The following is a 118,680-nucleotide window of genomic DNA, read 5'->3' on the forward strand; positions in this document are numbered from 1 at the left end:
ACCCGCAACTCAATTTGCACTGAGGTTTTTTTGCTTTTCTCTGAAGCAAATTGTATGTGTGTGTCCATCAGAGAGAGGGGGGATGTTGCATTTGGCTTTGGCTCCAGAAACACCCGCTGCTGGAATGCTGCACCCAAAATACTATCCCTCCCCACAAGGAAATTATTCAGCCATCATGATGGGAGGGGGGAGGTTCTCTATGACAACTTACAACTTGAAGAAAGAGCATGTGGTTAGCATGTAAAAGGACCCAAGTCCAGTCCCTGTTATCTCTAGCTAAGGGAGGATGGAAATAGCTCTCTGAATCGGGATATCCTTCGGCATCTCGGCCTAACAGATTAGACCAGCTTGGAATACAACACGCCATACGTTCAGAAGATCAGCTCTGTCAGTAGGGCAACTGAGACAACATGGGGGTGAGGGATACCCCAAATCTGATGGACCCTGAGGGCTACCCTCACCTCCATGGTCCTGCTGTCAGCACACTCAACACCTCCAAGCACACCTGAACATTCATTTGTGCTGATAGCCTGTCTCTTCTTTTACGTAAAGACCAGCTTGCCAGCACAAGTTGCTGATGTGTCGTCCCCAGCTACTTCCCTGAACAGGTAAGGGCCTCCGATAAGTTCACAACCTCCTTATACAAGTCAAGGAAAAGAGATTAAAGAGCAAGCAGTAAATCCAGCATGTGCAGTCCAGATTTTAACACAAGATAAAAGCCTGAAGAATTTGGCAACAGCTGCGCTGTCCAAATAAGAAAAGGAGTTTTATCAGCACTCTTTTAACGCTTTGCGAAATCTCTCCTTGAAAACAATGGGGTTAGAATACCAGCTTTCCTGACTAAACACGATAGGTGACAAATGTCACGTTTGCGGTTCAGACCCCAAGCCAATTTGACTAGTGACTTTTTGACAGTAAACAGGGATTCTGTCACTGCTGAAGTGGTCATGTACTATTCATGAGGACTAGCTTCTTTTACAATATTTACATACACTCTGAAAACTTAAAGCACATGGCTGGCTTCATATCCCAGCACTTCCACCTTTCCCTAATAGGAATGAATAGTGGATGGGCCTTTTCCATAGGAACATAGGGTGCTTGGGACTCCTACATGCTTGGAAGCTGCAAGGGTTGGGAGACAGGGGGGAACCTCTCAGATAATTCCTATATATTTTGTTTGCCGTGCATTTGGACCTCTCTTAAGCAGTTTTGCATGATGATCCCTGAGATCAAAGAGCAGCTGTCCATCAATGTTTGGATACAATCGGACACCATTTTGAATCAAGATGGTGGACTAAACCTTTCAAAACTATGCAGATTTTAGCCAATGGTTTCAAAACTGCACTGGTTTTAACCAGATTTCAAAGTTGCCCTGGTGTTTGTTTTGTTTTGTTTATTTCACAGCCTTCCCAAGGAGCAACACTAGTACCTTATATTCAGCCATTGTGTTTGGACGTATTTTTGAGCACACTGACCGCTTATATTAACTGTATATGCTTGAAGTAGGATTGATGAATTATTCTTTATTGCTAACAGTAGCCGATGTTTCTTGTTTCTTTTAATTATGTTTGCAGTAAAAACAACAACCCCTTTTTAAGAGATAAACAGAAACAAGGCGGTACACAATGTTACAAAAAACCAGTTTATTAACCCTTGCTACAGCTGAGTTAAGAGAACAATTCAACACAGCCAGCCTGCCCTTGACACAGCTGAGGAGCAGGGCCAGCCCAAGACATTTTGGCACCTGAGGCAAACCTCAAAATGGCATACCACCCGTCAGGGAAGAAGGGATGAGTGACGATTTACATCAGGTACAAGGTGGGGAGGGAAGATCTACATTGGGAACAAGGGTGGGAGGAGACTAGCAGTGCATACTATTAGCCAAGGGGCCACTCTAGAGGTGGCACTGGGGGGATGCCAAGGAGGAGGTAAATCCAGTCTCAAGGAGGGCACCACAGGAGGTGAAGCATTCCTCTGAGGCCGGGTCTGCTGCCCCTGTGGATCCTGCCACATGGGTGGGCCAGCCCAGGCTGATGTTCACACAGAGGGAACAGACACCTCACTGCAGCAGGGGCTGAGGACAGACTAGGAGCAACACCCCACAAAATAAAGAGAGGCACACATGACAGGAGGGAAGCCTTCAAGATCAACAGAGAAAATATAAACATATATTTCCACCAGTATGTTCCACTCCCTCCCAAGAGTGGCTTACCCAGCCCAGTGCAACAGAGAGGATGAGCACGTTTGGACAACCAGACTTCCACCATCTAACACATCTGGAAAACACGAAACGCTCCTGTCTGTAGTAATTCCAGGTCCCAGGAGCAGGCAGAGAAGGGAAGAGAGTCTTGTTATTCAGTTGCTTGCAAAACTGGGGATTTGTTTGAAACATGGCAAGATGACTCGGGGCCGGCAGTGAGAGGGACTGTCCCTGCAAAATGCTCCACTGCTCAGGTTCTCCAGGACACCAGCGATGGAGGGCTGGCGGGCAGGCTGGCACTGATGCATGCAGAGCCCCACCAGGAGGGGGCAGCAGATTCGCCTCGAGCTCCACTGGAGCAAATGCACTATAGAGCAATCTCTGCAAGGCCTATTTTGGGAAGAAGAAATCCAGTTCAGTTTAAATTGGATGCACAAACAGGTAAGACCTTAGGGCAGGGATGGAGAGCCTGGGGTCCTCCAGAGGTTCTTGGACCACAGCTCCCACCACCCTGGTCCACCCCTGGCTGCTGGGAGCTGGTGTCCAAGAGCATCTAGAGGGCTGCATTCCTGCCTTACGGTGTAGTGGGAAACAGGACATCTTGCGCTGAACTCTGGTATACATTTGGACATGGAGTAATAGATGACTGAAGGGGACTCAAATGTCTCTAGGAAAAAAGGTAGAGTGGCGATTCAACATTCATTTTGCACAAAGTAGTATTCGCTAAGGTGCTGATTCCAGAGCCTCCAGAAGAGAAGCAGCCGAGCACTTTCACCTCTCTTTTTTATTTCCCTCTTTAAAATGTCATCAGTCGGAATCATAGCTGGATCTGCAGGTTACAGGGCAAATGTAGCAGGATGGACACCCAAGCAAAACATGGCTCCCTCTTAAAAGAATTATTACAAGGTCTGCCCTGCTGCCACCGCCCCCCTGCTAGAGCAAACAGAGGTGTGTTGGGCTCCCTCCGCATGTGGGCTCTCAAGTCTGGTGATGGCAACTTCCCACCCACAACCCTTAAGGAATGCATTTCCCTCACAGCCCAGACTGCCGGGACACAGTGTCCACTGGACAAAGAGTTTAAAAGGCGAGGTAGGATCCTTCATACTCTTGCCAACCTGTTCTCTACCTTTGATCCCAGCACTCCTAGGAGTCCAGTGAGGCGGGAAAAGAGAGGGGGGAAACTAGGGTGAGGAGACCCTGAAAGAGTCCAATGCTAGTAATGAATAATCAGAGTATAAGAGATCTTCTGAGGTCCAGAATGTAATTAGCTGGTGAGGCATTAGCTGGCTCACTTATCACTAAACCATGGCTTGCTCAACAAACCATGAGCTGCCCCACAGGTGATGAAAGAAACCATGATTTGTTTCATTTTCCAGGTGCTCTTGCCTTTGTCCCTTGGGGAACATCTGAGTTGGGTGAGGGGCTAAACATACCATGGTTAAATAAAGGGTGCTGGGCTCCCATGCAATGCCAAGCCATAGTTAAAACAAACCAAGGTTCATCATCATGGGTTGTCGGCAGTAAACAAACCACAGTCGTGCTACTGGGCAAGGTTCATATATAACAACGAGTCATGGATTACTGTTACATGAGAATCTGGCTTTCTATTGGAACAGCACAGGAAGGACCCACATGCAAGGGTCTCTGATACTGCCTTGAGCGTAGGTGAGCTGGCCAGAGCAATTCCCCCACCTGCAGTAAAGATGCACAATGAAACTGGTTCACAAAGGCTGCCCAATCTAGCCATCTCGGATTGGGGTAGCACAGAGGTAGGAAAAATATAGCTTTGAGGCCCACTTCCAGATTTCCTCTTCTCCTCCCGCCCCCATCTCCTGTATGCAACTCCAGATGAAATCCAAAGGGGCACAGAGGCAGCTCCGAGGATTTGCTAATCAGGAGGGTGGCTCCAGAGAGATAATGGCAAACAGCCCTGCTGGGAAACTGGCTGATGTGTGCACTCCACTTCTCCGAAGCCAGTCCCAACAGGACTTACCGTTTCTCCTCTGGAAGCAACCAGAGGGGAAACAGTGCCCTTTCTGTGCACCCTCCTGACACACAGACTGCTGATGTAGGAATGACCCAAGACCTTCGCCTTGATATGTCAAGTCCATTCACAGGATGAGTCATTCAACCAGGAGACACCAAGAGGAGAGGAGGGGAGAGGCCAGGTCTGCACACACCTGCCTGTCCAGGGTCTGCAATTTAAACTGGAACACACACAAACCCTCAAAAAATCTGGAGTGTTTGCAAATTGGTAAGTTAGATGCAGGAAGTGCTTAGTGTTAATTGATCTCACCAGGGTGGCAGGAGGGAGGGAGGAATGGAGAGGAAGAATGTTTTCCCAAGCCTGCTTCCCCTGTTCAGGCTGAGGCCAATGATGCAACAGCAGAGTCCCAGCCACACACCCCTTTTATTAGGTGCTCGCTGAGCCTGGAACAGCACTGCCTGTTCCCACCTGGGGTGGGAACTTCCTCACTGCAGAGGTACTGGAGCAAAACTCTGTGGTTGCCAAGGGTGGAAGAGAGGCACGGCCATTCGGATGACCCCTCGTGGGGTCTAGCTGTTGTCCAACTGCCCTTCTATTACATGGGCAGAGCTTATGAATGCACAGAAATTAAGCGTCCTGTGGGCTGGGTCACCCTTAGACAATATATGGCTTAATGTTATGTTGCAGGGTCATTCCACGGAATGACAGTTTGAACCAAGGATGTCTGCATTCCCTCCCCCAACTTGTACCTTGGCATTCCTATGGGAACAGGAGCACCACATATGGAATCAAGTTCCCGGTGAAATTGGAAGCAAGGTGGGTGAATTACTCTCCTTGTACAGCTGGAGGCAAGCAGGACCACAGACGTGCCCAAGACCTCCCATGAGAACCTGTGTCAGCCCTTCCAAGCCCTCAAGGAGAACCCCGCCAAAGCATATCCTCACCCAGGTTACTGGAGTCCTTGGTAGCCCAGCACAGACAGTAATGTTGCATGAGCTGTTCGAGCAGTTCCTTCTCATCCAGAAACTCAAGTGCTTCTATCCTGAAAGGAAGAAGATAGGAAGGCTAGCAGTAGACACACACACACACAGAGAGAGACCCCTACCTTCCAACCCAGCCAGCAGCAAAAGTGTTGGGTTGGGCCCTACAAGATCTGGATTCAAATCCTGAAGCTCATGGGGCAGCGGTGAGCCAGACACTTTTGTACTCCACAAACCTTCTTTTCTGTTGTTGTTGTTGAAGTTGTTATTTACTACCTAAAACAGTTCTTCTTATGTTGTCAATTTTCCTTTCACCATTTTTACTGTAAGGTGCCTTGCTGAGGCTTGCCTTAAATGGTGAAGCCAAAATATATTCAATAAATTTATAAGTAAAAAAAAAAAAAAGAGCAGTCAAGTACTACAACTCCCATTGGTGCAAGAGCGAGGAGGAGGAGGAGGAGCATACCTTATGACATCATCTTTCGGCAAGCAATTGTAGGCTTTCATCATATCGACGGCATTTGCTGTTTCCCAGCCGTTTTGCAGGAAACGTTCCTTCTGTAAAGGAAACCCAATGAGAAGTATAAGCAGAAGGGCAGGTTCTCCATCAGGTGAGATGGAAGGAGGAGAAGCAGGGAGGGTGCAAACCTCTGGGCCCCAGGCGCACCCACCTTTTTAATACAATTTGGCAGGAACTTAAAATATATGATGCATCTTTGAAACTAAGGCTGCAGGTACATATTCCCTTCTCCCCAGCACAGGCATGGGCACTATCCAATAGACTTAAAAAGGACCATTGGAGTGGCAGGGGGAGGGAGTGATCTCAAACAGCACAGCGAAACCCAGAGGTAAGCATTATAGATTGTGCAAAAAAGGCCACCTCACCCACTCAGAACATCTGACCTGGGAATCCAGAGATCTGCAGTCATCCACACCAACCAGGCTGCACTTCCGGCTCTGCAAGTTCTCAACCATGATCTGCCCAAATCGATCAGACATATTCACCTGGGGAGGGTACAGAAGACTGGCTGAAAGGGAGCTGGGGGAGAGGGTGTTCCTGCCTAAGAACCAGGACCCCCCACCACCTCTTATTCAGGGAGCAGGTGTGCACAGGGACTCACTCACATGCCCTCCTTTATCGCAGGAAGCACTCCAGCCCAGAAGTCTCAAATCCTTAGATCCACACACAACATTCTTACCACCATGATTTGTGCAGCTCTTACCCTCCAGTTCCCGTGGTGCCCCCTCCCTCCTGCCCTCCCCCAACTGCCACCTGCATCTGAAGGACTGCCTTATTCTGAGGGGGGGGGGGGAGAAGAAAAGGCAAGCGCTTTTTCTAAACAAGCAAGTTGTCTTTTCCATTCTTTTGTAACTTTTTTTTTTTAAAAATATCTCAATGCCTATTGCTGTAATAACCTTAGGTAAACCACTTTGTGAGGTCCACCTGAAAAGCAGTACATAAATTCTGCAAAGAAGAAAGAAAGAAAAAATCCCCCATTGCAAGCCCACTGCAGAAGTGTGGAGGTTGGTATCGTGTGCAGAACAGGGAAAGGGCCCTGGGAATTTTAACCCATTTCAGTCCTGTTGCACTCAGTCAGAAGTACTTTACATCCCACTTTGTGCAGATTTTTCAAAAAAGTGCATGAGAAGTCTGTATTACATCAGCAGGCATTTTGTATGCACTCTTTGTGTAAAATATGTGCCTTTGAATGCATCCATCTGAACATTTACATTTTGCATGTATCTTTCTCCATAAAATACGCATTTTGGTGCACCAAAACAGCCTCACTAAATCCAGGCAACGAAAAGGTGTGATCTAATCCACAAGCAAGATGGAGGGGACATATGGAGATGTTTATGTTTTTCCTGCCCCAAACATGATGATGAATACAGGTGGGGCCCACAACTCCATTTCGACCATCCATCCCCCAAACCTGCTGCCTTCCAGCTGTTTTGCACTACAACTCCCAATAGCTCCAAGCCAGTGCCGGTGAGAGTTGTAGTCTGAAACATCTGGCTGGCAAAAGCCGAAAGACTTTTTACTATCACCAGCTGTGCCTGACAGGGTGCATAGAAGTTACAGAATGGTTTTAAAAACTGAAGTAAAGCACGCATGGGAACAGGGTGAAAACCCTACACGAATGGTTGCTTCATGAGCATCTTAACCCTGGAATGCTCCCTTCTCTGAATGCTGATGGGATCTGATGCGAAAGCAGCCAGCTCCAGCAGATCAGTAGAAACCTTTCCTTCAACTGCCACCTCCGTCTGAATTCACAGCCAAAGCTGGCGTATCAAACCTCTCATCTGCATTTCCGCCCTCACTCAGCAACCAGCAGTTTCTCCTTTTCATGTGGACTTGGCTTGCAGCTCAGCTACTTCCCCCACCCCCCTGCTCCATTCAAGCTGCCAAAGCCACAGAAAGCACAACATGATTAACGTTCCATAAAGTTACATAAGATTGCTCACAATGCGGGTTCCTTGAGTTTGGCCACCTCTGACTCAGCAGCTGTTTTGCTCAGCATACACATTACATATACATATACATATACATATACATATACATATACATATACATATTGAGCCCTGCACTTAAAAGGGACTCCGCTGGAGTGTTGGGGGTGAGTGAGTGGGTGGGGACACAAAACAAATAACTGGGCAGAAACAGAATTGGTCTCCAATTGTTCTGGGGCACTGACCTTCAGAAACTCTGCAGTCTCCCAGAAGTAAATCCTTAACCCAAACCTTTGCTGGAATGCCTATGCTTCTGGGATGGTATCCAATGTTAGGCCTACTTTGAGTAGTCCCACTGAATTAAATTACATATTTCATTTATAAATTGCAGCTCATAACGCATCCCAAAGCGATTTACAGTGCAATCAAAACATACCAAAACAGTTTCATATATAAAAACTGTCAAAGCAATTGTATACATATAAAAAACAATAGGAAAAATACATTTTACACACACACACACAGTTTAACATCAACATGAGCATGTACATAAAGCCAATTCAAATCCAATAATGATACCAACTGGGATAAAGATCTCCATTTAGAAGCTTGCAAGAAGAGGAATGCCTTTGGAAGGTTCCTAAAATGCAATCAAGAAAATTCCTGTCTTGCTCAAGTTCCAAGGGGCAGGAGCCACCAAGCTAAAGGCTAGATTCTGACACTGTGCTCAATGGACACCTCCAGGCAGGATGGGATGTGCAGAATGCAGGGATCCGTTGTGCAGGCAGAGGCTGAGACGGCCTTTGAGGTTCATTGTTTTCAGTAGGTCTACTTTGAGTGTGACTAGCATTGGATACCACCCATGGCCAAAAGCACAGAGCATCCTATCTCTCTCTCCCACCATTCCCGCTTTCCGTGTTTCAAATGAGGGATTCGTACTTGAGGCCCTTGCCATAGTGAGAAGCATAGGAAGACTACCACTGCTTGGGCTTACCTGCTCGTAGTTGATAAACATGGCAGTCTGGAACATACCAGCCACCCACTTGAGAAGGTTCGCAGAATGGTCTTGGGTCATATAGATCAGGACGCATTCTGCCAACAGGAGAGTTGGCAAACTTTTAAGTTGGGGAGGGGGAAGAAAGAGGGAGGGGAAGAGAACAAGATCAGTATACATACATTGTGGATTATATATACATATAATCACAGAACTGTAGAGTTGGATGGGACCCAATCCAATCCCTTGCAATGCAGGAATTGCAATGCTCTCTCTGTGTGTTTTCTCCTCTGGTATCCCAGAATTTCAAGAGCATCAGAGAAGGACAACACAGAACGCTGCCTTTTACCAAGCCACACCACTGCTTGGTAAAGGTAAAGGGACCCCTGACCATTAGGTCCAGTCGTGGCTGACTCTGGGATTGCTTTACTGGCTGAGGGAGCCGGCATACAGCTTCCGGGTCATGTGGCCAGCATGACTAAGCCGCTTCTGGCAAACCAGAGCAATGCACAGAAACACCGTTTACCTTCCCACCAGAGTGGTACCTATTTATCTATTTGCACTTTGATGTGCGTTCGAACTGCTAGGTTGGCAGGAGCAGGGACCAAACAACAGGAGCTCACCCCATCATGGGGATTCGAACCGCCAACCTTCTGATCGGCAAGATTAAGGCTCAATTCCAGCAGTAGTCCAGACAGAAGGGGTCTTTCCCAGCCCCACCTGGGGCTGATGGAGGTTGTAATCCAAAATTTCCAGAGGGCACCAGGTTGGAGGAGAAGGCTGATCTACACCAAGCTATCCAGGGCCCCAGCAACAAGGAGGTGAAAAGCTGTTCACTCTAAAAGTGTCCAGCAAGGGGAAGGGGAAAAAGAGTGAGGTGTTTTCAGCTTGGCTCCGCTGAAGAGCCTTAACTTACATGTTAGAGCATCTGCTTTGCAGTAAACATTTGGAAAGACTCCCTGCCTGAAACCCTGGAGATTCACTGCCAGTCAGTGCAGACAATACTGAGCCAGATGGACCAATCCAAGTGGATAGCTCAGTTGGTTAGAGCGTGGTGCTGATAACCTTCCCTGCAAGTTCCTTTCACACAGAAATAAAGCAAATCGGCAGAATGGGGTCTCTGCCTTCTGATCAGCTGTTAAGAATGTGGTGTAGCAGCAGTAGGAGGAACAGGTCAGCTCAGCTCCCTCTCCTCTCTCCATTAGCCCAGCAAGCCAGAAACTGCCCACCCACCACTCCATCAGCATGACTCAAACCAATGAGTAATCTCTTTGCTTGCAGGGCTGCTTTCAGATACTGACAGCAACAGGCAAAACCAACTGCTAGGAGCCAAAGGAATTCTATATGGAGGCTGGGTGGGCAGGTGGGGGAGAAAAGAGAGGGAGGAAAGGTGTGGGAAAGCAGGAAGAATGTAAGGGCTCTGCCGGATCAGGCCAAAGGGGGTCCAGATAATCCAGCATTCTGTTCTCACAGTGGCCAACCAGATGCCCCAAAGCGAAACCCTCATGCAGGCCGTGAGCTCAAGAGCAACTCTCCCCTCCTGCGGTTTCCAGCAACTGGTATTCAGAAGCATTGCTGCCTCCTGCTGTGGAGGCAGAGCACAGGGTAGCCTTACGCTGCGTGAATTGTAGCTCCATGCCGCTTGTGTTGCCTACAGACACATTTCTGCTCAGTCTGTAGTCTGCACACCACAATGATCTGGAAATCCTATCTCTGTTCACCTCCTGAGGTCCACAGAGAAGCCCAAACCATTTTTTAGTTGAGGGCACATCCCCCTAGCAGAAAGGAGAGGGGGTGGAGAAGAGAGGATTTGATTCACCTCTCAGCCTTATGGGAGGGCAACTTGTAGCAGTATCTAAAACAGAAATCAGAGGCCGGAAAATAGCCTCTGCAGATATATGCATGCCTTGCTAGGATGGCAACTGAGAAAATAGTCATCGGACCTAAGAAACACAGTCAGAGCAACCTGACCCCAGGGCAATGTAACTGCACGCATTCCAGCAGACACAATCAGTAGCCTGGAAAACGTAAATCACCTGGATCAGGACAGCCAGGCTCCTTTAAGTCTCAAAACTGAAGCAGCAAGAACCACAAACATGTCCTGCTTGGCTCTGCTGTAGTAAAACTCAATGCTGCATTGCAGCCTTTGGCAACCTGGTGCCCTCCAGATGTTTTGGACCACGACTCCCAACAGCACACCTGTGCTGGCTGGGGCTGCTGAGAGCTGCAGTCCAGAACATTGGGGGCAAAGTTGGCAAAGGCTGCTGCACTGAAACAATTTTCTTACACTCTGTGTATCTGAACAACATCCACAGCTTTTAAAAACCAGGCTGAATCACCAGTGTTAGAAACTGAGATATGAAAGGCTAAATGGCACCTTAAACCTAGGTTATGGACCCAGCAACAGAATGTCTAAGCACACTTTTTTCTTATAACAAGAATACAAAGCTGAAAATGAATGAACTGCAGGTAAAATATGTTCATTTTTTACATGGTCTAGTCCTTCCCCTGCCCCACCCCCCTAATATTCTTAAGACAGTCTCTTATCCAGTCTTCAGAGAGTAGCTGGAAGTGAGGAGACAGAAAAAGGTCCTCCTTTCCTTCCACCCTGCAGCTTTAATCTGAAATCTTAGGCGCAGTATTGCACCTAAGAAACTGCTCGCGCTAATGAAATTGCCTGTCGCAAAGTGCGCCTAGAACAATGGGAGTTTTGAACACTGTGAATTGCTACCTCCTAGGCAGCACATTACCCAGAACACTCCCAGAAGCCTTTGCACTCCAGTCTTACTGTGGATCCATGTTGCATTTCTTCAGCTTTTCCTCTAGTTTGGGCAGCTCTCGGAGATCTGCACCAACAATGGCGTAGCGGCTGGAGTCCAGGCTATGAGCATCTGTAGAGGAAGCAGCAGTTAAAGCCCTTTCATTTATCACTACTTGCCCAAGGCGAGCAAAAAATGAAAATCACAGTTAGGTGACCAGCGAGAGGAACTTTGCAGATGTTGCTGATTTCTCTCCCTCTGAGGACACAAATGCCTACATTAGGGAACTGTTTAAATTGTTGTGCTGTTTTAATGGGCTTGTTTTACTGCACATTTTAACTGTCAATGTTTAATGTTCTGACAGGATGGTTTTTAAATTTTGTGTATTTATACGTGTTGGAACGGCAAGTAAGTGGGACATAAAAATAGATGATGATGATACAAGCCAGCTAAAATTTGTGGACTAGTATTTAAAAGGCTGACTTAAATGCTCTCATTTCTCCATACCCAACACATCAAAGCTGTAGCACTTTTAAAGATTTGAGGGATTTTATGGCCGTGACATGGCACTAAATTGCGTTCACAAAAGCAAACGTCATTGACTGCTGAAAAATATTATCTGGTGATGGGATTTTAAAAAGAGATTGGAAAAAAACACATCTCATCCACAGGCCGGAGTGGTATTTTCCAAGGATACCAAGGCTGGCAAATTTCGAGTTCTTAGGAACCTGGACGTACCTGGAATTCTCCCATTCTTGCCTTACACCAGCCTTCTCCAACATGGTGCCCTCCAAATGTGGCTAAACCACAACTCCTACCAGACCCAGCAAGCATGGTCAATGGCTAGGGATGATGGGAGTTGCAGTTCATCAACATTTGGAGATCCAGAGGCTCCCCAAACCTGTTCTACAACTGATAGACACTTCTCAACCATTTGTAATCTACTCGGTTAAACATTTAAAAGCACACACAAATACAGTGGTGCCTCGCAAGACGAAAAGAATCCGTTCCATGAGTCTCTTCGTCTAGCGGTTTTTTCGTCTTGCGAAGCAAGCCCATTAGCGGATTAGCACTATTAGCGGTTTAGCGGCTATTAGCGGCTATTAAAGGCTTAAGGGATTAGCAGATTAGCTGCTAAAAGGCTATTAGCAGCTTAGTGCCTTAGAAAAAGGGGGTGAGGAGCGAGGAAAAAAAACAACCAGGAATCGCAAGACATTTTCGTCTTGCGAAGCAAGCCCATAGCAAATTCGTTTTGCGAAGCACCTCCAAAACGGAAAACCCTTTCGTCTAGCGGGTTTTCCGTCTTGCGAGGCATTCGTCTTGCGGGGCACCACTGTACAATAATCTAAGTTTAAAAATAAATTTAAAATCCTCTGCCAGGCTATCCCCAGCTACCAAAAGCCCGCCAGCAGAAAACCGCCTTCCAAAGAGAATCAATGCTCTCCAGATGTTGCTGGACTCCAACTCCCATTAGTCCTAGCCAGTATGGCCAAAAGCTAGGCATGATGGGATTTGAGTCAAATGACGTCTGGAGATACATGGGTTCTTCATCCCTGCTCAAGGGGAAGCAGCTCCCCTCGAGGAATTTCCAGCAAAGCAAGGAGAAAATTCACATCTTCATTCTTTCCTTCAGTTAGATATGGAGATGTTGTCAGACTGCTGGAAAGCTTGCTTTCAGAGTAAAAAAATAACAACCTTCCTTGTGAGAGGAAAGCCTGCTCCTTGAGAGTCCATACTTTAGACTGGTGCTGTGCTTGATGAAGCAAGAAGACTGCCCTGGAACCAGGAAGCAACCAAACCATTAGGGGCTCACAGAGCAGAAAGATGCGGCAGGGCAGGAAAGGTGTCGGAGGAGATTTCGTCAGCTGAAGCAGGAGACAGCAGAGCACCCGTGGCAAGAGAGGCAACACGGTCGAGGTGATTGGAGGTTTTTAAACAGAAGTTGGATTGCCATCTGTCAGGGATTTTTTCACTGTGATCTCTGCATTGCACGGGGCTGGACTAGAATACCCTTAGGGATCCCTTCCTGGTCTACTACTATAAGATTCTATATGAGCTTTCCCCCAAACTACCAGCTCAATTCTGAAACTAGGTTTCTGAAACTCTATGATTGGCAAAACATTCCTGAAGAGGCTAGGGAAGACCATTTGGGGTTTCTGTAAGATGAAAGGGCAAGTTCCTCATCAGGGCAGGAAAGGAGAGGGAGTCTGGCTATCAAGCCTGGGCATTTGGGGAGGGCAGGTGGAGAACATTTCCCAGTTTAAAATTTCCCGCAGAAAATTTCCTGCTTCATTACTAACAATGAAAGGATATTGATTGCAAATACTATGAAATATTGGAGAAATCTGGCAGTTTCCAAGTCCCCTAGTCTCCAGTGGTGCAATAACCCCAGGAAGGCAAAACTGGGGGGGGGGGGGCAGTATGAGCACAGAACAAAATCATAAGATGGTGATATGATAGCCATCTTCAAATAACTGAAGGGCTAGCACATGAAAGATGGAGCAAGCTAGTTTTCTGCTGCTCCAGAGGGTAGGACCCAAACCAACAGATTCAAATTACAAGAAAGGAGATTAAGACACAACATTAGGAAGAACTTTCCAATGGGAAAAGCTGTTTGACAGTGGAACAGACTACCTGGGAATGTGATGGACTCTCCTTCATGTGAGGTTTTTAAGCAGAGGTTGGGTGGCCACCTATCAGGGATTTTAAAGCTGTGAATCCTGCATTACAACTCCCTTCCAACTCTACAATTCTACGTTTCTATAAGAGCTTACCCCAAAACTACCAGTTCAGTTCTGAAACTAGGTTTGTTGTTAGAGGGATGCTCTTTCGGAGTTATGCCTCTCTAATGTCTGAAACCTCGCTCCGATCTCCCACCTGCCATGCATCGCCACTGGCCAGTTTTTTTAGCCGTTAACTCTTGGACTCATTTGCCCGAGAAGCCAGAACAAGATAAAGCAGCCTTAGCAACTAACGGACAATGCTGTCAAGGGCAGCACAGATCTATTAGGCGACACCCAACGAAGCATGCGGAGGAAGGCTCCTGCCATCAATGGAGGCGGAGGAAGGTAACGGCTGTCATTCCTGAAAGGCTTTCCTTTCCTAGGCAGCAAAAGAACAAGCAAGCGGCAGAGAATTATAAGCTCAATGTCAACCCACTGTGCAGCAGCTGCGAAAAATAAAGCAAATTCCATGCTACGGATCATTAGGAAAGGGACTGAAAATAAAACTGCCAGTGTCTGTGATGCTCTTATACAAATCTATGGCATGGCTGCATTTGGAATATTCGGTACAGTGCAGTTCTGGCCACCTCACCTAAAAAATAATCTTGCAGAGTTAGAAAAGTGCAACCAAAATGATCAAGGGGGTGGAGCAACTCTGCTGCGAAGAAAACTTGCAGTATTGGGGACTTTTCAGTTTAGATAAAAGGCAAATAAGAGGCGACGTGACATAAGTTTAAAGTTATGTATGGCATGGAGAAAGCGCGTGGAGAAACGTTTCTCTTCCTCTCTCATAACACTGGCACTGAATGTTGGAAGGCACAGGACAAATGCCAGAGACGTCACTTCTTCATGCAGCACATAGTTAAACTATGGAACTCACTGCCACAGGAGGCAGTGATGGCCACCAACCTAGATGGCTTTAAAAGAGGATTAGACAAATTCATGGAGAAGAAGGCTGTCAGTGGCTATTTGCCATGATGGCTCTGTTCTGCTCCCACAGCCAGAAGCAGTAATGTTTCTGAATACCTGTTCCTGGTGGGGGAAAAGGAAGGGTGGAAAGAGCACTCTTGTGCCCCAATCCTGCTTGCGGGTTTCCCACAGGCATCTTGTCAGGCCACTGTAGAAATAGGATGCTGCACTAGATGGGCCACTGGCATGATCCAGCAGAGCTCTTCTTGTGTTCTTAAACTGTTGGGAATGTGGGGGGAGAGGAGAGACAGGAAGTCCCAACAGAAGCCTAACATTCCTTGTCAAGAGTGTGCCAGGGGCAAAGAGCAGTTCTTTCACAGGCTGATTCAAGGAGCAGCAAATATGGGTTGGTAAGAAAGCTAGGCAAAGAAAAGGTTAAATGCAATACAAGAGCATTTTGTGAAACGTTGAGAAGGTGCCCACATAGCAGAATAGAGTGAGGAGGTGGTAGCGGCTTTAGAAATGCCACCTTGCTTTACCGATGGATTTTTAAGATGACTCACCCATTAGAAGAGACTCCCCTGAATGGCTTTCCATAATTGGTTTTGACAAGGGAGGTTTTGATCTGTGGGAGAGAAGGACAAAAAAAAAGGAAAAGAAGGAAAAGGAGTCAGCGAGTCGTTGCTGGTGGAAGCTGCAAAGAGAGGGAGGCCGTGTGTGCCCCCTGCTGGAAAGAGATCACTAGGCCTGACTGCTGCAGAGCCCAGTCTCTTGTGTGTTCGCACCATCTGGGCAGTAAGATGCATTGTTCCATCTAGCTCAGTACTGTCCACACTGACTGGCAGCAGCTCTCCAGGGTGTCAGAAAAGGTTCTCTCTCAGCCCTCTCTGAAGATAGCAGGAACTGAACTTGGGGCCTTCTGAATGCAAAGCAGATGCTTCAACCATTGAGTCACAATCCTTCCTCTACTGGAGGGAAGAAGGGAAGCAAGGTCCATTCAGGGGGTGCTGTCCAGGAAAGGGTAGGCAAGCAGGGATTGGCTCCTGGACACACTGAGACATTTCCCTTCTCATATTGCAAAAATACATGCCACCGCTTTCTGCATTGCAGGGGATTGGACTAGATGATCCTTTGGTGGTTCCCCTTTGAACTCGACAATTCTATGATTCTGTGTGAACCTGTGTGTGTCTGAAACTGACAAGGAGCAATTCTCAGACTGCACAACATCCGGCAAGCCCTTTCCACAAGTTCATTTCAGATACTTTGCTTAAAGCGAAGGCTTGGGTCTACTGCACCTTGTTCCCCACAGTGCAGTCAATGTTCAAGACAACTCATGATCCCCTCTTTACTAGGCAAGGGTCCTTTCACAAGCTATAAACCCCCACGGCAGACCTGCTAAGACCCTAACATTTGGGACAGGAGCTGTTTCACTTTCATTCATTCTAACATTTATACTCAACTTTACAATCCTGTACCAGGCTTTTGAAGCACCACACAACAATATTAGGATTAAAAATACACACTGCAGAGAGCTACAGTTGGCTGCTACTAATAAATATACTTACAGGGGGTTGAACTAGATGACCCTTTGGGACTCTTCCAACCCTACAATTCTATTATTCTATAAAGTCAGTAACTGAGTACACAGTGCAAGTCAGTAACATGTGAACATCTTAAGGCAGCCCTGTTCAGGGAAGTTTTTAATGTGTGACATTTTAGTGTATTTTTGGTCTCTGTGGAAGCCGCTCAGAGTGGCTGGGGAAACCCAGCCAGATGGGCGGGGTACAAATAATAAATTATTATTATATTATTATTATTGCCCAAGCAACTGGCAAGCTGTAACACGTTTGTTTGGGTCCCACACCCCAATAAAGCTTTTTGCAACTTGTGAAGCTACTGTTGCACTAGAGAAATAAGTGACCCAGAAAAAAAGAAACTTAAAAAGAATAATTAAGATTGCAATCCTATAAGTGGGGAGTAAGTTAAATCAATGAAGATTTCCTTCTGAGTAGACATGCCTGGATAGGATACAGTAGTGCTTCAAGAGTGAAACTGACAGAAATCCTTTTAAACAGAGAAAATCTGAATCTGACCTAAACCTTACAAGCTTTGTGCATGTATTTATACAAAATGTTGCACCCTGAAGGAGCTGGAACTTTGCCCCAAGACCCTACAACCAAACACACAGGGTAATAGACCCACTGAAATGAATGAACCTAAGCTAAACATGTCCATTAACTTCAATGGGTCTACTCAGAGTAGGACTAATACTCTTCGAAAGAAAAGACTTGATAATTTTCAGAACTATATTTGCATGCCAAAGTAATCTCAGCCCTTCGCAGTTGCACAGTCACATACATTTTTTTCATCCTTGCCCCCCCCTTCCAATAGGCAAGAACATGTGACCATTTAACCTGGCTTTTGAAGCCCAAGAAATACATATTTTAGGACCTACCCTATTCTCTTGACTATATTTAACAGATTTTAATACTGTTATTTTAAATTATTGTAACCGACCCTGGGACTACATGGTGAAGGGTAGGTAAAAAACCTAAAAAGATAACAATAGTTGTTATTTTTTGGAGGGGGGCACTGACGCTTCATGACTAGTAAGAGTTGGCCCCAACTTTTCTTCCCAAAACCGAAAAACATGTTCATCTCAGTCAAGAGCACACACCCAGGCACTTACTTGATGTTGTGGATTTTCCTTGTGACTATAGATGGGAAGTCAACTTCAAAATATTTTATTGGAAGCAGATTCTCATCCTGAAAGGGATTGGGGGCAGGGGGGGCGGGGAGGGAGAAATCAGAGGTTCAGCTCATGAAGAGGCACACAATTCAGCTCCTCAGCTATGTCCCAAGTCAGTAGTTTTCAAGCTGTCTACTTTTAGAAACCCTTTCCACACTGAGGAAGCTTTGTGTATGTTCTAGAGCAGCACTGCCCAACCCAGTGTTCTGCAGGTGTTTTAGACCACAACTTCCACCAGCTCCAGCACCACAGCTATGTTTTGGACTACAGTTCTCATTTGCACCAACCAGAATGCCTACTTTGGACTACAAATCCCATCACCCCCTGCAAGCAGGGCCACATTTTGGACTGCAGTTCCCATCAGGTGGAGATTACAGTCCAAAATAAAATAAAATAATAATAATAACCATAATAATTTATTTCTACCCTGCCCATCTGGCTGGGTTTCCCCAACCACTCTGCTGGAAAAGCATCAAGACACCATTTTGTTGGGGGAAACTGAGCTAGACTTCTCCGCCATGCATGGTGCAAGCCCAGCCTGTCAGCCTTGAGATTCCCCCCACAGGAACCAAACTCACCTGGAGCTACAAATGCAGGGGAGAAGAGCAACAATGAGTAGACAGGCCATCTTTCAGCAGACCATGCCCCCATTAATAACACCAAGGAACCAGACTTAAATACACTGCCCTGGGTTGTTTTACTAGATATAAAGTAAAGGTAAAGGGACCCCTGACCATTAGTCCAGTTGTGACCGACTCTGGGGTTGCGGCGCTCATCTTGCTTTACTGGCCGAGGGAGCTGGCATACAGCTTCCGGATCATGTGGCCAGCATGACTAAGCCGCTTCTGGCGAAACAGAGCAGCGCACGAAAACGCCGTTTACCTTCCTGCTGGAGCGGTACCTATTTATCTCCTTGCACTTTGACGTGCTTTCGAACTGCTAGGTTGGCAGGAGCAGGGACCAAGCAATGGGAGCTCACCCCGTCGCGGGGATTCGAACCGCCGACCTTCTGATCGGCAAGTCCTAGGCTCTGTGGTTTAACCCACAGTGCCACCTGTGTCCCTTTACTAGATATAGATTACCGTAATAAAAGCCCAGAAACAAAAATACTTTTGTATGTGACCACTAGAGGCTCCCCTGGAGCTATAAAATTCCTTCTTTGCACTTACGTTAACAATGCATAATTTCTCACCTTTAATTTCCAGAACAGAGTGTCCATGCCAGCCCCCAGGTTGATAATTTGGCAGTTGCATTCAGTCTTCTGCAAGAAAGCCTTAAGTAAGCGGCCAACTCCCTGGACACGGGCATAATACCCTAACAGAAAAACAGTACTGTAAGAATCAGACAATGCTAATCAAGAGCTGACAGAGTATATCCATCAATTCTGAGTACATCTTGCAAAATGTTGTCATAGCTTTAAGAGAAAATAACAACACCTGCCCTGGTCCAACAGACATGTTTGTCCAACATACAGTCTTAGCGGTGAGTCCTGGCAGATCTGCTCCCTGCCTTACAGGCCTTTTTCACCTAGCCTCGGAGAGCAGGACCCTGACTACAGCTACAAAAGTTGAGGCTGCTGAACAGACTCTTGGGCTGGTGTGTTGTTTAGGGTGTGTCGCTTTTGCTTTTCTGTATCTTTATTTTATATTTTGTTTTGATTTATGCAAAAATTGTTCAGTTTGGTTGTGTGTTATTTATTGCTTATGACCACTTTTGTTATGTTTTAGTTGTGTATTTTGTTTTCATGTTGTAAGCTGTCTTGAGTATGGTTTGAATTCTGGAAAGGCAGTATACAAATAGAGTATGTATGTATGTGGCTCATGGAGCCCACTTTGGACTCATACTTGCATACAAACTTACCACGGCTGATTTCAGGCGCCTTCCTTTCTTTTGGCAGCCTCACAAAATAATCAAGGTAAGGATCCTTCCAATAGCCAACGTTTACTGCATATCTGCCCAAGGGAAAGAGAAAGGCCCTCTTAACAAGGCTGGAATCCATGGTCAGTCAAAAACATAATTCTAGAGGATATGGACTTTGATCTAATCTATGAAGGGGATTCTTATGTTGTTATTACTTTACTGAAAGCATTTTAATTCCTCTCTTTAGCCATTTAAAAAAACACCTCCCAGAGCAGCTTACAAATGTCACTGATGTGGTTACAGTGGATCAACTTCTAGCCAGGATCTGCCTCCACTGAAGCAATGCTTTTGAACACCAGTTGCTGAAAACCACAGGAGGGGTGAGCGCAGTTGGGCCTGAGTCCTGCTTGTGGACCTCTTCCCAATGTGGCATCTGGTTGACCACTATCAGAACAGGATGCTGGACTAGATGAGCCCCCTTTGGCCTGATCCAGCAGGCTCGTCTTATGTTCTTATAGTTTAAGAATGCACAGTATGAAGACGCAGGGCAATGGCTTATATACCAAGTCAACCCATTGGTCCTACTGAATCAGTAATACCTACACTGACTGGCAGGAACTCTGCAGGGTTGCAGACCGGAGTTTCTACCAGCCCTGTGTGAAGATGCTGTCAGAGCTGGATTTAGGTTTGATGAGGCCCTAAGCTCCTGAAGGTAATGGGGCCCTTTATATGTCCAGCTGTCCTTTGTCAACAACAAATTGTCGCTTTTTGTTGTTGTTGTTGAATATGTGCTATATGGTAAATTTTTGTTGTTGTTGTTGAATATATGCTATATGGTAATTGATGGACCTAATAGGTATCTAAAGCCATTTGCACATGTTGCCATGCAACCAGCCAATGCAGAATGTAGGCACCCTATATATAGAAATGAGCAAACCAGTGATATTTTAGGGTACTGGCTAGCAGGCAAGGCCCATTATTTACATCATTAGGAGCCTACACAACACAAAACACTGTTGCTGTATGTAGTTTTATGGTATTTGTTTTTTATCTTATATTTTGGAAATGTACATCCAGATTTTCTTTCCTTTAATTTTTTTGGGGCCCCCAAGAGAGTGCGGCCTTAAGCTATAGCTTGATTAGCTTATACAGTGGTACCTCGTTTTACGAACTTAATCTGTTCCAGAAGTCTGTTCTTAAACCAAAACCATTCTTAATCCGAGGTGAGCTTTCCCTAATGAGGCCTTCCGCCGCCGGTGCCCTTCTACCGTCCGGATTCCATTCTTAGACTGAGGTAAAGTTCGCAAACCGGGACTCTACTTCCGGTTTTGCGGAGTTCATAAACCAAATCATTCGTAAACAGGTCTGTTCTTAAATCGAGGTACCATTGTACATAAATCCAGCACTGGATGCCATCATTGGAGATTGAACTTGGAACCTTCTGCATGCAAAGCAGATGCTCTACCACAGAGCAACGGTTCTCCATACCAAGCCATCTCTTTTTTCACTCATACACATGCCTCTCATTTTGCTTAACGCCGCTAGGCAGATGAAGAGCCCCTACTAATGATAACAATACAATAAGCCCGGGGAGGTGCTCTTCTTCTGCAACGAGATAGCGAAGAGCATCCCCAGGGGTGACGTCATGGGCCTGATCCGACCTGGTTCCCCCTTGGCCCCGCCCTGTTCCCCTGATGTGGGGGGGGGTCGTTGAAAGGAGTGGGCGTGGCTCCCGAGGCTCCTCCCTCGCTCGCTCACCGCTTGCAGAGGGAGGCGTCGTCGCAGGTGCCCCTCACGGCCTCGTCGCTAATTTCCACGTCCCGGGAAGTGCTCGCCATCGCCGGCCGGAGAGCAAGTTTGGATCAGGTCAAGAGAGAAGAAGAGCACGAGCTGCCCATGCCTGGGCCGCCGCCACCGCTGCACCCCTCAGAGCACCGCTTCCTCACCTGCCAGCAACGGCCATGCACATTGGCCCACACCTGCGCGGTTTCTATTGGTCGACGAAGACGGGTCAAAGTTTCTTGCCCACCCCCTTATCGCCGCTGCCCTTTCCATTGGGCAGAGGCTTTGTCAGTTCCACGCCGGAACCAATCAAGGTTGGGAAGGCCCGCCGGGAGGGTCGCAGGACTTGCCGGGAAATGTAGTCTCTCGCTAAGAGGGCGGAACCGTCGCCAGTGTTTTGACAGCTCCACGGTGGATTCAGCCAATGAGGACAGACGCTAGATACTGTGGGAATTGTAGTCTCTCGCGATACGGGGCTAGTCATCGTCCACATATCGCATGGAAAAAGTCAGGTGTCAATGTAAAGAGGTGCCATTTATTCAGTTGTTCAAATTGCCCAAGCACAGAAAGTCTGATAAGCTTTTGGCACCAACCTACTTATTCACCCAAACTTTGGGTTGAATCTGTGCCACTGCTCTTCACGAAAATAACTACTTGGTTCCCACCCACTTTATTTGTTACTGATAAGACTGTACGATTTCGTTGTGTTTTTTCCCCATACCCCACTTCGGAATTATTTCGAAATGAAAAGCAGTAACCTAGTATAAGTAAATAAATAGCAGTTATTCCTCCTGTCCTCCTCGGTGTTTATATATATATATATATATATATATATAATAGTTGTTTTAAATTCTTCTTAATGCTGTAACCCACCCAGGAATCTTATGGTGAAGGGCGGGCAATAAATAAATTATTAATAGTAACATTTATATTTCACCTTCTATCCTCCATGGGGATCAAAGTGGCGTACATGATTTACCCCCCTCCCCTGCGTACTTTATCCTCACAACAACCCTGTGAGGTAGGAAATGTCTCATACACTCCCGCTCCCCACTCGGAGAATAAGAAGAAAGAGGGCGCCTCCTCCGGAAACCGGAAATCTGCCCTCCTTGTCGTTCTCTTGCCTATAGCATACGAACATTCCTAGTCAAAACCGGAAGCCCGGGGTCGTTCTGCCGTCCGCTCTCTATGGTCTTTTATCACGTGGTCGACGCCGGAGGAGCAGGAGCCGCCCTGCGTCCCGCCGAGTGGAGCAGGGCGGGACCGCAGTTTGCCCGCGGAGCAGCCGGAAGTGGCGGAGCCTTCCGGTGTGTGTGTGGGCGGGGGGGAGGGGGTGTGAGGTGCGACGCCGGCCCGGCAACGACGGAGAAGTTTTGAGGGAAGGTCGGTCGGAAGGTGTCGCCGCCGTTGCCGGTGCCCGGGCAAGGAGCGGGCAGGAGGAGGAGGAGGAGAAGCAGCACGGACGGCGACGCCCCCCTCTCCCCTCCGCCGCCGCAGCCCCGCTCCCCTCGGAGACGCCATTATGAAGAAGCAGTTCAATCGCATGAAGCAGCTGGCCAACCAGACGGTGGGCAGGTGAGAGCCCGGCGGGCCGGGAACGAGGACGCGGGAGAAACCTCAGAAATGCCCCCCCCGAATCCTGGGAACTGTAGTTTGTTAAGGGTGCTGGGAGTTGTAGCTCTTTGAGGGGAACACTACCATTCCCTGGCTTCTTTTGGGGTTGGAAGGAGGGTTTCTCTAAATGAATGGTTATGTATGTAGCCAGTACTGAGCTAGAGGAACAAATGGGCTGCTTTGGGATAAGCACCTTCCTCTGTTTTTCCCCCCGCCCCCCGCAGTACCGTAGATGAATTTCTTGTGTGTGAAGGACGGCCACCCTATACCCACTCAGACCTTGGTTTATCTGGGTTTTTAATGTTGACACTCACTAACATAAGACTCCAGGTTTCTAGGTAGGAGTATTTTCCCAGACTTTCTAGGAAGGCTGGGAATTGAACCCAGGACTTTTTCTATCGAAAGCAGATGCTGGGGAAAGGGCTGTAGTTCGGTGGAAGAGCAGTTGCTGTGAGTGCAGAAGGGCCTAGGTTCTGTTCTCCGCCCCCCCCCCCCGACATCTCTCTGTAGGGCTGGGAAAGACCCCTCTCTGAAATCCTGGAGAACCATTGCTGCCAGTCTGTGTTGACAGTGTTGTGATAGGTGTGCCAGCGGTCTGACTCCGTATGAGGCATCTTCCGGTGTTCTACCACTGGGTCTTCTTGCTTCACGCAACACTATTAAGTCCAGAGTCTTTCTCCTCATGCTTTGCCTTGCCAGCAAGTTGTGTTTCCTCCATGTCAAACATCCACACCCAAAACAATGATAAATGGTTACAATTTCAAGCATGCGCTCTTAGAGACATCTATTATTATTATTAGGTGCTATGGTGACGATTCTGCCGGCATACAAAGAGGGAAGGGCTCTGCCAAGGGTCATTTTATTTAGAATTGGACCCAAGGAAGCACAGGGAAAGAAAATGGAATGAAGTGTTTTTAGCATTACAGTGCAGTCCTTTTCATATCTACCTTTTTGCCAAAGGATTGGGGGGGGGGTCGAAGTCTCTTAAAAGTGCCCCACCGAGTTTTAATGTCATTTGCTTTCTGTGTTCCTGCCGTTTTTTGTGAGAGTGGTTCTTATTTGCTTTGAACCCCAGATGAAGGCTGGTGGTGAGCTAGGCTAGGTGAGCAAGAAAAGTTTATAGACATAGACAGCTACTGTCCTCATCCTGGTGATCTGCTTGGTTGCAAATGGCCTTTACCTCAAGTGTTCTAATTTTCAAATTTCTGTTTGAGTAGATTTGGAAGACCTGATGTTTTGGCTGGTCTTGGATCACCTGGTCTTTACTCATCCCTGGTCTTGTCTTTCCTTCTGTAGTTATGCTAATGAAAACCTACCTAAGCATGATGATGCAAAAAGGAGGAGGAAATGTTACCTGCTTTCAACCTCAGGAGTAGGGTGGATGATTGTTATGAAGTATCACCAGAAGGATTTCCTTCTCTCACCAACAGAGGTTAGCTAAACAGAAAGTATTTTTGAGCCAGCTCATTCTTCCTCATGCACATGCCAGTCTGATCTTAATGATGAGCTGGAGAGCAGGGCCAATATTAAAGCTCAGTTAGATTCAAATGGGTTCAGGTCAACCCAGTCCTAGGTCATTTAGGGCTTTGAAGGTCAGTACCAATCACTTAAACTAAGCGCAGAAACAGATTGATAACCAGTGTGATTAATGTAGAATTGGCATGATACTGAGCAAATCTCGGTGCCAAATTCTGGGTCCAGTTGTAGCTTCCAAGGTCTATACAGTGGTACCTCAGGTTAAGAACTTAATTCGTTTTGGAGGTCCGTTCTTAACCTGAAACTGTTCTTAACCTGAAGCACCGCTTTAGCTAATGGGCCCTCCCATTGCCGCCGCGCCGCCGGAGCACAATTTCTGTTCTCATCCTGAAGCAAAATTCTTAACCCGAGGTACTATTTCTGGGTTAGCGGAGTCTATAACCTGAAGCATCTGTAACCTGAAGCGTATATAACCCGAGGTACCACTGTGGAAGAGCAGCCTCATGGAGAGAACATTGTTAGCAGCCCAACTCTGATGTAGCCAGTGCATGAGTGACTGAGGTTAGGCCTATCTTCTCCAGCTATGGCTGCAGTTTGAGAACTAAACACAACTTGGCCATCATTGCTACCTGAGCAGTGAAATAGGCACTTAAGCTGTGTTCTTGGTGGTTCCTGGAGCATGCAAGACATCATATTCTGTATGCTTAAGTGCTGGCACATTGACTCATAGGCTCACTTCAGCTTGGTAAATAAACTCTGTTTGGTGCCCGGACAACTTGATCAGTTATTTTAGAAAACACATGCCCGGTTGAAATGGGGCAACCCGTGAATGCTTTGCTGAAGTGGGTTAATAATACTTCTGAAGTGATAATGTGTTGTAGTGAGGAACATTTCACTACTTTTGTTTTCCTGCAGCGCTGCAGAGATTGTTGGGTTCCCTTCTTCCACTACCTCCAGATCACTGAGACGATAATCTGTTAGATCACATAAAATACTAAATACGGCAGGGTTGGGTGTGGGGACATGTTTGCTCAGGATCTCTCACCTGCTTGGTTGCACTGTGGAGAACATGCTTAGCTTACATATCAGGAAGTTCCTAGTTCAAATCTGACATCTGCTGTGAACTTGGTAGGTGACCTTAGGCGAGTCTCCTTCAGCCCTTACTAACCTTACCTTACAGGGTTGTTGTAATGACTAGAACAAGCCATTTAAATACTTCTAGTGCTTGTTATCAGTATTATGCCTTGACATTCATTTTTAATAACAATGTCAACTAGTGGATTTATTTCTAAGCAACTTATTAATAAAGCAATTTAGAGTGTTCAAAAACTGGATGCAGGTATGGGGAACTGGGGCCAAATGCAGTCCTCCATACCTCTCTATCTGACTTGTGGCTCTGCTATGTCATGCCCCTTCCCGTGCCACATCCCTTTTCCAAAGGCCACTCCCCTCAGTAGCTGTCTGTGAGGTGTGGATGGGTGTCTATAAAAGCCTTTCACTTTTGTATAACTTGAAATATAGTCTACTGTGCAAAGGTAAGAGTCACACCTGTTGCTGCACCCACACTGGCCCCTCTCATCATTGTTATATGGCCCCTGGAAGGTTGGCTATGAGGAAATGGGGTGCTGAGGCTGAAAAAGATTCCCCACTCCTGACTTAATGAATGCACTTACGGTATTTACTTATGCACTTATATACCACTTAATTATTCGCGATTCACCAAAAATGGGATATTATTATTATTAAAATAACCTTTATTATACATCAATTTATATCAGTTTACTCATAACTTATAACATTTATCTTAGACAATACATACCATACACACTACATACACTACGATATATACACACCCTAAACACTAACTTCCAATTCATCTCATTGTGCTATTTTACATTTGGTTACTCTATATATATTTCTTTTTTAGTTTTCTTTTTCCCATTTGTTATCAGGAAAATTTTCCTATATACTTTCTCTATATTTCAGAATGTAATTCAAGATTCATTGTAAGTCAGCCAGGAGATTAACATTGTCACAGTAGTTTTTAAGATACTTTTTAAATATTATCCAATCTTTATTGACTTTCTGTACAGAATTTCCTCTTATTCTCCTTGTCATCTTTGGGACATAAAATTTTATTATAGAACTGTGTACTTTCAGCCATCTTCATATAGGAATGTTATCAGTAGTATTATACCCGTATTACAGATAGAGGGGGCAAGGCAGGGAGAATTCGCCCAAGGCCCCCGCATGGTAGAGAAATAGAGGTAAAATATAAGCCACTTACTTCCTGGCTCTCAGCTCAGCGTCTTTGCCATTGTAGGACTTTACTTTTTTAAAACTATTGTGGCTCTATAGCTGCACTACCTGTTAAGATAAAATCATTCTGTCGTTGTTTTGTGCAGTTCAGATTGACTTCAGGCTCTTCAGGTTTAGTAAAGAACACAAAACATTCCCCTTGGGAAGAAAATTGAGGAAAACCTTCTTGAAGCCTCTGAGATAATGTGACAATGTGAGTGGAGTGTACAGGTTTGAAGGTGACCTTTGACTGCAGCAATGTGAAGTTAGGGTGGGGTTCAGGGACCTTTGCTACAGTCACCGAGGAGCTTTTGCTATCAGTTTAATTTTATTGCAGGCATTCTCTGAGTGTACTTAGCAGTAGCTGTCAATTTGCATTCTTCTGCCGGACAGAGCATTATAATGCATGCTATCCAGAAGAGCGGTGCTCACTTAAAAATGCTTGTGCACTTACTCATGCAAATTATCACTAAGCATATTCAGAGATAAAGGAGGAACTTTGAAAGACATTTTTCATTTATTTCCTGTTTCAGTTATAAAAGGAAGCACTTAATAGAAGTGGTGTTCTCTAGGCTCACCTGACTTACTGAAGCATGCAAAAGCATGTTTCCCCAAAAGGGATAATCTTCAGGTCAGATCTCATATTTCATTGGTTCCTAGTCATGATTTGAAAATTCCCAATGAAGCTGAGCAGATTCCAGCTACCTTATTATTTGGACACATTACTCATAAAAATGACCCAAAGCAATTTGCAATACCTTGGCATGGGATCATCTAGGGAATCCCATATACTCTGCTTTTTCTTGAAATATGCTCATGATGATGATAAATGAAATAAAACAGAATATTCCTAGCACAATTTGTTTCACTTGAAAATAAATTATTAAAATTATGTGCACACTAATGTCTGGAAGGCTCAGGGTCCTTAAAAATCCTTCAAAAACAAACACCTGACCATTGCACAAAACTTGCCTGTTTCAAAAAGATACATCTAAAATATCCACTGCTACTCTGCTTCTGGCATCAAATTCAAACCTGAATATTTTTTACAGAAATTATAACACTTCTGAAATACATTTTGACATTTCTTCTTGGTAATAAAGAGTTCTCCTTTATGGGGCAACAATTGAGGTGATATCTCTGCTATTGTTAGCTTACGTCCAAATGATATTGCTAAGAGGGTGTACTTGGTTGAGTCTAGAGAATTGTGATAGGAAGTTGACTCTTCCTCACTGGAACTTAGCATGCAATAGCATCATTAAAATATGGTGCCCTGTAAGGCAGTGGTGAGGATGCTGCTGCACCACAAAACATCTCAGATTCCAGAAATTTGGTGGGCAGTTTCAGCATGCGACACACACTTTCTTAGACTGCTGGGAGGGTTTTCAGAATTAAATAAAGGTGGTACTACTAGTGTACTTTTTTTGTGGAAGAAGATGAGGTAAAAGGGTGTTGCCTGACATGCTTCATAGCTGATAGAATAATATTTGGGTGCTGTCAGGCTCTGATTTTGTTTGTATTCAGGCTCTTATGAATAGGAAGTGGGACTGTGCATCTCCTCTGGTGTTTGACTTTAAATATACAACTAGGCTACATTCTCAAGCTACTGCAAGGCAGAACAGTTGACGGTCAGCTATGCTAAAACCTTGGCTAGAGTCCCATGCTTGCTTGGTATGACACTTAAGCAGCTTTCTTCATAGCCTGTCCTGCAGTTTAGCAAACCTGCTTTGCTTCTTTCTTCCATTTAATACTTGGGGTTAATGGAGATGGAGGGCAGGGCTCTTGTCTTAACCCTTATTTCTACATAAGTGACCACTGTGAACAAATACATAATTAAGAGCATTGGGTGGTGTTCAACTAAGGTTTACTCTGCATAGACCCAATGAAGTTAATGAATGGGACTAATTTATGTTCATTCATTTCAGTGGGTCTACTTTGAGTAAACTACTACTGATTATACTATTCCGAATTCACTGTTCAGAGACATGAGGATCTGCAAGAAAAGGGGTTTCACTGAAATGGGAAGTCTCTGCAAACTGTGTGTGTTGGTTTGCACTGTAAGCCTTATGTTTTCCTTTCTTATTTCCCTTGCTGTGCTTTATAAAGGCCGAATGAGATACAGGGGACTCAGGCTTCTTGACCAGGCTCTGCTGGGGGCCAGAAGGGCACCTGTCCCCAGCAGAGCCAGCCCCGGTGTCCCTGCCACTCGCACTTGAACAGCCCTCTCACCCCAGACAAAGGCAGGCAGGTGGTAGCCAAGCAAGGCTGCAACACTGACCCTACTCTCATGCAAGGAGGAGTGGGGGCAGGGCTCTCTTAGCTTGCAAGGGCAGGCATGCTCTTCAGCCAAGCAGTTTAAAGAGGCAGAGGGAGGACCAAAATGTATCAGCAACTTACCCATACAGCTTGTTTCTCCCTCTGCCAGAGCAGAGTGTTATGATGGTTTCACCAGCAGTATATGTCTGATGAAATTGCCGCTGCCCTCTGCCTCCAGCTCCCGGTTAGTTTGTTTTCCCCTCTGGGCGTTGGAGGCAGAGGGGCTTGAGCGGTGTCGGTTTCACCAGACATATAGCACTAAGTAAAGCTGTTATCACAGTCTCTCCCCGCCCCCATTCTGGTCTTGGGCAATATATTGATTTATCACCCAGTGCTACCTTGGAAGAAAGGTACGATGGACATTAGTTACTTACCAGTAATTAAAAAATAATAAATGGGGGTGGGATTTCGTGCCAATAGTTGGAGAGGTTGGAATCTTCATCAGGAAAAGAGTGAAGTTCTCTTGTCATCTCACCCTGTCAGCATTTGTCAGATTTCATAAGATGTTTCTTCCTTTCCAAAGTAACTAGAACTTCACCTGCATCCCACCTCCCAGTTAGAAAAATAAGTTTTTCTTTGTTACAAAGCATGCTCAGGTTCTAAAGCTGCTCTACGCCTCCCAGTTTGATTCATAGTGTATAAATTTAAAGTTGGTCTAAGTCAGTCTTCCTGACCTGGGTCCCTCCAGATGTTTTAGACTGCAACTCCCATCAGCCCCAGCCAGCACTGCCATACAGGCTGGGGTTGATGAGAGTTGTAATTCAAAATGGCCGTGGTGGCTGAGGCTGATGGGAGTTGTAGTTCAGAGCATCTGGACACTCCCTCCCACTGGTCTAAACTATGCTGTAAAAATGCTTCAGATTCCAAGGTTCCTGCATCAAATATGTAACTTCTTAGACTTTTCTTGTCCTTTGTTTGAGTGAGCTGGTTACAGTTTCCTTTACTCTTCCTGTTCTGTCAGTGATTTGAGAATGGAAAGAAAGCTTGATTTGTTGGATCAGGCATTATTCCATGTTTCTTTTCTTGCTAGATTTACATCTTGCAATGTAGGCAGCAATCTGTCACTCAAGATGCAGCGTTCATTTCTGTGTACACTTTTCATTCCAGCCGATTAAACAGTCAGCAGAGAAGGCTTCTGCAGCTGGATGAATCATTTCATTGTATTGTACTACCTCATATATTAAGCCAGTAATGTATGATATTTTGCATTTCAATTTGAGTTGCTCCTGTACAAGTGCTGAATTAATGACAGTAATGTTAAAATCTTCTGCAATGCAGGAGAAAACTGAAGTTAATACGTTCGTTAATCTTCCACAGGCTGTGCTTCAAGAATGTTTTGAATCTGCTCCCAATTCAAACTCTGCTGAGCTTGTGAGGTTTGGCAGTAGTACAGTCTGGAATCTGATCCTGCCTGTGTGCGCTTTTTTCAGCTCTATTTTTTTCTGATATAGAGCAGTCTAAATTTCTTCTGAAATTTCTCTGCATTTTAAGATGCAGAAGTTTACTTGGTTTAAAACCCTGATGGTTTTGTCCTGGCAGTGCCTTAGACTTGATTTATTGAGACTAGCAACCTGCACTCTTGAACTTTTGTTGTACCACTCATTAAACGATATCAAAAGCGAAACTACTTATTCTCTGTCTTATTGTCCTCATACTTAGGGACAGGATTTTCCTCAGTCTCTGCAACAAAAGGCACTGAAGTTATCAACTTCTTAAAATGTAAAGCCCATGTTTCAGTAGTGGGACATATTTTCTGCTTCCACTTCCCCACCTACTTATGGGGATAAACATGTAGCCCTCTGTACAGAATTGTAAGCCTTGTTGTGGGAAGATATGTGCAGCCAATGTATGTGCTTTGTGATTGTGTGCTGTACAAATCCTGAGTGGTGGTGCTTTGTGTTCATATCATGTGAAAACTCTGCTGGATTTAGCCATCTCCACAATTAGCATTAACAAAGCTTCTGGGGATGATATCACTGTGGTTGTTCAAGCCAGTTTAGGCAGCAGTGCTGTGTGTGATAGTACGTTCATAGGGTGTGTGTGTTCCATGCCATGCTGATTACTTTAATAAATTTACAACTAATAAGTTTGTTCAGTCTCTCTGACAGCTGCACTTCAGTGGCTTCTCGCTTTGTTCTAGAGGCCAGTCTGCCTGCCTCAACTTTGTGAATTGTAAACGTTCAGCTTGTGCTTTTACCATCCAGTGATTTGATATCCCAAGTGCTGTAATCTCAGCCGGAGACCAAGGAGAGCCCTGTGTTAGTCCTGTGACGAGGCGCACAGGATTGAGAAACCGAAGACAAAGTTTTCAAATGACACATCAGTTGTTATGGCAAATTGTTCAAAGCAAAACAAAATATCAGGATTGTATTCTGTTCAGATTTGACATCTGAATCTAGGACTTTTGGGGAACTGTTAGATACCTGTAGTTTTCATCTGCTCAGAGCAAATACATCAAATGAATGAATAAAGTTTTAAGAAATCCATTTTTTAAGAGCATTTCTCTTTTAAAATTCTTCTGAATGGAATCTCAACTTATTGCAAACATATAGGGTTGGATCTAAAGGAAATTTAACTTGGGTCCCCTTGAAAACAATAGGACAAGCTGATCATGACACAATAAATCCATGCAGTTGTATGATGGTTTGATACTGACTGCCAAGGACTGGCAAGTTGCCAAAGATGTCATCTGTTGATCCATTGGGGTGACTTCTATGTTTAGTCACCTCTTTTCCTAATTATAAGGGTGACATCCAATGATGTGGCTCAGCTAGCACATGGAGTTTCGCTTGTAGAATGCAACTTCCCCTTCCTTTCCCCCCTGCACCCCGCACCTTCCCCAAATCGTGTGGTGGGGGAAACCCCAGAACAGATTTAGGGGGAGAGGAAGTTTTGTTGCACAAGTAGAAATCCTTGCACCAGCAGAAGCACTTTGCTGGATGCCCACCCTAAGCAGCTGCATTTCCACAGTTCGTGTGTGTTAAAAACCTGGGAGAGCAGAGGGAACTAGTAAGTGCGAAGCAAAACATTTTTGTATCATTAGGAGTGACCAAAGCAACTGACTCTGCATTGAATCACTTCCCTTTCAGGCTTCCTAACAGCCTAACTTAGGTGTATTTCTGAGAGGAAGTGAAACAGCAGCAAGCAGCCCATTTGCTTTTGACAGTACAAGCATAAATATTTGAGGAGGGGTTTTGTCACTGATCTTCTGGGTGTTGATTTTACAAACTCCTTGAGCCAACAAAAAAGTCTTCCATGCCCTAGATAAACATTCCTCACATTGCCCATCTATAAGCACCCCAGGCCTCTTGATTGAACTTTCCCAGGTGGAAAAATGTTACTAAATATTCAGCCCTAGGACCAGATTTTATTAGTCAGCATCAGAATTCTCTGTGCACCAGGCTTGTTAACAGGGATGGTGAAGTGCCAAATATATCCTTTCCAGAGGGTTTAGTATGGTACGGCTATCACCTCACCTCTTTTCAGCTGAATTTGGGAAAACCACTTGAAGCATCTGTTGCATTGAACTATTTCAATTGCTTTTGTTTGATTTGCTCATTGCAAACAACTGAAAGTCTGTAAGTTTTGAGAATAAACCTGATTTTCAATGGGGGTTGAATAATTTTGATTGCAACTGTATAAGCGTTTATTACCGCTCTATGTTGTCTTCCATAAAAAAACTTTGTCCTCCACATTTTTAGTATATAATCTTAAGAAGCATTTCACTAATTCTGAAAGCTCTTTTATATCTTAGCCATAGAGAAGATGAGAAGATTGCTTGATAGCCTACTGTGACTAATTTACTTGGCACTTGGCACACTGACTGTGTAAATGTATAAGTTGCAATTTGAGGAATACTGGTAAATGCCCCATTGGCACTTGCATGTTCCATTGGGCTGGATGCAGAAGGGATTGCTGGAGAAGTAAGGACAATTGCCTATGTGCTTGACATTGCTCAGCTTGGTTAATAAGAGTGGCCAGAGATGGACTAACTGAGTGGGTGGTGGGAGTGGTAAATGCCTAATTGTGGGAACGTTTGGTTTCAGCATGTTTAAAGAGGCTGTAGTGAGACTACCATTGAAAAAAACCAAACCTTCCCTTAATAACACCAGACTGGATAATTTCTTTTGAATCTCTAACATTGAATTTCTGGGCAAGGTCCTCAACCTGGGGCCAGTACGTCACCAGAGATATTTCATGAATGAGACAAGTTATCTAGATCAGGAATGGAGAACCTGTGGCCCTCTGCCCTTTAGCTGTTGTTTGATTGCCATTATCCCTGGCCATTATCTATGCAGACTGGGGGACTGATGAGAGTTGTAGCCCAGGGCTGCAGGTTCCACATCCTTCATCTGCAACAATTTCAGTCCAGCTCTAGGTCTGGTTTTATGCACAAGACAGCTTTGGCTGTGAACTACAGTGGAATTTAGCAGGGAAGGAACTGCATTCTTGCTGGTTCTGCATGACCACTCAGTGTTTTTCACTACCGTCAGCTATAGAACCTCTGGCTTTCGGAGGTTGAAAGAGCAACAAAGGGCTATTTGCAGAAGAACTTTTAAGCAGCCCCCCATGCTGCACATTGAAGTCCCAATAATTGGGTCTTCAAAGCACAGCAACACCTGGCATCACAGTGATGTGACTACAGGCCAGAAAAACTTCCCCACCCCTGAAGTAGCAGGTGAGAATGGGGAGCCTATGGTAAAATTCTTATTAGATTCAAAATCACAAAGTAAAGCTACTATAAAAAGGATTATCTTTTTGTGTGTGTTTTTTTAAAGTTGTAGGCATGAAAGCAAACTTGAATGTGTGGGTGGTCTAAGAACCTTGAAAGTACTAAACCACAAAATCTCTTATTGCCAAAAGGATTTGGGTGTGGTTCCCCTCCCTCCCATGTTAGTTGCTGCTACAACAGCTCCACCTTGCACCTATAATTTTAAAATAGAAATGACGTCTTCATCTGCCAAAAGCTTCAGTAGTGCTAAGCATTTATTCAGGAAGGAGTTCAGTGGTACACACTTGGCATTTACATCATCAAGCATTATGTAGGCAGCCGGCTGGCTGTATGTGAATTTTGGTCTACACATATTTGATTTGATATGATATTTGTATTAGGCTTTTCCAACAACAAGTGTTGAGCTCAAAGTGGCTCACAACAATCATAGCATTAAAACAACAAGCATTGCAGTCACTGTAATATCAAACACATTGGCATAAAAATCAAACAACAACACATTCATCAAAACAATTAATACAGTTCAATAGAGTCATAGTTATTCAAAATATCAGAAAGAGTTGTTGAGCACCAGCCCTGTGCTGGATCACATCCCCTCTCTGGAAAGGGGCTTCTTTGCTCAGTGCTTGCTCAGATCTTGACTTCTTTTTTACCCTGTATGGGTCCACAGGTGTGCCTTCAGGTGGGAGCTCTTGGAATGGGTCTTGATGCAGCTGGCACAGGTATGGGTAGGTGTGACAGTTTATTTATGGGGCCAGGAGCAATGACCCCTCTTGGGCTCAGTTTCCAGCTGCTCCAGCAGCCAGAAGGTCATTGGGAAATATTGAGGAAGGTTTCCAAATCCCAAAATGGGTTTGTTTGTCTAATGTGACTGTGTTCTACCTCTGCTGTCAGAGGCAGTGTGCCTCTGAATACCAGTTGCTGGGGATCACAAGTGAGGAGAGTGCTGTTGGACTCATGTCCTGTTTGCAGGTTTCCCTTTGGCCATGGTAGGAACAGAATTCTGGACTACATGGTTCCCCTTTGGCCTGATCCAGCAGTCAGGCTCTCAAGTTCTTTTGCAGATGTTGCCTTGCCTGCAGTTCCATTTACTGCAGTTCCGAATCAACTAAGGCTGTCAAAGCACCTTCAGGTTGTACGCAATGTGTTTTCTTCAGTTGCAGTCATGGCTTTTCCTCCCTTCCACCCCTCAAAACTGTGAAATTCTGCTCTCAAAATTGCATTGGGAATATATGTTCCACTGTACATGTTTCTCAGGATGGCAGGGCATTCCGTCGTACTCACAAGTGGCCCACAAACTGGGTGAGATCATAGGCTTGTAAGCAAGGAGGAGTTTCCTGTGACAAATCTTGCAATGGCCTGTGGTGCCGTCAAAATAAAACACAAGGTTTTTTATGGTTGGGAGACTTTGTCCTGGATTTCAGTATGGCTTTTAACAGAAAGCAGAGAACTTTTACAAAGCAAGGTCTTTCATATTAAGATTATGTCAACAGGAGAAACATAGGAAGCTGCCTTGTTAGACCATAGAGGCCTATCTAACCCAGTAAGTGTCTGCGCAGACTGGCAGCAGCTCTCCAGGGTTTTGGAGAGGGATCTTTCCTTAGCTGTACCTGGAGATATCCAGGATTGAACCTGACACTTTCAGCATGCAAAGCAGGTTCTCTGTCACAGAGAAAGAACCTACCAGAGTTGAAAATAGCTCAAGTAACTTTTTGAAATTTTAATACTTTGCCTGTTAATAACTGCGAAGCCTCTTTCTCTGTGCATTGCCATAAACTAGGGCACAAGACAGCCCTTCCATGTGTGGGTCAGGAATTGCAGGCATGCAGATGTCCATAGGGCAGTGCCTGCCTATGGGGAAGGGAAGCAGTCGGTGCCAGGCAGGAGGTTCTTGCAATTTGCTCTGTATTTCAAAAGTAGCTTGCTATGCAGTACAGAGGCTGCTGGCCAAGTCAAAAGCCCCATTGAGAGCGTAGAATTGTGTGCTGTTCTGGATTGTGGGCCAATTGTTTGGAGTGCTCAAATGACCAGTCATAAGAGTCTGCTCCTGAAGGGGTTACCTAAATCCTCTCAAGTATTGGGAAAGAACACTCCCTGGTTTTAATAGATTTTAGATACGTATATAGTTTTAATTCTGCCAGTGTTTAATTGGTTTTTTTAATTATTGTTTTTTATATGCTTATAGTAGTTCTAATTTTTATCTGTAAGCCAAGCAGAGTCCTGTTGAGGAAAAAGGCAGGGTATTAATCATACTCATAATCATTCTCTCTGTATCTGTTGATGCTTCAGGTAAGTCTTCAAAGCAGGATTCAATATGCTAAGGAGCACATATAAATAAATGAGACAGAACTATTTCCCTCATCATGTGCACCTGAATCTTGCACTGCATGCCTTAATGTGCAATACAGTGGAACCTTGGTTCTCAAACTTAATCCGTTCTGGGAGTCCGTTCGACTCCCGAAAAACCAAGGTGCAGCTTCCGATTAGCTGCAGGAGCTTCCTACACTCAAGCAGAAGCCATGTCAGACGTTCGGCTTCCAAAAAACGTTCAAAAACTGGAACACTTACTTCCAGGTTTTCAGCATTCGGGAGCCAAAACATCCGAGTACCAAGGCGTTCAAGAACCAAGGTACAACTGTATAAAAATCAGGGTGGTTCACGAGAGAGAGAGAGAGCTCCGTAATCAGGACATAGCTGACTTCCCATGGTAAGCTTAAGGTTGTGAGAAATGGTCTCTTTAATTTTATGTTGTGCCACGCCCTCATTTTGTATTATGTCACATCCCCTCTATGGCTGGCACCCCCAGTGCCCTCTCAAAATTCAGAATGAGCCCACTAATCTAAAAGGGCTGCCTACCTTTGCTCTACAGGGTGTACACACTAGTGGTGTCCTTGTGTGTATCCTGTTGCTAAGCAGTATCAAAATAGGCAGGAGCTCTCAGTGACAGAATGCTGGGACCAGATGGGGAGCCTGAAGCGAAGTGGTATTTTCTGGATGACATTCTCCAACCCTGGCAGGGTCCCTGTTTCAAACAAGAGGCCTCTAAGGTTCCATTTTCAATGCTTATCTAAGCATAAATGGAAGTTTGATCATATGCAAGGCAAGTGCATAACCTGCTTGTGTTTTATCATTCTATAAACCAATAAAAGACTCAACTTTTAAAAAGTTGACAAAACGCAGACATAGCAAAAATGAGAATTCCCTAGACATGAAAATATCTGGTAGGCTGAAAGGCAGGGGTATCAGTGTTAAAATTAAAATAGGTAGCAAATACAGACAAATGGCACATCACCTGTCAATGCAAGAACCCCCTGGAGCTATAGGATGCAGGTAGTAGCCTCCTGACCACACTCCAGTTTTGTACCCAGGAGGAGCAGACAGGACCGCCTCTCTTAACTGTGTGCATGAGACTGGCTGGTTAAGGCTTTAGCTTGTTTGTGCTGGTACCACAGAAAGTACAATTAATCAGTTTTAGAGATCAGAACAAAAGAGAAATGGGAGGAGAATCTGGGTCGGTGGTAAAGGAAATGGACCTGAAGCTCATTACATATTATAATTTTCCAGGGAGGGGGATTAGAGTTGTGGGTACTTTTTCCATCTTCACAGCTGTGCGGTCCCCAAACTATCGCTAAACACAGATGTGCAGCTGACAACAAGGAATGGCCATTGACAGGGTAGGAGGGAGCATCCTGTGTCCATACTCATGTACATCCCAAGACACCTGAACAGCATTACAAGCCTCCTGTCTGAATCCATGAGCAAAAGCACTCCATTAAGGGGTGGCAATGCATATGACACAACTTTGTCACTGGTTCAACTTCCACCTCCACATAACAGCTTGCCTGCAGTGACTGGACAGAATCACTCTATTCTTTATCCAAACGATTTGGCTGGCATTGAAAGCATTTGGATAACTATGCGAGTGTCTGCCTAAACTGCCACTGATCTGAGAGTACATGAGCATTGAGATAATCTTGAGGATTAGTTAACAGAAGTTAACTATCCAGGAGCTTTACTGTACTTGCCGCATCTGAAATAGGAATAGAAATTTGAAGCAGTGTTAAAAACAGCACATTATTTGATTACTTCCTGGGAGCTAGTGTAGATGGCTAGAGCATAGATATGGCTTTTGGGTCGCATTGTGATAGCTTTTGAGGGCTGGGGCTGGTGGGAGTTCCAGTCCATGCTGCTGAATACCAGTTGCCGGAGACTGCAGGAGGGCGAGAGTGCTCTTGTGCTAAAATCACACTTGCAGGTTTCCCACAATTATCTGGTTGGTCACTGCGAAAACAGGACACTGGACAAGATGGGCCATTGGCCTGATCCAGCAGGCTCTTGTGTTCATCATGGAAATCTAAGTTGGGTCTGATGGGAGTTGTGGACCAAAATATCAGGAGGGTTTAGCGAAGGCTGAAATAGATCTTTCAATTAAAAGTCGTTGGAAAGGGAATGGTGTTTCATACTTTCTTTAAAACTTGTAGGAGCCAGCCATATTTAATTTTGGAAAGGAATTCCCTAAGGTGGGAGCCACCACTGAAAAGAATCTGCCTCCCTAGGGAAGCTTGGCGCTCTCCTTTGTTAATGTCGTTTAGGTACCAAGTGAGGGCAGCCCTGCTTCCTTTGACTTACCCTGAGGTTTGGCACAAGTTCTGTTCATTGTCATACTTCTGAGCGCTTTTTGAGTTGTTGGTCTTGACCTTATGCTGCATTTTTATTTTAGCCTTTTAGCCTGTTAATTGTTTTATAATTGTACTGTGAGCCCCCTTATGGATTCAACAAAAGGAAATACTTTTAAACAAATGAAAATGATATTTCTGAATGCACACCATGTGATATGGTCTTAATTCCTAAGCTGTCTCTTGGGCCATCCCCAGTGGTAAGGGGAAGGTTTAAAGCCCCGCCCTTCTTCTGTCTTGCTAATTCAGAGAGTTGCCCAGTGCTTCTCCTCATTGCTAGAGGCAAAATCCCAACCTTAGCATCCCTAGACAGCTGGTGCCTCATAGGATGCACACGGACCAATATTTCTGAAACTCTGGCAGCAAGGAGTTTTGGTCATTTTAACCAACAAAGACGAAGGATCTGAAGCGGCTCTTTGTGGCGGATTTGTAATATTTGCCGGAGGGGGGAAACCGGCCCCTTAAAGTTATGGAGCCTCTTTGTCTTGGCTTCTGCACAAAGCTGCAATTTTTTCCATGTCTTCCTCCACCCTGGCCTGGCAGCCAGTCCAGCCATTGTGCTATAGAAAGTGAGCAGGATGTATTGGTAATGCAGCCTCTAGTCTCCTGGCTCACTGTAAAGCTAGTTTCCCAAGGCTAGGAAGCCTTTCTGGAGCAGAAAACAGAAATACCTCATCTGCCAAAGAACTGCCAAGCCATGGAAACTCAGGGCCCAGAGTGGCTTCATGGATGTGACTCTACATTGCTGTAACTTCTCTGGAGTTTCGGGTTCCTTTCCTTTCATCACCTTTAATCCCTCGCTCAAGGTTCAAGAGTTGCGGTCTTAGTTTGCAATTTAAAATGGAACTTGAGGGTTGTATCCAAGAGCAGACCCACTAAATGAATGAACCTAAGTTATGTCCATTCATTTCATTGGCCTTCCTCTGAAGAGGACTAGCATTCAATAACAACTCTGAGTCACAGTTGATGGTCTCTTCTAATATGTGTCAGCATCAGATTTTCTTTGTACTTCCTTGTTGGCCATCTGGGACTATTTAATTCCCACCCTCGCTTCATCACTTGCCCTACTTCTTAGTTTAGCCTCTGTCAAAGTTGAGCCTGTAGAACAGGACTTGGAATTCCTTCTAACCAGGAAATTGCCCTTCCTGGTGTTCTGTTTTCCCCCCATCATACTTCCAGCTCTGGCTAATGACCAATCATCAACTTGAAAAAGCAAACCTAGCCATTTCTTACTGAATGAGAGTATAGGCAGAGCTAGGATAAATCTCAGACACCTGCTTACCCAGGGTGCCCAGAGGTTTGCCTAGGAATTTGTAATGTTTTTCTATCCCAGAGAACAGTCACATATGAAAGAGTGTAATATGGACTCTGGCACACAGTTTTGAAAATTAAAAAACAATTTCCTCATCCTGTTCATGCAGAGAATGGTTGGGAGTGTGTCTGCATTTACTTAATGAATTTGCCAGTTAGACAGTGCTTAGATGAGCTCCCAGTGGTCAGAGAATGGCCCTTTCATTCATTCCGCAAACCATTTGTCTTCATGTTTAGACTGGATAATTTTTTCTTTCAGTTTTTGGAGATTAGAATATTTTGTATTGGATAAAGAAGTGCACTACCTAGTTGATAAAACATGTTTGTTTAGGCAAGATGTTGGCGGGCTTTAATTAAACTTAATCTTAAGTTTAATTCTTTTAAATGAATTAATTACTTTTAAAAAACCGTGGATATTTTTATTACTCATTGTAAACCATTTGTAGATTTTTATTACAATCAAGTGATATTTAAATTTGGTTAAATAAATAAATTTTAAGTGTACAAGGAGTCTCAAAATGCAAACACAGCTGTACTGACCCTGAATTAGCTCCTCATCTTCAGAGGACAAGGGTTGGGATGCAGAATAGAAGAGGGAATTGCCCTCAGGGCCAGCCCCAGATGTCTCTACCACCACAGAAAATTCATACATGGAATGGTCAATACTGTGGTATGCGAACCAATGTTCATACTATTAGCATAAGACAGATTCATACATTTCTGGGAACTTTCTTTGTTCCCTTCATTTTTTCCAAATACTTTTGCTGGTCTTCTGGGGACCTCCCAATTCAACAGCTGGTCTTTTTCTTAACTATGCAAATAGCTGAGTAGCCAAAAACTTCACTTCTGCTGGGGAAAGCCACTTCACATTTTTGAGGAAGGACTCCTATGCATCCAGAAGATTATTCTTCTTCCTCTTTAGCCTTGGCATTAAGTGCTGTTGCATACCATCTCCTTCCTTCAACGCTTTATTGTTCCAAAACGTGTCTGGAACAGCTTATCTGTTTACCAAATGCATCCTATTATGTATTGTGGATGCTTGGACAACCCAGCCACTTGCATGGTAGGTTGGAGGACAGAAGTGACATGTTTCTCTATTTAGTCATACTTTGAAGGCAGACAATATTCCCCATCTTTCCACTGTAATGAAACCTATATTCTCCCCTAAACATGATTACTCAGGTATGTTTGGTTAAATCATTTTCAAGGGAAGTGTGCTCTGGATTGTATCCTTAGATTGCCATTCTAAGCATGCTTCTGAATAAACCTTTCTGATCCATGGTTTTATCTGAAATGCAGGCATTAGTCAGAATGCAAGTACCAGATGATAATATGACAGCTCTTGAATTACTGTAAGGCTTCTGTACTTCTGGTCAGCTCCAGAGACTTGGCTACTTGCTTTACTTCCATCAACTAGAGCCAATTATTGCAACTGACTGGAGTTTCAGGGAGCCTCCTATGGAAACTCTGGTGAGCCAAAGTTTGAGCGACATTATTTATGGAAAATCTTCCAACCCATTAGAGGTTAGTCCGTCCAGGGAAAGGGGAGCCTTCTTTGAAACCTCTGTTTGTTTGTTTGTTTGTTTGTTTGCTTGCTTGCTTGCTTCTGTGGGTTCTGAATAGGATTGCTATAACTCATTCTTGTGCGTTCTTGCTGGATTGAGAGGCTAAAATGGCTGGATAAAATGGCTCCCATCGGTGTCCTGTTTAGTGAGGTTTAGCAAATCAAGGAAAATCTGCTCATTAAGTATCCTTTCTAAAATTTCATTTTTGTTCTGAAACGGATCTCTCTTAAGTCGTTCACTGTTCCTGTATAGGCTGGCTTTGCACTGCTATAAAAGAAAATTGGGGTGGGGAGAAAAACACGATATACTGAAAGGCTAAGAAGAAGCCTCACCCTGATTCTTATCTGTCCCCTTCCATACAGTTGTGTCTTCTGCATTCTCAGGTTCTCAACACCTCACCAAAGAATTTGAAGTAGTCAGAGGTTGACAAGCGCAAAACAGAAGAAAGTGAACAATGATATTTTCCTTAAAAGATTCTAGTCCTCTTGGTTTTGTTAAATGGCTGGTCTACATAGGAACATAGGAGGTGGCATTATAGCAAGTTGGACAGTTGGTCCATCTAGCTCAGTATTGTCTAACTGAGTGGCAATGGCTCTCCGGGTTTTCAGACTAGGGTCTCCCTAAGCCCTACATGGAGAAGCTGGCAATTGAACCTTCTTGCATGCACAGGTCTACTACTGAGCTGAGCTGCTTTTTTTAAGGTAAACATTTCACCAGGCTAGTGCCAGCTCCTGGCTGGGAGCCCAAGTACTGCAACGCAGAAAGATGCCCTGGCTGCTGTTGAACGCAGTGAGACCATTCCGATGCGATGGCTCAGAAGGGGCTGGGATGCCTGTGTTTTTGAACTTTTCTCTCTCATTGGGAGGAGGAAGAAAATAAGCACAGTAACCATCCTTGGGTTCATGTGGGATCTGCCAATTCCCAGGAAAAGCATGAAGCCTGCGAATAAATAAATCTGGCTGGCAGCCAGCTCGCAAGCTTATGGAAAAATGCTTTTCAAAACATGCTGCCAAGGATTGCCTCAGACCAGGTAGAGTTTCACATCCGCATAATGGGGAGAGTGTTTTTCTAGAGCGCATAGCTCTGGGGTGCTGTCTGTAGTGCTGCTGTACAAGTTCTCCCTGCCACTGCATCTAATTCTTCTGAAATCATAGAATTGTAGAGTTGGAAGGTACCCCCAGGGTCATCTAGTCCACATCCCTGTCATGCAAGAATCCTGCCCATAGCCATCCCTGTATGGGCTTTATTTATATTACATTTCCCCTGCCCTGCCTTCATGGAGCGTATTTGTGCAGCACATGGTCTCCTCCTTTTAAACTTCTGTAAGGAAGCTGCTCCGGCGAACCAGGACCAGAGCAGCACACGGAACGCCGTTTACCTTCCTGCTAGAAAGCGGTACCTATTTATCTACTTGCACTTAATTGTGCTTTCGAACAGCTCCTGCCCACCTAGCAGTTCGAAAGCACAATTAAGTGCAAGTAGATAAATAGGTACCGCTTTCTAGCTGGAAGGTAAACGGCGTTCCATGTGCTGCTCTGGTGCCGGTTCACCAGAGCAGCTTCATCACGCTGGCCACGTGACCCGGAAGTGTCTGCGGACAGCGCTGGCTCCCGGCCTCTAGAGTGAGATGAGCGCACAACCCTAGAGTCTGTCAAGACTGGCCTGTACGAGCAGGGGTACCTTTACGTTTACCTTTAAGGTAAATAATACATGGGTGATGGGGGGAGTGTCCACAGGTCACCCAGTGGACTTCATGGCTGTGTGGCCAAATAAGACTGGGCCTTTGCAGTGGTCTGCTGTCAACTTGGGGCATGCATCATTTGTGCTGTGGTGAGAGAAGCATGTTGCAGTCATGACCCCATAGACAGCAACACGATGTCATAAGTAGTTCTGAAATAGCCTTTCTTAGGCTTTTGGTCTCCGGAGATGTTTTGTACTACAATTCCCATTAGCCCTGGCCAACCTAGTTGTGCTTGCTGGGGGCTGATGGAAGTCGTAGTGCAAGACACCTCTGGAGATCCCCAATTTGGAGAAGGCTAGCCTCAGAAGACAAGGTGGTACTCCTAGATACAAATGCATATTTGTTCCACCCTGCTTTACATACAGATAATTTCAGTGCTTCTTCCCCCTCCCCTCTCTTTCTCAACAGAGCGGAGAAAACTGAAGTCCTCAGTGAAGATCTGCGACAGGTATTTTAATTTATTAATTAATGGCTGTCTCTGGAAGAGGGGTCGGGGGAGGCACTGGCTGTTTCTCACGTGCTGGATGGGAAAGCTGCAACACAATTTCAGGCAAGAGAAGAAGGAATTTACCACAATAGCCAGAAGGGAATTTGAAAGGTTCTGGAGGGCAGGTAGTGTGGTCAGAAGTGAAATAAAAGTGTTAGTATTCATAGTCACTGTGCTTACTGCAGCATGGCAGGTCTTAGTGTGGTTGTGACAACACCTCCCTCTATTCCACTTAAGTGGGGAAATGACCTCTGCAAATCATTCAGATTGAGTAAATAAACATCTATTGTTTTACATAATTTGTCTAGCTACCAAGGCAAGGCAAGAAGGGAGGGAGCTGCCTGGTACACAAAAGTATGCTTATTGAGCCTAACAAGTTTCAAATCTAAATCCTTTTTCAGGGGCAGAGTTTGAAACAACCACATTGAGACTTTGCTCTCCAATTCTATTGCAGAAAGAATCAGTTGGGCTGGTTGTTATGCAGGGTGCTCCCAAGGAAGGACTTCTATGCACCTCTCATTTTCCTGCATTTGGTGCCTTCCCATTTTTCTCTTCCTGCCCAGGGCAGGAGCAGCAAGCTGTGCAGATTATTCCTGCCTGCTGGTCTGGCACCTGAGATTTCAATGGGTGTTTCCTTTATATTTTGAAGTTTGGCCTCCCAGCCATAAGGGAAATAAAAATGAAGTGTAAGCTAAGATTTTCAAAATGCTGAAATTGTCCCATGTGTGTCTGAGATATGGGGGGGGGGGGTGTGTGTGAGAGAGAGAGAGAGAAATCTCAGAAGAGTGCAAAGCACATAGCCTTACTTAGAGCTTCTTGGCTGCATGTGTTGCACATGTCTGAGTTTGAAGAGAGTTTCCTGATAAGCAAAGGCTCCGCCTTTCCCCTCGTCAGTCTCTGTTGAAATCTGGATCCTTTGCAGTTGCCGAAGGGAGCTTTGTCTCATTCCTTTGTTGGATCACACAGAGCAACAAGCAGCAATGTCCTCCCACTTGCGCAACAGAAAGCTGCTTGCACAACAGGGATTCCAATTTCTCTTCTCCCCCTCCGGATCCCCCAAAATCTGCTCTGGAGGGACCCCCAACCTTCTGGAGCAGATTTTGGGGTCATGAGGGGATTGCTGGGGGGAGAGAGGAAGGAGAAACACTGTTGTGCAAGCAGTATACCCCCCATATTACATTTAACCTCACTCATAACCCGCTCAGTCCCATGGGTTTCAGCTATGTTTCGAAGCACACATGTTTACCCGCTTTGCTCCAGGGGGAGATAAAGAGGATGCCCCTGTCTTCATGATCCCATGAGATATTTCTAATCTGCCACTCATCAGTAAATTATGACCGCTATGTTTCTCATGCTATCCGTATAAAAAATGTATTGTGGATTGCTACTGCAGTGTCCCCTGAGTTTAGTAGAATGAAAGGAATTACTGGAAAATGAGTGAAAGCAACTAAATACCATTTTTTAAAAAAATTCTCCTGAATTTGTAAAGTGCTTATCAGTATACATTTATGGCTTTTCATTTGGAAACAGGGAAGCAGGACGTGAAGTTCCTAATTAGACTGCACTGCCCACAGCCGCCTCCTTGCTCTGTGTTTTCCAGCCTAGCTATATTTCACCTTCCAGACTTGAGATTCAGCTGTTTGTTTTATAGACGTGGGATCAGAAGCTATTTTCCCTTATTTTATTTTTATATTCCAACTTTCCTTCACGTGACTAAACGGGGTTATGGTCTTTCTGAATCAGAGGGGTGGGGAAACGAGCAGATTTTGGCAGGGCTGCCGTGTAAATATCTGCAGCTAAGGATCTTTAAAAAAAAAAAATAGTGCCTTGTTGCCTTGGTGATCATATGAAATATTTGGAGTGGAGGGAGGTGGAGAGCAGCCAGAAATTGTTCCAGCCGACTGTTGGCAAACCATTTTTTTGCAAGCATGGGCTTCCCAGGCACAGGCGCTTGACCTGTCAACGCCCAAATGGAACTGCTTGCTCACTTGCTTGTTTGGCTTTGCTGCTGAACAGAATCCTTCCAAGTGTGTCTGATGCTGGGCGTACATTTTCAGTTGCATCTCCTCCTGTGGAGTTCCATGTGTTTCGCCATATGGCAGAAAATGTTTCTGTCCTTTGGAATGCTCTCGTTTTAAACACGTTAATTTCCAGAGATGGAGTAGGGCCCCTTCTGACAGAAGGAAGCTTTCCGTACGTTGCTCTGGACTCACTTAAATGCCAAAGGGCTTAACAATAAGTTGCAAAGCAGAAAGATGTGTAGACTTTAAGACCAGCTGTTTGCTGATAAGAACATCTGCGACGTTCCTAGTCTTGCTGGGAGAACTGAAAAGTTGGCATTTCAAAAGTGCAGTTTGTTCCCGAGCTGCGAGGCTGGAGCCCCTCTGCCTCACAGCATGGAGCCCAAAGGGGCCAAGGCTGTGTATAGTCCTACTCTGTGTGCATCCGTCTCCACAGTGGACAACTGACCTATCAAAGGAGCATCTTCCTCTGTGCCTTGAATGTCTGGTGGCTGTGTGGAAGAATGAGCTGTGTTAACCAAACAGAAGGTCAACAGCTTCTTGTGTGGTGACTTGGACTCTTCTCAGTTGCATGTTTTTTGTCCCAAGTGAAAGATGCTTTTTGGCCAGGGAAAGAAGAAAAAGAAGAAGAAAGTGTATGGGCCAGAAGAAATACTTGGATGCTGTTCCAGCTTTCTGAGGGGAAGCTTCTCCGTGTTCCAGTCTGCTCACCAGCTGCGTCAGTCAACCGAGCTGGAGGCAGCAGATTGAACATCCTGTTTGTGGCAAGCCTTGCAGAGCAGGAATCCAGCTGAGCATCACAGAATTCATGAAGAGGGGGATCCCCAGCCACTGTTCTGTCCTGCTTCACTGGGCCGTGGTTGAGGGCCATGGTTCCAAATGGTGTTGCATGAGAAGGGTCTGAATTGTGCCCTGGGCGCAAGCCATTCTATGCCCAGTGGAGCAGATGGGCCCTGCAAAGCCTTTTGTCTCAGTACTTTGGCAGTAGTGACATCCCAAGGGAGGAAGGAGGATATGTCAGCTACTACAGCAGACAGGCAAGGTGGGCAGGATCTCTGAAGCATCACTGTTACCCATAAACAGCACTATCGTTTTCTCTGCCTTAGTGTGGAATGTTTGCAGAGTAGGGCATCAAAACTGATTAAAAGGACTGGAAGCCAAGCCTTGTGAGAAACATTTGAGGGAGGTGGGAATGTTTGGCCTGGAGAAGAGGAGTCTGAGGAGTTATATTAGAACCGTCTTTGAATATCTGAAGAGTTGTCACATCGAGGATGGAGCAGGCTTGTTTTCTACTGCCCCAGAGGGGAGGCCCTGAACCAATGGATTCAAATTACAAGGAAGGAGATTCCGACTAACATTAGGAAGAACTTTCTGACAGTAACAGGTGTTTGACAGTGGAACAGACTACCTTGGAGGCTTTTAAAGCAGAGGTTGGATGGCCCTCTGTGTGGGAATCCCTTTAAGACAACTACAGTGCCTGAAGACAGACAGTCATGCATCCGTAACAGTGACCAGAGGAGGAATGACCCCTGGGAGTAGCATAGAGAGAAGTAACACCATCGTTCATCATCAGCAAAACCTTCATCTGCCCCAGCTGCAACAAATCATGTCTCTCCCGTATCGGTCTCTACAGCCACAGCAGGTGCTGTAACCTTCCAACAGTTTGACTTCACCCCCAAAGGTTCATTTCTCCATTGTGTCCCTAGACAGACAGATCCTAACCAACCATAATGGATGGCCATCTGTCAGGGGTTCTTCAGCTGTGATTCCTGCATTGCAGGAGGTTAGACTGGATGATCCTTGGGTTCCCTGCCAACTCTACAATTCTGTTATTCTAATGTTTAAAAATCCATGCAAGAAGCAAAGCCAGTAGCAATAACAGAACCCAAAGTGTCCTATTCAGGAGGCCTGGTGTGCTGGACAGAGGGGGAGCTCTCAAGGATCCACATTGCCTGGGCTACAGTTGCAAGGAAGATGCCTGCCATTTGTTCTGGGAGCTGCATAGGAAAATGTGTGTGCATCTCTTTGAGGGTGGGACAGAAGCATGTCTCAAGTTTTAATGCACAAAAGTTAGTCTTAAGAACAAAAAAAGAGCCTGCTGGATCAGGCCAGTGACCCATCTAGTCCAGCATCCTGTTCTCACGGGAGCCAACCACATTTTCACTCTGCCACCACAGCATATTAGCACCCAATGCCATGTTGTGAGCTGCTTTGAGGATTTCAGTCAAAAAGCAGGATACAAATCTACCAAATATATAAAGATTTGGGGAAACCCTAGTCTAGCATCATTTGCACGTAACAGGTTTTGGAAAAGCAAACGTAACTAGGCACTGAAGTGTTGCAGACCTGTATAGCCTCAGAAGTGGCAGGGCCCTCAAAGGTCATTGGCTGATGCAGGAAATCCTCTCCTACAACAGAGGTGGGCATCTAATTGCTTCTTAAAAACGTTTAACAATGAAGAACCTGCCACCTTCCCAGGCTCTACTCTTAAAACAGCTCATGCTATCAGGGAGTTCTTTCTAACATGTAATTGAAATAGTCTTCCTTATACTGTGAAATTGCTTGTTCTGGTCCAGTTTAATAAATAAAATAAATAGACAGATACAGAGAAATTGCTCCGTCACCTATGTGACAGCTGTTCAATATTTGAAGGTGACTGGTTATCATAGTACCTCTCCTGCAGACTACTTATAAGCAGTGCCTTCCATTTTTCCACATAGCTCTTGGTCTCCAGGCCCCTCACCAGCTGGTTGGAGTGAGAAGTGTTCAGGCTACCTGTATTTTTAAGTGCAGCATTTTAAAAGGCTGCAGAGAGGATTCCTATCTGTTTACATGCCTCTCTACAGTTGAAACTTGTTCTGCCTTTTTTTTTGGCTGGTTTTGTTCAAACAGAAACCATTCCAGAAGGCCTCCTTTTAACCCTCATGACTCATCAAAACACAGATAAACCACATTCCTTTTGCTGTTGTGCATGGAGGTTCCCAGCAGAACTTGGCAGACGTCTTTGCACTCTCAGATATTTGAACGAAGATTCTTTCACAGAGGGAATCTCAGTTCCTTATCAAATGCTTGCAATTCCTTGCAAGCAAACCTGCCTTCCTACAGTGGCATTTCCTTTAAGGTTAGACCTGCCAGTTGCCCCACAGTTGAAAGGGTTCTGTCTGCAAAAAAAGTACCAGCCCGCCTTTTCTGTCAGCTTGAGGCAGCTAACAATTAATAGTCTTAAAACAAGGCAGTGAAATTTTATGGCATGTCTGGCCAGACAGTGCTCTGTTCCCAGGGTTCTACCTGGGAGAGGAGGTAATGAGGCTGGATCAAATAAACGCTGGGTTTCATAGTGCAATTGCTAGACGTGGCTTCCTAGTAAAAAGTGCCTCATGTGCAGTTTCCCTTCCCTATTTCTTCACCATCTAGATTGAGCGCCGTCTCGACAACGTGAGGTCCGTATGCCACACTTCCTGCAAGAGGCTAGGCATGTGTTTGCATGGGCAGTCTGGAACAGATGCAGAAAAGAGACATGTAAGTGCCAACCCCTTCCAAGGAGAACTGTGCACCAGATTAGGCCAAGCTGAATCAGGCCAGTTCGATGAGATCCATGTTTTGGCAGAGTCAGGTAGCGACACCCAGAGATCAGTCCAGGTTGAGCTGCACGAGTGATCTGGGGCTGTCGGAGCTGGAAAAAGAGGTTCGCAGCTCACAGTTCCCAAGCTGGGGGAGCAGACCCCAACAGGTTGAATCCACGGCTCGCCAGCTGGTCCACATCCCTACTTCCAAGTTCCTCACTCTTCAAGTCTGTCCTTCCCAAAGTTCTCCTGTTCCACTGGGCTCCTCTTTCTCTTCTAAGCACTGCACAGAGCTCATCCAGATGTGCTGCCCAACATCTGAAGGAAAAAGGGATGCTTGGCTCCTGTTCTGGCCAGTCAGCCGTCCTTCAAAAACCTCTGTAATTTCGTAGAATCTCTCAAGTTCTCCTGACCCTGCCATGATGCTCTTACTCCCCATTACTTTTGCACGTGCTATTTTCTGGGTTTAGTTCCTAACCACATTGTTACCTCCACCCCGGCAGGCCAAATATGACCCACTGCACACCTGACATAATATACAACATCAGTTGTGGGCAGGTGAGTGCAGTTCAGGGAAGCTGGCTTCACGGGCCAAACAGGAACCCTAGTGGGCCAAGTTTGGCCTCCAGGCTGGAGGTTCCCCTCCCCTCCGTCTTGCATAGAAATGTTGCACATTAGACTTCTTTAACAGACCTAACTGCCTCCTCTGTCATTGCTCACTCAGCACCACCCAGAGCCCTATCTTAGCTGGCAGTTGTGGAGTTCATGCTGGGAGCAGTCAGGGGACTCCAGCACTGCAGGTGCTGGCCACGCTTTGAGGAACAGGGGCTGCTTGTGAAGGCTCAGAGTGCACCAGCCCTTACAAGTCTCTCTGTACATGATTGGCTTCCTGCACCCAGCATCTGGGCTTATCTTGAGAGAGGCAGATACAGGAAGTACCCACAGGTCCCTCTTTTCCCCAATAGAAGTTTTAACTGAAATCACTCCCTCTCAGTCAAAAGGCCAAAAAAAAGCCCCTTTGAATTATAAACAAGGGCTTTTGATTGCAGGCAAGTAAAAAGAGGAGTGGCTTTAAAGACATAAAGTAAAGGTAAAGGTACCCCTGCCCGTACGGGCCAGTCTTGACAGACTCTAGGGTTGTGCGCCCATCTCACTCAAGAGGCCAAGGGCCAGCGCTGTCCGGAGACACTTCCGGGTCACGTGGCCAGCGTGACATCGCTGCTCTGGCGAGCCAGAGCCGCACACGGAAACGCCGTTTACCTTCCCGCTAGTAAGCGGTCCCTATTTATCTACTTGCCCCCGGGGGTGCTTTCGAACTGCTAGGTTGGCAGACGCTGGGACCGAACAGCGGGAGCGCACCCCGCCGCGGGGATTCGAACCGCCGACCTTTCGATCAGCAAGCCCTAGGCGCTGAGGCTTTTTACCCACAGCGCCACCCGCATATTAAGACATACACAGTCTTAAATGATTCTCCACATTTGTTAATCTGAAAAAATGCTGCCACCCATCACAGGTTCCATCTTCACAGTTGCTGGAGAGAGTTGGAATTGATGCTCCAGCTCACAAGTTGATGGACTAGGAACACAAGAAGAGCCTTGTAGCTGGATCAAGCCCAAATGCCCATCTCGTCCAGCATCCTGTTCCCATAGGGGCCACCCAGATGCCCCAGTGGGAAGCCTGAGTGCAACAGCACTCTTCTGTTTTGCCATTTCCAGCAACTGGTAGTCAGAAGGATGCTGCTTCTGACAATAGAGATAGAAGATAGACATCAGTGTTAATAGCTGTTGAAGACTGTGGCACTGTCTGTTAAGTGTGGTACACTCAGTCATCAGGTTAGCCTCCCCACTCACCCCGCCCAATGTCTCATTTTAAATCCTGTGCACATCATCTCGGTCTGACCCACCTAAGCTCCACTTCCTTTCCTTCCCCTTGTCATCACCATTGTCCCACCATCTTTTTCCTGGTGCCCAAGTTCAGCAGCCACAGGTTGCTACTCGCAGTAGACCCATTGGATTTATTGAACCTAAGTTAGCCATATCCTTTTAACTTAAATGGTTCTATTCTCTCAGTAGGAAAGTAGCATCAGACCTGGCATTTCCTTAACCCCAACGATAGCAGTATTTGTTTTCTCTCCACAGAAAAAGCTTCCTCTCACTGCTTTTGCTCAGAATATGCAGGAAGGCGCTCTGCAGCTAAGCGATGAAACTTTGCTGGGGTAAGGGTTGCATCACTGTTATTTTTCCTGGTCATGGTCATTTGTCGTTTGGTCAGATATAACCAGTGACTTAATTTTATGCATGTCAGGCAAATGCACCAATTCAGTATTTTTTTAAAAGAATACAAGCTAAAACAGATCTCATGAATTTGCTCCTGAAACTTTGGTTTTAAGTGTAAAAACGAAAACCTTACATGACTCTCCTGTAAGTAGCCCTGGAGATCAAAGGAGTTCTCATTACCTCTTTCCTTTCTCCCTCCCAATGCTTGGAATCCACCCATCTAATGCAACTGTGTATTCTTCTTTGTTTTAAGGAAAATGCTGGAGACTTGTGGTGAAGCAGAAAATAAGCTAGCAATGGAACTCTCTCACCATGAGGTGCAGGTTGAGAAAGATATTTTAGAGCCACTGAACCTCCTCTCAGAGGTAAGTTGCTTTTGCCGCTGTCCATAACCCAAGCTTGACCCGCTCCCTAAAATGACACAATCGTTGAGACCCGCCAAGAATCGGGTGTTGCTTTGTGTGCACTTAAGACAAATATAGCTGTCTGCACAACAAACGTCTCAACTGTCAGCTTCCTGTCGTCTTACCCTTTCAGACGGAAATCCCCAACATTCAAAAACAGAGGAAGCAGCTTGCAAAACTGGTGCTGGACTGGGATTCTGCAAGAGCCAGGTAATACAAACACACACACACACACACACACACACACACACACACTTTCCTCTTCCTACTTCAGCACAGGAAATACCAGGATTCCATCATGGCTTTGGGGCATCCTTCTCAGGAGACTTGGCTGCTACGTAAGGCCGCATCCAGTCAACAAAAACCTTTCCATCTTGGTCCACTGCATTTGGGGAAGAGACATTTTAGCCTTGTCTCCTTGCTTTCCTCTGCTGCTCAAGATGACTTCCAGCTCCCCAGACACCATGTGTCTATCTGTCTTGTCATAAGGACATATAGCTGGTGGAATGGAGTGTGTGTTGGCAGGTGCATAAGACAGGGAACTGTAACACTAGAACTCGTGAACATCCAACGAAGCTCAGCATTGGAAAATTCAGGACAAATAAAAGGAAGTCCTTCACACGGCATAAACTGTGGAACTCGCTTCCATAGGAGGTAGTGATGGCTTCAAAAGAGGACTGGACATATTTGTGGAGGATAAGGCTATTGGTGACTGCTAGTTTTGATGGCTGTGCTCTGCCTCCATAGTTGGAGGCAGCAATGCTTCTCAATACCAGTTATCACTGGAAACTGCAGAGGGGGAGAGTGCTCTTGTGCTCAAATCCTGCTTGCTGGTTTTTCATAGGGGCATCTGGTTGACAACTGTGAGAACAGGATGCTGGGCTAAATGGACCATTGGCCTGATCCAGCAGGGTTGTCTTATGTTCTCATGCATCCTAGTGGCCGCAGGTCAGGCCATGAGTTGGCCTTGTGACTAATCTGTTTGGCTTGCTTTTTGCCACAGGCCAACCCAATTTCACATCCCCAAACTTGCTTGCAGATCTCTGTTCAATTATGGACTTCTCCAAATTTTGCAATGCAGTTTCAGTCTCCCCAAAATATACATTTCACATATAGAAGTGCATGCAGAACACATACTTTAGGCAGAAACGCATTGGAAAAAGAAATTTCCTTTTGCATTTGGCAAAAGAAAGGCAAGCAGACAATAGTGGATGCTACAAAAAAGAATATGAGCAGCACATTGCTATAAAAAAAACCCCAACAAAGGCCACCACCAACAAAGCTTGAAATACTTTAGTAGCAAGATACCAGCTAGGAAAGCTGTTGGGGCTTTGGATGACAAAGGAGACAGAGGCTCCCACAAGAGGCAGCAATGGCCACCAACTTGGCTGGCATTGAATGCCAGTTGCTGGAAGTTGCTAGTGGAGAGATTTCTGTTGTGCCCAGGTCCTTCTTTTAGGCTTCTCCTAGGTATCTGGTGGGACACTGTGAGAATAGGATGGTGGCCTAGAGAGACCACTGGCCTAATCCAGCAGGAAGTTTAAGTTATTGGGTAAAATAATTGAAATGCATTTTTAAAAACCATATTTTTTCAGGTAGCAGTTGCACAGAATGAATCCAATTTACATGGCTTTTATTCCATGAGTTCTTTCAGTAAGTGTGCAAAAAACCAGGCCAGGGCAGACCTGTGATTGAGCACCAGGAAAACTTGACATGGAGCAGACTTAGGCTGGTCCATTGGTTCCACAAAGCAACACACTTCTTTAGCCAGACAGGATCCTGGGCTTGGGCTTCTGAACCCACCTGTGCCTGTGCCCATGCTTGTGCTGCTTCCCATGTTCTGTACCCTGCTTGGCACACTGCAGGCACCACAAAGTGTTTAGCAGAGGGAGGGGGGAAGTAGATTGGAGACCTGTGATCATTCCTCATTGTTTTCCCTCTCCGGTGCTCTTTGTGCAAGAAGAATAATTCTGATCTCTCTTGTGCAGATGGAACCAAGCCCACAAAACTTCAGCCACCAACTTCCAGGGGCTTCCGTCTAAGATAGATTCCCTCAAGGAGGAGATGGATGAAGCGGGAAATAAAGTTGAGCAATGCAAGGTGCGTTGAGAACTATTGGAACACTTCCCCAGGGAGAACTGGGCTGCATTCATACCATTCATTTAAACCACACACACAAAGAGTCCTGGCAACTGCAGTTCAACCCTCACAGAACTACAATTCCCAGCACCCATAACAAACCACAGTTCTCAGGATACTTGCTGGTGTGTGTACTTCAAATATAAGGCGTGTATTCAGTCTTGGGCTATTTATTCTGTTTATTTATTTGAAATTATCTAGAGTCTTTGCCCAATATCTCCTTTCCCACCTGGATTCACAGATCTGCAGGGGAGGCCTGACCTCCTTATCTGGCTTCTAAAGACATTGTCCAGTTTTCCCCCCAGAGAAAATGCATCCACCCGTCTCCTTTCTGCTGGGCTGTATTTTCTACCTCACGTCTTCTGTTACCAGCCTTCTCTTCCACTTAGTGGACATGTAGTGCAAAACATTGTCGGCCCAGAACTTGCTTGTCTCTACAACTAACCTCCTGGCCAGGAAAGTCTAGCTCCCCTTAGCTATTGTTTTGAGAAGGCAATAGGAGGCATGATTTGGCTAAATTCTGGGGGAGGGCTTGTGGGTATGTGCCACCCCAATAATTCAAGAACTGATCCTATGGGTCACATCCTGCACTGGGGAAGGGAGTTTAGGGGCACGGAACCCCTCTAATTTACTAGCACTCACCATGGCTATTCCTTCCTGTAAATCCTTACTCTACAGCTAACTCTGTGTATCTCTGCTCACACATACATGGCCCAAAAGTGTGCTAAGAGAAGCCAAATCCTGTGATCAAAATAAATTAGGCAAATTAGTGTATATTAGCAACCTCTTCCTATATTTATTACTGTGTCACCCTGCTGTTTTGTATCTGTTACTTGCATTGCATAATTTATTGAGGTTCTGCTAGTGTTCAGCAGGGTCAAGGAGCCATGCAGAGGCTCAACTGCTGGAACTTTTCCACGGTTGGAGGCTGTAATGCTTCTGAATACCAGTTGCTGGGAACTGCAGGAGGGGTGAAAGTGCTCTTGTGCTCAAATCGTACTTGCCAATTTCCCACAGGCATCTGATTGTCCACTGTGAGAATGGGATGCTAGACTACACAGGCCCCCTTTGGCAGGCTAGCCTTATATTCTTATGCCCAGGCACCCTCTCACACCACACATTTTGCTGTACTAGGGGTGGGAAACTTCAGGCCCAGGGGCCAGATGTGGCCCTCCAAGCCTTCTTCTCTGGCCCTTGGGACCTTCCACACCTTTTACCAGCCTTTTATTTCCCTCCCCTTGTGTGGCTTTGCCTAGCTTTCATGTGGCTTGAATTTTAATGTATCTTTTTTTAAAAAAAAAAAAATATTTAATTTGGGTGGGTGGGTGGGTCTTGAAGCTAGGCTACTGTGCAAAGGCAAAATTTTGCATCTATTGCCCTTCCCATCACTAGCATTTGGCCCCCAGAAGGTTGCCTAGAAGGAAATGTGGCCCTGCACTACGCACTGCCTACTGTATTGCCAAGCTTGGTGTGTATGCGTTTACAGCCATATCAATATTATAATAATGGATAGAATTATGTTTCTGTAAAGCAGATAGGCCAAGGAATATTTGACCTGATGTGTGGCTATGCATATGGAACAAGGGGCCATTGATGTGCAGAATTTGCACAGCATGATGGGATTGTGCATTGGGAGGTGTTCTGGCCTGATTGCTGGTGGACAGGCAGCCCAGGGAGGGGGCAGTTTAAGCTCCCGGGTTTTGCATTCCTGTCTTCTTCTTGGAAATGTGGTGCCTTCCATGGGCTTTGCTGTTGCTGACTTGCAGTTTGTCTCGTTTTCCCCTCCTCCTCTGCCCGAAAGGATCAACTTGCAGCGGACATGTATAACTTCATTTCCAAAGAAGGCGACTACGCCCGCTACTTTGTCTCTGTGAGTACCTCTCTCTCCTCCGAGAGCTCTTCCTTTCTGCAGACATACATTTCACATGCTTATTCCGACTGCCTGTGTGGTGTTGTTGTTGTTGTTGCTGTTGTTCTTGTTGTGTTCATCCAATGCTAACTTTTTGTTTTTAAAATGTGGGTTCTATTCTCAGTTATTAGAAGCCCAAGCAGATTACCATAGAAAAGCATTAGCAGTCTTAGAAAAGGTGCTCCCTGAAATCCAGGCCCATCAAGGTAAAGTAAACCTGTGCTCTGCCTCCTGCTTTTGCCTGTGCCACCTTTGCACTCTCCTCCTCTGACTTTTTCTTTTTTATTCTCCCCCTTTGGCATGCCATCTTTCTGGAATAAGGACACGGGGCCTTTCTTAATGACACCATCTTCCCAAATTGCCCCCCATCCTCTCTGCAGCTGCATTTCTGACATTCTTCCAAGCCTCTATTAATACACTAACAAACCATGATGGATTTGGTCTGAAACTCCTCAGGGGGCAGCGCCATGCCATGAGCCTGCCAGATCCACCCCTTGGCTTGCCCACCCAGAGCCACCACCTCTCCTGGCCACCTTTTGCTTTTTGGATTGCCATATTTAGGAATCTACAAAGCTGCCTGATACTACCTAGGCTAGTATTATCTCTTGAGTGGCAGCAGCTCTTCAATGTCTCAGGCAGAAAGAGGAGGTGTTTCCCAGCCTTGAGATGCAAAGGTTTGAACCTGAGACTCTCTGTATTCAAAGCTACCAAGCTGTGGCCCTCCCTTCAGGGTTGGGCTTTCAAGAGGCCGTTCAGAAACTTGGAAGCAAGCGAGGTGCCTTTGGGGAGTGAGTAGCAGGGCAAGGGCAGCCTTCTCCATCCTTTCAGATGTATCCTAGTAGGATTGTACGGTGCTGGGAATGTTGGGGGTTGCAGTCCAAAACATTTAGAGGGAGCCAGGTTGTCTAAGCCTGACCTAGAGTGACAGGGAGGGACAGGTGAGTAACAGGCATTGCAGGGTGCTGGAAAAGACTCTACAGGCCACCTGTCAATGAATCCTAAGTCAGAGGAACAAAGGAGTTGCCTTGCAAGAGCCGACAATGGATTATATCCAACTTACTGCAGGTAGACCCGTTGAAATTAATGGACTGAGGTCAGTCGTGCCCATTAAGTTTAATGGGTCTAGTTTGAGTATGGCTTCCTTTGGAGACAGCCCCAAAACTGCTACTTGCTTTCTTTCCAGTAGCCAGGTGCTTCCAGAGGAAGCCCACAAGCAGGGCACTGAGGCGGTGACCTCGGTGCCTTCAATTCAGAAGTAGACTGCCTGAGTACATGGAGGTTCTATATGGCAATAGTTTCCCACTCCCTCTATTTCTATAGTACAGGGGCAAATGACAGTTCTCGTGTAGCCATCACAGTACCATCCAAGTGCAGGAGAGGTTATTGGTAAAATATCAGCAGAAACAATTCCAAAGTTTGAAGAAGTGTAAAAATATTTAGGAGAAAATCATCCTTAAGGCAGTGGGAGATTGTGGGTGGTGCTCAGTGTTAAATGAAAGCTTGTGGGAGGAAGAATGAAATGGAGTATCCTGGAGTAGGGCTGTGACAGTCCTGGCTGCTGTGTCTACTCATCACAATGCGTATGTGTGCATGTGCAGCCTGACACTAAAGTGCAGAATAATCTAGGCTGGGGATACTAACAGCTCCTCACATCATCAGAGCAAAGTGTAGACTTAATAGCAAGAGAGAGAGGGAGAAGTAGAGGCTCAGTGGGCCTGATTGGGCCTGTGGTCTTTAAGTGGCTCTTTGCAAACCCATCAACCATCTGATACACGGAATTGCACTGGAGTCTTCCTGGTCTCTCTGAAGAAGTATGGTGGCAATTTACATTTGAGCAGGAGAGGAATACGTCAGCCATTCTGCTTTGGCCGGCCCTTGCAGTCCTATCCAAATGCTGCTGCATGTCATTTGGCGATGAGCCGGAAGATAGCCTGTGCTCTGCTCCTCTCCATGTTGATGCACTTCATCTTCTGCCCAGGAAAGGGGCTTGGGAAGTGTCCAGTTGGGTGCTGGTGGTTCTGTGCACCCTTGTGCCACGGCAATGTGGCAGAAACATCAAGAGCCTTGGAGTGACCTCAGACATCTCATTGCTAGCACTTCCTGCATAACTAACAGTCTGCTGATGCTCTTAACTCCTCCATCTCTTCAACTAGAAGAGCAAATAATAGTTAAAAAGTGTTTTCCTTGGCAGATTGGGGAGAAAAGAAGCTGGCTCATGCAAAACGATATGCAAGAGCCATTTAAAAAAAAAAAAAAAACTATTTCCTCCGTATTGCAGTGTTGACAAAGGTAAATTTGGATTGCTATAATGATAGCAGCTCTTCTGTCTTGGAGAGTAGATTGAACAGCCTTCCAAACATTTAATCTGTCAACATTGTGGTTTCATGTTTGCCTAAAGGGGCAGGTTCCGCACCTTTATATCCTGTGAGCAAATCCTGTCTAAAGTCAGCCAGGTGACGTCATACTGCGCCTTCCTCTTGGAGCCAGTTCACACCCCTGTTTAGGTGTGTACTGATTTGCTCTTGACACAGGCTGAGTGTTCAAATCTTGCTGGCCTTTGGAACAGGGCAGGTAAGCAGCTGGCAAAAATACGGCTGACTTGAGCCTTTCTGCACCAGGTCAACCTGCTTCTGTGCCTGTGGCAAGCTAGTCTGCTCTAGCTTCACTCTACAGGAAGACCTCAAATTGTGGACACCATATAGAAAAACCCAAATAGGGTGGGTGAGGAGAATACGTGTGCAGAGGCACAATGGAAAACTTGGTCCCTGTGAGAGGAGAAAATACTTTGATCTGCAGTGGGTTTTCTTCAATAACTGCCTCAGTCACAATGTTTAAGATAGCTTTTATTTGGTCAGAACAACAGCGGCTGCTGGGGAACCCATAAAGGTGTGGTGCCCACAGGACTAAAAGTTACACAGTCTTATATAGAGGCATTCCCTTGCCTTTGTGTTACACATGTGCCAAAATTAAGTCACATTCTCAAAGGAAAGCAGACCTAAATTAGCAGGAAGAATTCTGTGTCTTTCAATTTGGCTCAACGCTGCATTTTTCCTGCAAAACCTTTCACATAAAAGCTACCTATCAATGTATACATTCGTATGTTCATCCACTACACAATCCCACCAATGCGGTGATCATGCAACTTACCATTTCGTAGGGACAGTTTGTGACCCAAGCAGTGTGGCCTATGCTAATTGGATTCTGGGACACAGAAGGGAATTTGTTCTCAAAGACCCACAGGAAAGCCTAGTTTCATAGCAAGCAATCAGTTGCAAATCCCCACAGACTGGTGGGTGGTGATTTCATTTTGCTAACAGCTTGCAGTTCTGAGCTTGCACTGAGCATCTCAAAGCATGAATGGCACTCATCAAGGAGGCCATGTGAATTTGTCCTTCAGGAAAAGCCTGGCTTTTTTGCACAGGATTCAGTAGCCAAGTCTTTGGCGAATATGATTGCTTGAATTGTGAGCCCTGGCATCTAGAACTGCATCAGCCGGTTGTACAGAGATGGGCAATATTCGAGGGCATTGGCTGTCGGCAGGGTTCTTCTTTTCTTTTTTTTACAATGACTTTGCACAGGCTTGGCATCCTTGCTGCTCTCTCAGAGGAAAATTTAAAGGGCTTTGCCAAGTGAACGGTTCAAAGCTGCTCATATCATTGCTCACTGCTACTCCAGATTCCCTCCTTTTACTGCTTTGCAGTAGTGTTGCTGACTGTTAATTGTTCCTCTTTTGCTAGACAAGTGGAGTGAGAAGCCAGCTTTTGGGACTCCCCTGGAAGAGCATCTCAAGCGCAGCGGCCGTGAAATTGCCCTCCCGATTGAGGCATGTGTGATGATGTTGCTGGAAACAGGCATGAAGGAGGAGGTAGGTTACCCATCGTCTCACTGTTGCTCAGTGCCCTCCAGGTGCTTTGAACTACAACTCCCATCATGTTGGAAGTTGCAGTCCAAAGCCTTCTGGAGGGCATCAGGCTGGGCAAGTGGCAGCTTCAGCCGCTCTCCCCCTTTTCCAAGCTAAATATACCCTTCAACCGTTCCTCATCAGGCTTGGTTTCCAGACCTTTGATCATCTTGGTCGCCCTCCTCTGCACACATTCCAGCTTGTCAACATTCTTCTTAAATTGTGGTGGCCAGAACTGGACACAGTATTCCAAGTGAGGTTTGACTAAGGCAGAATAGAGTGGTTCTATTACATCCCTTGATCTGAACACTATACTTTTGTTGATGCTGCCTAGAATAGCATTAGCTTTTATTAGCTGAATCACACAGTTGACTCATGTGAAGCTTGTGGTCCACTAAGACCCTTAGTTCCTTTTCACAGGTACTACTGGCAATCCAGGTGTCTTCCATCTTATATTTGTGCATCTGATTTTTCCTGCCTAAAGGTAGAACCTGACATTTGTCCCTGTAGAAATACATTTTGTTGGTTTGGACCCAGCTCTTTGTTCTGGCAAAGCAAAGTAATGCGTATTTAATTGAACTGAATGTTGACACCTTTGAGACGGAACGAACTGCTTGGTGTAAGGTGCAACACCTTAGCAGGTGCTGAAGGACATTTTGTCATGGTGCAGAAACTGTCCCCGTTAAGAGGATTTCTCATTTCCGTCATGACACAGGGCTTGTTCCGGATCGCGGCTGGAGCTTCCAAGCTAAAGAAGCTGAAAGCCGCGCTGGACTGCTCCACCTCGCAGCTGGACGAGTTCTACTCTGACCCTCATGCCGTGGCAGGTAGGTTGTTTCCAAGAGAACGGAATTGTATGTTCTGGGGGCATGGTTCAGGCTTCATCACAGATAAGGTATTCATGGCAAAAGCAACAGGGCCGGCACTCAGGTGTGAGAGGTGCAATGCAGCCATGAATGCCATAACATAAGAACCCTTCTGAATCAGGCCCATCTAGTCCAGCATCCTGTTTTCACAGCAGCCAACCAGATGCCTCAATGGGAAACCCAAAAGCAGAATTCAAGCACAAGAGCCCTCTTGTCTCGTGTGGCTTCTGGCAACTGGGATTCAGAAGCATTGCTGCTTCCAACTATGAAGGCAGAGCCCAGCCATCATGTCTATTAGCCATTGATAGCCTTCTCCCCCATGGTTTGTCCAATCCTCTTTTAAAGCCATCCAAGATGGTGACTTATCACTGCCTTCTGTGGAAGAGAGATGCACTGCCATCAACCATCCCCTGCTGTAGTGTTGCTGTAAGTCAGGGTTGGGAAAATTGAAGCCCTCCAAGGGGGCGTTGGACTGCAGCTCCCAGCAGTCAGCATGGCCAGTAATCAAGGATGATGGGAGCTGTAGTCCAAACAACACCTGGAGGGCCACAGATATTCCCCATCTCAGCTATCAGCAACCAAGACCAGCACAGGACGCTCTTGTGTTGGGTGCCCTGGCTAAGGCCACTTCTGCCGTTCTTCAAACATAAATAAGAAAATCTTCAAAGACAGAAAGCTCTGAAATATGTCTCATTTGAAGGGGAAATGCAGCTCTCTTGGTAACATTGAAAGCATAACTTGAAAGTCCTGCCCCTCAAGGGATCTTTGTTTCGAAATTGTAGTTGAATTGATTTTCCCTGCTCCTGTGTTTATGTCCTACCTCGGCTGCTTTTCATATTGCATCTGGTATTTTTATTGTATTAGTTTGTCTTATTGATTGTAATGCTGCCTGGAGAGTTTTGTTGGTTTAAACAAAAAACAAAAAAAACCTTACTCTAAATAAAAGGTCATTCAGACACTGATTTCAGTTAGCAGAGGAGAATGCCAGCCTTCCTAGCAATAACTCTAGTTCTGGGGCAGCTGCTTTGGATTTCTCTGTTTTATTTATGCTCATAAACGTATATCCCACCCTTCCACAGAGCCCACAGCTTTGTCTGTGTACCTGCAGCTCCATGAATTTAACATTTAACACGAACAATTACATTTCATCCAGTCAGTCCCCTCAATGCAGATAGAAATAAGGTTTGTTTCATCAGCTTGCACTGTTGTGCAAAATACAACACCATCAGTTGGCAGTGACAATTGTGTCCTTGGTCACAGTGAACTCTGCAGGAACAAACTCCTCTTCTCCCAGGCTCATCCTCCTCATCCTTGACCTGGCACTAAACTCTGAATGCACTCGAATAAATGCAGGGAAGGTCTTGCTTGGTTGAAGGTAGCACCCCCTCCTTGACTTTCCAACGGGCTTCAAAGGCATTCAAACTATATTTTATATTTATTATATCTGTTATTTTTATATTCTGTTTTTCAGGCAAGCTTGGCCCCCAAGGCAGGTTACAATTAAAATTCATCACAGGATGCAATGTAAGGAAGTGTGTGTGTAGATAGATAGTTAGGAAGAGAAAGGATGATGTTTGCAGCTCACTGAACCCATTTTGTGCTCCTCTGGACATGGCCTTGCTGGCTAGTTTCTTCCATTGTTGCATTTTAACCCAAGCCAGTAGCTGAACCTGGATGCTTTGGAGGGTGCAGAGAAGCAGGTGGCCAAATCCCCCTTCCGTTCTCTGCCCAGTATGCCTGTCAAATGTTGCGGGAAGGCAGATGGGAAGTCAGGTTTGAGCTGGCCGCACCCTCTCTCCCCAGGCCACACCCCTCCAAAACTTGCTGGGATTTCAGAGGCAAGACCCCCAGCATGCCCCTGAGTTAGAGACTGGACAGTGCTAGTAGAGATGGTTGCCTAAGGCAGCCTAAATTGTTGAACCTTATTGTGGCGTTCTCCAGAAGGTCAGCTGCAGTCAGCTGGCCAGTTTGGTTCAGCCAAGGCATGGTGCGCATCGGAAGTGCAGATGGCCTCAGCCCAGTATACCTGAAGGAACATCTCCACCCCCATCGTTCTGCCCAGACACTGAGGTCCAGCTCCGTGGGCCTTCTGGCGGTTCCCTCATTGCGAGAAGCAAAGCTACAGGGAACCAGGCAGAGGGCCTTCTCGGTAGTGGCACCCGCCCTGTGGAATGTCAAAGATGTCAAAGAGATAAACAACTACCTGACATTCAGAAGACATCTGAAGGCAGCCCTTTTCAGTGAAGCTTTTAATGTGTGACATTTTAATGTATTTTTAATCTTTGTTGGAAGCCGCCCAGAGTGGCTGGGGAAACCCAGCCAGATGGGCGGGGTACAAATAATATGTTGTTGTTGTTGTTGTTGTTGAAGGGCCAGAGGCAGAGCTAGCTGCTCCGTCGGGGAGCATCCCGGGGGGGTGCTGCCCACAGTGATGTCACCCCCCCCCCTCAAGGCTGGCGCCCGGGGAGGGCCTCCCCCACCTTTCTCCGCTACTGGGAGGGGCAGCCAGCCTGGGTGCTCTGTGGGGCTCCCTTGGGGATGAAGCAGGCTTCATGTTCTTTAAGAACTCCCCAGGTATTTCTGCAAACCCAGCCCCTTTACCTGCACCATCTGAGCCTATCTTTTGTTTCTAGGTGAAGACATTAAATCTGTGCGCTTTCTTCATTTTTAAAAAACACAGTTACCAGCTGCCCTCCTTCAGATCTGGTTGCTGGCAGAAGGGGAGCCTTATGACAGTGTCTTGCAGCTCCACCTAGTGTGTGGCCTGGGTAGTGAACACTGCCGTGCCATTGGAAAAATTATAATCTTTCTCCTTCCCTTGAACATGAAAATAATCATTAATTAGGAATGTGCTTTTCTCCAGCTGCTAAAATTTGGGTTGTTATGCAGAGGGGAGAGAGGGAGCAGCCTCAACATTGAAAATTAGGTTTGTTAAGGACATTGAAGAAATGGCAAAGATTGAAGAGTAAATTCAGTTATGATATGGAGGCGGGAGGAAACATTTTTATTATGATTGGGTATTTATTAGGTTTGTGAGGAACATATATGGATTACATATTAACTACTATAACTTAGACTAATCTGAAATGGCGCTAACGATTCAATATTATGATTAGTGATTGCATTTATAAATGTGTACTATATTTCATTTTATTATAGCTATATTAGCATACTAGTGGCCTTGATGCTATTGTTGAGTATTTTAAATTGTGTTAACTTAGAATTCATCTGAAGAAGGAAGTTTGAATGTATTAGCTAGCAGTTAAGCCCAGGTTTTTGAACAGGGAGTTGATTGTGAAAATAGTTGGCATCTGTCTGCCTCGGGAGACAATGGAAGTATGCCTTCGAGGGTGAAAGAAAACCATTGGAGAGTTAACAGTGCCTGCTGTGGCTGTAGAGGCTGATATGGAAGAGACATGTTTTGTTGCAGATGGGGCAGATGAAAGGTGTCCAGTTGTGTTGATGCAGGCGTACTATGATGTTTCTTCTCTCTGTGCTCCTCCCAGTGGCCATTCCTCCTCTGTTCACTGCTTATGCATGCACGACCTGACTGATTGTCTCCAGGCAGGGTTAATGTTGCCAGCCTTCATGTCATGTTCGCACACATCTTTGTGATGCAGAGTTGGTCTGCCAATGGGCCTGGTACCTGAAGCCAGAGTAGATTATGAACAAGTGAACAAGTATTATCATTCCCTTTTGATAGATGATGTACATTTCAATTAATTTACAGCTGTCCTTGATTGCACATGTAGATGGAAAGTAAGCACAACTGCATATAAAAAAAGATGATTATTATTATTATTTCTACCCCACCCATCTGGCTGGGTTTCCCCAGCCACTCTGGACAGCTTCCAACACATGTAAAAACTCTGCTTTTCTTAAAATGTCACTTTCTCCAGATCTTCTGCCACCATTGGAGATTTCAGAACAGTTTTCCCCCAGGGATGTTTCCAGCAGAATCTGTGCTTGCTTGGTGCTGCTATAGAAAAGGTCCCCATTGTGCCTTGATTTTGTTGGGTGTGCCACCTTCAACAATAGTTCTGACGCAGGCTGGGGTGGGAGGTCAAGTCTTCCCAGATGCACTGTTCTGCCACTTCATGCCTGCCTTGTTGTTGCTCCAGGTGCCCTGAAGTCTTACCTGAGGGAGCTGCCAGAGCCATTAATGACCTACGCCCTGTACGAAGAGTGGACGCAAGTTGCAAAGTAAGGAGAACATGAAATGGGCTTTTTCTGGTTTAAGTGGGAAGCCAAGGAGGAGAAATGGGCTTCCTAAGGCCCATAAAGCCTTCTGAAGCATGCATCTTCTCCCCATGCTCCCTTTGTGCTGCTCTTAAAAGCTCCTTTCAGATTATGGCCTTCTCCCTGAAGCCTGCTTTGAGCCATTCCTCCATTTGTATCTCGCTATTTCCTTTTGCTTTGAATGAAACCTCACATTATTGCAGAGCCCTTGGCTTAAGCGAACTTATTTCCTTCCCCAGCATACAAGACCAGGACAAGAAACTTCAGGACCTGTGGAGGATTTGTCAGAAATTGCCAAAGCACAACCTGGCCAATTTCAGGTAGGAAGCAAGGAGGTGTGGGGTATGCCTGGTCCTGTGCCATGTGTCACACCATTTCCCACCAGGCAAAAGAGTGGTTGTCTTAAGAGTATTCCAGTCTCCCATTCCCCAAGATCTACCTTTTTGCTGAAGAAAACCGGTGTGACAGCTAGAAAGAAGAATATGGTCATTTGTTTGTTTTAACCATGAGAACTGTTTTGCTGGACCTTCATTCTTTATTCTTCCTTTTGCAAGGTGTACTGCTTTTGAGTTTTTAATAAGGAAAAGGGGTTTATAAAGTATTAACCGATTCCTATAATCACAAGGGTGAAACGGCTGCCACGCCGTATATTTTAGGAGCTGTTAAGGACAGAAGAGTGGGATGCAGGCAGATTTGATGCACACAAGAGCATAGAAGGAAACCTTAGAAGCTGCCATATCAAGTTAGACCCTTGGTCCACCTGTCTCAGTAGTGTCAGCTCTCCAGAGTTTCAGGGAGGGATCTTGTCTTGGCCCTCTTTGGAGATCGAACCTGCAACCTTCTGCATGCAAAGCAGGTGCTTTAACTCTGAGATGCAAATACTACCCAGCATGAGGTTCTGTTGCTCGAGCCCAGTGAAATGAAGAGGTAAGAGCTAGGCAGTGGTTTCCAATGGGTGATGTCCCGTGTTAGTGGAGTTAGTGGAGTGGGTTTCTGTTTGTGTTCTCTGCCTCAGGCACCAAAATTCTGTGAGTGGGCACTGAAACTCATTTGACATGGCTGTTCATTGGGTCCTTCTGCCCAAGTAGTTGTCAGGATCCAAGATGCTACAGGGGACTTTTAACCACCCCTTTCTTTCTCCCAGAAGAGAGAATGAGCTGAGAATTTATTAGAATCTGGGTGGGGATGTCCCTGCGGTATATTGGGCCTTGTTTTGCATCCAGCTCTTTTAAATCCTGAATCATTCCTGGCAGGTACTTAATCAAATTCCTTGCAAAGCTCGCTCAGTACAGTGATATTAACAAGATGACGCCCAGCAACATTGCCATCGTGCTGGGCCCAAACCTGCTGTGGGCCAAGAATGAAGGGTAAGTGATCAAGGGACTTAAATAAATAAAACCTTGGTGCAGCTTTATGTTTGTAAGCACAAAACCATTAGCAATTTGCCATAAGCAGGTTGATCACTCCTCACACTTCCATTACTTTTCACATAGTTTACATGTTTTTTATCTAATAAAAGAAAGTCCTCCATACAATGTAGAGGTAAGCTAGGGAACTCTCTCACGCAGGAGGCAATGAGGGCTACTGACCTAGATGGCTTTAAAAGTAGATTAGGCATATTCATGGAGGAGAGGGCTATTGATGGCTACTAGCCACAAGGGATATGTTCCACCTGCAGTGCTTCTGAATACAAGCTCATGGAAACTGCAGGACAGGAGAGTGAGCTTGTCTTGGGTCCTTCTTGAGATACCCAAGCCGGCCACTGTGAGAGCAGGCTGCTGGACTAGGTAGGGCCATTGACCTGATCCAGCAGGTTCTTATGTCCTTACACTCGCAGACCACGATTAGGTCACCCAGCCCAGCTAGGGGATCTATTTGGGTAGCGGGGAGGCCAGCTCTTGAGCATCTGCAGGCAGTTCTGGATCCAAAGCAGAGTTGTGGGGGAGGTGTTCACTCCAATGAATCCCAGCAGGTTAAATCCACACCAGACTTTCTACTGATTTCTATTCCATTTATTTGATTACGTGTATTGGAGGGGGAAAGAGGTGGGTTGCTTCTTACAGCAAGAAACTGGTGGTAAGGGGCAGATTTTATTGGAGGTAGCACAGAGGAAGTGGTCTTCTCTGGCAAGTTTGCTGCTCACTGTGGATTTGCTCCTGCGTCCCTCAACAGCTCCCTTGCAGAAATGGCAGCAGCAACATCCGTGCATGTGGTAGCAGTTGTGGAGCCGATTATTCAGCATGCCAACTGGTTTTTTCCTGAAGGTAAATGGCCCATTTTCTCCATTTTCTGAGGTTAAGATGCTATTCTAAATAGTTTGTTGCTGAATGATGAGCTGTTGTATACATACGCTTTGTCTCAACTTTTCTTAATGAGACAAAGGGTGCAGAATGAATTCATCTCAATACTTGCATGTATGAGCTGTAGGGTTTCTTTGAGGCTTACATAACATTTATCAGCTTTGAACTAAAATTAAGTCCCGGGAAAAGATGGCAAAAGATGCCTTTCTGAACTGCTTGGAAGATGGGCCAGGGAAGATAAAGAATAAACTTTCTTTTCTACTCCAGAGGTGGATTTCAACGTGTCAGGAGCCTTTGTGGCACTGCCGGCGGTAAATTCGAATCACCTGCACACAGGGAATGACTACGACTCGGGGACCTTGGAGCGGAAGAGGCCCATCAGCATGGCCGTGATGGATGGGGAGCAGCTGAGGAAGGAAGGGTAGGGCAGCCCCCCATCTCCCTCTGACTTTTGTACCCCCTTCTGGCCACAGGGGCTTAACCTCTTCCTTCAACACTGTTGGGGAGAGGTCAGCTTAGGCCTCTGAGGTTGTTTCTGAGGTCATTCACCTGATTTATCCGCCTGAACCAGCCTCTCTCTCTTCCCCATACATTAGAAATTTGGGCTGTTTCCATAAACTCTCCTTTCCCTCTCCTGAGTCAGAACAGTAGCTGGGTAGGAAATACTGGAAAGTGAAGCGCCACAGAATCATAGAATTGTATAGTGTCATCTAGTCCAACCCCCTGCAGTGCAGCAATCACAGCAAAAGAATCCCCAGAGAGCCCAGAACTTCTTGGTCCCTTTTGGTATTTCTCATCTCGCTCATCCTTTCTCTGCCGTAGAACGTGTTTATTGTGTGTATAGATAGCTGATCTCTGAAAACTAGTGTAAGTTGACAAAAATCTCTCACATTTTTTGCTCCTCACATAACCAGTTTGCACCTGGGAAAAGTACACAGTGCAAACTTCCATTTAATGCAGTAGCAGCACAGATGCTAAATTAACTCCCATTAGCAGAAGCCCACTAATAGTTTGAAAGTCAGATAGGCGGGTCTCTTAACAAACCCCTTAATGCAGCAAGAAGGGGCCCCAGTGGGTCTCCCCCCTTTTGAAGGGCATCCTGCCATTTTGATACCACCCCGAAAGAGGCCCCAAGGGCCTACATGCGTTCAAGTTTGGACACCCGCTGTAGTGCAAATCTATCTAAAGCTGAACTGAGTCAAGGGGTGTTCTCCTGAGACAGCTGGTCGTGTCAACAGGGCCCTGGGAGCCCCATAGTACAGCTGGGGGCAAATGCAGTGCCATTGCAAACAAGCCCTTAGTGGTTCCTTTCCCCCTCGTTGCTGCAGCCTGAGGAAGATCCAAAGGTAATATCCTAGCATTTCCTTCTCCCTGTGTTCCATGCATGATGCAAGCCATGGAAGGTGGGTGGGGGAAGCTGTCGCTGTTGCCTACCTTCTGAGTCATTGGAGCAACAGTAGATGGGATTTCTCTCCTCTCAGATTGCGCAGTGCCTACAGTAACATGGTATGAGGAAGGCCTCACGGCAGAGGCTTCTGATTTGGTGGGGCAGCAGCATCCATTGCCCGGCGCTAGAACTCCCAGAACCCACTTTTGTTGCTTCTCCCCTCTGCACAACCCATCATAGCTTTTGTTTCATCCCATCAGTCTCATCCCCTTTCCTTACAGCTGTCTGGCAGGGGTGGGGAACCCATCTTTCAGCCCAAAGACCACATTCCCTTCTTTTTTGGGTGTGTGTAGAGTGCGTGTCAGTGATGGGTGGGGCCAGAAGAGGAAGTGGGCGGGGCAGTTAACAATTTCTCATTTTCTACAGTAGGGAAGTTTCTGCACACATTCTCACACACCCCTCTATCCAGATAAATGCAAGTGGCATGGTTAGGATCTGGGAGACCAGGGTTCAAATCTCTAGTCTGCCACAAAGCTCACTAGGTGACTTTGGGCCAGTCACTGCCTCTCAGCCTAACCTACCTCACAGGGTTGTTGCAAGGATTACATGAGGGGTGAACCATGTACACCACCTTAAGCTGCATATAAATGCAGTAAGTAAATAAATGATCAGAGTTCACAGACACATTCTAGCTAGGCAAAAACATGCAGGGAGGATGTGATGCAGGGCCAGTGAGGGGCAGAGGTCTGGGGGTCAAGGAGAGAAACCTGCAGGGCTGCTTTTGGCCCTCGGGCCTGAGGTTCCCCACCCCTGTCCTGGAAATTTGTTGCTGTCTTAAGTTGAACTAAAGCTAGGCAGGCTCTGCCTATCCAACTGCCTTCTCAATTCATGTTGGTACTAAATTCCAGCCTAACAGGCCTTCCCTTTCCTTGTGAATGGAAGAGCATCATAGTTCAAAATGCAGAGGTTTTGTTTTGCTTTGGTTTTTTTTAAAAGAGTTATGCTTTGGCTTACTGCAGTGTGGCTAGACTAGCAGTCATTCACCATCTATCCATTGCTAAGTTATGGTAAAAGTCTCCCATTTTTCATGCTTTTGTTAGTGCAAATTAATCAGGGTTGTGTGTTCTGTTCTTAAAAAAACAAAAATCATTTTAAAGCTGAGGGGGTGGAATTCTGTATGATTAGATTTTGCAGATGAAGCAGAATCGGCTTATTTGGGCTGGTTTGGCATCCTCCTGCATTTGGTGGGCATGCGGGGAAAATTCTGCTAGGCACACCCTCCTTTCCATGGAGGATCATAGTCAGTCCCAGACATGCCCCCCAGTGGGGCTTCTAAGAATTAATAATGCAGTTTGCCCAGCTGTTCCGAAACCTTCGTTCCTGGCTCTGCTGGCTTCCTGTTTCCTTGGGAAGCCGGATTCTGTGCCTTCCTTTCTCTGAATTGACCTGGTATTGCAGAACACACCCAGCCCTGCAATTAATACTGAATAGAGGTACAGATGCAGCGTCCTTGGCTTAATCAAAGGTGGCGGCAGCTTGAGCACATCAGACTTTCAGATCAAAACTTCAGCCAGCATCCTTTTGGTAAGAAGAGGCACTAGTGTGCCAGGAGAGAAAGTGGTACTTCTTCTTCTGGCATGGATAAATGCTCCTCCGTTCCTGTGACCCAAATAGTTACCCCGTGGACATGACCACTTGCCTTGATGTTTGCTCATTGCTCATTTGCCCTTCCTACCTGTTTGATTGTGCCAAGGTGCATTGCATGCCTCTTAACTCTTAACAGTGTCCTGCAGACAAGTGTTGAGAGCTTTTCCCTGCTGCTGCTTTGCATGCCGAGCGGCAGGGACTAGTCTCTTGTCCAGCCCTCATAGCTGAACTGCCCTTGTTTGTTTTCTGGGTGTTTTTCTGTGTAGCTACTAGTCCGCATGGTGTGTTTTCCGTCTCTCTCTCTCTCCTCTGTAGCTATGGTGTCAAGGTTATGGACTTCCAGGCGAACCCCAGGAGAGGTGGCACTATAAGTAGAAAGCACACATCCCCAGCTTTCCAGCCACCACTTCCGCCCACTGAGGCTGGCCCGCTGGCACAGGCCACAGCGGAGCAGCACCCACAGGGCCCTGGGGCTGAGCCTGCCCCCTTGGGTGCTGCGTCCGCCCCCCTTCCCGGCCCAGCAGAGCAGTCCCAAAGCCAAGGCGCTGAGGACGGCAGGTAAGATGGAAAGAGTTCAGACCGAAAGACTTTCGCAGAGACTTCCGTCTGTTTCAGCCTTCCCCAACCCTTTTTGGACTATAACTCCCGTCAGCCGCAGTGGATGCTGGGAGCGGTAGTTCAAAGCAACTGAAAGGCCTCATGTTGGAGAAGGCTGATCAATTAAATCAAGGCAGTAGCGAAGTCCTTTTGAAATTGAAAAAAAGCTCCTGGCTAGAGACCAATTCACATGTTCTTTCTTCTTGGTCAAGGTGTGCCCTGTAATTTGCCACATTTGAAAGGATTTAACTGGCAAGGCTAGCCTGCACTTTTGCAGGACCCTCACAAGTTGATGTTCGCCTGGCTTGGCCCCTGGGGGCAGGGAAATCCTCCCTCCTTTGACAGATCAGGGGTTGGAGAGTGCAGGTTGCTTCCTGCTGCACACCCATATAGCCCCAGTTGTGGAAAGCAGCCACCCTCTCTCTCCTTCCCACCCAGCCTTGAGAGCCAAACAGCTTCTTCCTTCCTGCCCATAGTTAAAACCTCCACAGGCCTGGTCTATGTGGGTGCCCAAGTAGCCTGTGCCATGGGCCACCTCCTCAGCCTGAGTCATAAAGTCACAGAATGACTGGAAGGGACCCCAAGGGTCATCTAGCCCAACTCCCTCTCTCCCCCTTAGCCCTTTCTTCTCCCACTTGACGTGAGTGGTCAACTGGAGCTCAACGTGAGCTACACACTGTTTCAAGAGGAGTTTGTCCTAATGCTCCCTGTTGCTTGTCCATGTGTGTTCCTGGATGTGCAAATAGTCCTGGAGTGAAGCATAAACCCTCTGGAATAACCTCACCCTGCCCTTGTCAGTGCTTAACAGCAGTGTGCCCCTTACCCAAAAAACTCCCCCATGCATGTCTGTGTTGGAAAGTACACAAGTGTGGTTTTGGGGTGGGGGGGGGTAGGTTACGACCAGCAACTCAGCAGTCAGTTTAACTTTCTTACCTATGCTATAGTGTAGCCCAGGAATAGGCAAACTCAGCCCTCCAGATGTTTTGGGACTACAACTCCCGTCATCCTTAGCTAACAGGACCAGTGGTCAGGGATGATGGGAGTTGTAGTCCCAAAACACCTGGAGGGACAAGTTTGCATATGCCTGGTGTAGCCTTTCCCCAACCTGGTGCCCTAGAGCTGTAGTCCAATACAGGCAGAGGACACAAGCAGACTTGGAGAAGGCTGCCACACTTATAGTCCTAACCCCAACCAGCCCTCTTGAGCAGGTGAACAGTGTTTTATGCACCAAGGCAGGTCTCAGCCTGCTACTTGGATCTCTTCACCACACTTGGGTAGTGGGATCTTTAGAGAGAATCCACTTATGCCTCCCAATAGCAGAACATAGGAAGTGCCTGCTGGATTCCATAGCCCATTGAGTCCAGCATCCTGTTCTCACTGTGGCCAGCCAGATGCCATAGTAGGAAACCCTCCGGCAGGACCAAGCTCAAGAGTGCTGGCCCCCTCCCATGTCTTCCAGAAACATGCTGCCTCTGACCCTGAAGGAGCAGCCTTTGATCAGAGTCTTTTCTCCCTTCCCAGCAGTTCAAAACCAAAGGACCCCACAACTCCTCCGCCCACGAGGAACGGGGGGCACGGAAGCGCCGCTCAGGCCTACCCACAGCCCAGCGCTGCCACCAGCCAGCTCTCCGTGGGGCAGTCGCAAGTCTCTGCGGGGCCCAGTCCACATGCCGTCAGGCGAGGTTAGTCCTTCAGGAGTCTAATGAGCATGCCTGCTTTCCAGGAATAGGTTGACGGCTGTCTCAACATACTAAGCTTAAAGTTGGGGCTCCTGCAGACTCTTCCTTGGGCATCTGTTTCTTGTTCATGACAGTAGCGTCGCTTGTGGGTGGGAGGGGCGGGATAGAGGGAGTTATTCCAACACTGACTCTCCTGTTTGGGGCCAGGGGTGCTTTAGGAGGCAATGGAATGTGCCCAGTGCTGTTTTTTTCTAGAAAAATAGGTGCCGGTACTCACCATGAAGTTGTTACAGTAAGAGTCACACTTTTTAATAACAAAAAAAGAGATGTGTCGGTACTGCGTACCTTTGAGTATGGGGGGGGGGGCAGAGTGTGTTTGGCATGGCGGTGGATGGCTACTGTTGTCATTCTGCACCCACCAAACGTGGAAGATGATGCTCTATTAGCCTTATTTATTTGCTTGTTTTCTGTGAATGACTGTTTTAAGTTTAGTTAGCATCTCTTTTGCACTAGGAGAGGGTGGAGGGCGAGGAATGGTGAGCAGGGTCACGAAGAGGTTGACTGAAGGGGGAGGGGGAGGTGATGGAGGAGGATTAAATTTATTACCTGCCCTTCACCAGCAGGTCCCTGGGCAAGTTACAACCATTTACAAAATTCAGTATAAAAAACACTTAAAACACACTACATTCAGGGCCCTAAAGAAGCACATCTCCTGCAAAAAGGCCAGGGTAAAGTGATTGCTGAAAGTTGTATAGTGAGGAAGCCAGCCTCACCTCTGTGGAGGGAGTCCCACAACTTAGGGGCCACCACAGAGAAGGCTGTCTCCCAGGCCATGAGCTTCTCAGGAAGGTGCAACTACCAAGAGGTCTCTTCTGCTGATGTTAGCACATAGGAAGGTCTGCAGGGAAGGAGACAATCTTTCAGATACGTGAAGCCTAAGTTGTTTGGGGCTTTTTACACTAACGTAAGCACTTTGAGTTGGGAACTGACAGCAAATGCAGCTACTTGAAGAGGGGTTATATGACTTTTGTAGGCAACGCTAGACTCTAATCTGACTCTAATTTGAACCAGTTGGAAGTTTCCAAGTTGTCTTCCAAGGGCAGCCCCATCTAGAGCGCATTGCAGTAGTCCAGTCTGGATGGTTGATGGCAGGGAAGGGGGCCATCATGCAACTTCCTCCTACTTTGCATTTTGATTGGTCAAATGCAACTTCCAAACAATCCCTCTGAGTTCTGGGAGGCTTCAGGTTCCACCAGGTGTTTCCGGGGGCTTGATACCTCTCAGGGCAGAAAAGAAGAGAGGAGCTTTTAAATGTTAAGGATGAGAAGCTCCATGTTGATGTGAGGCGGTGAAGAGACTGCTTCTGAGAGGCGTTTTAACCCCTGACTATTCTTTCTGGCCTTCCTTGCAGCCGTGAAGAAGCCTGCCCCAGCCCCTCCAAAGCCAGCCAACCCACCTCCTGGGCAGCCAGGGAACCAAAGTGCCCCCTCCGCCCCTCAACCGCCCTCTATTTCCCCAAAGCCCCCCACCAGAAGCCCTTCACCCCCCAGCCAGGGAGCCCCCCAGCCCAGCCCTGTCCCATCCCAGGGCTCTGCCCCCCGACGGTACTCCAGCAGCCTCTCCCCCATCCAGGCCCCCAGCCACCCGCCACCCCAGCCCCCCATGCAGACAGTGGCCACTCCTCCTCTCCAGCCAAAAGCCAACACTCCCAACTCTTCCCCGCCTGGGTCTGAGCCCAGCCTGGAGCAGCCCTCGCCCACTCCTCCCCACACGCCCACGCCCCCCGACACCCCACCCCTGGAGAAGCACAACTCTGCGGTCGCCTCCCCGGCTCCTCAGCCCTTCACCCAGGATGTTCTGCCAGCTCAGTCGCCACCTCCTCAGATGGGCACGTTGCCCAGGCCAAGGCCTGTGCCCAAGCCGAGGAACCGGCCCACCGTCCCCCCTCCACCGCATCCTCCAGCTCCTCACCTAGCCGGAGACGGTCCTCTTCCTGGTCCCCCTTCAACGGCATCCCGCATCGTGACTGGTAAGGACTGTGTCAGCTCTGTCTCTGTGAACCTTGTGATAAAAAAAACTGTGCCTGGAGGTGGTTGGTTGGATGTGGCTGGAGAAGGGGGAGAGAAATGCTCTCGTCTCCACCCCTGGGACAGAAGTGGAAAGAAGGCAGGGAGAAGGAGTTTCCCCAGAAGAAGAGAAATGGCTCCAAACCGGCAGTAGACCTGGTTTCATCCGGGTGGGGATAATTGCAGTCCATCAAAGAGGCCCACGTGGAGTGAAAAAGAAGACAGACAAAACTCATTTGGGGCGTTGTATCAGCTAACCCTGAAATGCCTTTAAATCAGAGCAGTTTTACAGCTACAGTTACCAAACGTTTCTTGGAATCACAAGTTTTTATGTGCAAGTTTCTAGAGAGAGTGAGATGCTTGAAATGTGAAGATAAAAATGCTTAATGGTTAGATAGACAGAAGCAAATACTGTACAGGTTTATTATTATTATTATTATTATTATTATTTGCACTTTCAACCATATTTCAAATTTCTGCATAAATCGGATTTTAAACACTATCTCAAGTTTTCACACTCAAGAAGTATTGTAGCCACATTGTGTCTGTGTGCGTGTGTGTGTAGTTTTAGCATACCGTTCTTCCCTTCCTCCGTACCTCCCCATCAGGACAGCTGCACCACCCAAAATTATTCTGTTTCACCCCACCAACATTGACAAGCAGCATGCCTCTAATTGATCTAGCTTATTGGAATGTTTGGGAAGCTCTGTGACATTTTGTAGTCGTATAGCTAGTGATGGGCTCACAAATAGGCAAAGCCAGGTTTTTTTACTTTTATTTATAAAAATATTTCTGTGTCATGATGTCATAAAATACCAGAGTGGTTTACAGTGTTAAAGCAGAGAACATCATTTCAAAAAATGAAAAATACCCATAATCTTTGAGGTGGCTGGCAACTCAGAAATAAGAATGCATCAGCTGCAAAAGCCTGTCAGCATGAAAAGGTCTTCAAGAGACACTGGAAAGTCAAAAGGGAGTGTGCCTGCTGTATCTCTGCCGGAAGAGTGTGACTGCCGACATGAAACGCCCAATTTCTTATTGAGACTAGTTGGGCCACTGTGACATGGAGTTGCTCATCCCAACATGTCAGACTGCAGGGTTTCCTCACAATCTGCCCCAGAAGCTGTGCATTTAGAAAGCTTCAGCACAGTTCTGTAGATGCTAGGAAGAGCTTTGTTGCAGCCAGATTGTGGCTCAAGTCCCTTTCTGTGCATATGGAGGAGGACGCTGCTTTGTCCTCAGGAGTAGCTGCCCTCCCACTCCTTGACACCTAACGAAGCAGTTCCTCTGAAAAATAATGTGTTACCCCATTTGGGGAGCCCAGGCTGCATCAGTGCCCACAAAGCTGACCAACCTCCCTGCCAACTTTTAATCTGGGTTGGGTGCTTCTTAATTATGCTTAATCTCAAAACAGCATTGTGACGATAAAAGCAAGGCTCCCCTTTTCCCTTTCGCCTTTTGTCGCAGGCTGAAATAGCGCATGCCCCATCCTTTTTTTAAAAAAATTTTAGCAGACCCTCTAACATGTTGACCACCTTCCTGTGCTGGAGCTTAAAGGGCGCTGGGAATAATAAGAAGCTCTATTTTTTAGCTGCGCAAATAACCCGTTGAATCCCCTCTAGGTTGCAACGCCAACTTGCCAATAATAATAATTCTAATTGAGAATTTTATTAAACAATCTAGATGTTTGACCTGCATTGTTCAGTAGGAACTGAGATTGGAAATGGTAAGGAGGCCTTTCGATTGGCCAGAATTGTTATGAATGCATAATCATGGACGCAGCTTCGTCCCTTTACTAACAGGTCACTGTTAACACAGCTTGCTTGCACCCAGGACTAACCCTGCATGTCAAAGAAGTGATGCTACCCTTGTGGTCCTTTGTTTTGCCCCCTCCCCCTTCCTTCTTTTTAACACATTCACCGGATATCCCAGGATCCTGCCCTGTCCGTTATTTAGCCTCTTTTCTGTCTGCTCCATCCATACTTGGAATACAGAATGAATTCCTACTCCTCAAAAATCTTCAGAGCCTCATAGATGGCAACACCTGACCTACAAGCCAGCCCTCTCCTCCCCTTTCTCTGTTTCTCACTGTGGGGGTGGGACCTGTTGGTGTTTTTTCCACTTGAAACCGAGACACAACCTGAGACACAACACTGAAGATATTAGCAGCTTCACCGTTAATTGCTGAGCCATAACTGGTATTAATTAAACGTCATTCCCTTTCCCTCCATTGCTAAGGGCCCAGGAACATGGGGTGGGGAGAGAGAAATAGGATGGGGGAAAGGGGCCACTTGTACAGATTGAAAGCTCACATATAAATGGGAAGCTGTTGAGCAGCTGAGCCCAGCCTTGGGGCAAGTCGCGACTCTGCCACTCTGCTCCTTGCATGGAAGTTTGTGCCTGCGGAAGTTGCTGCAGTTGGGTGGAGCTGAGAAGGGTGGCCCTGTGCTGTTCCAAGCCATCCTCGTAAGGCAGTTGTTAGGCAGTATGGGGGGGCATTGTACTAGGGCAGGAGGAGAACTGGGTTTCAGCCTTCCCGGACACAGCCGAATGCATTGCATTCTGCACCACCCACGGCAGCATCTGAAATCTGCAAGGGCTGTGCTCTGTCACCTTCAGGCAGGGCTTTGCATTTGAAAGGAAGAAGTGGCACTTGCCACCCAAGTCCCAGGGGCCTGCACATACTTGAAAGCCAGCACTGTTTCCATGTGCGAGATGTCAGGTGTGCTTCTAGCTTTTCAATGTGGGGGTGGGGATGGAGTGTCTGCTGGCATCAGGCTGCTTCTCTGTGCCACACAGAATTTCATGGTGTGTTTGCTGCTGCTTTGTTGTTGTTTGGGGGGGGGGAGGTGCTGAGTTGCAATGTACAGCAAATCCTGAGCAAAATGTTTGTTCCAACCCTTCTCCACTTCCAGGTTCTAGCAGACTTGCTCTGTAATTCTGCAATCTTTCCCTTGTATTTGAGCAAGTCCAGAAGACTTAAATGATCCCTACTTTGGGGATTGGGGTAGCTCCTTCAGATGAGATTTCCTTCCTAAAGCAGTGTCTCTGTCCCTCATGGTGTCTCACCTAGCAGTCCTTGGGCCCCATATAGTTGGACTGTCCTGCAGTGACGCTGTGGTCTAAACCACTAAGCCTCTTGGGCTTGCTGATCAGAAGGTTGGCGGTTTGAATCCGCGCAACAGGGTGAGCTCCCGTTGCTCTGTCCCAGCTTCTGCCAACCTAGCAGCTCAAAAGCACACCAGTGCAAGTAGGTAAATAGGTACTGCTGCAGCGGGAAGGTAAACGGCGTTTCCATGCGCTCTGGCTTCCGCCACGGTGTCCCGTTGCGCCAGAAGCGGTTTAGTCATGCTGACTGCATGACCCGGAAAGCTGTCTGTGGACAAACCCCGGCTCCCTTGGCCTAAAAAGCAAGATGAGTGCTGTACCCCATAGTCTCCTTTGACTGGACTTAACCACCCAGGGGTCCTTTACCTTTACTTTTTTTACGTTATATATATGTCCACATAGTTCCTCCAGCATTTGTCAACAGACTGATTTTCATTAGCTTTTCTTCCTTTGGGTAAACCCAGGGATAAGGTTGTATATTTTTTCCCTACACTTACAACACTGTACAAGTTCAGGATCTGGGAGCAGGGCAAATTCTCATCACTTTTCAGGTCTGTTCTGCAAAGAATGAGACTCAAGCCTTTATGGCTGCAAGACACATTTTAAAGGATGTGGATTAGTATGAGTGGAGAGTTGGATCCAAAGTTCCCATGGGGCCAGCGACCCAACTCCTTGCTTTTCCCCATAACTAGAAGAATAAATGAATGCAATTTCTTTGGGTCATAGAATCCAGTGTTCTCTTGGCACAGTGTTGGGGTGGAGGAGTTTTATACATATACAGCCCTGTCCATAACCTTCCGAACACCTCTTCTCTGGGTCAGCCTTCCCCAACCTGGGATCTTCTGGATGTTTTGTACTACAGCTCCCATCAGTCCTTGAGGCTGACGGGAATCAGAGTCCAAAACATGGCCATGGGGGGATGGCTTGGGGTGATGGGAATAGTAATCCAAAACGACTGTGCTGGCTGGAGCTGATGGGAGTTGCAGTCCAAAGCATCCAGAATGCGCCAGGCTGGGGAATGTTAGTCTTACTTTCTGTCGTCTCTGCTCACAAGTCTGTGCCCTTTCATCATTGGTGTTGTGTGTGTATGTTTCCCCCCCATGTCTTCTCCACGCAGACTCTAATTCCAGTATTCAAGAGCCACCACGAGGCCTCCCTGCTGCGGAACTTCCGACGGAGTCATCAGCTTTGCCAAACCAGAGCTCCCACAACCACCTTGTGCTCGACATCAATCACGATACCGAAAGCACCGCTTTATAAACGAAAGAAACCACTCCAGGGCCGCAGCTGCTCCTGCCCCAGCGGGAACCTCACCAGTCAAGGCTCTACAGTGAGGAGCTTATGGAAATCGAAAGATGGGGGTGGGGATGGTGACACAACCTCCCCCTTTGTGTCTCCAGAAAAGAAACACCTACCCCGCTATCCAAAGAAGTTTAATGACCTGTGTCTTGACCAAGGTGCCTAAGCTGTGGCTGGGATGATGATGGTCTGGCTGCCCCCGAAAAGTATATCGGAAGCTTAATTGCTGCTGTTAACAGAGACGGCTGAACAATTCCAAGAGAATCCAAAGCAATGCATGTATAATGGAAACAACCTTTTAAAGGCCTCTGTTGAACTCTTCCTCTTAATTCTTTTTTTTTTTTGCTCTTACCAAGGAGATGGCTCACAAGAGACGTTCCGTCTCTGACATGCTGCAGACTTTGTTAAAATATGAACCAAAAAAACAAAAAAAATCAACCCTCAACCTCCATGTGTGCTGGCAGGAGGAGACTGCTGGTTCTCAGTCCCTTTTGCCCTGGCAGTGGAGAAAATCCTTGTGCCTTGATGGACTGTTATACTGTAGAAGGAAACGTACTGTCTCTCTAACCATTTCAGTGCTTCTCTCTCTCTCTCTCTCTCTCTCGTCCAGTGTTGTTATTTACTCCCCCCCCCCCTTTGGTTTTCATAGTTATTTGTATTAACCATCCCTGCTTTGGTTTCTGTAACACCCATAAAGACAGCTGCTGTCAAGCTGAAAACTTTGGAAAACTTTGTGTATTTACTTTCAGTTGTTATAAATGAGTTGGAATTGGAAAGCAGTTTTCTTTTCTTTTTTGGAAACATCGCTTTGGAGTCAGTAAAATTATTCTCACTTCTGCTACTGTAAGGAAAATGTCTTCTAATTAAAATGGTACACCACCAGAACAGCTCCCCACGCTGGGAGGGGCATCACTCCCTTCAAATAGCACATTCAGGGGTGGGGGAACAGTGTGAGCCAACAAATAGGATTTACTCCACCTCTACACTGGCTAATTAGTTCCACAATAGCGTGTATGCCTGCATGTGTACATAAAAATACTAATTCGTTGAAAGTGAAGCAGTAGACAAAGATGTGGTGTAGCTTTTTGTAAGTCTCTTAGTGGTAGGATAGCAGAACTGAGTGCAGTCTCTAATTTAGAGAGTGCAGCCACTCAGAAGACACACACCTTGTTGAATTTTGTTTACAGTCCCTATGTTTATAAGTGGACACCAAAACTTTAGATAACACCTGGCTTCACTAACACGTTTATTGCTGCCTTGACCCTGTGTGCTGGAAGGAGATTTGATGGATGTTGGCATTCCTAGCCAATTCTGCAACTTAACAGCACCCTTGAATTGCTACCCATGAAAACGCTGGCAGTTTGGAAGGTTTCATGAAATCATATGAGTAGGAGTAGGCCACACACATTCTGCAAAGAAGGAGGAAATTACAGGCAGTGTCAGATAATTAACAGCCCTTGCAAATCCCCGTACACCAGACCCGAACTGTTATAAATAAGAATGTAAGAGGAGCCTGACAGCTTGATCAGGCCAGGGACACATCTAGCCCAGGACCCTGTTTTCACAGTGGCCAACAGGTGCCTATGGGAAACCTGCAAGCAGGACCTAAATTCAAGAACCCTCTTCCTACTTGTAGTTCTCAACAACTGGCGTTCAGAGGCAAAAAAGCTCCAACAGTGCAGGCAGAAATCAGTGCCAGATTACCATATAGGCAGAGTCAGCACTGGCCTGTGGGCTCCATGCCTCTTGGGACCCCGTGACAATGAATCAAAATAAGAATTATTGATTTGATCTTGAAAGAAAATGACAATCAAGTTTTCTTAGTTCAGTGTTACCCTATTAGAGCGGGGTGGGGGGCGAGATTTCTACTGCCATGGGGCCTCCAAAGGATTTGACCTGGCGCTGGCATAAAGTAGCCGTCATGGCAAGTAGCCACTGCTGTACTCAGATGCAGGATGGATGAGCAGATCTTCCCCTCAGAGGCAGGTACCACTAGTTTGGTGGTCCCAGGGTCTCCAGGCACAGGAGACCCACCCATTTGCTGAGGTTAAGCAGGTTTAGGTCTGGTCACTGCCTAGGAGGGAGACCTCTGGGAACCACCAGTCTGCTACCATGGAATCCATGATGGGGGGCAACAAGCAGGTGTGAAGGTAAGAGAATAGTAAATTGGACATCCCTCCAGAGTTGCACTTCAACTTCCTTTAACGAGCTAGAAGAGCCCCTCTGGGCAGGTGCATGATATATGCATGGCTAAATTGTAGCCTGCTGTGTGTTTTTTTTTAAAAAAGTAGTCTCATCCACTGCTCTGCCCACCTTTGCTTCTGCCCCCATCCAACACTGGCATGCAGCCTTTCACCTGAAAAAGGCAGTGTGGTCTAGCGGTTAGAGTGTTGGAGACCAGGGTTTAAATCCCCACTCGGCCATGAAGCTCACTAGGTGACTTTGGGCCAGTCACTGCCTCTCAGCCTAACCTACCTCACAGGGTTGTTGAGTTCCTTGGGGAATGTAAATACAATCAATCAGTCAAGGTGCCCCACTCCTGGTAGGATATAAATCAAATAAATAAAGGTTCCCCACCCCTGACCTAACAAACATGGTTGCTCCTTTTCTCCAGGATTTTCATTTTGTACCGCCCATGATTCTCACATACTGGAGAATGGTGCCTATCGGTGGGAAGGGTGGCAGAAGGCAGCGTACCTGAATCCATTTTAGGCTGCAAAGGATTGTTGTATATCTTCAGAAACTCCTCTGGACTGAGGCACTCCTTAGCCTTGCACAAATACTGGATGGTTTCTGCTGGCATCAGAAGTTCCGGCACGACCGTGTGGAGACAATCGCTGAGGCCTTTATTGCCCACCTTTGGTGTCCACGGGGAGGAAGCACAATTGCCAATAAAGAGCATTGCAGTGATTAGTTTTCCTTCTGCAACTGGAAATACTTTGCTCACCTTTTCTTCCTTAAATGTTGCCAAGTCAGGGTTGGTTGGTTGATTTTTAATCACGTAATATAAGCAACCTAACGAGAAAGCAAGAACTTAAAAACAGTGGGATCTAAAGAAAGAGATCAGTCTTAGCTTTCTTAGTTATTATTCTCCTGATACATATCGTTATGTGCAAAATAAGAAGTATATATTAAAAATACCATAACAGATCAAGGAAAATAAATAAAAGCAAGCTAACTGAAGCAGATCAGACTGAAACTCCCGCCCCCCAAATGCCTTCCAAAACAGATGTCAGACTCTTAATCTTAGGGTTGTGGGTTTGAACTGCATGTTGGCCAAAAGATTCATGTAGGGGGTTGGACTAGATGACCCCCGCAGTCCCTTCCAATTCTATGATTCTACGATCCTTAGAACATCAGAAGAGCCCGGCTGCTGAGTCAGCATCCTGTTCTCACAGCAAGAAGCCCCAAATGAAAGCCCACATGTGCTCTCCACTCAAAGACAAAGAAAGGCACCAGTTGGAATTAATAGCTTTGTTTTCCTGGTATGCAAGCATAGCATCTGGGGAATCAACTCTTGATAGCTTTGGGGCAATCGGGGACAACGAGATGCAGATAATATGATGAGGTTCAACACACTCACCTTACCTAGAACTCACAGACATCCAGTGAAGCTGAGTGTTTGAAGACTCGGGATGGATAGAATTAATTTCTTGCACACACAGCACCTAGTTAAACGGGGACTCAGTGCCACTTGAGACAGAGGTGGCCACACACTTGGATAGTTTTAAAAGAGGATCAGACACATACATGGGGGAGAGCCATCGATGGCTACTAGCCACAATGGCTGTGCTCTCCCACCATGGTCAGATGCAGTAATGCTTCTGAATATCAGTTGCTGGAAACCACAGGAGAGGAGAGCGCTCTTATGCCTGGGTCCTGCTTGCTGGCTTCCACAAGGAACCGTTCAGCCGCTGCAAGAACAGGATGCTAGACTAGACTAAGGTTACTATATTTTTTTCAATGAATCCAGGGACACTTTTCAACTTCAATAGATTTTGTATGGGAACTGATTTGTAAATCCGGGGACTGTCCCCAGAAAACGGGGACGTCTGGTAACCTTAGACTAGACGGACCATTGGCCTGATCCAGCAGGCTCTTCGTACGTGCATACTTCCTTACCTTGAGAGTCGCAAGATAAACTCCCAGTTTCAGGTTGAGGGTGAGGCACTCTGTGATCACTTCTTCTGTCGTCTGGGTCTGTGTAACATCTTCGAGAGTTACTGGGACTTCCACTGCTGTGGCGTACCACTGGTTGAAGAGTCTGGTTGGGATGTTGTGAGACATTGCTAATATCTTAACGTCCTGTATTAAAGCACTGGGGGTAGGGGTAGTGATGGATGGACAGATCCGTCAGCTTTTCGTTTCTCTCCCTTTCTCATTCTTAAATTCAGTTCCCCACGTTTCCTGGGTTTGGGTGTGAATTTCTCCTAGTAAGCACATATTTGCATGCAGCTTTGGAAAATATAGACATCTTTGCAAGCAATTTTCTGCCTGTGCACTAAGAAGAAGGAAGTTGATGGGCAGGGCCGTCCTCTGAGACTGTAAGTAAGAGAATAGTAGGCGAGTGGGGGCTGCACTCCAGGGGGTTGGACTAGATGACCCTTGGGTCCCTTCTGCAACTCTGCAATTCTATGCTTCTATGAAGGAAGAATGAGATTGGTGGGTCTGTGCTCCGTTCACCCTAATGGACCAGCCCCCATCAGTCTCCCCTGAACAAGTTTCCAATCACTTACTTTGAGTCTTGATTTTCAACAGCTGCCAAGTCCATAAGGATATGGTAGAGTGTGCCACTGGATGCCTACAAATTATTATTATTATTATTATTATTATTATTATTATTATTATTACTACTACTACTACTACTACTACTATTTCCTTTTTCCCAGACAAGGACTCAAGACAGCTTGCAGATAAAAATGCAAAACACAGATAAAATAGAAAAGCTAATTGCATAGAAAAGACCATCATTAAAAAGTAATTAATTGAACAGTAATACAAATCAAACAATATAAAGAAACCCAAATCTATTAAAAATGTGAATAACAACGGTAAAAACATTACATCACCAGCTCCCTAAAGGATTGTTGGAATAGAAAGGTTTTCACCTGCCAGTGGAAGAACAGCAAGGAGGGAGCCAGTCTGGCTTCCCTAGGAAGGGAGTTCCAAAGTCTGGGAGCAGCCACCAAAAAGGCCCTCTCATGCGTCCCCACTAAGCTTGTCTGTGAGGGTGGTAGGATGGAGAGAAGGGCCTTCCCTGAAGATCTCGGAGCCTGGGCAGATTCATATGAAAGAATCTGGATTTTCAAAGGGAGTGGGGGAGGCATAAACGCTCAAGTCACTCTGGGGTCTGATATCCTCTGTTACTGAGGACAGGAATAGATTAGCACGAGAGGCAAAATGTGAGTTTTGACATTGTTTCTAAATTTTGGGTTTGATGGATGTTTTTAAGTCAAATACTCAGCTCCGGGAATTTCCAGACTCCCTGTTTTCAGGTGGGATTCAACTACCTATCAACAAACTCAGCTTTCACAGTTGAAGTTGGTCAGGTACTTGCAAAATAAAGCCACTTTTCCCAAAGACTGGAGAGTTTTCAGTAAGGAAATTGAAAGGCACTGGGAAGTTTGGGATTATAATTACTTGATGCAACCACAACGAACTTCCTCACAAACAAATCAGAATGAATGCACAATAAGCAGACAATGTTGTCTAAAACTGACCACAAACTTGGTGCAAATCAGTCAGAGGGAACGATCAATAAATTGCTTCCAAAATGCAAAGCAGCCTTTTGCAGAACCCAGCTGCCCTCCGGTGGCCACTTAAAGGTAAAGGGACCCCTGACCATTAGGTCCAGTCATGACCGACTTTGGGGTTGCGGCGCTCATCTCGCTTTATTGGCTGAGGGAGCCGGCGTACAGCTTCCGGGTCATGAGGCCAGCATGACTAAGCCATTTCTGGCAAACCAGAGCAGCACACAGATACGACGGTGTCAGAGCAGTACCTGTTTATCTACTTGCACTTTGACGTGCTTTCGAACTGCTAGGTTGGCAGGAGCAGGGCCTGAGCAACGGGAGCTCACCCTGTCGCAGGGATTCGAACTGCTGACCTTCTGACTGACAAGTCCTAGGCTCTGTTTAACCCACAGCGCCACCCATGTCCCCCGGTGGCCACTTACCTGAATGTAAATCCCATTGAACAAAGCGAGTCCTTGTTACAAGGAAATATGTGCAGACATTCAGTTGCATGTGGGATTTGTGATTAACCTGCACTATTATAGAAAGAGGGATCTCTTGGCTTGAACCTGGTAGATCTGACTCACCTCTAAAATGTGCAGAAGACAGTGAGAGTAGATGAGGAGGATGCCTGAGGGGGACTCCCCTAGGTGGATCTTGGAAATCCTCTGGAAAAGTTGCTCATGGTATGCTTATGAAGAGGAGGGAGTGAAAGGAGACCAACTGAGAGATCCACTGGAAAAACCATTGCCCAAGCGTAATGGACCCAAACAGGTCATGGCCATACCCATGGAGCCACACCCCTTCGAAGACTGTGCATGAACCAACTAGATGTGGCCCTCTGGATTTTGGTATCTGGCTCTCACCATTCTTCCCACACCATATCCTTTCTCCAGCCACAGCTACCCACTCCCTGGCCCTGCCTCTCACCCTCCATGAGTATTTTTGCCTGGCTGGAAAGTGTATCTGAACTTCCATAATGCCTCTTATGAATGAGAGAGAGAGAGAAGTGTGCAGTGTTTTTCTTCTAGAAAGAGAGATGCCTTGAGCACTGCCAGGAAAAAAACACTGGGCGCATGTGAGACTGTGTATAGAGACTGGCCTGCTGTACAAAGCTAATGTTTATTATTTATTATTGTTATTAGTAGTAGTAGTTGTTGTTGTCATTTACCTGCCATTCACCCTAAGGTCCCAGCCTAGATTGCAGCATTAAAACACAACAAAAAGAGTTTTCACTCACTTACAATCATATAAATAAGGTGGGTCCAAAAAATATACGTCTCAAGTGTCAAAAGGCTGGGGTAAAGAGGATGCATCTTCATCATCCTCCAGATAAGGAGCCAGGCACACCGCTGTGATGAGGGAGCTCCACAGCTCAGGGGCCACCTAAGAGAAGGCCCTGTCCCAGCCTCAAAGCGTCCACCCCATGTGCCTCTGAGGGCAGAGGAACTACCAAGAGGGCCTCCTCACCCACCTCTGCCTCTGGCCCTGCCAGCCCTGGTATGTGGCCTTCAAAAGGTTGCCATAAGGGAATGCAGCCCTCAGACTGAAAAGGATTCCCCACTCTTGCCACAGAAAAGCCCTGTGGAAGTTCTGCAGCCCAGTTCATCTCTGAGGCTGTTTTTCCAGCACTGGAAGAGGCTCACGGCCAATGCCTTGCCTCCCGAAAGTCCGTGTGAGAGGGTAGCTCCCATACCTGTGACGTCTGCGCTCTCCGCATTTTCTTGCAACAGCGCGACAAAGAACAGCCGATGCAGCAGGAATTTCTGGGGTCAGAGGGAAGGAGAACACAAAAGGTTCTGTTAGTAGCTATGTGCCTGCGTCTTGGGCCCATTTTACAGGAATGGCAGTTGAATCTGTTGAGAGCCAGAGCCTGAAGTAGGTCAGTAAATAAAATACCCTGTGTCAGTGAAGTTCATACTTTATTCAAAGAAGCCAATAAAGCTCAGGCCTAGGACACATGGCTACCCTTTGGGACTATGAAGAGGTTCAGAATGGCAGGGCGAAGCCCACACTACATGTGTAGAGGGCAGAGTGGGGCAACTTGAGAAACCATGATATGGAAAGGGATGAGGAGCTGGTCTGGAGTTGTGGGAGAGCAGCAAGAATGGAGGAACGTTGAGGAGACCCTGTGCAGAGGCGTTGAGGTGGAAGTGTGGCCTTGTGTTGAGGAGAACCTTCCACCCAAATTTCCCCTCACACCTTCATCTGTTGGCGCCTCTTCTCCTCCAGAGCACTGAGGAGGGTGCTCCTCGCCACAATGTTGGCCAGTATGTTGGCCATTTTGCCCAAGATGGCAGTTCCGGAACTCAAGAGAACAGTCTGAGGTAACTGACGCATGAGGCAATGGCCTCCCCTAGAAAGTCAGCTTTGTTGCCAGCCTGTGTTCTGAGGATGTACGAATCTATGCTTTGAACCTGCTCTACCCAAAAGAAAATAAGCAAATATATAGGATTGAGGGGAGGCCATATTTGGATCTCCTCCAAGCCTGCAGTTTTATTTTTATTTTTTTGTATATAATTTTTATTAAGTTTTCTGTTTTACAGTTTGAGATACTCATTTTGCATCCTTAAGATATCAATGACTTCCCTTCTTCTCTTTCCATGGTTCATTTTACATATCTTATATCCCTGCATATTTTACAAAAACTATGCCATTCAGTATTCATTATTGCATCCCTCATACTTATTTACATGTTGAATTTATCTTAATGCTGCCAGCTGTACACAATCATTTACCATATATTCAGTAAACGTTTTCCAATCTTCTTTAAATGTATGTTCTTCTTGTTCTCTTATTCTATATGTTAAGTCTGCAAGTTGTGCATATTCTGTCAACTTAGGTTGCCATTTTTTTTTTGGTTGAGACCTCTTTCGTTTTCCATTTTTGGGCTAACAAAACACGGGCCACAATAGTAGCATACATAAAGACATAAATAACCAAACCTGCAGTTTTACATCTGTAAGATGGGGTCTTGCAGCATAAGGAACTGCGTGACATGGCGTGGAACAAGTGGGGAGAAAATATTTTCTCCCTTTCATAACAACTAGGAACTCATGGGCATCCAATGAAGCTGAATGTTGGAAGATTCAGGACACATAGAATCATAAGAGTTGGAAGGGACCATGCGGGTCATCTAGTCCAACCCCCGCAATGCAGGAATCTTTTGTCCAACATGGGGCTCAAGCCCACAACCCTAAGATTAAGAGTCTCGGGCTCTACTGACTGAGCTATCACATAAAAGGAAGGACTTCTTCCCACAGTGCGTAGTTGAACAATGGAACTCGCTCCTTCAGGAGGCGGTGGTGGCCGCCATCTTGGATGGTTTTGAAAGAGGATTAGACAAGTTTATGGAAGAGAAGGGTATCAAGGGCTACTGGCCACAATGGCTTGGCTCTGCCTCCACAGTTGGAGGAAGCAATGCTTCTGAATACCAGAATCGCAACAGAGGAGAGGGCTCTTGTGCTGGAGTCCTGCTTGTGGATTTTGCACTGGGGCATCTGGTTGGCCACTGTGAGACCCAAATGCTGGATTCAATGGGCCATTGACCTGGTCCAGCAGGCTCTTCTTATGTTCTTATTATGGAGTGGTCAAACCAGTCTCTTTTGTTAAGTAAAAGACCCTTTAACATAACTTAAAGCTTATTTTTACATGACTAAACATTTGGCCAAGTACAGGTGTGCTGCCATAGAAACAACCAGCCAGCGATGCTTCGATTCAAAAGAACACACAGAAAAGAGATGGAAAAGTGCACTGGAAAGTGTGGGATAATTTTATTTATTTTTATTCATTAAAACACTTGCTTGACGAAACTGACACCTAATCTCCCCAGAAACAAATAAGGATGGAGATTCCCGCTGGAGAGTCCAATCTCTCTGCAAAAAAATCAGGTTGAATGCTGAATAAACAGGCCGTCTGGAGGCAAACCTAGTCTTTGTTTATGGTATGGGAATGTATCTTGGGGGGTTTTTTCCCTTTAAGAAATAAATAAATAGCAAGACTACTTCTTGGAGAGGAGGCTTCCCAAAACTCAGAAAGAAGCAAGTATATCTAAACCAGGTTATCTAAAGACATTTATTGCCAACCAAGGTTGAGCCTAGTCTATTTTCAGTCCTGAATTTATTCTGTGCAGTTAAGGCAGCTGTTAGAAAGACACTCATTTTCTGAGGAAAGACAATTTGGGCTGCACTATGCTAGAATCACACAGTCGAGCTTCGAATATTATCAGCATCGCATTTAACTTTCCTGGGTTCTCCAAAGACAAGGATAGGATCTGCACACATTTCCCTGGGCATCACATGCAACTTTCCCACATCACCCTGGAGCTGGTATGAAGAGGCCACTGGGTTAGACTGGTTATTGCATAATGAAGAAAACTGAAGCCAGCTCAGACATATCGAGGCATCCTTGCACAGGTGCCTGACTCCATTCAGAAGAATAAATAAAAACACACACATTGATTTGTTTTTGTTTTTACAAGTCCATGAAAAACATGACGCAGTTCATAAAATACTCCATAAAAATACTCTCTGCATTATTTTGTACAGTAAAAGGGACACCGTCAAAACACTCTCCCATTGAAAATCTCACAAATATGTTGGCCATTTCAACAAGCAACTCGTTCTCCTTCCTAGCTATGTCCACAGACGTTTCTGGGAGGTCAGGCAGTCTTCCTGCACTCTAGAAAAGTTCGTTTTGCTACCTTTTCCTTCATTGTTACACTGAAGTTTAGCACCCTGCTAAAGAACCTTTCATAGAATTGCAGACCTGTAGAGTTGGAAGGGACACCCAAGGGTTCTGTAATCCAACCCCCTGCAATGCATGCTCACTTCTTTTTCAAGAGAATGCTATTTTTTATCAGCCCCTAATATTAGCTCTTGGGACGTGGGTGGCCTCAGCGCCTAGGGCTTGCCGATCGAAAGGTTGGCGGTTCGAATCCCCGCGGCGGGGTGCGCTCCCGTTGCTCGGTCCCAGCGCCTGCCAACCTAGCAGTTCGAAAGCACCCCCAGGGGCAAGTAGATAAATAGGGACCGCTTACTAGTGGGAAGGTAAACGGCGTTCCGTGTGTGGCTCTGGCTCGCCAGAGCAGCGATGTCACACTGGCCACATGACCCGGAAGTGTCTTCGGACAGCGCTGGCCCTTGGCCTCTTTGAGTGAGATGGGCGCACAACCCTAGAGTCTGTCAAGACTGGCCCGTACGGGCAGGGGTACCTTTACCTTTACCTTTAATATTAGCTTTTAGCACAAAATTGGCATTATATGACACCACTGAAATATATGTTTGTAAATCAAGAATGCCTGGGATGTATATCTGCAGGAGATTAGACAGAACATAACAGGTTGTTCTTGTAGTGACTGAAAACCTTAATAAAAAAAATTCCTTCCAGTAGCACCTTAGAGATCAACTAAGTTAGTTACTGGTATGAGATTTCGTGTGCATGCACACTTCTCCATCTTCTTCATGCACACGAAAGCTCATACCAATGACAAACTTAGTTGGTCTCTAAGGTGCTACTGGAAGGATTTTTTTTTATTTTGTTTTGACTACGGCAGACCAACACAGCTACCTACCTGTAATGAAAACCTTAAGACGTGCCTATCCTACTAATGGAGACGGAAGGGCTTTAGCTCGGTGCATAGTATACCTGCATTGCATGCAGAAGGTCCCCAGTTTAATCCCTGGCATCTCCAGGTAGGGCTGGGAGAGACTTGGGACTGATACCCTGGACAGTTGTTGCTGGTCAGTGTGGGCAATACTGAGCTCAATGGACCAAAGGTCTGACTCAATATCAGGTAGCTTCCAACGTTTCCGATAAACTGTATGCCTGTTAAGCATGGTTCAGGCTATGGAGGGAAGTCAACCCCCCTGGACTACAGTAGGCTCAGGACAATCAAAAATACTTGTTCACTGTGGCATCTTTTGCATGTAACACTAAGCCACTAAGCCTTCCCAGGAAGGAGGAGATTACAGCCACTTTGTTCCTTCCCAGTCCTTTTTTGCTCAGTATGGCAGCTAAGCCAAAGTTGGCTTAGCAGGGGTCAGCAAACTTTTTGAGCAGGGGGCCGGTCCACTGTCCTTCAGACCTTGTGGGGGGCCAGACTATATTTGGGGGGGGGGAATGAAAGAATTCCTATGCCCCACAAATGACCCAGAGATGCCTTTTAAATAAAAGGACGCATTCTACTCATGTAAAAACACACTGATTCCTGGACTGTCCGCGGGCCAGATTTAGAAGGCGATTGGGCCGGATCTCGCCCCCGGGCCTTACTTTGCCTACCCATGGCTTAGCATTTTGCCTGAACCTGGATCTATGGTTAAGAATTCTCTGCCTTAACGATGGTTTGTGCCACACTGAGCTAAGAGGATTGGGGAGGACCAAAGAGGTTGTGAGGTCCTCTGGAGGAGCCCGCGCATGAACACAGTTCTGGTATGAGAGCATCACCATGGCATGGGTCCCCAGAGCTAAACATTGTGGCATTAAAGCAGGCTTTGCTCACTTGGAGAGCTCTAGACACTTTGGACTACAACTCCCATCAGCCCTGGAAAGCACAGCCTCATGGGATTTGAAGTCTGAAACATCTAGAGGGCACCAGGTCAGCAAAGGCTTTATTAAATACCCCATGTTGTATCCATTGCTAGTCCTACTCAGAACAGACCCAAGGGAATAGTGAGTGATACTAATGTAAGAAACTAAGAAGAGCCTGTCCCGTACAGGACACGGGTGGCGCTGTGGGTTAAACCACAGAGCCTAGGACTTGCCGATCAGAAGGTCGGCGGTTCAAATCCCTGCGACGGAGTGAGCTCCCGTTGCTCGGTCCCTGCTCCTGCCAACCTAGCAGTTCGAAAGCACATCAAAGTGCAAGTAGATAAATAGGTACCGCTCCAGCGGGAAGGTAAATGGTGTTTCCGTGCTCTGCTCTGGTTCACCAGAAGCGGCTTAGTCATGTTGGCCACTTGACCCGGAAGCTGTACGCTGGCTCCCTCGGCCAATAAAGCGAGATGAGTGCCGCAACCCCAGAGTTGGCCACGACTGGACCTAATGGTCAGGGGTCCCTTTACCTTTAAGAAGAGCCTGCTGGATCCGGCCAGCATCCTGTTCTCACAAGGGTCAACCAAAACCCAAAAGTGGGATTTGAGCAGAAGTTCACTCTCCCTCCCTGTGGTTTCCAGCAGCCGGGATTCAGAAGCATTGCTTTCCCCAAGCAGAGCAGAACCCTCATGGCTAGTAGATATTAATAGCTCTCCATTAATTTATCTAATTCTCTTACAAAGCCATCCAAGTTGGTGATCCTCACTGCCTCCTAGGGAATGGTCAGTTCCATAGTCCTATCTAAAAAGGTAAAGGTACCCCTGCCTGTACGGGCCAGTCTTGACAGACTCTAGGGTTGTGCGCTCATCTCACTCTAGAGGCTGAGAGCCAGCGCTGCCCACAGACACTTCCGGGTCACATGGCCAGCGTGACAAGGCTGCTCCGGCGAACCGGCACCAGAGCAGCACACGGAAACGCCGTTTACCTTCCTGCTATAAAGCAGTACCTATTTATCTACTTGCACTTAAGGGTGCTTTCGAACTGCTAGGTGGGCAGGAGCTGGGACCGAACAACGGGAGCTCAGCCTGCTGCGGGTATTCGAACCGCCGACCATGCAAGTCCTAGGCGCTGAGGTTTTACCCACAGCGCCACCCGCGTCCCTCTAGTCCTATCTATTGTTTGCTAATTTCAATGGGTTTACTCTGAGTAGAACTTAGCTGGCTACAACCCCCAGAGCCACAAAAGAGACCTGCTGCATGTGGGGTCATGCAACTGTCAGGAAATGCATGGCAGAAGAATGGTATCTCACTTGTTTAAATAATAACTGTAATAATAAATAATAACTTGCCAAGCAAATCTGCTATTGGTCTTTGCCCCCCAAATCCCTGCCTGGGACCCGGTTACATTGGAGAGGCTCTGGATTTCTCCTACTGCGAATTCTTCAAGTCCATCTGCAAGCATTCAGGCCCTTTTTCCTTTCCTTGAGAATTTTAAAAACACACAGTGTCTGGTACAGGATACAGGGTCATTATTACGTGTTATCATTCGCCTTCGTCCTTCCTATAGCAATGCCCATCTGCTTGGCGCTTAACAGCGTCCCTTGAATAGATGAGGCTCGATGCTACGCAAAGTAAGCCCAGAGAAAGACGCCTGCACTTAAGCAGACTATCAGGTTGACATTGAGGATGTGCTTCACAAAAGGTGCTTCCTTCGTGGAAGCCATGGCGATTTCACTTTTCAATTCTGCAGCAGATTTCGGAGTGTCCGCATTCCTGCTCTCCATCCCACAGATCCACAAAAACAGCCTTGTGAGTTTGGAGGTCTTCTTACAATGTAGGGAACCTGAAGAGGAGACAAGTTAGCTGTAAATCAGTGGTCAGGCTCATGGACATGGGAAAGGGACCCTTGACCCTGATATTAAGAGTCTCATGCTCTGAACTATGTCCTCTGTGGGTCACTGATAAGTTTTACCATTTTGATTGTTTTCAGGGCCATCACTGATCTCAAGCTGCACTGGAGAAGGAGGACCAGCCTCATGGACACCGTTGGCAGGGAGAGGCACAGCAGGGCTTCTGGGAGCTTGTGGAAGGACATCCTTCTCTACCTGAGCATCCTTGCGGGTGAACCAGGTGAGGCGGGTGATCTGTTGGGACAAAAGGCACCTTTAACAAACTACAGATCCCAGGATTATCTGTGGTTGATGAAGCGGCATAGAAGTGTTTTAAAGGGACAGCGTGGGGATTCTATGATTCTAGTAAAGAAACAGTGATTTGATCACACTTTAAACACGCAACACCAGATGGCGCCAGAGAGCAGGAAATTTTGAAACGCGGTTTTCCAGAGGGATTTTTTTTCCCTTTTACTATAACGATCTAATTTCTGACTTATTTAAAGTGTCCCCCCCCCCCATATGTAGATCCACCCTGGGTGTCACCTAATTCACTCCAGGTTTCAGAGCTGCTCTAATATGATTGGGCTTTAAAGCACCCAAGAAGATGGGTTCAGAAACGAGAGTTGGCAATGCCTGCTGGAATTACGCACCCTTTCCTTTGAAGGAGGCTCTGTCAGGAGACTAACAGTCACCACCACAAGCAGCGTAGCCAGACTCAGGATCATGGAGAAGTAGAGGTAGTGGACGTATTTCACCACTGCTGGACGGCCGTCTGCCTCATCGCACCGTGGCAGTGGGTAGACGAAATCCAGCACCATTCGGATCAGGCCCATTCCCATCCCGATCAAAAGGCCACAGAATGCCCCCTGGGAGGAAGGAAGAATCCCATGTTGGAACAAGAAGAGGCAGCTACACCACAGTCAAGTGGAAATTTGGTTTAATTCCCTTTTTAGGGCACATCTGCTGAATTTGGCCTTCTCAAAACAACCCACAAACCAAAGCACAACGATCCTTTGAAATTTGAAACAATCCTTTGGCGCCTTTTGATCAATGGATAAAAGATATGACAACTCTTGCAACATAGGAATGGATTGCTTTTAGACACAGATTGTGTATGGGTAAATATAATGATACTTGGAACACAAATAAAAATATTGCAATGATTTGCATCAGAAGATGTTTTCCTCATTTTTGGTACCTGACAACTGGTCTTCAGAGACACACTCATGCCATACACCAGGGCCACCCAAAAAACTTTGCAAATAATGCAGCTCACAACCACCATCGTTCAGGGCCTCCAGAAGAACATGCATCTCACTCACCTTTTCATTTGTTCTCTTCCAGAAGCAGCCCAGGATGAAGACCACGGCCACGGGAGGTTGCAGGTAGGAACTGATGGTCTGGATGTAAATGAAGAGCTGTCCCCCCTGGCTGGCCTGGACCAGCGGAATCCATAAGATGGAAATGACTACAAGGAGCAGGACAAAGACCCTGAATCAAGGAGAAAGGCCTCGTTATCTCTTCGTTTTGCTACCGATTTCTAATGGCAAGGAAAGAGTAAGTCCTGAAACGTTAAAGGCTGCATCCAAGTGTGAATTAGCTATAATTCCTGCATTGCAGGGGGGTGGACTAGGGACCTTTGGGGTCCCTTCCAACCCTAAAATTCTATGACCTAACTGTTGGAAGTCTACCCTGGGATCTTCTGGGACTCTTGTTGGGTGTGCACCACCTTGCACAAGGGGCACCTTACCTGCCAACGATCATGAGCTCCCACTCCGAAGAGAGGGGCCTGATATTTCGCCAGAGATCCATGGTGAAAATGGTGCTTGCGCTGTTGAAGATGGAAGTCAGGGAGGACATCAGTGCTGCAATCATCACGGACATCATCAGACCTCTGAGTCCTGGAATCCAAAGGAGAGCCCACCACTCACGAGGGGTGCCCTGGACCAAGCAGAGTGCTCACCTCTCTCCTAATATAAGAAAAGCCCTGCAGCAGCTGGGTCAAAGCCAAAGGGGGTCCACCCAGGTCATGGTCTTCAGACATGGTCTTCTGGGAAGCCAGCAAGGGGGATCTGGGTTTAATAGCAACACTCTCCCCATTTGTGGTACCTGACAACTGGTCTTCAGAGATAAGCTCATGCCATGCCCCAGGCCACCCAAAAAACCTTTGCCAATAACTCTGTTGTTTACTGAGCCACGGTGGCAGCCAAACATGGCAGGGAGAAGAATGGGGACAACATGAAAATTAGTTCGCTCTGCCTGTCATTGGCTCTGGTGCCACCTACTGTTGGCCTCCCTGCCTTCTTCCCCACCAGTTCCAATGAGCACCACCCATTGTCCTTGCGCATCTTGGACCTTATTTGTTACCATCCGAAAATGCTGTTGGTCTCTCACCTACAGCTAAATTTCTATCCACCAGCATCTCTGAGCATCTCTCTTTGGGTTGCTGAGAAGCCCCCACCCTTCCTTCCTCCTTACCAATTGGCAAAAGTTCAATGACCAATTTGGGGTATGCAATATCGGAACATCCAGATGGGTTGCCACAGATCGTTTCGCAGATTTTCGGATCAGCACAAGCCACGAGATCTGTGATGAAAATGTAATTTAAACTTGTTGTAAATAGCTTTGGGAGAGTAGGGGGCGGAAAGCCAAGGGCGTAGAAATGGATGGGGAACTGTTTGCAAATCAAGAGGCAGATTCTAATATTTTGTCACCTACTGAAAACAAGTCTATTTCAGAAAACTAATTTAATTTGGTTTGGTTGTTGGTTCTGCATCTTATGACTTTATGATGTTTTGATGGTTTTATGGCACATTTTATTTTGGGAATGTGCTGGCATTTTGGAAATACGCAGGGTAAAAAAATTAAAGGGAGGAAGATAAGAGCTTCGATCCCTGCTCCAAATCCTTCCCCTTCAACACACGCTGACCAAAATACATTTCCCCTTAGAAACCTGTATTGCACTTATTCATTGCATTGATATCCCATCTCTCCTCCTGCCCCCCAGGAGCTCAAGGCAGCCTACATGGCTCTTCCCCTCCTCAATTAATCCTCACAACCACCCTGCGAGGTAGGTTAAGCTGAGAGATGCAATGACTGGCCTCAAGGTCACCCAGTGAGTCCAACGTTCTCACCACTCAAACCAATGGATTCAAATGACAAGAAAGAAGAACATTAGTAAGAACTTTCTGACGGTAAGAGCTGTTCAGCAGTGGAACAGACAACCTCAGAACATGGTGGGCTTTCCTTCATTTGAGGTTTTTAAGCAGAATTTGGAAGGCAATTTGTCGGTGATTCTTTAGCTATGACACCTGAACTGCAGGGGGTTGGGCCAGATGGTCCTTAGTGGGTGGGTCCCTTCTAACTCTACGATTCACTACACTCTGCAGCATCAGGAGGCATCTTATTCTTCCTTCTTACCTGGAAAGAGGATGCGGCTGATCATGCCTGGCAGAACCATCATAAACAAGGGCAGGATTTTCAAGTAGGAGGCCAGCAAGGCTCCCCCTTTGGCATGAGAGAGGTTCTTGGCTGCCAAAGATCTTTGAACAATGACCTGCAATGTAAGGAAGGAGACAGTTTGGAACAGGCCCTTCTAAGAGCACCTGAGAGATGCAGAGGCAGGCAGTGGCTTATCTGGAGTTATAACGATGGAGGTGTTGGGTTCAGGATGCTTCTTTGAGGCATATGATCTGGGCCTGTCCAGTGATATATTCCCTTTGGTATGAAGTTGTTACTCACATCCATTTTGCATTGGCAAAATCTTTGGCATTTTCAGATGTTCATGAACTTTTAAAATATTCCCCTGTAGTGTGGGGACTGTGGGACATGGGTGGCACTGTGGGTTAAACCACAGAGCCTAGGACTTGCCGATCAGAAGGTCGGCAGTTCAAATCCCCGCGACAGGGTGAGCTTCTGTTCCTTGGTCCCTGCTCCTGCCAACCTAGCAGTTCGAAAGCACGTCAAAGTGCAAGTAGATAAATAGGTACCGCTCCAGCGGGAAGGTAAACGGCGTTTCCATGTGCTGATCTGGTTCGCCAGAAGTGACTTAGTCATACTGGCCACATGACCCAGAAGCTGTATGCCAGCTCCCTCGGCCAATAAAGCGAGATGAGCGCCACAACCCCAGAGTCAGCCACGACTGGCCAGTGTGGTGTAGTGGTTGAGAGCGGTAGCCTTGTAATCTGGGGAACCGGGTTCGCGTCTCCGCTCCTCCACATGCAGCTGCTGGGTGACCTTGGGCCAGTCACACTTCCTTGAAGTCTCTCAGCCCCACTCACCTCACAGAGTGTTTGTTGTGGGGGAGGAAGGGAAAGGAGATTGTTAGCCGCTTTGAGACTCCTTAAAGGGAGTGAAAGGCGGGATATCAAATCCAAACTCTTCTTCTTCTTCTTCTAATGGTCAGGGGTCCCTTTACCTTTACCTTTACCTTTAGTGTGGGGACTAATGGCAGGACAACAAAAATGGATTTTAGAAGCCCTGATGAACATTATATACCCTAATTGTGTTTGTGGGAGAGGGGTTATTGGTTTGTTCTTGTTTTATTATGTATTTTGTGTTCTCATTTTGTATTGTTATGTTGTGAACCGCCCTGTGATCTTCAGCTGAAGGGTGGTATATTGATAACAACAATAAAAACAACAAGAACAAGAACAACAACCTGGTCTGTGCACCAGTACCACAGCGAGGGGATGGTCATTCCAACCAGCACTCCCGGCCAGGGAAGGTCAGACGTGACAGGATCCCGGAAGATGTGGAAAGCATCATCCCTGGGTAAACCGCAGCTGTTGTTGCCATGGTGGCTGCTTGCAATGGCTTGGAAGTATCTGTTCTGCAAGTCTTCCAGCCCTCCAACTTTGGAAAAACCTGGAAAGTTGAAGAACAAATGATGTTCAGATTTCCTGCTGGTGCTCAGTATACCTGAAGGAGCGTCTCCACCCCCATCGTTCTGCCCGGACGCTGAGGTCCAGCGCCGAGGGCCTTCTGGCGGTTCCCTCATTGCGAGAAGCAAAGCTACAGGGAACCAGGCAGAGGGCCTTCTTGGTAGTGGCGCCCGCCCTGTGGAATGCCCTCCCATCAGATGTCAAAGCGATAAATAACTACCTGACATTCAGAAGACATCTTAAGGTTCAGGGAAGTTTTTAATGTGTGATATTTTAGTGTATTTTTGGTTTCTATGGAAGCCGCCCAGAGTGGCTGGGGAAACCCAGCCAGATGGGCGGGGTACAAATAATATATTATTATTATTATTATTATTATTATTATTATTATTATTATTATTATTTGCTTTGCATGGGTCTGCTGTGGTGTTTTGAGAAACTGCTAAGTTCAAACAATGGGATTTAGGGAAGAATTCTCCATTGTGAGGTAACATGTCTTGATACATGAGCCCAAGAATGTGACACGCTTTCTCAGCTTAGAGCTGCAGATTTAAGCAAGGAAGAGATGTGATTTGGTAGAAGACAGGACTTTTTTGTTAACTGTTACAGATTTTGTCACCTTAAGAGAGTTTGAAACATTCATAAACGTTGTTAAAAATATTGGTTCTGATGGCGCAACGTAAGATGGTGATGAAGGGGTGCTCTCATATCAGCTGATTATATGAACTTTTTATTTTCGACTAGGGACCTCAAAGACTAGAAATAACTCGGGCATCTCTGGACCTTCGAGTGTCTGTTTATGACAAGTCTTAAAATAGGTGAATGCTAGAGACCCTTTCAAGTGTTCTTAGAAAGTTGGGGCGGCGGCGGCCCAGGACAGGGTCTTCTCTGTGGCAGCCCCTAAGCTGCGGCTCTCCTTCCCCACAGAGGTGCACCTGGCACCTTCATTGTACAGCTTCTGGTGAATGCTGCAGACGCATCTCTTTACCCCAAGCTTTTGACAATGGAGATGCATATTATAGGACCCACCTTACTGTAAGTTGTTTTAAACTGATTTTCAAACAGTGTTTTAATATTATATTTTAATGCTGTAATGTGCCCTGAGACCTTAGGGTGAGGAGTGGGCAATGAATTATTATTACTACTACTACTATTATTATTATTGCTATTACTATTACTACTACTACTACTATTATTATTATTATTATTATTATTATTATTATTATGCCTATACTGCAGACCAGGAGACTGAGTTGGCCTGCTTGAGCCTGAGGCCAGACTCAACCCAGAGATGTCCTGGATCATGAGATGTGCTGCAGCCACTCATGGAGGTACGAGCAAGGTCAGGGAGCAATGAATGAAGTGGACATCTGCAGTTTTCTCCTGCGTGTGAAACTTGGCATCATATCTCAGAGGGCAAACCCCACAAGAGAGCTCAGCTAGTAAAGCATGAGACTGTTCATCCTAGGGTTGTGTGTTCATGCCCCGTGTTGGGCAACAGATTCCTGCATTGCAGGAGGCTGGATGAGATGACCCTTGTGGTTCTGTACTTCTAAGATACTTACTGAAGCCCATCAGCGTCAGTGCCCCAGCTAGCATGATAACTGTCTGCAGGGCATCGGTGTATATCACAGCTGCCAGGCCACCTACAGAGGAACAGAAGAAGCAAGACCTGTGCTTGGAACTTGGTCTGGACATTAAAAGGTAAAGGTAAAGGGCCCCTGACAGTTAAATCCAGTTGCGAATGACTCTGGGGTTGCGGCGCTCATCTCGCTTTACTGGCCGAGGGAGCCAATGGTTGTCCGCAGACAGTTTTTCTGGGTCATGTGGAGAAACCAGAGCAGTGCATGGAAACGCCATTTACCTTCCCGCCGGAGCAGTACCTATTTATCTACTTGCACTTTGAAATGCTTTCGAACTGCTAGGTGGGCAGGAGCTGGGACCAAGCAATGGGAGCTCACCCCGTCGCAGGGATTCGAACCGCCGACCTTCCGATCGGCAAGCCCTAGGCTCAGTGGTTTAGACCACAGTGCCACCTACGTCCTGGTCTGGACATTAGCTTGGCCAAAAGATTTGGGTTTGCATTAGTCAAGCCTCATATGCCCAGTTGCTTGCACAGGGCAGTCAAATGGTGGCTGACCCTAGTCCCGTTCCAGGTGGATCACCACCATGAGATAACTGCTGAAAAGCAGAGCTGGTCCTACCATCAGGCAGAATAAAAGTCACCTCAGGCAGCAGAAGTTGGAGCAGGCAAGGAGCAACCAGGCGATGTTGGAGGCCAGCTTCCCTGTGCCTTCTAGGGTAGTCTGCTGTCCTCAGGAACACACTGCCACATTGCCAATATCAAAATAAGACCCAGTAGCCAGTCCAATCAGCTTCTTTAAGCACTTGCACTGCATGGCTTGGACCCTTTGGATCCCTTCCGACTCTACAACACTGTGATTCCCACAAGAATAGAGCTCAGGGCCATCCAATGAGGCTCAACGCTGGGAGGTTCAGAGCACACAAAAGGAAAGACATCTTCACACAATGCACCGTTGGAACTATGGAACTCCACCCCACAAGATGCAGTAATCAGCAACAACTTGGATGGCATTAAATGAGGATTAGACAACTTCATCAAGGATAAGGCTATAAATGGCTACTCGCCACGATGGCTACCTATTCCGCTATCAGAGGCAGCAAGGTGTCTTGGACAGTCAGCGTGACCTAGTGGTTAGTGTCAGGCTAGGGCCTGGGAGAGACCACAGCTTAAACTCAGTCATGAAGTTCCCTGGGTGACCTCGCAGGGCAGCCACTGCCTTTCAGCCTGATCTACCTCACAGGGTTGTGTGTGAGAATTAAATGAGGAAGATGGATGCTACTTTAAGCTCATGGGGGAAAGTGGGATAGATATGCACTAAACAAACAAACCCTGCTAGGGGGGAAAGGATATATCTACTCCTAGAGGTTGAATAAAGAGATAAGGACAGAGCTCTCTGTCTGTCTGTCTGTCTGTCTGTCTGTCTGTCTGTCTGTCTCTCTCTCTCTCTCTCTCTCTCTCTCTCTGTCCTCAGACTCACCTGCCACAGTGTAAACGGCTGTGATAACCAGCAGCCCAATGACAGCCACGTAGAGATCCCAGTGCAAGGCCTGCTGGATGAAGAGGGCCCCAGCGTACATGTCAACCTGGAGGAGACAAAATCCGGACAGGTATGAGGACACTGAGGTTAGACTCTGTCTGGTCTTTTGGATCTTCTTGACCATGAGGATTCCTCCTCCATTCATCTTGCTTTGTTTGCGGGATGTTTACATGTTTCCCCATTAACCATTCACTCGTTCCACATTTTTCAGTGCGCTTTCCAAATGGCAAAAAAGCCTGATTCTTTTTCAAAGTGTGTGTGTTGCACTAGAGGGTGGCAGAGGGCTTTGATCCTGCAAACTACTGGAGGCACCTCAAGTAGACCAATAAATGCTCTCAGCTCCATTGTGCCCTACAGCTGAAGGACCCCCCACCCCCACCCCCTGTACGGACAGCCAAGCTCTGTTCAGCTCTTTTGGACAAAGGAGAAGCTTGTTTGGAAGAGGAAGAGCTGGAACAATGGCTCAGTCATTCCTTGGGAGCAGGAAACTCAACAGGTGCTGGAGAGCAGCAGTAGCAGTCTGTGGGGAGTTGGGGGTAGCCCCCAATCCAGGCCGCTAGAAAAGCATGGTGGAATTTACCCCACCCTACCACCACCACGTCCCTCTTTAATTTGACATTCTCTTGAATTGCAAACAGGAGAATTTATTTATTTCCTGAATTTCTACTATCTTTTCCTCCAAGGAACTCAAGGCAGCATATGCATGCTTCTCCCTTTCCCCATTTAATCCCCCAAACAACCTTTTTAAGTAGGTTGGGCTGAGAGAGGCAACGAGTGGCCCAAGGCAGTGAGCTTTTTGGCCAAGTGGGGATTTGAACCCTGGTCTCCCAGGTCCTAGTCCAACATTCTAACCACTACACCACACTGGCTCTCATGCGCACTCCATGGCCAAAAAGGGAGGTTGTGTTTGCTCTGAATGCTGTTGAAGTTAACTGTCAGGGCTGCCTCCGTTGCTGCAGGCCTACTCAAGGTGATGTGTGTGATTAAACGGAAGACACCATGAGCCTAACACAATATAGGGCCACCGTGTTGGGCTGGGTCAAAAGATGGTTTCTCAGGCATCCGCACAACATTTCAGGGAGCACAGAATGCCCTGCATCACTGCCACACAGTAGAAAGCACATTTGAGGTTACATTCTGTTGAACTGTTTCTTTAAATCTAAAGGTTCATCATTGTTTCACCCAATGTGTATACCTTTAAGGGGCCAGAGCAAGGGCCAGAGTAAACTAACGAGATCCAGCCTTGCAGCTGTGGGGGATAGCAGGTGCTGCTGAGTTGCATTGATTAAGCTGTGTTGGGAATTGGCTGCAGTATATAAGGAGCAGCACCTAGCTCTGCCATTCACCCTGGGGGATGGGTTGGTGGTTGGGTCGTGTTTGTAGATATATTTAGTGTATAAGGAGTTTTTGTTTTTCTTATTAAAACCTTGTTTAAGTTATTTTTGAGTCCCTCTTCTTTTTAATGCAAGCTCTCCCCAGCAAGCTCTCTGCGCTACTATACTGCGAAAAGCCAACATCTTTAACCTAGGAAGGGCTTTGCAAAATTTGTGCGGGACAACTCTGGCAAAGGAAGTTTGGGGATGCGAGCAAACACAATGGAAATGAAATTAACCCAACAATCACACACAACTGCCTCAAATTCCCCAGCCAGTCTGACCTGGGGTGGGGTGGGGGGACAAGGATCCCCCCAACCCCATATGACCCCCATATGTGAGTAACTCCCCCTCCCTACCCCCATCTCTGGATATCACTTCAGGACTCCGTTTGTGTGCATCAATAATTATTTTGAATCAGTCTTCAAACTAAACTAATACAGTCATACCTCGGGTTGCGATTGCTGCGGGTTGCGCGTTTTTGGGTTATGGACACGCCAAACCCGGAAGTACCAGAACAGGTTACTTCCGGGTTTTGGTGCTCATGCATGTGCAGAAGCACTAAATGGCACTTTGTGCATGTGCAGAAGTGCTGAATTGCATCACGCGCATGCACAGACACAGCGCTGCAGGTTGCGAACATGCCTCCCACACGGATCACATTGGCAACCCGAAGTTCCACTGTAATCCACATGATGACATCAGTAAGGCAAGGCAGCTGTGTGTGGAGTCCAGACTGGGAGCATCTTCCTGCTAGATGCAAAAATGCACCCTGATCCTGCTATTGATGGAACACTCCATTGGGGGGGGGGCAGTCCATATTATTATTAACAGTAGTATTAGTAGTAGTAGTGGCCTTGAGTGCTGTTTGGTTGTTAATGAGCAACTAAAGAGAAAGTGCTAGTAAGTTACTCATTAAAACCCATTGACCCCAAAGAAGAAGAATTACTAAACCAGGCATGTTAGTCATCCTCTGTCACTGTCCAGCACAACACAGGAGAGGGTCATCATGGCCCAGGGCAGAGCATCTAACATTCAGAAGGCCCCAGGTTCAGTCCCCAGCATCTCCAAGCCAGGCTGGTAATGTCCCTCACCCAGAATCCCAGACAGCCATTGCAAGACAATACTAGCTAAATGGACCAAGGTATAAGGTCTGTGACTAAATGTTTATGTTTTGCTCCAGAGCTTTTCCCATGAAAACATCCTCTGAATTGGACGTCAGACCGGGGTTTCCACGGACTTATGTTTGCTCTGATTGAGCTTTAAAGAGCATGTTTCCACAGCAAAAGCTCCGGAGCAAGGGCAGGGAATGGCGCTGGGACACAGAGCTGTAAATCGCTGACCATGGTAACAGCACAGCAGAGGCAAGTGTGGATAAGCCCTCCGATGTTCTGCTGGTGCTGGCATCTCCTTTACATCTTTATCAAGAGAAATAAGTTCACAAAAAGGGAGCAAACCAAACAGGCAGAACTACAAGCAGGAAACTCAGCAACAGACAAAATAGATAAGGAGGGAGAAGATTCTGTTCTCAGGCAAAGTGAGCTGCTACTGCTTTCGCTTGCCTTATTCCAACAGGAAGAACACAAAGGAACACTTTGTAAAATGATCCAGTGTGCTCAAAAATACATCTAGCATCAAAGAACGGGTAGCAGAAGCAGGCTTTCCCCCAAAATCTTCCTCAGCCTTCAGAAACCTACACAATCTTAAATCCAGAATTCAGTTCAGTCTGCTTCCCTCCTTTCATCATTTGCCTGTCATTCAGAAGCCAACACAACATATCAGAAAGATTGAAAGGCAGAAAAGATCACTTAGGAAGCCTCGATGGACCTACTCTTTCCAAGCCAATTCTGTTCTGTCTCCTCTCGTCTCCTTACTTACTGAGATTTTGGTGAATATATAGATAAACAAGTAGAGAATCGCTAGGAAGATTTGAATCCTTTTGCCCCCAAAGCGCCTCTGCAAATATTCTGGCATGGTTGTCACCTGGAAATGATAAGGCAGCATTGATGAAAAAGAGCAAGAAAAGATTATTCAAAATCTAGGCAGTAATAACATCACAGAAATGGTACAGTCCCTTTTACCTCAGGAGGAGTGAGTTTAGGGTTTTTTAAGACTACAATTCTGAGAAATTACATGATGCATAACTTGGCACAACAGTTTCAGAGCAGGTTCCTGCTCTCTGAAAAAGTTGATGGGAAACAGTGGCCATAGTGTGGCCAGTGGACTCACCCCTGCTGCCACGTAGATCGGCAGAAACAGCCATGCCAGCACCAAGACACAGAACATGCCCTGTGAGGAGAAGCAGAGCCCAGGTCAGGAACAAAATAAGCAGGATCCAACCAGAGAATCAACTGACATACAAAAGCTCTCTCTGGGTTGGCCCTGGGTCCACAGAGTGGCTGCGTGTCCTACTTTGCAGAAGACAGTCCTCTGCTTGAAGGGCTGTCAGGTTTAAACATAAAGAAGCCAAAGATGAGAGAGAGGGTCAGAAGAGGTGGGGTATATCTTGAACCTGCCCATCAAGAGGGAGCTTCTGGGCAGTAAACTGAGAAGGCCCTCAGTTCACCTGGACACAGTCTGCCAAAAGATCTGTCTCGCCAGAGTGGTGCATGCACTAGTTTTCTCACACTTGGATTACTGCAATGCGCTCTACATGGGGATACCTTTGAAGGTGACCTGGAAACTACAACTAATCCAGAATGCAGCAGCCAGACTGGTGACTGGGAGCAGCCGCGGAGACCATATAACATCAGTCCTGAAAGACCTTCATTGACTCCCAGTACGTTTCCAAGCACAATTCAAAGTGTTGGTGCTGACCTTTAAAGCCCTAAACGGCCTCGGCCTAATATACCTGAAGGAGCATCTCCACCTCCATCATTCAGCCCAGACACTAAGGTCCAGCTCCGAGGGCCTTCTGGCAGTTCCCTCATTGTGAGAAGTGAGATTACAAGGAACCAACCTTCTCGGTAGTGGTGCCCGCCCTGTGGAACACCCTCCCATCAAATGTCAAGGAAATAAACAACTATCTGACTTTTAGAAAACACCTGAAGGCAGCCCTGTTTAGGGAAGTTTTAATGTTTGATATTTCATCATCATCATCATCTTCTGTTGGCAGGCACCCAGAGTGGCTGGGGAAACCCAGCCAGATGGGTGGGGTATAAATAAATTATTCTTATAATACCTGATGCACCACTACCAAGAAGGCCCTCTGCCAGGTTCATGCCCTCCCCAACACACACACATTATCATTCTGAGGAGCAGGTTGTGCCGTAAATGCGATACTCACGTTCCACTCGTAAGCCGTAGCACCAATTCCAGACGCTGCCCCAGAGCCAGCCAGGCCAATGAAATGTCCGCTGCCAACATTACTGGCGAAGAGAGATGCCCCCACCTGGGAAGAGAGGTTGGGAGAGCCAGCTCAGCTCCTGCCCTTCCCAAGAGCACCTAATCTTGCCTGGCACAAAAAGGACTCCGCCCAGTTCCCCTGGAAAGGCTGTCAGGTCTCATTATGGGGACTGCTTCAGTTTCAGTTTCTTGTTTTTCCACTCTTAAGTTCAGTTCACCACGTTCCCACATCAGTGTGAGGTTATCTGTTTTTGTTTTCCAAAGCCCTCACAAAAACTTATCAGTGTTTTAGTGTGCATTTCTCCCACTGTACACATTTTCTATGCAATTTGGTCTATTCTGCACATTTTTGAGAAGAAATTTTCTCTAAGTGCAATTTTCACTGAAATGTGTGTTTTATACACACTTTACCCCTGTAGTGTATGCATTTCTGTACACATTCCTTGCCTGGGGTATTAGGGGAAGGTGGGGGACACATTGTGCTCCTTCTGCACTCAGCTCCCGCCTGTCTGACCTCGACTAGACGAGAGTTGTACCCGTATGAATAATCTCAATGCAGGGATGAGACCTCAAAAAACCACCTTGAGTCTTTGAAGGCAGACAGAGGACTCTCTGCATTTTAACTTCTTTCCCAAACACATAGCAGATCCGCTCTGCAACAGACACCCCACCAAGACATCAAAATGGAAATCGCTTACTGGCCACCAGACCATCTCGCCTCCAGCCAAGAAGTAGCCCTTCACAGTGCTTCGCTTGGTTTTCCACATGGACTGAGAAACAGAAAGAGAGAGAGAGATAAAAACGAGCAAGTCTAAGAAGCTTGAAGAGGCGGCAGTGAGTCACCCTCAACAACAACATCAGCAACAACCAGGCCTGCCCAAAACATTTTGGCACCTGAGGCAGGCCACAAAATGGCTGCCGGTGAAGAATAGGTGAGTGAAGATCTACATCAGTGACCGGGGGTGGGGGAGAGGAGACCGGCAGCACTCTGGGCAGGTGATTTTGATCCATGCACAAAGAGTGTACAGTGTTATCTCGGGTTACAGACACTTCAGGTTATGCGTTTTCAGGTTGCGCACTGCGCCAAACCCAGAAGCACTGGAACAGCTTACTTCGGGGTTTCGGCGCTCGCGCATGCGCAGAAGAACTAATTCGTGCTTTGCACATGTGCAGAAGCGCCGAATCATGACCCGTGCATGCGCAGAAGCGGCGCTGCAGGTTGCTAATATGCCTCCCGCATGGATCACGTTCACAACCCGAGGTTCCACTGTACTTAGGTGCCCAAGGGAAGGAGTGATCAGATTTAGAACTTTGGGCTCCTATGGCTCATTCTCATTTCTGTTTGTCCCGCCACTTTCCTCTAGGAAAACAACCTCTTTATCACTGAATCAAATGTCAACGAGTTTTTCGAGGGACTGATGTTTGCTCCAATTCAGTGGTTAAAGAGCAGGCTTTCCTGGAGCAAGCAGCAGCGCAAAAAGAAAACCACTAAGACCCATGCTTTGTAGGCATGGGGCAAGTGTGGACACACCCTGAGGCCAACTCTGCAAAGAGACAGAGTAGCTCATTGGGAAGGGATCTGCCTGGCATGCAGAAGGTCCCAGATTCAATCCCCAATGGCATTGCCAGGAAGGGCTGGGAGAAACTCCTGCCTGAAACTCTGGGGAAATGCTGCCAGCCAGTGTTGAATACCGAGATGGATGGACCAAGGGTTCTATTGGGACATCTGGTTGGCCACTGTGAAAAGAACATAAGAAGGTAAGCTGCTGCCGGATGAGTCCAGTGACCCATCTGGTCCAGCCTCCTGTTCTCACAACGGCCAACCAAATGCCTGTAGGAAACCTTCAATCAAGATCCAATATCAAGGGCCCTCTCTCTGTCTGTGGTTTCCAGAATCTGGGATTCAGAAGCATTGCTGCCTCCAACTGTGGAGGCAAAGCACAGTTGCTGTGGCTAGTGACTATCAATAGCCCTGTCTTCCATGAAGTTGTCTTATCCTGTTTAACATCATCCAGGTTGGTTGCCATCGCTGCCTCCAGTGGAAGTGAGTTCCATAGTTTAACTATGCGCTGCTGGACTAAATGCCCCCCCCCTTGGGGGGGGGCTGATACATCAGCCAGGCTCTTCTTAGATTCCCACGTGGGCATTTTCCGGAGAGCACTAGGCTGTGGTTTCTATTGGCAGAGGCAGGGAGGCTTACGGCTGGGAAGGCAACCAGGAAGTGTTTGGGCCAGTTGCATGTGGGAATTGTTGGCAGCATGACAAAGCAGGAAGTGAACTACCTTGACTCATCAAGTTGCTCAATCACACCTGGAGGGAGACATGAATGAATGGAGTGCTTGCATTGCTTGCTGGGTATGGAATCTGGGCCAAGGCTGGTGGCAGACTGCCCTGGCAGAGGGTGCCAGGAGCTAAGAATAACTAGTTCTAGAATCTGTCAATAAGGGGTAAGAGTCATATTTTGACAAATTTCGACAATAGCGAGAGTATGTCTATCCTGGTAACGAATGACCTCATGGAATTATGATGGTTCCTGGATGGCTGCTGCCAGTCAGTGTAGACAATAAGGAGCTACATGAACCAAGGGTCTGATTCAGTATAAGGCAGCTTCCTATATCAGAGGAAGGGCTGTAACTCTAAGGCAGCGCATCTGCTTTGCACCCAGAAGGTCCCAGGTAAGACTGGGAATGATTCCTGTCTGACATCCTGGAGAGCTGCTGCCAGTCAGTGCAGACAGTACTGAACAAGGTGGACTCCGTGTAAAGCCAGTGTGGTGTAGTGGTTGGAATGTTGGACTAGGAGCTGAGAGACCAGGGTTCAAATCCCCGTTTGTGAACCAATCACTGCCTCTCAGCCCAACCTACCTCACAGGGTTGTTGTGGGATTAAATGAGGAGGGGGAGAACTATGTACAGCATCTTGAGCTCCTTGGAGGAAAAGGAGGGATATAAATGCAATGCAATGCAATGCAATGCAATGCAATGCAATGCAATGCAATAAAATAAAATAAAATAAAATAAAATAGCTCCCTAAGTTCCCTTTGGATCTCTGCACCCATGTGGAGACATTGTCCCTCAACTGAACAGAACAATCAAGGAAACATCTTTCTTACCCACAGTCCAACAGCCAAAACAAATACAAAGTACAGAACCAGGACAACAATATCCACAGCCTCCAAGCTCTGTTGGGGGAAGGCAGGAGGCAGAGTGGTTGTGCTTGGCTCCATTGCCGCTTGGATCTCCTAGGCGCCCTTCCTTCCTTCCTTCCTTCCTTCCTTCCTTCCTTCCTTCCTTCCTTCCTTCCTTCCTTCCTTCCTTCCTGGTGTGTTTATCTGGCCAAGAGAGAGAGAGAGCAATATACAACAAATAAGGATCTCGAGCAACATCTGCTGCCCATCAAATTCCCCTACTTGGAGGTCACTCTTGAAGTCCCTGTAGATGCAAGAGGAGCAAAAACATTTTGTTGTGACTGGAAGGTGAGCAACTCAATTGACTGAAAATGCAAAACCAAACTGCTCCGAGGTGGATAGTTTCCTGGTTCCATGGGGAAAACAGAATCCTGGAAGGAGGATCTAGTCTCTAGCATGCAGGGGGAGAGAAGTTGACTGTAATTGGGAGGTAATCCACCTTGAGTTCAATCACACTGTGCCAACCATAACAGCCAGATCAAAGGGATTGAGCAAGAAGCACATCTATAGTCCAACCCATGGAAACCATCTCATTTGCATTATAGCTTCCTGGAGCCAACAAGCAAGGGCAGATTTTAAGAATTGCTTTCCCATGTGATGGAAGTAAGCAAGGCCATGTCTGTTGCTCCTGTTACCCCTATTTCAATTTATTAGTGGCTTGCAATAGAAAAAGCCTCTATGTGTCCTACCAAACCTAGAATCACAGAGTTGTAGAGTTAGAAGGGACCGCAAGGGTCATCTAGTCCAACCCCCTGCAATGCAGGAATCTCAGCTCAAGAATCCCTGGCAGGTGGCCATCGAGCCTCTGTTTAGAAACTTCCAATGAAGGAGAGTCCACCACCTTCTGCGGCAGCCCGTTCCATTATTGAGCAGCTCTTACTGTCAGAAAGTTCTTCCCAATGCTTAGTCAGAATCTCCTTTCTTGTCATTTGAAGCCATTGGTTCAGATCCTCCTCCCCTCTGGAGCAGCATCCAAGGGGATGCCAAAAAGCTTTTTCTGGAAGATGCCTGAGTCCATTGCTTAGGTTGGTTGGCATCCTTCTGAGTAGAAAGTATTGGGTTAGGAGGCTTAGTGGTCTGGAAGAATTGGGCTGCAAACCAGCGATTGCTAGGTCAGTAGACCGTGAGACTCTTAACCTCAGAGTCATGGGTTCAAACCCAATGTTGGGCAAGAGATTCCTGCATTGCAGGGAGGTTGGACTAGACCTCATGGTCCCTTCCGGCTGTCCAATTCTATGATAAGGAACATTCCAAAAGCTCTACAGTTCCAATATTCTACTACTTTTCCTTCAGGATGTGGCCTTTCTGCAATGTGTGTCTTTGTCCATTTGTAGCAGTGCCTTCCCAGTGCTCCCAAGGCAGAGTCACCTGCAGAAGACTTAAAGGACCTCAACTCATGGCCCCAGGATCTTAGCAGCTGGTGGTTTGGGCCATTTGGCTCAACAAAGGTTTTTCATGACTGTTCTTGAGGTGGGTGGTGAGGGGCCTGAGTCACTTCCTGATGTGGAGTCCCCACAGCAAACATCTCAAGCTCCTAAGCAGTGAGGTCAAGAGAAGGTCAGAGTTCCTTTCTTAAGCACTGGGACCCTTTGATATCATGATGCACAGATCCCTTCATGTGATCATGTGCCCTATGGATAGACAAATCAAACAATTTCAGTTCCTTGTTTTTCCAATCCTAAATTCAGTTTGCTGCATTTCCACATTGGTTTGCAAACTACTTTTTCAAGAAAAAGAAAAAGAAGCCCATTACACATTTGTCCTCATTTGGGCAAGCAATTTCTCCTGATATAATTCATTTTTGTATATTATGCTCAGTCCCTAATGTGGTTATTCTTGTGCACACTTTCCTTTCATACATGTTGCTTCCTTCCCTCCCATGTTCTCTCTCTCCTCCTTTGGCTGGGGAACTGCACCTCAACCTTTGGAGAAGCCCAGATTTCATAGGATAGCTGTGCTTTAGGGTTTGCCTATTAGAATGCAAAGAAACCTGGATGTCTTCCACTCCCCATGCCAGGAAGATAACACTTACTGTGGGACACGCTGGTCTGGGTCAAGCCAATGGAACGCCAGTCGGAGCCTTTGGGGCCTTCGCTGTGCCCAGGTTTTGAAGCAGCAGCCTAGGGGAGGAGGAATCCTCTGAGGCTGCTGCAGAAGCCAAGCTGCCCTGCTCTGTGTGGGAGCCCTGGGAGTAGACAAACAAGTTATTCCGCTTGGTTCTAAGGTGCTCACTGTAGAGAGCAGTAGGCAAGGAGCCAGAGGAATACCTTTCAGGTGGGTGTCACTTTCTCGATTGGCCAAATGCCTGCTTTTCACAGGAGCTCCACTTCCTCTAGTTCTTCTTCAAGATGCTGACTCTAGAGAAGCAGGGAAATTCCACTGCCTCCCAGCTGCCTTTGGCCCTCCTTCAACAGACACCTTGCGGCAGTTGTGCCATATGAACTGCTTTCATCCCAGAGCTGCAGCTTTAAGAACTTGGTGCTGGAGCTTGCTTTCCTTCTTCCTCTACCCTCCCCATCCCCTTTTCCTTGTGTGCTATGTCTTTGTAGACCGAAAGCTTCAGAGGGTAAGGGACTGTCACTCCTACTGATCTTTGTAAGCCACCCAGAGAGCCTTCTTGGCTTTTGAACAGGGTAAAAATATGCTGTGAATAAATAAACAAAGGGGCATCTAAAATGCTATGGGGCATGGAGCCTGCAGGGCTGGCTGAAGACTTTTGGGAAGGGTGCCAGAGAAATTGCCTGACATCATTACAACCCTTACAATATCCGACAGAGGAAAATAGATCCATTTGATTTGCATGTCACGAAGAAGAACAAGTTCTTTGAGGGTGGGATGCCAGCCATAATCGCTAAGAATGGAGCTATCTCCAATCTCCAGATGCAGGAGAGAAGCAAGAGGCTGGTGAGTGCTGGTGCACCAGCAGGAAATGCCTATATTTTCAATGAGTTCCTCTAAAACAGCCTTCCCCATTACAACCCTCCTGCTGTTTTAGACTACAGGTGCCCTCCTGCTGTTTTGGACTACAATTCTGGTCTACAATTCTACAATCTAACGTGATACTCATTCTGTTCCCGTGAGTTCTGGGTATCTGACCGCACCCAAAATTTATTGTGCTAGATTAACTTCTACATATAACTTGTCTGTGACACACACAAAGCACATTTTCCTGCTGAAACGTTTTAAAGGTGGGCTTAATTCTCATCAAGCAGCATCACACACCTTATTTTCACTGTCAAGCAATGGGGTGTTGCTGTTGCTGCTGCTGCTGTTACTGTTGTTTTAAAAAGTCTCTTGCTCTAAGCAGCATACAATTATCTAACAATTATCTGAAGAAGAGAAGAAAACTGAGAGGTGGTTTGACATGAAAGATGGAGCTAGCTTGTTTTCTGCTGCTCCAGAAGGAGACCTCAAGCAAACCTATTCCAATTACCAGAAAGGAGATTCCGGCTAAACATTAGGAAGAACTTTCTGGCAGTAAGAGCTGTTCAACGGTGGAATGGTAGACTCCTCCTCTTTGGAAGTTTTTAAACAGAAGTTGGGTGGCCACATCTTAGGGATTCTTGAGCTGTGATCCCGGCATTACAGGGGGTTGGATTTGATGACCCCTGGGGGTCCCTTTCAACTCTACAATTATATGATTGTGTGAGTTAACAGCAGAAGAGAGGGATAGCATGCTGTGAGCTCTACGTACATGGATAGTGTGATCCAAGATGGGCATCATCAGAATAAACCCAAATTGTTTGTGCACGATGCAGCACATACCAGCCCAGCAAGGAGAAGTTAGCAAACAAACTGAGTGCATATCAGGTACAAAGTAAGCACTAGAGTTGCATGCAGGAAGGAAGATTCATTTGGGACACTGCTTCAGGTAACAGGCCACTTCACCTCAGAAATATGCCACCAACTCTCTCTTGGGAAAATCCAAAACCTTGAAAGATTCCACATATGAGGAAATCAACAAATGCCTATAACTTTTTAAACTTATTGTGGGAGAAGGGATCAGGCCAAGAAACCACAGCAAGAGCAAAGAGTTAAAAGCTCTCTCCCCAAATGCTGCAGTAATTCATTGTGGATGCAAAAATTAAGCAAAGAAGGGCCAGTCACCTCTTGCCTGGGCCTGATGGGGGTTGCAGCCCAAAACATTTGGCATTCTGCCTGAATATGGGGCTCAGGTGGGGCAGGAAATAAAACACTACCCCTTGCAAAGTAAGTCTAAAGTTTACAGGCAAGGGGCTGTGCTTATTGGGGAGGCAGCTGTCATTCTGATTTGGTGGCGTGGGGTGGAAAAGCTCCCAAGGTACTTTTCAGAAGCCTGTGGAGACCTCCATACATAGAGTAGCCGGAGCTCATCATAAGAGCCCAGCAAGTTGTGGGAAGCCATTCTCCTGTAGGGACAGGGCATTGCTGGGCTCCTTGCCTGGAGTACCAAGTCCCAGTGGCAATTTCTTCCAGCAGAGGGAACCAGTAGCCTGGCTATCCTACTTCATTGCCCAAAATGGCAAGGGGTTTCCCCATCCACCCACTTTGAAATCCCCATCCTTGACGCTTTGACCAAGGAGGCTTTTGTCTCCTTGCTTAGAGCCAGCATGGTGTAGTGGTTAGAGCATCAGGCTAGGACCCAGGAGACCAGGGTTCAAATCCCTACTTGGCCATGAAGCTCACTGGATGACCTTGGGCAGGCTAGCCACTGCCTCTTGACCCAACCTACCACACAGGGTTGTTATGGGGGATTAAATGAGGAGGGGAGAGCCCCTGTACACCACCTTGAATTCCTTGGGGGGGGGAGGACAGGCACGAAATGAAAAAATAACTGCACCAAAGGTGGAAGAGTCTGAACCATCCCGTTTGCAGCTGAGTTTAAAGGCCCACAAAGCTCTCTGGGGCTCAGGGCATCCCCAGTGAAATCCCCAGGCCAGGGAGCCTTTGAGATTGCTAGCACCCCTTCCCCACCCTCCTCCCCTCCTAATTTCCTTTGGTGAACCCCATGTCCTGGAATTGCCTCCTCCTTGTGACTTGAAGAAATGGAAAGTTTAGGACTTTTTTGTCCATTCCGATCACAGTCTCGTTCTGCTCAGTTCCCTTGGCACCAAGCGCCTGCCCTTTGCTGGGTTGGAGGCGGGCAGTTCTTTCCAGAGAACAACCAGCGCATTGAAGCGGCTCCATTGAAACCAGCCCAGAGAGAGCCAGCAGACCATGTGCCTGGCCCATTGCCACCTCCGAACCGGGTCTGATGCTCCTTGCCATTCTATTTACGGTTTTTGCGTTTGCAGCCCCGGTGGATCTAGAGCTAAAGGCGCCCCCAGACCCACCCGTAAGAATCCTTCACGTGATCCGACGCAAGCCGTGAGCAATGAGGGGACTTACCCTGCACCTTTGGGTTTCTTTCTCCTGTCACCCTCAATGCCGCCAGCCTCTTGCCAATCCACGAGACGGCTTAAATATTGCCAGCGGGCAGACGGGGATTTGCCAGTGGGGCTGTTTTACATTTTCACGAGGCGTGAGAGGAGAAATTTATAGGCAGAGCCATTCAGTTCATTGGAGGCCTGCTTGCTTTGTGTTGATGTGGCTTGCAAGAAGGACAGTGGAGTTGTTTCCTTATCAGGGGTTTGGGGGTCAAACTCCAAAGTGTATCATTCCTCCACCTTCCAGAAAGCAATCATTGGAGGAGAGATGGAGAGAGGGAGGGAGGGAGGGAGGGAGAGGGAAAGAAGTGAATCGAATGCCAGAGATAAAGAGGAAAGTTGATAGAGAAATGTTCATCCCTGTCCCGTCATAATACTAGAACCCCATGGGGTCATCCAAGGAAGCTTAATGATAGAAGACCAGGAGAATAAGAAGTCCTTCTTTATGGAGCACATAGTTCTCACTAGAAGGAGTGATGGCCACCAAATTGGATGGCTTTAAAAGAGGGTTTAGCAAATTTGTGGAGAAGACACTTCTCCATGGCTACTAGCCACTGACTATGTTCTCCCTGGGACGCGGGTGGCGCTGTGGGTAAAACCTCAGCGCCTAGGACTTGCTGATCGTATGGTCGGCGGTTCGAATCCCCGCAGCGGGGTGAGCTCCCGTCTTTCGGTCCCAGCTCCTGCCCACCTAGCAGTTCAAAAGCACCCCTAAATGCAAGTAGATAAATAGGGACCGCTTTATAACGGGAAGGTAAACGGCGTTTCTGTGTGCTGCGCTGGTGCTGGCTCACCAGATGCAGCTTCGTCACGCTGGCCACGTGACCCGGAAGTGTCTTCGGACAGCGCTGGCTCCCGGCCTCTTGAGTGAGATGAGCACGCAACCCTAGAGTCGGACACGACTGGCCCATACGGGCAGGGGTACCTTTACCTTTACCTTTATGTTCTGCCTTGGATCAGAGGTGGTATGTCTTCCTTACAAGAAAGGAGACTTCAACTAAATATTAGGAAGAACTTTCTGTGGTTAAGAGTCAATGGTCTGACTCAGTGTAAAGCAGGTCCCGATGTTCCTTAAGGGAAAGGTTGTAGCTCAAAGGCAGAACATCTGCTTGGCATGCAGAAGGTCCCCGTTTCCAAGTAGAGCTGGGAATCTTTCCTTGTCTGAAACTCCGGTCTGAAACTTGTCTCCCTCCTCTGTGTTGTTTGTCCTATAAGCTAGCTTGGTCTTATTTTGAATGCACTATAAATCATAACACAACAATCAAAAGAATCCTGTTTTGATGAAGAGATTGTGGCCAGGCAGCAAAGCGTGTTGAGAAGTCATTGTCAAAACATTGTCAAAACACAGGTGCCACCCCCTCCAGTTTTGCACCAAACATTTCCCCCCAAACAGTCCTTTCTTTTCACACAGGCAAAGCTGGCACAATACCTGTGCCCAGTAACCTGCATCTCAAAAGCAGAGGAAAAGGGGCACAGCAAGGCATCTTCACCTTGAAACACTGAGGCACCTGGGTCAGTTTTTTTATTCTAACATTTAAATTCTCAGCAGAATTCTGAAAAAGACTTGCCACCAAACCATTTGACTTGCTGGCAGAGGGTGAGTTGCAGTCAGGCTGTTCCCACTTAACTGGCCCACGAAATGAAGCAACCTGGGCTGTGGCCTCATTGCAGCCAACACAAATGCAGACAACGATGTATTGGAGCCCTCCAGAAATAATACAGTCGACTCACAACTTGCTTGCACTATCGATCGCAGCTTTACGCACTTGGCAGCCGGCCAGCATGAAATTGCACAAATTAAAGGCGCGCAAACTGGAGAGCTTGGAAGATCTCTCTGAGCCAGGTTTTCCCACTGCAGAAAGAGCTTTAAAGCTCTTCTTGGTTACTGGGTTTTGGGGAGGTCTTGTGCAGACTCCAAGAGACTCCCATGAAATTTGATGGGAGCCTCCTAGAGCCCGATAAGCAAAGTGGAGCACTTAAAAGCTCTCTGCCTTGTGCAAGGCACACTGGCTTCAGAAAGGTAGGGATGGTCCCATGGGGGCAATTCCAGGGGTTTTCTAACTGTACTCAGTTTTGGCTTTATGCACAATTCCTGGAATGTAACCCCCAACAAGCAAGTTGCGAGTCAACTGTAATTATACTCCTCCAAAGGAGACTGGGCCACTACATACATTCTTCCATATGAACCTGCCCTGGGCTCTGAAATCTTCAGGGATGGCCTTTCTCTCAGTCCTCCGAGTGTCACAGGCACACTTGGCGGGGACATGGGACAGGGCCTTCTTGGTAGCTGCTCGCAGACTTTGGAATTCCCTCCATAGAGAAGCCAGGGATGAAAATGTAATAAATAAATACAAATAAAAGCATAAATAGACATCAAGAAACATCTGGGATTCCAGAAGTTCCAGTTGTGATAGAACAGCTGCTTAGGATGGAGGGTTTCTGGAGATCTCTGTCTTCCTATGGGGCAAGTGTGGCTGGCCCTCAAAGTACCCATTGCGCAGGTTCAGAAGGGAGTCAATGTAGAACAGGATTCTTTACTACCTCAAAGAATTCTGGGAGTTGTAGTTTGTTAAATGTGCCGAGAGTTGTTAGGAGGCTCCCTATATTCCTCAGAGAGTTCCCCAGGAAGAGGAGTTGATTGCTAAACCACCTTGGGAATTGTAGCTCTGGGAGATGAACAGGCATCCTTAGCAAACTACAGCTCCCAGAATTCTTTAGGGGAAGCTGTGGCTGTTTAAAGTAGAATCAGAGAACTTTAAATGTGCAATGTAAATGGAGCTTGACAATGTAAATGGAGACATTTCCAGCCCTTACACAGAATGCCACTGGGGATTGAACCCAGGGCCTTCTGCATGCTGAGCAGGTGCCCTACCACTAAGCTCCACCCCTTCACTGCAACGTCTACATCTTGGGGTAAACCCATCGCCTCCCACCCTGCAGTGGTTGCATACTTGAAGAAGGATTGACCAAAGTTTACCCACCAGTGGAAGCACCATCTTCCTCTTGGGACAGAAGAGCAGCTGACAAGGCTCCATCGCAAAAGCTGAACTGACTGGGCACTCCGGAACTCTCTTCTCTCTCCTTTGGCATTTTTCATTGCTACACCGTCCCCCATCAAGACAAGTGAAAGCTAGGTCTCAGTTGCCTTGCCACCCTCTTGCACAAAAGAACAGCCGCCCCATCCCTGGGCATTGTGCCCAAAGTGATCTCAGGGCATCACATGAGCCACTGTGCCACCCTACCCCTGCTCCCCTTTCGGGGCCGGTGGGGGCAAGAGGGGAGTTAAGATCTTCACAAAGCCCTCATCTGGAGTGGCAGACATTTTTGCTGGGAGCTGCTTTTTAGGAAATTGCTAAATGTTGGCACTCTGCAGAAGGTTTTGTCAATAGACTCGTGGTTTACTCAGATGTGGTTTGTTGCTCTGGCTGAGAAATTGACATGCCAGGTCAGGGCAGCCAGAGGCAAGACGAGACTTTTATCCTTGCACAACACCTGAGATGCAACGATCAATAAGACAACTTGCCCAGACCCTGGAAACAGCTGGAGAGACCTAGTGGACTAGAGTCTTTAATATTATGAGTAGGTTCTAAGTTGTGGATCCATTCTTAAGGAAATCAGCCCTGAGTGCTTACTGGAAGGACAGATCCTGAAGCTGAGGCTCCAATACTTTGGCCATCTCATGAGAAGAGAAGACTCCCTGGAAAAGACCCTGATGTTGGGAAAGATGGAGGGCACAAGGAGAAGGGGACGACAGAAGCCGAGATGGTTGGATAGTGTTCTCGAAGCTACCAGCATGAGTTTGACCAAACTGTGGGAGGCAGTGGAAGACAGGAGTGCCTGGCGTGCTCTGGTCCAGGGGGTCATGAAGAGTCGGACACGACTAAACAACAACAAAGTTGTGGTTCCAACTTTAAGCTGTGGTTACGTCTGCAAGAAATGACAGGCAAGCTGCTACTGCTTACATATTTTAGATTTAGATCAACACCTAAACAAACAAAACAGCAACAGGAAAAAAAGTGCAAGTGCCCTGTGCTGGCAGTGGGACCTGTGGAATGCCAACTCTGTTACTGAGCGAGATTTTCAGAGGACCCAGCAAAACGCAGCAGGAGAGAGCCAGGGTTACTTTGGAAGAGTTGCTGTTTTTCATTGACCCACTTTCTGACCATCAATGAGCAGGTGATGTAGCTGACCTGCTCGCAGTTAA

General features: G+C 46.6%; 4 protein-coding genes and 1 long non-coding RNA gene across 21 annotated transcripts; 2 read left to right on the plus strand and 3 right to left on the minus strand.

The window, feature by feature from the left end:
- Positions 1-1,628: 1,628 nt before the first annotated feature.
- Positions 1,629-22,088, minus strand: LCMT1 (leucine carboxyl methyltransferase 1). The gene is made up of 11 exons (XM_083414037.1): positions 21,371-22,088; positions 19,613-19,704; positions 18,945-19,066; positions 17,693-17,769; positions 15,567-15,628; positions 11,401-11,503; positions 8,613-8,733; positions 6,071-6,172; positions 5,634-5,725; positions 5,132-5,229; positions 1,629-2,590 (listed from the first exon to the last, which is right to left on the minus strand). The coding sequence occupies exons 1-11, from the start codon at positions 21,448-21,450 to the stop codon at positions 2,568-2,570; spliced, it is 972 nt and encodes a 323-aa protein (XP_083270163.1). The 5' UTR covers positions 21,451-22,088; the 3' UTR covers positions 1,629-2,567.
- A 499-nt stretch (positions 22,089-22,587) lies between these two features.
- Positions 22,588-79,787, plus strand: ARHGAP17 (Rho GTPase activating protein 17). 8 transcript variants are annotated; one of them, XM_083413983.1, is made up of 21 exons: positions 22,588-22,969; positions 43,532-43,571; positions 49,046-49,150; positions 51,333-51,409; positions 51,724-51,835; positions 52,008-52,084; positions 53,863-53,974; positions 55,815-55,883; positions 56,047-56,128; positions 59,660-59,787; positions 60,539-60,650; positions 64,811-64,892; positions 65,168-65,248; positions 66,182-66,295; positions 67,101-67,192; positions 67,496-67,649; positions 70,578-70,820; positions 72,381-72,541; positions 73,950-74,567; positions 76,288-76,330; positions 78,830-79,787. In XM_083413983.1, exons 1-20 carry the CDS (start codon positions 22,917-22,919, stop codon positions 76,293-76,295), a joined length of 2,520 nt encoding a protein of 839 aa, XP_083270109.1. In that variant the 5' UTR covers positions 22,588-22,916; the 3' UTR covers positions 76,296-76,330; positions 78,830-79,787. The 8 variants fall into 8 exon arrangements, with proteins under 8 accessions (XP_083270109.1, XP_083270110.1, XP_083270107.1 ...); XM_083413984.1 differs by having other exon boundaries at positions 22,598-22,969; positions 72,384-72,541; XM_083413981.1 differs by lacking the exon at positions 76,288-76,330 and having other exon boundaries at positions 22,598-22,969.
- TEX47 (testis expressed 47) lies at positions 79,341-87,061 on the minus strand. 4 transcript variants are annotated; one of them, XM_083414049.1, is made up of 8 exons: positions 86,946-87,061; positions 86,440-86,509; positions 85,331-85,434; positions 83,748-83,812; positions 83,134-83,329; positions 81,709-81,868; positions 81,487-81,550; positions 79,341-80,420 (listed from the first exon to the last, which is right to left on the minus strand). In XM_083414049.1, exons 1-7 carry the CDS (start codon positions 87,024-87,026, stop codon positions 81,531-81,533), a joined length of 696 nt encoding a protein of 231 aa, XP_083270175.1. In that variant the 5' UTR covers positions 87,027-87,061; the 3' UTR covers positions 79,341-80,420; positions 81,487-81,530. The 4 variants fall into 4 exon arrangements, with proteins under 4 accessions (XP_083270175.1, XP_083270176.1, XP_083270174.1 ...); XM_083414050.1 differs by lacking the exon at positions 81,487-81,550 and having other exon boundaries at positions 83,134-83,275; XM_083414048.1 differs by lacking the exon at positions 81,487-81,550.
- Positions 86,989-94,621, plus strand: LOC310664680. The gene is made up of 3 exons (XR_014505033.1): positions 86,989-87,070; positions 93,264-93,403; positions 94,510-94,621. It is a non-coding gene; the product is annotated as an uncharacterized lncRNA (long non-coding RNA).
- On the minus strand, positions 92,439-117,597 carry SLC5A11 (solute carrier family 5 member 11). Of its 7 annotated transcripts, none has more exons than XM_083414000.1 (17): positions 111,104-111,680; positions 109,190-109,215; positions 108,997-109,133; positions 106,584-106,655; positions 105,827-105,931; positions 104,770-104,829; positions 104,419-104,523; positions 101,108-101,213; positions 99,611-99,691; positions 97,826-98,031; positions 96,586-96,721; positions 95,644-95,751; positions 94,916-95,066; positions 94,488-94,656; positions 93,816-94,031; positions 93,246-93,417; positions 92,439-93,116 (listed from the first exon to the last, which is right to left on the minus strand). In XM_083414000.1, the coding sequence occupies exons 3-17, from the start codon at positions 109,108-109,110 to the stop codon at positions 92,896-92,898; spliced, it is 2,022 nt and encodes a 673-aa protein (XP_083270126.1). In that variant the 5' UTR covers positions 109,111-109,133; positions 109,190-109,215; positions 111,104-111,680; the 3' UTR covers positions 92,439-92,895. The 7 variants fall into 7 exon arrangements, with proteins under 7 accessions (XP_083270126.1, XP_083270124.1, XP_083270125.1 ...); XM_083413998.1 differs by having other exon boundaries at positions 109,186-109,215; XM_083413999.1 differs by having other exon boundaries at positions 109,178-109,215.
- Positions 117,598-118,680: the final 1,083 nt, after the last annotated feature.

The sequence above is a fragment of the Podarcis tiliguerta genome (assembly GCF_965153285.1).
Source record: "Podarcis tiliguerta genome assembly, chromosome: 14".
In the NCBI taxonomy this organism is placed as follows: domain Eukaryota; kingdom Metazoa; phylum Chordata; class Lepidosauria; order Squamata; family Lacertidae; genus Podarcis; species Podarcis tiliguerta.

Coding starts and splice junctions, on each gene's coding strand:
- LCMT1 (XM_083414037.1), bottom strand. CDS start 21,450: ATGGCGAGCACTTCCCGGGACGTGGAAATTAGCGACGAGGCCGTGAGG. Junction 19,705..21,370: donor GACGCCTCCCTCTGCAAGCG/GTGAGCGAGCGA, acceptor TCCCTTGGGCAG/ATATGCAGTAAACGTTGGCT. Junction 2,591..5,131: donor CAAGGACTCCAGTAACCTGG/GTGAGGATATGC, acceptor TTCCCAAAATAG/GCCTTGCAGAGATTGCTCTA.
- ARHGAP17 (XM_083413981.1), top strand. CDS start 22,917: ATGAAGAAGCAGTTCAATCGCATGAAGCAGCTGGCCAACCAGACGGTG. Junction 43,572..49,045: donor TCAGTGAAGATCTGCGACAG/GTATTTTAATTT, acceptor TTCACCATCTAG/ATTGAGCGCCGTCTCGACAA. Junction 65,249..66,181: donor CACAACCTGGCCAATTTCAG/GTAGGAAGCAAG, acceptor CATTCCTGGCAG/GTACTTAATCAAATTCCTTG.
- TEX47 (XM_083414048.1), bottom strand. CDS start 87,026: ATGGCCAACATACTGGCCAACATTGTGGCGAGGAGCACCCTCCTCAGT. Junction 83,330..83,747: donor GTTGAAAATCAAGACTCAAA/GTAAGTGATTGG, acceptor CCCTACCCCCAG/TGCTTTAATACAGGACGTTA. Junction 80,421..81,708: donor GCAGCCTAAAATGGATTCAG/GTACGCTGCCTT, acceptor CCTTCTTTGCAG/AATGTGTGTGGCCTACTCCT.
- SLC5A11 (XM_083414002.1), bottom strand. CDS start 109,110: ATGGAGCCAAGCACAACCACTCTGCCTCCTGCCTTCCCCCAACAGAGC. Junction 93,418..93,815: donor AGCCTCCTTCAAAGGAAAGG/GTGCGTAATTCC, acceptor TTGTCCCAACAG/ATCACCCGCCTCACCTGGTT. Junction 93,117..93,245: donor CCCTGAAAACAATCAAAATG/GTAAAACTTATC, acceptor TCTCCTCTTCAG/GTTCCCTACATTGTAAGAAG.